The 126,291-nt window shown below is 46.6% G+C and overlaps 4 protein-coding genes and 3 long non-coding RNA genes across 9 annotated transcripts; 3 read left to right on the top strand and 4 right to left on the bottom strand.

Moving 5' to 3' along the window:
* Nucleotides 1-5,467: 5,467 nt before the first annotated feature.
* Nucleotides 5,468-7,285, bottom strand: LOC144138243 (uncharacterized). 2 transcript variants are annotated; one of them, XR_013315848.1, is made up of 5 exons: nt 7,120-7,285; nt 6,054-6,184; nt 5,896-5,975; nt 5,754-5,840; nt 5,468-5,684 (listed from the first exon to the last, which is right to left on the bottom strand). It is a non-coding gene; the product is annotated as an uncharacterized LOC144138243 (long non-coding RNA). The 2 variants fall into 2 exon arrangements; XR_013315847.1 differs by having other exon boundaries at nt 5,754-5,975; nt 7,120-7,279.
* Nucleotides 7,286-18,104: 10,819 nt separating this feature from the next.
* Nucleotides 18,105-38,944, bottom strand: LOC144138946 (uncharacterized). Its single transcript, XM_077671457.1, has 6 exons — nt 38,790-38,944; nt 36,241-36,428; nt 35,372-35,634; nt 30,548-30,963; nt 25,206-25,299; nt 18,105-21,591 (listed from the first exon to the last, which is right to left on the bottom strand). Exons 1-6 carry the CDS (start codon nt 38,942-38,944, stop codon nt 21,526-21,528), a joined length of 1,182 nt encoding a protein of 393 aa, XP_077527583.1. The 3' UTR covers nt 18,105-21,525.
* A 9,478-nt stretch (nt 38,945-48,422) lies between these two features.
* LOC144138244 (uncharacterized) lies at nt 48,423-52,268 on the bottom strand. 2 transcript variants are annotated; one of them, XR_013315849.1, is made up of 6 exons: nt 51,226-52,268; nt 50,208-50,291; nt 49,385-49,448; nt 49,150-49,284; nt 48,924-49,019; nt 48,423-48,507 (listed from the first exon to the last, which is right to left on the bottom strand). It is a non-coding gene; the product is annotated as an uncharacterized LOC144138244 (long non-coding RNA). The 2 variants fall into 2 exon arrangements; XR_013315850.1 differs by having other exon boundaries at nt 51,402-52,268.
* An 8,938-nt stretch (nt 52,269-61,206) lies between these two features.
* On the top strand, nt 61,207-62,807 carry LOC144138245 (uncharacterized). The gene is made up of 2 exons (XR_013315851.1): nt 61,207-61,290; nt 62,681-62,807. It is a non-coding gene; the product is annotated as an uncharacterized LOC144138245 (long non-coding RNA).
* Nucleotides 62,808-64,327: 1,520 nt separating this feature from the next.
* Nucleotides 64,328-66,397, bottom strand: LOC144138241 (uncharacterized). The gene has a single exon (XM_077670429.1). The coding sequence runs from the start codon at nt 66,240-66,242 to the stop codon at nt 64,488-64,490; it is 1,755 nt and encodes a 584-aa protein (XP_077526555.1). The 5' UTR covers nt 66,243-66,397; the 3' UTR covers nt 64,328-64,487.
* A 3,856-nt stretch (nt 66,398-70,253) lies between these two features.
* Nucleotides 70,254-82,744, top strand: LOC144139238 (uncharacterized). The gene is made up of 3 exons (XM_077671656.1): nt 70,254-70,744; nt 77,872-77,965; nt 82,368-82,744. Exons 1-3 carry the CDS (start codon nt 70,254-70,256, stop codon nt 82,431-82,433), a joined length of 651 nt encoding a protein of 216 aa, XP_077527782.1. The 3' UTR covers nt 82,434-82,744.
* A 40,110-nt stretch (nt 82,745-122,854) lies between these two features.
* LOC144138240 (uncharacterized) lies at nt 122,855-125,024 on the top strand. Its single transcript, XM_077670428.1, has one exon. It carries the CDS (start codon nt 123,009-123,011, stop codon nt 124,575-124,577), a length of 1,569 nt encoding a protein of 522 aa, XP_077526554.1. The 5' UTR covers nt 122,855-123,008; the 3' UTR covers nt 124,578-125,024.
* Nucleotides 125,025-126,291: the final 1,267 nt, after the last annotated feature.

Below are 126,291 nucleotides of genomic sequence, written 5' to 3'. Positions count from 1 at the left end.
CTTTGGAAGCACTGTTTATTCACCCTCATGCTAAATACTTATGGTGCGTTTAAAGAGGTTTTGCGTTTAGCGATTTACCGAAACGACCGGGCATGCTCCGCTACCGCGACACTCCTATTTCGCTTTCGGCTCGCCGTTTTGGCGTACCCGAGCTGGCAGCATAGGTGTAGGGTTGATTTTTACCACCTTTCCGTCGATGAAATGAACAGAGAATACCTCCAGAGCACAGACACGTGCGATAAGAATTTAGCATGACAGTGAATAAACAGTGCTTCCAAAGCAGCGTAGGACCGTACTTACTCTCGCAAATTTGCTAGGTTCGAACACTTTCCAATTCAGCACGACGACCCATTCACCGTGGCTCTTGAGGGATGCAGGAAATTTGTAAAGTGAATAGACTCCACACATGCAGACACTTTTGTTGTGGTGCACTTAACTTGTTTCTTGTATGAGCACTTTGCGCTTATGCCGATAGTTGGTTCAGCTAACGACGGCGTAGTGACGCCCGGACAGGTAGCTGTTGTGCATTGCCAAGTGAAGGCAATGACGGCAACCTGCCCACATGAAGAAAGTAAATGTCAATTGGTGATAAAGCGTTGGGCGTTCGTCCTGCTAACACAACGAAAGATATCCTCACAGGCAACCCCCATCAGGACAGCACGCGTAGGGTGCCTGCTTGCCGCCTTAGCGGGTTGAGAACGGAATTAATGGGCAAAGCTGGCTGCTCCCTGGCGCTTTGAACATTCCCCTTAAAGCACTGTTAAAAGTTCACACTGTTGACATACCGAATAAGTGACACCTAGTTTCGATGTCGCTGAGACGTCTAATAACCAAGCACGGCACGGCGCAACAGCGTGACTGTGCTATCGTCTGCTCGCCCTGTAGTCCCCAAGAAATGCCCGGAAGCTGGCACATCGTTAGTTAAAAAATGGCGGGGCCCAGTGCACAGAGAAAATTCTTGTGTAAATGCTTTGCTAATTTGTTGTGCTTGTATCATTTTTCTAGGTCGTTGGGGCAGTCGGACTCCAGTGACTACTAGGCTCTCCAGTGGACTCCGGTGATGATTCACAGCATGTGTCGAATCATATTGCGCTACGATGCATTTACTTGTGCAATAAATCACCATCACCAGCATATTTTGCATACTTGTGTCATCACGAGGAGGCTTGTGCAGTACTGGTTTTAGATTAATGCTACACATAAAGGCTGTACCCAGTGGAGATTCTGGGGGTACACAGTGACATACCTTGGCAAAGAGTCAACTGCACAAATACCTCGGGGATGGCAGTACCAAGCCCAGGCCCCTCCTTTCTCAAACACCCTGTGCATAACACCTAGCAACAAAAAAGCATGGCTAGAAAGTAGTCCTCAAAATGTCCTAACGTCATACAGTAGTCCTGCGAATGTACTGTAATCATCCGTGGCTTCCTTTTAAGGATGTTCTGAGGCCGGACAATAGGACCTTTTCAGTACCAATTGAGTATCAGAAGAGGACATACTGAGGACATCATAATGTCCTCAATAGAACGTCCTCGGGACGTGCTCAGGATGTGTTTGTGTTGTCTGGGAGGTTGCATTCGTGGACCTAAACCTTCGTGATGGTCTTGAAGGTTACGTACAGCTTTGCTACCTTCAAGTCAAACGGGATAGTGCGAGCTTTCTTTATTGTTTTTCCTTGTCTTGGCGTTCTTCAAGCGCTCACAAACAAAGCCACCAAAGCAAAGCAGAAACTGAATGCGGGTCAGCTGCGACGAGTAAATTACCCAGTGGTGCTTCGTGCACAATGCTTCCACACGCAAGAAAAAAAAAGACTAAAAGCGTTTACCGAAAGTGTCAATTTGGTCACTTTAGTCACTTTAGTGTATTCTCGTCATTTTTCTTTTGGTTGCAACTCGCTGTAGTTAGCAGATTTTCTTCGATTTTAAGATCGGGCTACCGCAGCATTGCATTTTTTAACACATATTTTGGAAAATGTACCGCAAGAACTGTTCACTAGGTGTATAGGTAGATAAAAAATTACACTTTTGTGTAATAGGACGTTATTACGGAACGTGTCAAGGTGCAAGAACAAGCTCGCTGACATGCATCAGTAGATTAGAGCGGTGAGATTGCAAGCATCTCGCAAACGGCAGCAGAAGCTGTTTGATAACGTTGCAAACTGCACAAGCAAGATAACGGGACATTGGCGCGAAAAATATTCCACCGTGACGTCACAAATTGTTCTGGACGTAATGACACTAGGATTTGTAATTTCGTGGCTGCTTTCGCACTCAAATTATCGTAAGCGTTAGGCATTGGTAGTCATCTACTGCCTGCATAGGTCGGCAAACTCACTCATGAGTGCACTCACACACCCCCACTCACCACTCATGAGTGAGTGGTGGGTGAGCCTCGCCATCGTTGTGGGCTGGTGAGTGCGAGTGCGATTGAGTGCGAGTGCCACCCGCGGCGAGCCCCACTCGCCACTCGTGAGTGCGAGTGCCACCCGCGGCGAGCCCCACTCGCCACTCGTGAGTGCGAGTACTACTAGTGGTCAGCCCCACTCACCACTCGCGAGTGCGAGTACACTCGCGGCGAGCCCCGCTCGCCACTCGCGAGTGCGAGTTCCACTCGCGGCGAGCCCCGTTCACCACTCGCGGTGAGGCCCACTCACCACTCGTGAATGCGAGTGCTCTCCCCACTCGTGAGTGAGAGTGCTCTCACCACGCACGTGGGCGTGTGAGTCCCGCTCGCCACTCGCCAGCGGCAGGTGCACTCGCGCGATGTGCGGTGCTTACCGCTGTGAGCGCCAACCCTTGAGCTTCTAATCGTGTTGGCTATTCTTCGCAGGAGCCGCTCGCTGTGGTGGTCCACCACAGCGAGCGGCTCCTGCGAAGAATAGCTCGAGGGTCGGCGCTCACAGCGGTAAGCACCGCACATCGCGCGAGTGCACCCGCCGCTCGCGAGTGGCCAGCGGGGCTCACTACTTGCGAGTGGTGAGTGCACTCGTACTCGTGAGTGGTGAGAGCACTCGCACTCACGAGTGGTAAGCGGGGCTCACCGCGAGTGGAACTCGCAATCACGAGTGGCGAGCGTGAGCGCGAGTGAGTGCGAGTGGTGACGACAAGTGGTGAGCGCGAGTGAGTGCGAGTGGTGAGGACGAGTGGCGAGCGTGAGCGCGAGTGAGTGCGAGTAGTGAGAGCGGAGTGGCGAGTGTGAGTGCGAGGGAGTGCGAGTGGTGGGCACCAGTGGAGAGCGTGAGCGCGAGTGAGTGCAAGTAGTTAGAGCGGAGTGGCGAGCGGGAGTGTGAGTGAGAGACAGTGGTGAGGGCGGGGTGGCGAGCGTGAGTGCGAGTGAGTGCTTTGGTATAAATATATTTTTTTGAGTGAGCGTGAGTGAGTGGCATTCAGTTTTGCCGAGCTATGATTGTTGCTGGTGCCTTGCTTGCGCATCTACTGTTTCATATATGGCTGAGTCTGCTGCAACCCGCTAGGTTTTAATGGTCATCATCATCATCATCAGAGAACAAGTGCGGGCCTCCTGTGTTGCGAGGGGACAAAGCCCCTGCTCGCTCCACACACGCCTCGTGCTGCAACAGTGCCGGAACTGGCCCAGCAACTTCGGTTACAATTTGTCATTCTTCTATACATACCTCATTTAATAAACACTATTTGTAAAAAACGCCAAATATTTTTCACAAAGTATATAACAAATATACATTGATATCTATGTTCTGTGGTGCAGCCTGAACAATTCTTTCAAACAGTTGTGACAGTCTCCCGATTTGAGATGGCTGGGCAGGCTGGTACGCAAGGAGGCAATCTGTGCAATTGCGGTATGTCTTGTCTTGACGGTTCCTTACAACTGCAGGAACAATGCCTATAAAATTTGTACAACAGCTCAATTCTTCACGGCAAGTCCAGCTGCCACATAACTAACAGCACAAAGACTGCAAAATGTTAACAACTTGAAAAACAGGCAAAAGCTTGCTGGTTATTGTTCGCACGGTTCGATAACCTAGGCACCAACTCTGCAAGCTGTTTGCACCTTGCTGTGAAGATGTGAAGCAAGTTGAAGATCTATTGCACTGGGCAGTGCTGTAGGTAGTAATGAGATTGCGAAGCCTCCACTCAACTTTTACAACCAAGACTGGTAACGGGGAGCCATATTCAAAGAATGTGTTCCTTTGCATTGCACGAGATGTCACCATTGTGAGCCTCAAAATCTTAGCCAAGTGCTGAAATCGCACTTTTGCAGTTTTTTTTATGCCTGTGGCACGAACTTTAAAGCGAAGCTGTCGGCTTCTCACCGATGACACCCGCACGCAAAAATGCACTGCAGAAAAGCTAACTTTACATCAATGTGGAACGCACCGGTGAATACTGTACTGGTGCCGCCATTTGGGAGTGACCCCAGGAAATACAAAACCATGCGCAGTTCAAATGTCAGGAGCAAGGGTGTGTCCTGCAATTTGCCCTCTCCTCGCTCGCGTCCCTAGTAGCACAGAATGTTGCCCGAACATTTCCACAACGTTTCCCCTTAACGTTGCCAAAACGTGGCTAATGTCCGCTTTTTTTAACGTTAGTGCAATGTTTCCCAGAAACATTGCGTCAACATGATATTAGCATTGCTCCAACATGGGGGCAACGTTTTAAGGGTGTTGTTTTAATGTTTGGATAACGTTGCTTCTGACGTTCGTCAACGTTGCTACACTCTTGGACCAACCTTCCAGCCACGTGCGGGACACATTTGAACAACGTTATGAGACGTTTTCTGATGACATTGCAGCAACTTTTCAGCTACATTTTCGCAACGTGCATACCACATTTAAGCATATCCCTGTACCATTCGGACGTTGTGATAACATTGCTACAATCTTGCAGCAACTTTAGATCCACACTTTTAACATGAAGTTAGCATACAAAGAACGTTGCTGCAACGTTCAAGCAATGTTTTTATGAAGTTGCAATAACATTCCTACAATTTTGCGGTAACTTTCCAGCTATATTTTTCCAACGTGCGGGTAACATTTAGAAAACGTCGCTATCATGTTCAAGCTATGCTTCCTACAACGTTACCGCGACTTTAAAGATACGTTTTTTCCCCACGAGGGCCGCATCCGCGCACTGTTGATATGACGTTCAAGCAATGTTTCTCTTACGAAGCGATGATATTGCAGCAATGTACAGGTAACTTACAGTTACATGTATCTAATATACATGCAACAATAACTAGATGAAAATATTATAAGTTAACTTTTTCCTAGACAGACGATTGTTGACTGCATGATAAGCGAGCACTTCAAACCTCGTCCTCATAAACTCCTGAAAGGTATAAACTGGCATTTTAGACTGCATGTTCATACATTTGATCCCTACACTGACCAACACACACAATTAAGGCAGTCGGGCAAAATAACAAACTAAGAAATGGCGGAATTTTAAAGCAAGGAACATGCCAGCTAGCGTAAATAACAACACTGACACTCTTTAAGATGAAAGAACATGTGCGTTTTATTTTACCATTAACAATCGATCCGAATACGTATTGTGTTAAAGCAATTGAATTTCGCAAGTACGCTGTTTCAGCCGTTGTCTTCGTTTTTCTCCTCCTGGGCTTGCTTGTTCTTCTGCCTTGACAAGTCAGTTTGATGACATACTTGACGGCCATGAACCCAGTAACATGGGGTTGTTACTGCCACGCTTCTGCGAAATGAAAAAAAGCTGTAGTTTAGGAGAAGTTGCAAAGTTGTTACACCATAGACAATGTCTCACCTCTCAGAACACCAGGACTTTTGGCATACAATATGGCCTCATCAATTTTCTTGTACTGGCACTTCAAATGAGGTTTGACTGCCATTCCTGGAAAACAAACAAAATGGCATTGCTCTAACACACAGGGTGCTCAGAAGCTCACCTGCAGTTTGGATGACGCTTGCTGCCAGATGAGCTTATTCGTGTGTCAATGTTGTGGTGCTGGTAAATCATAAGGTATTTCTGAAACAAAACAGAGTGTATAGAAGTGGTTCAGAAAACTGAAGTGAAGCAAATTTTAGCTAATAGAGAAAACCTTACCTTTAGGAAGGAATATTATAGCAAAACAGGCCTCTTCACTTTTCACTTTGTCTTGCTTGTTTAACTTTTTCTAATGGCCGGCCGTGCCAACTTTATGACGCACATCGCTTGAGTTGGTTTCTCAAGCATCCCTGGAAAACAGAAAAGGACAAAATACTGAATTATATAAAATACCTTACAGCTTTCTTTCCAGGCCATTGAGTAATTAAATGAAAAGTCTTCGATCAGACAGCTTGCCAGAGAATTTTCAATTAACAAGAGAAGCCGACCAACTGATGACGACGTGGTACGTCGGCAATCATTGAAAGAGGACGATAATTACCTCAATGGCCATAAACATAAAAACGCAACGAACAAAAATGAGTAAACAGGCAAATGTAAAGAAGGGAAACATTACATGTACAACTAGATGAAATTACAACCGTGTATTTTCTTGGTTGCCTAATTTTACCTTTTGCTCTCGAAAAATGTGCTAAAAACTGGCTTGAGCTGTTTTATTTTCTTATTTTTAGTTATTTTTGATCATTTTATTTATTTATTTTTATTTGTCATTTATTTTCTTTATAGTTATAAGCATCCGACGTAGACCAGCCTTTCACATGGAAAATATGTGAATACTACAAAGACGTCAGGCGTTGTTTTACATCGTAAGATGGTTCGCATATGCAACGCTGAATTGTGTTCCGTTACAGCATGCCGCCGAAACTCGCGTGAAATTAAACATAACAAAGTTATATTTATTAGTTGTATTTTTCGCGTTCGTGAGCAGCTGCGGCGAGAAGTAAATTAAAAGCCAATCGTACATATCAAGGTTCTTGCAGAACATATATACACTCGATTTCAGCATCATAACAAAAAATCTACTACTGAGCGCCCACCTGATTTCTCATTATACTCTTTCCATAAAATTTAAGTGAATACGTGTTCCCCTTTTACAACCGTACGCATTCACAAAAGCAAGGATATGCTTAGAAGTTAGAAACGGGAGGGCAATCTTGTTCCCGCTCTTTTACGAAGTAAACAGCATTCGAAAGAACGAGGCGAGCTCAGAAAATCGAGCGCTTACCTTCACTGGTCGGTTGCTATGAACTTTCCGGCCCGCAAATATTCGCCGTAACATGCGGCCACACAACAATATTTCGTATGACATGGTTCCTTCTGCATTCCGTTTGATTGTCACTATGGCTGCTCCTTTCTGAAAAAAGCGCGCGCATTTCGTCTACTCTTCCCAACCCACCGCCGGCTGCCAGTCGCAAAGGAGCATGAGGGGAGCACCCCTCTGCGAGGGGCGCGCACGTGTGCGCGTGTGAGAGGAGGGTAGGACGCTGGCCAAGGACGAAAGCCTTTTCTTTCGGTCTTTTTTTTTTTTTTTTCGGCCATCCCCACCTTCGCGCTCGGCTGCTGAAACTTCCTTCGCGACACACAGAAGGGACGGGACGGGACGGAGCGTCGACGAAAACAAAAAATAAGGCATGCAGGAAGAAAGGAATGCGCGAGACAGCGTGCCTGATTCCCAGCTGAAGTCTCGGAAAAAGGCGGGGTTCCGAGAACGCCTGGCGCCCTGCTGTATTTCGTTTCGCGCCAAGCAGAACGCGACAAGTGTTCGATGCATTGGAACCTCTTACGAATAAAAATTACACCAGGAAAAATCTGAAGATAGTGTGTGCAATGCTATTGGAAGGGAACAAGAGCAAAAATTTTCAGGTTACTTGGAAGGTTCGTTTGTATAATGAGAAAAGATCCTTGAAATAGGCCAATGAGCTTTCGTACAGGCAGTATCTCCTGGAAAATGGGTGTCACACCAGGGTTAGGTCTTTGTTTTGTTTTATTGTTTCATATATGTTACAATATCATGGTGCTCTGACTTTGGCGCTCGAGGTAGGTGAAATGTCTATGGGGAAGTTGAAATATAAAACAGCCCACTACATGTTGTCTATTTCAAACAAAGGTGCAAGGTGTGGACTAGTTGGAACGTTCGCTGATCAGAGGGGCTATAACAGTGACTAAATGTCACAAGAAGGGGGCAATTTAAAGTACATGAACTTTGGGCTTTAATCTATTTCATAAATCAACCGTAATTACTGCGGCAATGTATATATGAAGGGAAAACACACGATTGTAATTAGCTGGCGACATGTATACGGCTCGCACACCCATATGATGCACAGAAATTTATATAGCTTGCATATAAAATTTCTCCAGTAAATTAATTTTTTCGAGCAATTATGAGGATCCAGCAACAAGGCAATGTTTGAGCCTTCTATCTAGATTATTTTTGTTTAAGGATATACAGGCGGCAACATAAAACAACCCGGCCATGCATGCTTTAAAGGGGCCATAAATAGGCTTCCGAAGGTCGCCACTGTAATCGCGCAATCGCTAGAATACCCATTCACGGCAACATTTACCAAATATTACACCTATTACACCTAACGAACAAAAACATGAAGCAAAAATTTGGTGTCAGTACTCCTTTAAGAGAGAAAGTTAACAGTGCGAGTCGCTTGTGAAAACTTAGCAAAATGGAACTGGAAATTTTTCTTGTCGATGCACGATTACCTTTTTATAATGCAACCGTTTACTACCAAAGGAAGGCGCGCAATGTTTTAACAATAGGAAAGGAAAGTTGGGAAGTCATTTCTGGATGCTGTTTTCAGGGAGTTATGAAAGAAATGTGCGCGAACTTCTTAAAGATACGGCCAACACCTCGAATGAAAAACACGGCGTATACCCGATCACTTTGTCTTTCCATATGGTGCACGTTTCCCAAAAGAACACATCTCCATTGTAAAGAGGCCGCGTTAAATTTCGGTATGATGTCATGGTGAAGTGAGCGGCTATGGAACGTAAAGGAAGCCAAGTCGGAGTAGATACCATTTGACGATGGCATAAAAAGCTATTTTCTTGTTGAAATTCCAGTTTGTTTATTTATTCAGCAAATAATGATTGCAAAATAACACACGGCAATGAAACCCAAGTTCTCATTCGTGCCTCACGACGTCGAAATGCTGCGCCGTCCGTTTTACGCGCGCGTTGGGTTAATTAGCAGGCGCTGTGCATTTGGTCAGTTTCCTGGATATATGCGGCATGCACATGGACAAAAACGCACCCGAGTGGCATTTGTAAAAGACTCACGAAAACAGCCCGATAGTTGGCCATACGTGACAACGCACAGTTGAGGGTGAAAGCTGCGCGGCTTTATCGGTGCTCAGCAGTTGTATTTTGCTCTTTAAGTTTAATGATGTGTTAAAATCGCCCTAAAATATCTGATCTGACTGATTATAAGGTTTCATGCGCCAACGCTACACAGGCGATGAGGCGCACCGTAGTAGAGGGCTCCTGATTAATTTTGACTACCTGGGGATCTAATTAACGTGCAGCGAAATCCCGAACACACGGGCATTTCCGCTTCTCGCCTCCACACACACACACACACACACACACACACACACACAAAGCGGCTGCCGCGGCCTGCAATCGAGCCCGCGTCCTCGGGCTCAATCCTTGGACTCAGCGCTAGCACAACAGCCACTGTGGTGGGTTTCTAGAATAACTAAATCACACTATAAGATGAGACAATCGGTATACCAATTGCATGAGCGACACGACCTGCAGGGGCTGGTGCGAACCGTTGAGCGCACGGATGTTCCAATAAGAGCGCATTCGCAAAATGGAAAAGTTGGTTTCGTACATCAGTGAAATTCTGCTTAAAGGGGCACTGACACAAAAATTTAGCATCTTGTTTTTTTCGTTGCGATAAGTAGCTAGTGACCTACTTATAACCTGTAGAAACCTCATTTGTTTCAGCGTGCGACGGTTGTTTAATGAGAGGGATTTTAAATGCGGCCAGTCGCAGTTTCGGTTTCAGCGAGTGCCGCGAAACGATGGATTTTGTGTGAACAAAGCTGACCACGTGACCGTCGGAGGGATATCACAGAGCAGAGCCGCCGTAGCACTGTCGAATCCGCATCGACGGCAGTTTCTGCGAATGCCCCCACGTACTGATCTCGTGAGGCGCTTAATTAAAAAGCGACCGTGGATGTGACGCAGGCGCTGCGAGTGCAAATGCTACCGCGGCTAAAGAACGACGCGCGACGCTCGAGGCGGTGGGTGGCAAGACGCGCGCTGGGAGCAGCCGGCCGGTCTGCCTACAGGTCCGCCTACAGATGTGTTCGGCTCAGCACTGCGGCGGATATTCGAGTGCCGCTCTCGTAAGCGGTGCAGATGACAATTTTTAATGCAACCCGCCATCGCATCATTAACTCCTTTCTCACGTAAGCCACCATGGTCGGGACTTGGGGACAATTTCGTGCAGCGGTAACAAGCTATCACTCGAGCTACCTGCGCCGGCCTGGGCCACTTCGCGGCCGTGGCCGCCGCCTGCACAGCGACCGTGCGGCTAGCTCAGTGGGCTTTTCGTGCCTCCGGCGCGTTTTCGCATCCAATGGTAATAAACAGTAATAGAAACAGAGTGCCTGGAATCGCTGTAGAACTTTGGTCGCGGCCAGCTGCCCGATTAGCTGACGAAATCATGGCGCCTCCGCCGCCAACGATCGGGTCGTTCGTTCTCGAGAGCAGAAGCTCCGCCCTCCGGCCCTCCGATTGGAGCGGCGAGCCGGGCGAGCCCTCGTAAAACGCCGGTAGTGCGGAAGCGGCAAACACAAACTCGTGACGTGTTTGGATGTTGTTTATTTACAATTGCGCGTGGTCCTCTGCTGGCTGCTCGGTTGCGTTTCGCACACTTCAAAACTGATTTTAAATATGTTCTAGGCTGTATTCGCCGCTGATATTTTGCAGATGATGTATATGTGTTCCCACCAATCTATCTCCGACGTTATCTCGCCTTCAAAATTTTGTGTCAGTGCCCCTTTAAAACACGTGATTATTTGGGTGTCATTTACACGGATCTAAGTTGATTTACAATGCAGGTATTGATTTTTCAGAGCGTGACTGTCGTGCCTAGTTGATTGGCTTTTTACTAGGTGTGGCACAGCGACGCTTCATTGCACACGTTCACAAATTTCGCGGGGACTGGACTTCACGGAAACGCGTCCATAGCCAACAAAAGCGGCCGCTTAGAGTTATTGTAAGTCCAATCTGTCCTCAAGAAACTCATGTGTCAGATGCACGCCGCCAAGAAATTTTTGCGTGTATACGTCGTATGCGTATATACCTTTAAGAAAAGTGAATGAAAAAAAACGGGTATAGAAATAAGGTGCTTCGTTGTTGAGTCATATCTTCAAATTATTGTGGGCACCTCACCGTAAAAAAGTAAAAATTTGTTCATCAACTCCATAAGAAAAGTGCGACTAGCACGACGAGTATAGAAAAGTCATGATTGCTTTTGAAAGTGACTGTTTTTGAGCGATATTACGAAGGCTGAAGTTCAAATGGGACATATAAATGGAGCAGGGATAAGCAACAAGTAGGGGGCGAGGGGGAACACACACTTAAGTTATTGCATGTTTACTGATGACAACAAATAACGCGCTGCAAAGATTGGCTTAAACTGAGCTTGCTATTCCGTAAAACTAAGAGGAAACATGTAGAATACAGATACAGTAATCCCTCGTTATAGCGAAGTCAGCAAGACGGCGAAAAATTTCGTTATTAAGCGGTATATTGATATAAGCAACCACTCGAGAAAAGCTAAACCAGTTTAGCTTATTATACGCCACAGCTGCGAGGAATCAAACCATAATGTATTCACTGAAGCAAAACGTTATTCAGAATAAGCTGTGGTGGCTGTTTCATGTTCTTGCCGGGCGAGAGCAACCCCTGCTACAATTTGACCATTTGACCAAGCAATGCAGGAGGCTATGGTCGCCGCCCACAAAAATTGGCAGCGGCAACGAGAGTTTTGCCCTGAAAAGCGCCGCAGATGCCGTGGCTCGAGACGGAGGTTGTTTGTTGAGCTCAAAAAATAAATAAATAGTAATAATAAAAAGATTAACCGCTAATTGGGCGTACAAAGCACAATCATGAAAACTGATCGGTTTCGCATTAGGGGCATTGCATGATCACTGGGAATTGTTTTCCCGAGTTGTGCAGCCGTGAAGTTTGCAACACAAGAGTTCTTCGGCGCCTCGTTGTCGGCGACACTGCCAATTCTACGGTTCGATTGCCAGTGTTCGCGCACCGTCGTGTCCACGCCCTTGACCCATGTGTTGCGACGAAGTTCAATGACCCTACCACGCATTTGGACCGTTTGCCCAAAATGGGGATCACCCGAATCGAGCATGACCGGCTCGAGAAAACCGCCGGCGAAGTACCAGCTTGTGTTGACCTGCCATGTTGACAGCCTGACTCGCCACTGGGTCACCGCGGCACGGCGACGCCTCCGCTCGCCACATAACCCACACCCGCCATGTTGGAATTAGCTCTTCTGGCGCTTCGAGTAATGCGGCCTAAAATGCATCCGTTTGGGTTGGGACCAGAATAAATTTCGAATGAAGCGATATTTCGAATAAAGCGATTTTGTTATAACGAGTGACGACTGTATTTATATTTATTGGACGTAGTTTTTCGATGATTATAATAATTACGCCTGCGTGACTAATAATGGAAGTTCGATTTCTTACACGTGGAGGAAATCGCCGCGGGCCCATGTGCAACACAAAGAAATGCCACTGCCAACACGATCATTGCGGGGGAATTTGCGGATGACGCGAGCTCACGCACGACACTGATAACTTAGTGAGGCTAGAAAGTATTGGCTATGATCGGGAATCTGCCTGCCTGACCTGTTAAAATTCTGTTCTCCAACGTAAACGAAGCCTGTTAGTGTATTTTTTTAGCTTTACAAAATGATACAGCAATAAATGAGTGTTTTTGTAAGTTTTTCCTGAACAAAAAAATATTTTGTTCGCGCTCAACCTTCAATCGAAGGTGCCATATTTGTGGTATATTTTCATTAACACCAAGAACGGCGATGAGATTTACCGCTTACTAAAAAATGAAATAAAAACGAATTTCATTCATGGAACAGCCGGCGGCCATCTTGAAAAATATGACCGTCTTAGAACGGTGCAGCACCTGGCTTGTAACGCACGATGCGCGGAATGGCGGTATTATTTTATTCGAGGCTGCATCCACTCTAAGATAATATTGTGTGATCATCCAACAAATGAGGGACTAAAATAAACGGATCTGCCGCCGAGTTTGGCTACGCCATCCGTCGGACCGGCACCACGCGTTTCTTTCGTTTTGAGAAACGTTCAAACGTTCACGGTTCCTTTTAGATTTCATGGGGGAAGCTACACGCTCAGCGTGACACTTCTCCAAATGCATTTCTGCAGTTTTTCGAGAGAAATGATCACACATCGATGTAGGGTTTTTGCGGTCTGCCTCTGAACCCAGCAAACCACGAAAGTCCATAGGATATCCACAAATGGTCACAATATCCAATGTCATTTCAGGACATTCATGTGATGTCCATACAATATGTTTCACCCAAGATCATCTGCTTGTGGACATCCATGCGATATCACTGCAAGTGTGTTATAACATCATTACGCGATATCACTAGGACGTCCACAAATTTACATTTTTCCTTACACTGAGAATTCGCATTCATAGCGTGGTGTACATATAGGGGCCCCAGCCACACAAAGTGTGTCTTAGTTCAAATCTCCCCTCATCCCCGTCTTTCCAGCTCCAAAATATTTTCTGGCCTGTTTGTAACTCATATTTTAAATGAAGAGCGGGTAGTTATTTGATTTGGAATTTGAGCGAAATCTGGTTTGCCTTTATGTTTGATTCGCGAATTGGATTCTATATTTTAGGCTGCTTGACTTATGTGGATGAAGAACAAGTGGGACTGTTGATTTTCTCATTCAGTTGTAGGTGAGCACTGGTACGGAGGCTGCAGTACGGAGCCAGTTACGGAGCCTGCTGAGTAGGCAGGATTCTTGTCACCCAAATTTGATGCTTGGGATGCGAGCGGGTGCATTGCATGATGCAACCCACGCGTATGGGTATTGCTTGTTTGGTTCTTGCGCGATGGAGTGGCGGGCCTCGTCCAGTCTTGTAACGTCGGGGGAGATGAGGGTGACGGCCGAGTAATTTTGCAGCGTTTTACTGCATCGTGAATAGCCTCGTGGCGTAAGTGGTCGAAGGCTTTGCGAATGTTCAAAAGGACGACAAAGGCCACGGTTTTTGGTAGCCTTCGCGTTTTCTAGTGCAGAGACAAGGTCGGCAATTGAATCCAATGGCACTGCGCTGGCGAGGAAAACCCGTCTGCGGCCCAGGGTTCAAGTTGCAGATTCGTGCATACTTGTAATTCGAGGCGTGCGAGCGCCATGGATTCGAGAATTTTGGAGGCAACGCTCGTGAATGAAATAGGACGAAAAGAGGAGAAAAGTTTGGGAGATTTGTTCTTTTTTAGGATGGGAGGGACAAGTTGGAGGCCAAATTGAGCAGGGAGGGTGCCGGAAGACAAGTGGAAGTTGCAAAGTCAAGAAGGCGCGAGTGCTGCCTCTCGGCTACGGGCGCACTTTTCCTTTTTGCATTTTGAATGACCCGCACGAGCTCGGCCGCCATGAAAGGAGCTTCAAAAGCCGTGCTCACGGCGAAGGAGGGAGCCGGCGCGGGGGCGTCAGATTCTTCGTTTTGGGCTGCGGCAGGGTTTGCGCGAGAAGAGAAAGCTCGGCCACGTTTTTTCCCCTTGCGATGGAGCGGGCGAGGAGGGAGGGGGGGAGGTTGTATGTCGGGGCAGGTCGGGGTCGCGGAGATGGCGCGAAGCAAGTGCCGTGCAAGGAGGAAAGAATACTTTTCTTTCCTGCATGGGTGAGGCCCTCGTCCTGCAGTAGACAGGCTGACGATGGGGATTTCATATATGTGCGTGCGTGTGCGTGTAAGTGCCGTATTATATGCAGCTAAAGTACAGTAATTAAAGTACACGAGGCGATGGTACAGTGAACCAACATTTTCTAAACCAACCTAATCTAAAAACGTTGCAGTGAACTGTGGCTAAGACGTCCATTGGGCATAACCATTTGAACTTTTATAGGCGACTTAATTTCTCCAAAACTTGGGTTAGTGTGGTGTTTCACATAATAAATAAATGGAAAGCTGCTATACATTCAACATTCCTCAATATTGCGGCAACCTAGATAAACATGTACACAGACAATGTTAATTTGAAGGTTTTTCGTGAGCATTGCTAAATATGTAGAAACTGTACGTACGCGTTGATCACTTTTAACCACACTCCCGAAATTAACGTATCCTGTAACTATATCGCAAACATTCAAGTGTGCTGTACGGGATCATTTGAATTTTTAGGCAGCTTATGTAACTCCACGTGAAATCGTTTATCATCATAAATATGACATTTGCCAACATTCGGCAACATTGCTGCAACGCGAAAAAAGCGTGTAAATGGCAGTTTCTCATGCGTTGTTTTTAAACGTTACATGAATGTATCCAACGTTGGCCCACATTTGGCAACATTGCTGCAACGCAAGAAAATGTGCATGTGGGCAACATTGCCTATGCGTTAAACGTTGCGTGAATGTTGTTGGATGCGTCCAACACTGATTTTACGTTGGCCCACATTTGGTAACATTGCTGGAACGTGAAAAAACGTGCATACGGGCAACGTTGCCCATCCGTTGTTTGTAAACGTTGCATGAATGTTTTTGAATGGGTCCAACGTTGGCCCACATTTGGCAACATTGCTGAAACGTGAAAAAATGTGCATACGGGCAACGTTGCGCATCCGTTGTTTGTAAACGTTGCGTGCATGTTGTTGAATGTCTCCAAAGTTGGCCCACATTTGGCAACATTGCTGTAACGTGAAAAAACGTGCATACGGGCAACATTGCCTATACGTTGTTTGTAAACGTTGCGTGCATGTTGTTGAATGTCTCCAACGTTGGCCCACATTTGGCAACATTGCTGCAACGTGAAAAATGTGCATACGGGCAACGTTGCCTATACGTTGTTTGTAAACGTTGCGGGAATGTTGCTGAATGTGTCCAATGTTGGCCCACATTCGGCAACATTGTCACCACGTTGTGTAACGTTGCCTAACGTTACACAACATTGGCAACACGGCAGAAACGTTGCGGCAACAATTTGTGCTACTAGGGGTGCTTGCCTTGAAGCCATGCCACAGGAGCGCTGAAAACAACCGTCAGCAATGCGGCGCAACATACTAATAGGCAACTGCAGCCACTCCGTGCTTCCCACGAGCGCCGGCGTCACATAGCAGACATAGCTTCGCATCTGTGGTGCAGAGACTCGGGAAAATGACGATGGCCACCTGGGTCACTGTCCACTCCGGAGATTCCAGTGTGGTTTCGTCGAGTTTCCGTTTGGTTTTGATTTACAGATTTTAGATCCAAGAAAGCTTTGCGTTACCTATCGTTATCAGTACCATAAAGTTCTGAGCAAATGCCCACCCCAAAACACACACCCCACCTCCCTCGCCCCCTTCAGGGATGAAATTGAAATTTTTTATTTACTAAAAGAGCCCAAAGATAACCCACCCCCTAATATCGATGGCTTTAGCGCCGATGAGTGAACAAAATAAACTCGAATCATCTACTCATGTGCTGATGTGGTCACTTATTTGTCCTTTCTGCACTTGAGCTGGAAGTTCACCCATCTAGTATTTTTTCTTTACATCTCCGCAGTTTTGGTTGCCGGTGCAGCCACTTTTCTCTAGTTTTTCGCACCTGACCCAAAAGATCGCCCATCCCGTATTTTTCACTTGATATCTCTCCACTTTGGGTGGGCGTTCTTTCATAACTTTACGGTAGACAGAGGGGAGGCTGGTTTTTCTTTACAGAGCGAGCTGTCAGCACAGCTGCATCTCCTCTTATCTCGGACACCTCCAGAATACTCTGGAGTGTCTGGCAGGTACAGTAAAACCCCCTTACAACAGACATTTAAATACAACATACTGATTTGCAATGCTTGGTTGGTCTTCCTATCTGTACCATTGATTAAACTTCTTTTACTGCAGATTCTGTTAGAACATACATTTGGATATAACAGACCGGTTTGAAAGGTTAACAAGTCCAAGTTTGCATCTCTAAAGTGGACTTTTCAAGTGCACGCCACCAACCATTCATTTGCTAGGTACGTTTTCAGAGTTTGTGCTTCTACCTCCCAGTTGTGATCAAACGAAAACAATTTGAAACAATTAAAAATAATTGCGAATTAGTAGAAGTGAAACTTTTTGCATCCACTTGCAGTATGCACTAGTGTGATGTCCTGGCAGTCAAGTGATTGGATTTAAAATTTAAGTGTTATAGTGCAGCAGATGAGGTGCTTATATATGAAAGTTATCATTAAAACAAAAAACGTATGCCCTCATACATTATAGATGGCTAAATCTCCAAGCTTAGCAATGAATCTTTAGTTGCATTTAATTTATATTCATGTGAAGACAATGGAAATGCAAGTGTAGGTTGAAGACGTGAAAGAGAGTAATATTAGTACGAGTGAATCAAAAGTTTGAGGGGGTGCATTACAACAGGAGCCCAGCAAATGTAAGAAGAATCATGCATGTGATTTTGTGATGTGCTTCACAGTGCCACAAGAGGATGAAACTGCTGAAAAACCCAAGTCATCCCGAGGGCTTGTTGGCCTAAAATACCAACCTGTTTAAGTTGTAACTGAATCTCTAGAAACGACCGGCATACTTTTATTGTGTGATTTGTTTTGAACAGTTGAAAAGTCCAAACTCTTGTTATAGCAGACTTCATCCATGATTCTGTAAAAGTCTGTAGTAACAGTATTTGGATTGTTCATACTTCTTTTATAGCAGACTGAAATCATGACGACTATCACGGTCTGTTATAACGAGGTTGTACTGTAGTAGCTATGGGCTCTCAAACCGTTGTCGGTGTCGTGCATTAGCAGCGACAGGTTGCCACAACTGCAGAGTACCATTTTTTTGCTTCTTGAAGCTATAGTACATGCTTCCAGAACAGCTGTGGCACGATCGCCTTCAGGACTCAAATTGGGGAAGCGAAATTCAATCACTGATGTAAGTGCGTCTCTAAGACACTCCACAACAGGATGGGGCCATGTTCGCAAAGAAGACAAAGACAACACGCTGCCATTATGTTCGCTTTATTTTTTGGTGCCCCTCCTCGAGATGGCAGGGTTGGTAGATCCGTGCAGGCAACCCTTTTGTCGAAAAATAAATAGACTGCCACGAATGGCAGCCTCACGAGTCAAGTGGGATAAAAAGGGGGGTGGCTACAAGAGGGACAAGAGGGAAAGAGCTGGAGAAAGGTGATGCCGAGGGAACAGCAACACCCATGTCAACATTAAAAATACCAAAGATAAATATATACAAATGTACAATTAAAACCATGCAATTGGAGTGCATTGCGTAATGACAGTGACTATTAAACTGCTCCGTGACTTGATAGGCGATAAATTAAGAACAAGCAATTATGTATACGACTGCTGAGCTGGAGAAAGGTGATGCCGAGGGAACAGCAACACCCATGTCAACATTAAAAATACCAAAGATGAATATATACAAATGTACAATTAAAACCATGCAATTGGAGTGCATTGCGTAATGACAGTGACTATTAAACTGCTCCATGACTTGATAGGCGATAAATTAAGAACAAGCAATTATGTATACGACTGCTGAGCTGGAGAAAGGTGATGCCGAGGGAACAGCAACACCCATGTCAACATTAAAAATACCAAAGATAAATATATACAAATCTACAATTAAAACCATGCAATTGGAGTGCATTGCGTAATGACAGTGACTATTAAACTGCTCCGTGACTTGATAGGCGATAAATTAAGAACAAGCAATTATGTATACGACTGCTGAGCTGGAGAAAGGTGATGCCGAGGGAACAGCAACACCCATGTCAACATTAAAAATACCAAAGATGAATATATACAAATGTACAATTAAAACCATGCAATTGGAGTGCATTGCGTAATGACAGTGACTATTAAACTGCTCCATGACTTGATAGGCGATAAATTAAGAACAAGCAATTATGTATACGACTGCTGAGCTGGAGAAAGGTGATGCCGAGGGAACAGCAACACCCATGTCAACATTAAAAATACCAAAGATAAATATATACAAATCTACAATTAAAACCATGCAATTGGAGTGCATTGCGTAATGACAGTGACTATTAAACTGCTCCGTGACTTGATAGGCGATAAATTAAGAACAAGCAATTATGTATACGACTGCTGAGCTGGAGAAAGGTGATGCCGAGGGAACAGCAACACCCATGTCAACATTAAAAATACCAAAGATAAATATATACAAATCTACAATTAAAACCATGCAATTGGAGTGCATTGCGTAATGACAGTGACTATTAAACTGCTCCGTGACTTGATAGGCGATAAATTAAGAACAAGCAATTATGTATACGACTGCTGAGCTGGAGAAAGGTGATGCCGAGGGAACAGCAACACCCATGTCAACATTAAAAATACCAAAGATAAATATATACAAATCTACAATTAAAACCATGCAATTGGAGTGCATTGCGTAATGACAGTGACTATTAAACTGCTCCGTGACTTGATAGGCGATAAATTAAGAACAAGCAATTATGTATACGACTGCTGAGCTGGAGAAAGGTGATGCCGAGGGAACAGCAACACCCATGTCAACATTAAAAATACCAAAGATAAATATATACAAATCTACAATTAAAACCATGCAATTGGAGTGCATTGCGTAATGACAGTGACTATTAAACTGCTCCGTGACTTGATAGGCGATAAATTAAGAACAAGCAATTATGTATACGACTGCTGAGCTGGAGAAAGGTGATGCCGAGGGAACAGCAACACCCATGTCAACATTAAAAATACCAAAGATAAATATATACAAATCTACAATTAAAACCATGCAATTGGAGTGCATTGCGTAATGACAGTGACTATTAAACTGCTCCGTGACTTGATAGGCGATAAATTAAGAACAAGCAATTATGTATACGACTGCTGAGCTGGAGAAAGGTGATGCCGAGGGAACAGCAACACCCATGTCAACATTAAAAATACCAAAGATGAATATATACAAATGTACAATTAAAACCATGCAATTGGAGTGCATTGCGTAATGACAGTGACTATTAAACTGCTCCGTGACTTGATAGGCGATAAATTAAGAACAAGCAATTATGTATACGACTGCTGAGCTGGAGAAAGGTGATGCCGAGGGAACAGCAACACCCATGTCAACATTAAAAATACCAAAGATAAATATATACAAATCTACAATTAAAACCATGCAATTGGAGTGCATTGCGTAATGACAGTGACTATTAAACTGCTCCGTGACTTGATAGGCGATAAATTAAGAACAAGCAATTATGTATACGACTGCTGAGCTGGAGAAAGGTGATGCCGAGGGAACAGCAACACCCATGTCAACATTAAAAATACCAAAGATGAATATATACAAATGTACAATTAAAACCATGCAATTGGAGTGCATTGCGTAATGACAGTGACTATTAAACTGCTCCGTGACTTGATAGGCGATAAATTAAGAACAAGCAATTATGTATACGACTGCTGAGCTGGAGAAAGGTGATGCCGAGGGAACAGCAACACCCATGTCAACATTAAAAATACCAAAGATAAATATATACAAATCTACAATTAAAACCATGCAATTGGAGTGCATTGCGTAATGACAGTGACTATTAAACTGCTCCGTGACTTGATAGGCGATAAATTAAGAACAAGCAATTATGTATACGACTGCTGAGCTGGAGAAAGGTGATGCCGAGGGAACAGCAACACCCATGTCAACATTAAAAATACCAAAGATAAATATATACAAATCTACAATTAAAACCATGCAATTGGAGTGCATTGCGTAATGACAGTGACTATTAAACTGCTCCGTGACTTGATAGGCGATAAATTAAGAACAAGCAATTATGTATACGACTGCTGAGCTGGAGAAAGGTGATGCCGAGGGAACAGCAACACCCATGTCAACATTAAAAATACCAAAGATAAATATATACAAATCTACAATTAAAACCATGCAATTGGAGTGCATTGCGTAATGACAGTGACTATTAAACTGCTCCGTGACTTGATAGGCGATAAATTAAGAACAAGCAATTATGTATACGACTGCTGAGCTGGAGAAAGGTGATGCCGAGGGAACAGCAACACCCATGTCAACATTAAAAATACCAAAGATAAATATATACAAATCTACAATTAAAACCATGCAATTGGAGTGCATTGCGTAATGACAGTGACTATTAAACTGCTCCGTGACTTGATAGGCGATAAATTAAGAACAAGCAATTATGTATACGACTGCTGAGCTGGAGAAAGGTGATGCCGAGGGAACAGCAACACCCATGTCAACATTAAAAATACCAAAGATAAATATATACAAATCTACAATTAAAACCATGCAATTGGAGTGCATTGCGTAATGACAGTGACTATTAAACTGCTCCGTGACTTGATAGGCGATAAATTAAGAACAAGCAATTATGTATACGACTGCTGAAGAGGCGCACACGTCTATGGCCGCCGCAGTTTCCTGAAAAGAGAACAAGGAAGACGTAAATTGCAGCCGTACCATCTCTGGTATGGTACAATGGCAGCAACTACGACAAAAATGAAGCGATGCTCCACTGATACCAGCAGCCATTTCCTCTATGCATTGAATGCCAAACTCAACACTATAGTTTCTTTAAATCTGAGCTGGAAAGCGCTTCGCACAACATTACTTGTGGTCCGTGCCACCCTTTCCTTTTTTTTTCCAGGCGAAAAAGGCGGCCATTTTGCAGTAGAGAAGGACACACGAAGCACAATATTTTGGCACACGAATCTGCCTGCGCATACCACTTCCCTTAATTAACACCAGGCACATGCAGTGACACACCTTTGCAAAGTCCAAATTTCCTTTTTTTTTTTATTTCATCAAATTCTGGGTGTTTCACAGGCCGAAGCTATATACCTGGGCTACAAGGATTGCTGTGGTGAATATTAATTAATACCACCCAGAGATGTCCAACGTGTGTCAAAGTCTCGACGCAGGAACATTTTTATTTTTCACCTCCATAAAAAAGATGGTTCCTGGGACCGAACTTCGATCCGGTGCAGCTTCACCCAAAAGTGGTAGACTTTGTAGTAATAAGACACTGTGCACAAACACCAATAAATGTATTTTAGATTCACAAATTCTTTTGAAATACCTGCCAGAATGGCTGCACAGTTGAAAACCGCGATAACAAATCTGCCGGGGAAAGCCAGAAGTTCCGCTTTTGCGGGAATTCCGTTGCCGTGAGAATGAAACAAATTACGGAAGAACCGACTGCAAACCGAAAAATTTGTTTCCAAAAGTCGGTTACATTACTTTGCAAAACTTCACAGGTGACCTTGAAGGGTTATCTGGACTGTGACATCCTCAACAAAGTGTGCGAGCAAGAAGAATGCAGTGATTGAGGACGATGCAAACACCGTATTTACGCACGAAGAGCAATACTGTTTCTAGCTCGGCTGCTCTAGTGTTCATTCCTCAGGCGTTGCAAAGATGCTCCCCTTCACAAGAAGGTCGAGGCTGTGGAGGCGCCCCTCCTGCAGCGAGTGTTGCCACTCCCCAGAAGGTAACACACTTTTCCCAGAAATAAACGCTGAGTGGAGTGGGACTATACACAACTTTTTTTGTCTTGTTATTTACGTAACACTGGCACCTGCTGTAAAGGTAAGTCATTTTGGCTGTGCAGGGTTCGTACAGGCTTCAAAAGCAAAAATTCAGGGGTTTTCAAGGACTTTCAAGGACCAGCAAACACATTTTCAAGGTCCCCATCTAATTTTTTATCTGGGATTATTTATAACCTTTCCAAATAAATGCAAAAAGTTTTTTTTATTGCACAATACCTAAGCACATTTAGATAGGTGCTAACGGGTTCGTAAATGCTCCCCCAGCGTTATTTTTTTTTTATTTCATGGCTGGTATTTACAGGTTTTTCTTTTTCTTTGTGTTTTTCTGAGGCCGTTTGATTTCAAAAATTTGTTAATGTTGCCTGCATCTCCTGCTTTGTCAGCAAGAGCATCAGCTGGAATTAAGTCGACCAAGTGTTGCTTCAAGGCAGGATGAACTATGTGCACGTCCACCATTCGCACGTAAAAAGCAAACGAAGATGGAGCGTATGAAGCACAGACTAGATGGAAGATGCAAGATAGAGAACAGAAGCTGGCTTTCACTGGATTGTATCGTGATATGGATTGGACTGACAAGTGCCTGCTCCCAATGTTGCCTTGTAATAATGAAAATCCACCAAACTTGTAATTTCACGCAGTACACTGAAACTTGATTGTTACAATGTTTCTTTACATTTGTTAACATCTAAAATCCATGACAAATACTTGAAATTCTTGTGAAAAGGCAGAACCATTGATTCTCTCCAGAAAACTCAAGGGTTTTCAAGGACCATTTAAAAATTCCAGGACTTTCCAGGCCTTGAAATTGACACTTCTAAATTCAAGGGTTTTCAAGGACCTGTGCGAACCCTGCTGTGTTACATTACTGACACGGAAGTGATGGTTTTTCACTAAAATATTTCGAACCGCGGAGATTGCTGTAACGAGATTCTACTGCGCTACTAACTACCCTCCTGGGGCGGTACGCTTCGCCAGTTATACAGCTACTTTCAAGCTGAAAGCTATCGAATACGCCATAGAGCCCGGCGACTGTGCCGCAAGCAGGCCCTTTGGCGTCTACGAGTTGAGCGTGCGCTACTGGAGACGGCCGCCCGGGGAACTGAAGGCCACCAACAAGAGGCGCAAAGCTAAAGGAGCTGCGCACTGAGCTGGCTGTCATTCCAGGTGGCTGAACTTCCATGCTCCCACCTTTGAATGATTCTTTGAACAAGCCGTTCAAAGATAACGTTCAAAGGCCGTACACAGAGTAGATTGCAAGCACGCTCTGACGCCAGCCGACAAGCTGAGGAGACCGTCGGCGGAGATGCTGTGCAGCTGGATATCGGAATTGTGGGGAATGATCGCCGCAGATGTCATCAAGAGCTCCAAAAAGTTGGGCACATCGAATGGCCTGTATGCGACTGGAGACCACTCGGTGTGTCATGGAGACGAGGCCTAGGTGACAACAAGGCAACAGCCAGCTATGTTAGCAGCCCTGACTTGGACTAGGACTGTTCCCATTCGGATTCTCAACTACCAAACGTGCGATGGTGAAGGTGGGCGGCGGCGGCTGGCCGCAACGAACAAAGTTTTGCGCTTCGTGCCCATGTCGACCCTGTACTTTATTTTGACGGCAAGTCCTGCTTGGAAATGGCTTGGTTACGTATAATAACTATTCAAATCTCATTTCAGCTTGATTTTTACCCCTCAAAGTTTTTTTTTCCCCACATAATTATCGCACCCCCCAACTTCACACAGATTTTTCCGGAAAAAAAAGTGAGAGGATTACGTGATTGAATGCGGTACTATGCTCATGACAGAAGCACACTGCAACAAGGACGTTGCCCACCAACCGTATCATTGCGTGACAAGCAGCCAGATTGGCAACAAGTGCACTTCCCAGCAAGCCTTTAAAGGAGCCATGAAGAGAAAATACAACTTTGTTTAATTTGAAAGAACTAGGATTGAGTATCTCACTCAGCTCCATTACAGACCCAAAAGATGTTTTTTTAATGAAAAAAAGCAAGAAGTATTTAAAAAAATTCAAATTTCGCGCCACAGTGACGTGTTATGAGCAAGAATGACGTCATACGGGCCAACAATAAAACATAATTTTCAGTGCGTTAACTGCACGTTAGGATTCAAGTGATGCGGTCAAATGGCAGCAGAGGCCCCATTACCGACGTCCAGTCATGTGTCATCGCGACAGGTCAGTTAGGCGGCTGCCAATCGCACAAACAAGGTTCCGTGACGTCATAGAAAAGTTGCGGAAAATTGGCTAGGGGGTCGCGACTGCTTCACACGTTTTCTTCAATATCTCCGTTATTTGTTCGAAGATTGCGATGATATTGGTGTCATTGTTATCGGGACTAAGCAGTCTTTCTAATAAACCCAACTTGTATTTTCTCTTCATGGCTCCTTTAAAGCACTGCTTGAAAGGCTCTTTTGCCACTCAGTCCCCTGGCACTCAGTCAGTTCCCCCAAAAGGAAAGCAAGGTTTCAACTTACACAGTCAGGTTCGCCTCTTTGTAGGTAGCACACCTGGCGGTGCTGCGTGCCGGGCGCCCTGACGACCTCCGAGCTGGGCTGCCTCCGCCCACCGCTGGAATGAGAAGAGGCAAGGGGCACCCAAGTGAAGCGCTCCGCTTCCTACCCACCACAGCCCGAGACATGACCACTTTGTGGCAGCTACTTTCATTCAGTAAAACGGGAAAATTTGAGAAGTTTCCCCCTCAAATAAAATGGCAAGAACTCACATCCATAGACAGCCTAGAATGTGTGTGTACTCATTTGGGTGGAAATACCTGCACATCCCCGAACCCAATGCACACCAATCAGAAGAAGGGCAGACAACAAACTATTCCCCTGTCTGAGGCTACAGATGGCGACTGCCCCATTCCTGCGTTTCAGGTCGTTCCCATTCCAGTAGATGACAAAAGACTGTTCCTCGGCAGCACAGTCTCGCAAGGTTGTCATCCTCAACCAGTTGCTCGTGCTTTACAGAGCCACAGAAGGGCAACAACTGCGGATTTAAAGAGGCCATGCCGACAAAATAAAAGTTTGTTTTACACAAAAAATTTTTTTTTTAGTTTTACTGTGCCCACAGCGCTCGCCCGACAGCAAGCGATGCTTTATTTACTGAGAAATAAGCCAAACTTTCAACTCCCCCGCTAAATTACGTTTTTTCTTGCCTTCGACAATGACATATCCAGAGCAGAACCTTAAAACTAAAGATAGCCTAGTGACCAGGGCGTAGCGCAAGGTCGCTTTCCCTGACGCAGGCGGGCGTAGAGGACGATGCTGTCGCAGCCAGTGCGCGAGGTTTAATAATAAAAAAAATTTACCTCACACCAATGCAGGAGAAAGGTAGAAGTAGTTACAGGTGCCATTAGGGTAGTTACAGGTGCGTATGAAATTTCGACAGACTATGCCCGGGGTGAAGCATAATTAAGTGAATTCGTTGCACAGCAGTATTTTTTTTGTACTCGTGCATGGTTCCAAAACACAAGATGTTCACCGGGTTTATTTCTGAAAATCTATACATGTTTAACAGTGATGCTACTGGCTTAGGCCGCTTTGGAGCAGCTTTTGGAGCAGGCAACAATGCGTTTTGGAGCAGCAAAACCAGCTTTCGGAGCAGGTTTTGATAGAAGCAATTTTAAGACGCATCCTGCGTTCACGATAGATAATCACTAAAAGCACACTCTTCGACGATAATAAATAATTAAAAGAACCCAGAACATGGATATTTCATCCCCATTTTCGTCAAGTCTCCTGAAGAATGTCTGCATTGAACTTTGTGCAGCGGCCTGCACAACAACAACAACAACAAAAAAAAAAACAGGCTCTCATTTTTACACAACAGCAGATGTACTATGAACAAACTAAAAATTGCTCGTGACTATGAACATGCTATGTAAAATGAGCGCAATTGGAAGGCTATCGTGGGAGCACCGACCAATAACATCAGTAGCACCTCGGCTTTGACTGCATAATTTGCATCAATATTTAGCAGCGTCAACGCTGCCACCATAAGGGTCTAAAACAACAAGCCGCTGATAGCAACGTTATTGTTTACAAAGGCAGCGGGCAGCCATTTCTGGCAACCAACATGCAGCACCAGGCTGAATCTTGCCCCTTCACGACACATTTGCCGCAAGCAACCAAAACGCTTCCGTTAATGACAAGGTGGCCCATTAAAATCCGAATTAAAAATTGCCTGTGACGCTGGTGCACCGCCATTGCAGCAATAATCAACGGTAAATCAGCCATCGCTTTTGTACCCCTGCTATGCGGGCACTTGCAACGGCCAATAACGCGAACGGCAGTTGAATGCCTTGACGGCCGTAGGAACTGAACGGTGGTGCCTGTGCTCACACGGCACTTCCCATGTTTAGTTCCGCTTGGATGATTCATCACGTTACTCTTGAGATGCTACCTCGCGAACTAAAAAATTTTCTTCTTTAATTATTTTCTGTGCATGTTACACAGTGTATTTCTTTCACTCGTCGCAGCCATTTTTTGTAACAGTACTGCATAACATTTAACCGATCCAATCCGATTCATGGCGTTGCAAATGGCTGCACTTGTTTTAGTTCCAATGTGGTGAAGCGTCCTAATTCACAATCCATCGCTTTAACTAACCGCAGCGCCGCTGTCCTACCACAAGTTAATTTGCAAATGCGTCAGCGACGCATTTGCAAATGCGTCGTGACGAATCGTTTTTGTGGCAGCGCGCTCGCCTGCAGTGGGGACACGTTGCTGGGTGCAGCCATCTTGCCCATCTGCCGACGGAACAGAGACCAGTGACCTCCATTGGCTAGGTGATCGCCTTTGGATTTCCAACGGCACTCGCGCTGCCATGTAACTCCGCCTAACTGCCTTTAAGGCCAACTGCTGTTCTTGTAACGGCCGTTAAGGTGCCCGTGTATAACAACCGTTCAAGTCAGGGAAAAAGAACCGCTCCGTCATTTGTTTGCACACTGCTATGCCTAAAGGCGGTCATGAAATGAGATCCCCACCGACCTGCAGTGGCACACATGCAAGAAAAGCAAAATACAAGTAAAATGTACGAATATTTCAGCCTTGAAAACGCCATCGACAAGGCCTGTCGACGGGCTTCGCACCCGGTTGTGCGCAGAAACTTCAGTTGATGTTCACACAGCAAAACGCATCATTGCCGTTATCGCAACAAGGGCCAGTTTGCCTTGGCTCGGATTGCGTCCTGAAAACAGGTGCACCGCGATGTCGCTTTCAATGGGGAACCCCAAGTAATTAGTTTCATTTCGGAAAGTCAGCGTACACCCTTGGGCGCAGGTTGGGCGCAGAATTGCCAAATTTAGAGGAAATGTAGGAGGATGTAGCAGCCAGAGCACTTGCGCGCAGTTCGGCGCAGCCGTAGCATCACTGATGTTATTTGGAATGCACGGAACGCATATTCCGTTTGTTCCGAGCAAGAATCAGATTATGGGAACTGAACAGACGGAAATCCAACCGCTAGTAAACATGAAGACACCACCTACGTCGTTTCCTTTTTTTCTCATTTAACTCTGACAAATAAAGTAGATGACATGGCAACACTACTTGAAACGTTTGGCTTAACTTTTACCGCCATACTATTTACAGAGACGTGGTATAATTCAGCATCAGAAGTGAGGACAGGTGGGGAAGGCCAAATGGCTATCAGTATTTGTCCCGCAATAGGCAGGGTAAACGTGGTGCTGCCGTTTATTGACGTGTATGTTTGCAGATACAAATGCACACAGAGTTTTCCAGTCTACCATAAATGGACGTGGTCTACGTAATGTAATAAAAATCCTTACACGAGTTACGATCGGTAGTTGTCTACTTGATGCGTTTAATTAGCAATATCCCAAACTTACGGCTGATGTTGTGCATACAGATATTAGTGATAACCTTCAGGTAAACTGCTCACTGAAACAAATATTACCCTTAAGAAAGCCATGCCAACAAATTGTGTGCAGAATATTAGCCCAGCAAATCTATAAATACAGAAACATTCTTCCGGGAAAAAAAGAAAAAGAAGCAACACATGAAGAGTGGATAGCGGTGTGAAACGCATCACGGAAAACCGCGACATCCTAACTCACAGCAAATAATTTGATAGTGAGATTGCAGTAGTACTTGAGACCCCTAAGCATATTAAAACAAAACGCAAAAAAATGATTCATTTCTACCCGTGGAAGCCCAACACAGATCTTTTGACTATCGTAGTCGCCTTTCTATGAGCAATACACGAGAGCTTATTGGTATTACGCTGTTTTCGTGCACGCACAACACCCAGAGCTTTCGAAACACCTTGAAAGACAAAAAAGCCAATTTTCGCGCTGTAATATCACGCGAAAATGCTGTAGCAGCGAAAAAAGGATTCAGCACGCTGGCGTTCACTCCGCCCAAAATGCGACAGAACCCTGAGCTACGACATTCTTATTTCAAACAAACGACCCCTAAAGCTGCGTGCAACAATAATTGTGGCTGTTAAACAATGTACGTTAGACGACCTTGTACTTGTAGGATTGAGCCAAAACACATCGACCGCATATTGATAGTTTTTCTGGCATGAAAACGTGACAACGAAGGCCGATTTACAACTCAAAGTGCAGGCAGCGTCGGCCAGACGAGCGTCTCTTCAGCCTTAGGCTAAGGCCGCCACCTCGCAGCGTGCACAGGAGTTACCAAAATTACACCTCTCCGCCTGGCTCCGCGCCGAATGGGATGGCCGGAGCAACTGTGTGCCGCCGGCAGCCAATCACGGAGGCCATGGTTCGGTTATCTTGTTTATCATCCACTCTCATAGATGGCACTGCAGTACCGCTAGAATGCCAGTGTTCACACTTTGCTTCTGGCCAGACTTTTATACCTGCCATATTTTTTTATGGTTCATACCAATCATTTCCTAAAGCGTAAGCTATGATTCAACAAACATGGTCACGTAAGTGACCATGCCGCTTATGGTCACTTACTCTCACTCACTTCCTCTCTTGGTCAGTGTTGTGTCAGACAAGTCCAAAGCGTTTGACGGCTGTGTTAGGCAGTATCAGCTGGCAGAGTGCTGCACCAACTGCTTCGGTGTTTACGTGTTTGTTCATAACTTTAATTGTTAACCACAATTCTCACTGCTATAAAAAGAATGTGCTATAAAAAGTGCAAATAACTCGTTCGGCAAGCTTATAAGCCTCGCCTAATTTGCGCTTGCTTTTGCCAGCCTCAGCCAATCACACAGCTATAGGCATATGACATCATAAGCTCTGTTGCGGGGAAATTAGCTAGTGCGTCGCGCGGCAATTCCCTTTTTTCCTAATTACATTTACAACTGTATTTACAACTATGTGCATGTGAACCACTTTGCTAGTTTACCACCACCACCAACTGCCAGGTATGTACCAGAGCTCAGCGTTTGGCGTTGAGGCCTTGTGTTAACTGGTATGTGCAGCTTGAAGTACGTTGAATACACCAAAGCACCTTTCCAATGGGTACTGGCCGGCGCCGTCATGCTACAAACTGTGCCACATGCAGGGGTGCAACAGCCCAAATTAGATGTGGGTCGTTTTAGAGCGACACAGTAGCGCCACATAAATGCATGCATTCTTCGGCTGGGTGGTCGCTTTGGGGTGTTGGGCAGGGGTGAGAATGGCCCAGAGTAGTGCTGCAGCAAGGGCCGCAAAGCAACACGCACTGCCCTCAGTTGTTTTGCTTGCCGCTTTGCGTCCTTGCTACAGCACTCCTCTGCAAAACACGAGAGGCATGAGGCATGATCACGCCGACTTCACAAACAGGCCACAGTTACGATTGTAAATGAAGGCGAGCCAGAGAGAGAGAGAAGCACTCACACGAGGAAGAGCGGACAGCAGCCACGGCTTCCGCCACGGGCAGGCGACCACTGCGCCGAGCGTTGGGGGAGAGGAGCGGGCTGCTTGGGGTCTGTGGCCTCCTTCAGCCCCTGCGACCTCTTCCCCCGCGACTTCCTGGCCTGTGGCAGCTTTTCGTCGACGCAGTGGTCCTGCTTGGGATGGAGGGCTGGGTTCCCCGTCGGACGAGCGCCCGCTACGTCGAGCAGAGCCGAGCGTTGCGGTCGCGGGCCGCCCTCTCCATCTTGAGGCCCGTCCCCGCCTCCTCTCTCCCACTGGCCGTCGCCGCTTTCGGCAGGTGGGATGGCCATGTTTGTCACGTCCCCTGCGGCGTCTCCAGCCATTGGGGTCGTCCCCTTCTTGACGAAGAAGGTCACCCGGTTTGCCGCCTTCTTTCGCTGCACAGCAAAAAGGCGGACAGGGTGTGTAAGCCCACGACCATGTGGACCACTTTTCACACAACCGTGTAGACCATACACTGGCAGGTTGCATTGTTTTTGTTCTCATACCTCAAATAAAAGCAGGAGCTGTTTATGTATTGGTGATTGCTGCACCCCTGGGCACCCGAGTCACCCCCTGGTCACAGCAGTCCAGCACGAACAGTGTTCTTGACTGTCTCAGCACCATACAATTGCCACGAGACCTCTCCATTTACCCCAAGAGCTATGCATTAAAACTTCAGATCCCAGTGTGCCAAGGCCACCAATGCGTGACAGGGCACAGCAAGACGGGTTGACAGTGCACTCTCCCACGCATCTAATTTTCCACCCCTGACCCTACACATCCGATGTAGCATTCCTGGAACCCCTCTCTCCCCCTGGTCTATGGCCTGCTCCATCAGCTTAATGCAAAGCCCTACTCAGCACTGTTTGATTATCTGGACGAGACTGGCAGCACTGAAACAATTTAAAATTTAGAATAGCAGAATCTTCAGACTGCTTCATCACACTACGCAGCTCTACTCACACAAACTGAGTGTTCTGGTTTTCCTTTCCCATATTTTATTTCTTTTCTCTTGTCCTCTATCTTGTACCCTGTTATCTATCGGGCCCCTTCTTTACTCCCTTCCAGCAAACCTCTCTCTCCCAGGTTAACATTTTACATATTAGGTCAATTGCACAACAAGCACTGCAGGACTTTGCACAACAAGCACAACAAAGTCCTCATCCCTGCAGGATTAGGACTTTGCACAACAAGCACTGCGTGCAGAAATAGTGTATTTGTGGTATTTTGGCTGCCTCAAAAATGCTGCCACTATAACAGAAAGAGAAAAATTAAGGCTGTTCCACTCAAAGTGAAAGCTGTCGGAAGTGCAGAGCAGTGATTCGCCATAATGGGCTGTGGCGCCGTTATCCGCTCCCTGCTACCACCCATCACACTCTTCGCCGCCCTGCCTCACCCCTCTCTTGATGAACGGAGTGGAGGTTTGTACAATGCAATTCAAATTTCCCGCCTTTGCAGTGCTAGCGCATCCCCTGCCTGGAACAGTTCGAGTGGGAGTTTTGTTCTTTTTGTGCTTGCTTTCATCTCCACGTGCCAGCACCTTACTGTGCAGTTTGGAATGCGTCGTTCCTGGCGGCCACTTTTTTCGCTTACTATCGTATAAACCAACCCAATGGGCATTCCTACCTAAATGAACGCGGGGGGCTTCCCGTTATATACACAGATTTTGCCTCAAATGTACCTGCAGTTTTCTGTGCACTAAACCACGGGGAGATATGTGACAAGTGCCAGCGGTTATGACTATATAAGCGAATGGTTGACTATAACCGTTCACTATAACCTAAGCGAACAGTTATATAAACGGCTTGTTTTTCGAAGCCTCTGTCACAGGCTATACATGGGTCCGTTACATCGCTGCAGCGCCTGATTCCAGCAGTGGCTAGACATTGTGATGGTGAACGAGCTACAACGGCAAGGTGGGCCCCTAAAGTGCTCTGCACTTAAAAAGACATCCAGCCCCCTTGTAGTGCTGCTCTACTGGACAGCTACAATACCACAATTTATCATCATCATCACCAGCCTATCTACGCCCACTGCAGGGCAAAGGCCTCTCCCATTATTCTCCAATTATCTCGGTCCTGTGCCAACTGTGACCAATTTATTCCCGCAAACTTCTTGATCTCATCTGCCCATCTAACTTTCTGCCGCCCCCTGCAACGCTTGCCTTCTCTAGGGATCCACTCTGTTACCCTTAATGACCAGCGGTTATCTTGCCTTCGCATTACATGCCCTGCCCACGTCCATTTCTTCTTCTTAATTTTTACTAATATATGTCCTTAACACCAGTTTGTTCCCTGACCCACTCCGCTCTCTTCTTGTCCCTTAATGTTACACCTATCATTTTCCGCTCCATTGCACACTGAGGTGTTCTCAATTTAAGTTGAACCCTCTTAGTGAGCCTCCAGGTTTCTGCCCCGTAGGTGAGTACCGGTAAGATGCAGCTGTCATACACTTTCTTCTTCAGCGACAATGGTAGGCTGCTATTAATTATCTGAGAATGTCTGCCATATGCACCCCACCCCAATCTTATCCTTCTAATTATCTCTGCCTCATGGTTGGGATCTGGGGTCACAACTTGGCCTAAGTAGATATATTCGCTTACCACTTCCACTGCCTCGCCACCTATCTCAAACTGCTGTGCTGTCCCGAGGTTATTGATCATTACTTTAGTTTTCTGCATATTAATTTTCAGGCCCACGGTTCTACTCTGTTTGTCCAATGCACTAAGCATGCTTCGCAACTCCTCCCCCGAGTTACTTAACAAGGCAACGTCATCAGCAAATCTGAGGTTACTGAGGTTTTATCCATTAAAGGGACCCTGCAACACTTGCCATCGACTACTAGTAATGTGGTTTGGGATAAAGTCTATTGTCTCAGAAATCTCCTCCCGCAATAATTATGAAAATCCGTTCACAATTAACGAAACTACGCGCGATGAGAAATCGCGCATAATCGTTCCCTCTCAACTCGACCGCTGACAACGCGACGAAAGCTGCGCGCTCTCTCCCGTAGAGGGGGGCGGCTCGCGGCGTTCTCTTCGGCGGCCTTCGATATATCACATGCCGGGTAGTTTTCTCCTTTTCTCCGCAACGCGGAGGGGCCTATTTCCGGTCTGGTGCCACAAAAAAGCAGGCATGGGTGCCTGCTCGCAAGTGCGCGCTCGGGCTGGTAGGGCGTTTTTGAAGCAATAAACGTTTGTAGTCGAGTGGTCTCGTTGAAAGGGAAGTATTGAGCTCATCACTCAAACTCCGCGCGCACTCAAAACACAAAAGAAACAGCAAAACTGTGCCTACAGGTTCAGGCATAGAAGAGGCGATGACGACGACGGAAATGGGAGAATCTAGCCGCGAAGTTGACCAGTGACAACCGATCGGGCAGCCATGGCCTATGTGACGTCCCTTAGGCCATGCATAATGAGGACAACTGAAGAGAGAGCGGTTGGTTTTTCCGCGTCTTTCACATCGATTTGCGCGCTCACCGCTTCACGTGCACGTGTAATAATTGGCTCAGGTATTCCTGGCAGTGTAATCTAAACGTCGCGCAGGTTTACTTGCACTGCTCAAAGAGTGTTGCAGGGTCCCTTTAACCCTTACTCCTACTTGTTCCCAATACAACATTGTGAATACTTCTTGTAAACATGCTGTGAATAACATTGGAGAGATTGTGTCTCCTTGTCTGACGCCCTTCTTTATAGGTATTTTACTGCTCTCGTTACGGAGGATGATGGTAGCTGTGGACCCATTGTAGATATCCTCTAGTATTCTTACATAATGCTCATCTACCCCCTGGTTCCGTAATGCCTGAATGACTGCTAGGGTTTCGACCGAGTCAAATGCTTTCTCATAATCTATGAAGGCTATATATAGGGGTTCAGTATACTCAGCGCACTTCTCTGTCACCTGATTGATCGTGTGAATATGGCCCATTGTTGAATAACCCTGCTTGTTCTGTAGGTTGACTGAAATCTAAGGTTGCAGAAATTCAGTTAGCGATTACCTTGGTAAGTACCTTGTAGACGACTGACAGTAAGCTGATCGGCCTGTAATTTTTCAAGTGCTTCATGTCGCCTTTATAACAATTTATAACAATTCACAAATTTAATTCCTGCCCCTTTTGTCAGCCAAAGCAAAACCAAAGCTCAGAGCTATGCCACATGTTGCCAATGGTTATTCAAGCAAAAGACAGCCTGCTAGGTTGCACTAGGTGTGGTAACCAACTCCAACCTTCCCGTTTTTGATGCGTTCTCTTGGCTGCTCCTGCAAGTTTGCCAAGTCATGTTAAGCCACAGTAAGCAGGCAATTCAAAATGCACCCTTTACAACGCAGTATCCCTCTGCGATGGCCGCAACGTGCCCCCAAACAAAACTGCCCCGAAGTACAAACTCCGCAATCTTTCTAATAAAACAGAGCTGCATGTTGTCTTTACGGTTCCTTTAAAATTGGCGCAAAATTTCAGCTCTTTGTCGTTTCCACTTGGCTTCACTTTTCTTTTTACCAACGAGATTTGTTCCGGAGAAGAGCACCGAGCCAAGCAGGTGACTGGAACAGCAGTGAGAACACAGGCGGAACGAAAAATGTCCAAAATAGGCGATTAACTGCTCAGATGGCTCTTGGATTCCTGTGAAGAGTGAACCACTCCTACAGGAACATCCCAAATGCTCGCAATAAACGTTTTGTTTTCTCTCTCTCCCTATCTCCCTCCCTCTCTCTACCCCAAGCGCAACTTTGGGTTGCCCGAGAACAGTTCCCACAATTGCAAAGTTCCCCCCCTTCTCGTGCAAGTGCTCCACCTGCAGCCACTCACCCCAGCCTCCGACGGCCGCGACTTGAAGGCTGACTTCCTGGGTCGAGTCTTTGCCCCAGGTGGACTATTCTCGTCACGTCTGAAGTCGGCCACCTCCCTTGGCAACAGGGTGTTCCTGCTCAAGGCCTGGGTTGGGCTGGGGGAAGCGATGAAGGCCTCGTCGAGGACGCACGTCAGAGACAAGGCTTTGGCCGCCCCTGGACCACAGTCTCTTGCGGCTGGCATACTTGAGCACCTGCCAAGAGGACCCTGGGCCATGGCACCTGCCGACAAACAACACATGGTTGCCATGTGAGAAAGAAAGGGAGGAAGAGGATGGGATGCGAGGTGCACTGGAGCGGAGGAATGCCAATTGGGAGTGCGTGGAGTCTTCAAAGGGGCTTTAAATGCGCCGACACTACGCAGGCGATGAGGCGCGCCGCAGTGGAGGGCTCCGGATTTTTTTGACCACCTCGGGATCTTTAACGTGCGCCGAAATCTCGGACACACGGGCATTTTTGCTTTTCGCCTCCAACAGAAAAGCAGCCACCGCAGCCGGGAATCAAGCCTGTGTCCTCGTGCACAGCAGCACAACGCCTTAGCCACTGAGCCACCGTGGCGGGTGTATCACTGTGAGCGCTACCGTGCACGCGTTGCGGGACTGGACACAGGTGGCAGCGTAAACAAGAAGGAGACAACAAAAACGATCGCACTGCTAAGAGTGGAAAGTGGACGCACAGAAGATTCAGTTTCACCAGGAGTAAATGCCGATTTGAGTCGTCCACAAATGATACTTCACGAAATGATGCTGTCCAGTGGTTAGATCGCGTGAAAAGATGTATGAACAAGGCTTTGCACAGAAGGTGCTGTCGGAAAAGCGCGACGCCAACCTCGTTTCCCCGGCCAAGGCAGCAGGGCAGCAGCTTCAGATGCCCTCCTCCGCTGCACCCGCGTGAAAGCAGGGCTGGAGCCGGCATCTTCCAGCCAAGCGTTGAACCTGGCACCCTGCTTGGTTGGACTGCACGGGGTGCATGGTATCTTGGGCCGGTGGCTGAAGGCCGCGCTGTATTCGTGAGCACTGCGTAAAGGGCAGGTTGTCAGCTACATGGCTCCTTCCACCTGTAGGCAACGAGCTGACACCCTAACTACTATTGGCTCACCACAGTGAGTGGGAAAGGAAAGAACGGAGGAAAAGTGTGCGCAATAAGTGCTGTCCCATCACAAGGGCACCACTAACCGGAGGGTTTTTAGGATGGTTGCTGCAGGCACAACAGTCGTGCATGGCAACATTTGGAAGAGAGGGAAGCAGGGAGGGACGTCTACCCTCTCGCACCAGCAGGATTAAAGTTAGCTCAGGATGCGGATAGAAAGCAACAGTGCCACATCGCTAGTGGCAAGTACTACAGGTGTGCACATATTCCAAAGTTCAAATATTTCACGAACAGTGTCTGCTATTGGATTCAACTGGCAGCGCAACTTCGCTGTACAAACAATCAATGTTGGCTCTGCCACATGAGATGCAAACTTTCAAGCTTAATTGGCTTAATTAGCTTAATTAATCGCAGGGCTTAATTGGCTCTTTCGCACGATGCCAAAGCTCTGCCAAGAGCATAATACGCGACAGCATTGCACAAAACAAGTGCATCCTAAACTATGGTGCATGTTAACTGAAGTGTTACGCTAGTTCGGTAAAATTTTTACCCCAAAAGAAGTTGCCTGTCAATACAGTGTCCCAAGTGAAGAATCGAAAGTTACTACTCGTTGGCTTGCAGCAAGGTCTTACTAGCCACTAGCATGCCTGGCACCACTGTAATGACTGGAGGGACTGGCCAAATATATACTGTTCGTGTGCTCAGCATGTTGAGAAACACTTATTTCCTCGTGGCAATGCATTTTTCTTCCACTGCTCTGCCATCTTGTCTGAATCTCCAATTTGTACTCAGCCATGTCAAATCATGAGTGCTGAAAGTTATCTTTTTATGTAGCCGTGTTCTTTAAAGGAGCCATGAAGAGAAAACACAAGTTCGGCTCATTCAAAAGATTGCCTCGTTAGAATCTTACTGACACCACTTTTAACGTAGACTTCGCTCAAATAAGCTACATAATTAGGAAAAAAGGAAATGGCCATGCGCCCCACCAGCTCATTTCCCGCAACATAACCCATGATGTCATACGAGCCAGCTCTGCGAATGGCGGAGGGCGGCACAAGCAGACGCAAATTAGGTAGAGCTTATAAGCTAGCCGAACGAGCGATTTGCACTTAGATTTAGGGCACAGTCTTTTTAAAGCTCTAAGAATGGTGGGACAAACAGTGGAAGTTACGACAGCACACGTAAACATAGAAGTACCGATGCGTACTGCTGTTTGTACTGCGCGCACTATGCTTGGTTTAGCTGCACAGTACTGCGGGGCTTTGGGGTTGTCTCAGATGACACTGGCGATTGACGCAAGCAGCGGTGTCTTATGTGAACATATTTGTCGAGCGAGCACTGTTTCAGGAAACGATTATTTTCTCCCAGAACAAAAGCAAGCCAGCTTTAATTACGGTCAAAAACAAACCAAAGGCAGAAAACCATTGCAGAAAACGGCTTGCCACGGTATGGTGGTGCCATCTAGGTTCAGAATGGGGTTCCTCGAGGACAGCACCACCTTGAAGGGTGGAGACACCCTTTGAACGGCCCCGTGCTGCTGCAATCGGGTCAACGTGCTCAACGTGTTGTTCTTTTCGTTTACAACGATACCTAGCAACGCGATACAGATAAGATGATTCAAACTTTGCCAGTAAACCGCGCTGTGGTGACAATTTTGATGCGGTTTTCACACAACGACTTGCTTCGGCAGCGAGCGAGCGACCCAAATTGGCGGCGCCTGTGTATACGCGTCTCTACCCTGTACGGCGGATGCTTGAATAAGGTACTCTAGGCTGCAGAGCGGTCGGTTCCTGTGATGTCATGAGACCACTGTGATGTCACGAGTCCTGTGAGACCACGAAAACAAACGATTTGGCGGGAAAATCGAAATTTGAACTTAAATTGACCAATTTCTCAGGGAATAAAGCATCGTTTGTATCCGGACAAGCGCTGGGGGCACTATAAAACATGAAATCTTTCGAATAAAACAAACTTGCATTTTCTCTTCATGGCTCCTTTAAGGGCCAACTGCACTCAAATTTCACCTTGGCCAAATTTACTTCGAACGTACAGTGCGTACCACCAAACTAACTCCTCGTGAAATGCCTCGTTAATTATAAACATTTAAAAAGCTCCACTGCACGCGAAGGTGCACCTGCTGGCAGATGATAGCTTGAACACCGCCATGAAGCAGAAGTGACATGGCGGCCAGCCCTGCCCTTTTCCCCATGGACAGCCAGGAGAACCGGTCGAGCTCCGGTGGGCGCAGTTCTCATGTTGAATTCCAATGGCAGATCCGGAGCGGTCACCGTGCTCCACCGCGGAGCGCGCCGACTCTGCGAAGAGCGGGCACTCCGAAGCTGCCTTTGGAACGCAGCCGCTCCTGCCGGAGCAAAGTGCCGAACCGTGACCGGAACAGGAAATCCCCAGCATCCTTTGCGTCGCGCAGATTGCGGGTGATCATGGCTGAAGCGAAACCTGCGGCTCGTTCCTCGACTCGCCCGATCAACTACGACGATCGCTGAGCTGAATTTGTAGATTCCGCGCGTCGTTCGCAAGAAATGGATAAAGCAGGCAATCGTGAAGCGTTTTCTTCCTTCGGAAACAGTCCGCGCACACGCCGGCCGCGCCTGCCAGCTCGGAACACTCAGCTGCTCGAACCGGCGCTGACCACGGTGGCAACCGCTTGTCGCTGCTCTTCCGAATCAATCACACCGCTAAAAAGGAGTTCCACATGCGAGAAAGTAGATGTTAGTGTGATGAAAAACTGTGCTAGGGATTGTTGTCAGGGCTTATTTTAAAAGCGGCGATCAGATATCTGCCGCGATGCTAAGCCTACTCTGACCGGCCGCGGACGTCCGGCGATCCGACCGATCGCCGCGGCTGGCCGCGGCGTTGGCGTTGGCGGCGTGCGGTGCCTCTCGCTGCGCGGCTGGAGGAGGCAGAGGAGGCGAGGAGGCGAGCACTGGCCGGAAGCGCAGACGGCGGCGACGTTGGCGACGTCACGCGGCAAAAGTAAGCGCCCTAGTGAGTTCCGGCCGACTCCGCCGATTTCAGCGGAGCAAGTTTTCTTGCTCCGCGGAGTGATCTCGGCTGCGACGGCGCTCCCGATCTACCATTGGAACAGGATTTGGTTGCTCCCGATCTGCCATTGGAACGCGTCTGCTCCACACAGAGCAGAAAAGTTGCTCCGAAAGTGCTCCGGATCTGCCATTGGAATTCAACATCAGATGGCTGCGGCGAGGGCAAAACGTCATACGCAGGTTTGCTTCGACCGGCCAGCCACGTGCGGCCGCTTGCTCGCTGGCTGGGCCGTCCCTTCGGCCTGGCCATAATGGCCCCGCTCCTCTCAATTTTGGTTTAGAAATCTTGATTTTTGATGGTCGTTGTTTGCAGCATGGATAATCGCATTTCAGCTGTCATATTTTGTATACTGCGAATCTTGTGAGGCAGACTATATGGAAATAAGGTTTTAAAGATGTTGAAATTTTGAGCGCAGTAGTTGGCCTTTAAGCACTATAAACACGAGAGCAATGATTCTTTCATCCCAAAACATTTGATTTGATTTGCAAACAGTTCTCACCATTTCTATTTGGTCGGAAATCCCACATTTGATACTTGCACACATCTAACAATAATGCGGTACATGTGACCTAATAACACCCTTCGCATGCATGTGCACGGAAATATACATGCAGTTTCGTTTGAAATCAAAGTGCACTATGGCAGCAGCTACTTCTAATTTCTAAAAAAACAAGGAAACAGTCGGTATACTGCGATTACTTGTGGTAGGTAAATACTAAAAACATCCACAGCACTTTGCGTTCTCATGTGTTCGCAACAATAAGTGAAATTCGTCAGTCTCTGGGCAGGTTGTTTCCACTGGGCAGGTTGTTCTCTCTCTGCAAACTGATCTCTCTGCAAACCTTTGTTTGTTCAGAATACCATAAAAAATTCTACAATACCCCGAGCATGGGAAAGTTAAATTTAAAGGATTGTTCAGACCCTCCGGACTTACACTAGTCCAATTTCTGGGAATCTGCTAGGGAAAATACCGCCTCCAGCACACAGTTCCAGGCTTTCAGATACGCAGTATGCAGGCCGTATGCAACATAAGAACGCACAGAAGCAAAGCATGAACTTACGGAAGACTGCGGCATGGTGACGGGTCTTTCGCTATGGTGGGAAGGCGTCGGTTGGACGGCCTCTGCAAAATGAGATGAACGAAGTGCTTTGAGCAATGCGTAGATATAACAAAAAGGGTTAAATCAGGATTGTGCTGCACGCCTTGCCTGCTTTGAAGCAGTACCTACAGTTTAACAAGTGCGCTTCGAACAGAGCCACGTTCAAATCTGGGACGTTTTCGAACTGCACACCAACGTTTATAGCTGCACACTGGGGTCCCAGTGTTGCCAAACGTCGGCGAGAAAAAGTCGCTAAATGATAACGCGGTTCTGGCGGTGACATTCAGCATGATGCTAAAGGCAGAGCGGGCAGAGTGCTAAAGGTAATTTTTCTTTTGAAGCAATTGTTTAACATCGATACTTCTTGTTTGCTGAAACGTCGTATTAGCGTATTTTTACTCGCGTTTGTTTCTTTGTGTTGTTGCACGAATTACTTTGACTGGTTTCTGTTCCGCGTTCGAGTCTTTTTTTTTTTTAATTCCGTTTCTTCTTACGGCGCGAATTACAACAGCAAGCAGACTGACATACACCGCAGCCTCCATAGAATCAGGGTTCTGCGTAGCTGGTGTGCACCAGTGTATCGGAATGGCATCCCAATTTCATTCCAGTTCCATTCCGAGGAATTAGAACTTGTCGCAATTTCATTCCCTTCAATGTCTCGAAATGACAACACTTAACCTATTCCCACTCCTGGAATGGACGGCCAGTTCAATTCCATTCCTTTAAAGGAGCCATGAAGAGAAAACACAAGTTTGGTTCATTCAAAAGATTGCCTCGTTAGAATCATACTGACACCACTTGTAACGTAAACTTCGCTCAAATAAGCTACATAATTAGGAAAAACGGGAATGGTCATGCGACCCACCAGCTCATTTCCCGCAACAGAACCTATGTCGTCACATGAGCTAAGCTCTGCGATTGGCGGAGGCTGGCAGAAGCAGACGCAAATTAGGTAGAACTTACAAACTAGACGAACGAGCGATTTGCGCTTAAATTTAGGGCACATTCTTTACAAAGCAATAAGAATGATGGGACAAACAGTGGAAGTTACGAAAGCACATGTAAACATAGAAGTACTGATGCGTTCTGCTGTTCGTACTGCGCACAGCATTCTTGGTTTCGCTGCAGAGCACTACGGGGCTTGGGGTTGTCTCAGACGACACTGGCCGATTGACGCAAGCAACGGTGTCTTACGTGACCCCATTTGTCAAGCGAGCACTGTTTCAGGGAACGAATATTTTCTCCCAGAACAAAAACAAGCCAGGTTTAAATGCGGGCAAACACAAACCAAACGCTTGCCACGGTATGGTGGCGCCATCTAGGTTACAGAACGTAAAGAAACGCGGGAACAAAACAACACCGCTGTACAGGGTGGAGACAACCTTCGAACGGTCCCGTGCCGCCGCAATTGGGCCAACGGGCTCAGCGCGTTATTCTTTTCGTTTCCCACGAGACCTAGCAACGCGAAACAGACAATATGATTCAAACTTCTTCAGTAAACCACGTTGCGGCGATAATTTCAGCGTGGTTTTGACACAATGACTTGCTTCGGCGGCGAGCGAGCAACCAAAAATGGCGGCGCCAGCGTATACGTGTCTCTACCCTGTACGGCGGATGCGTGAATGAAGGTATTCTAGGCTGCAGAGCGGTCGGTTTCAGTGATGTCACTTGGGACCACGAAAACGCATGATTGAGCGGGAAAATCAAAATTTTAACCTAAATTGTTTAATTTCTCAGTGAATAAAGCACCGTTTGTATCCGGACAAGAACTGGGGGCACTATAAAACACGAAATCTTTCGAATAAAACCAACTTGCATTTTCTCTTCATGGCTCCTTTAATTTCTCAAAGGCTTGGTGACATATATCTCGTGCAGAACTACCCTTCTAATGCGAAAAGGGGAAGTATCGACACTGCCCCTTTTTGCTATTGCGAGAGCTTGTTCTAATATTTTGTTCTTACGCGGCGCGAGATGAAGCACTTATTACATTGATGGCTGCATTTTCCATGCAGTTTCGTTGCGCTGCCTGTCAATCTTGCTATCTGCTTCACGTACCGTCAGAACTCACAGGCATGTCGCGCGTACCTTCTCACATCTACACGCACTTTAAATGCTCACTTGAATGATTTCAAGAGGATTTAAAGCATTTGGGAAGTAATTTTCTATACCAACGCAAGAGACAGCAAGGCAGCGTCACGAAACACGTACCAGTGACAGTTTTGCAGTCACCGTAGGAAAGTCGCCATCGCTTCCACGTTGACCTCTATTTCGCTTGCTTATTGCTCTGGCATTACCTCAGCACAATCCGTTCAACACAGGAAATTATTTATAACCCTTTCACTTTATGCGTGTGTAAAGGTATGCCTGGAGCCTTTAGTGGGCGTTTTCCGACCCGACTTAAGCCCTCGGCTTTTTTTCCACATAACGCAACAAATTGAACAAATGCATAATCGGATTTGCTGATATTAAGCATGGGGCTGCTATATTTGTTAGGTCTAAAACACTCAGGTCAGCTGTCCTAAAGACTTACGCGCCATATAACACTTAAGGTGACAGAACCATATCGTGACAGGAGCCCTAACAAAATAAAAAGTATGGCCAGGCAATTTGTTTCTACGAACGAGCAACCTATATGCATCAGGACCAGGGATAAGCGAGTATTCGGTGTTGTCGAATATTTGATCGAATTTCTCTGTATTCGTTATTCGCTTCGATCCGTATGCTGGTGTTTGATATTTTCGAATTATTCGACGCTCCCGGTTAGGCAGCCAAAGCCAAGATTTTTGGTCAAGCCTTCCGAGATATCATCCCAGGCTTGACACAAGACCTCACCAATGTGGACATTTCTACCATCAGTGCCAAGTTAATTGCTGTGCTGCCCAGAGGTGCGACGAGCTCTTGGCCGCCATCACACTATCCATTCAAATATGGCACTGAAACGACACTGCTGCCAACATAATGGCACCAAGCCAGTGGAACTGTACTGCCGATTCGATACAGAATTAGCGGAACACTGTTAAATATGGCAGCCTGTAATTTGCACTTTGTTTATCCACGGACACAGACACTAGTGGCTACATTACACTTTTTAGAAGGCAAAGCTTTCTACCTCTACCAGCCAACGGTTTCGTCGTGTGCTCCACAAGAGACTCCAAACTACTGGCACTGCCAGGGATCAAACCTGGGCACTAAGAGAAGCGGAGCGAGAGCCAGTCGTCTTTGCGACTAAGCTACGTCCACACAGACACTGACTTTGACAGTGACTTTGACAGGGAGACAGACACTGGTTTTGATTCAGCAGCTGGGGAGGGGGTGGGCGCTTTTTGGCGCGAATCCCAGGTGACGGCTGGCAGAATCTCTGGTTTCATTCTTTGTAGATCGAGCGACGTATGTGAAATCAAGTGACGTCACACGGTCAGTTGTTGCGGGCGTCTTTACAGCTTTGCTTTCCAACCACCCTTCATAGCGTGGATTGGAGCGAATATTTTTAACGGAGTTTCTTGATAGCGCTAAAAACTCTGGAACCAACGGCGCGTGACTTTTTTATTTTGGCGACTACTAACTGCGCTGTCGTCAGCAGCCAGCGGGAGCTGCTTCTCCCGTAGCATGTGGAGCAACTAGTATTTCTACAAAAAAACTTGTGAATACAGTAAAGGAAAGCTGTGCATGTAATTTCTGAATACATAGTACTCAACCCGTAAAAGTTTCACAAAATGCTGTGCCTCCGTGAATTCAATTCTTAGTTGGGTCACAATTCGCTAATTTTCCTTTGTAATTTGTGATGTGTACTATTCGAACTGTATATGTATAGTATTCGATTCGAAATTATTCTATCAGGTCATGTTATTCGCTTCGAATTTGCTTCAAACCTCAAATTCACTATTCGCCCATCCCTAATCAGGACTTTATCATAACTTTGAAATGAGGCCTTCCTACCCAAATAGTGGCGATGCTCCATCTCTCAAGCTGACGACTAAGGCTTCAGTAAATTAGGCGCAAAGGCCACGTGCACAGAAACGCAGTAACCAAACTACGAACAAGTTTGGCACAAATGGAGGAGAGGGCATGCACATTCGGATCAAAGCAAAGCGCAGCGTCACATTACTGAGAGCTGTCAAAACACTCGCAAACAGGGGCGCTGCTAGAGCCGGAACTGTTAGAAACAAGCGCCCTTTGGCAGCTGTGTCTTCTGCATTGTCGTATATGATGTCTAATGCAATCATACATCCCAGCTGCTCATTACTGTAGCAGAGCGTGGAGGTAGAAAGCTCAGCAACACATCCGAAGCTCGCTTCTTGGATGTGTGGCTGAATTTGGAGTAGGAACAAGAGTCTAAAATGCAACCTTAGCACCAGCGATGGTAACACCATCGTCTGAAAATCACCAGTCCATTTAGGGCAAGAGGAACTTAATTCCATTCCCATTCCATTCCAGCATCTTGAAAAGGTTGGAATGAATCCGGAGTCATTCCAATTCCGGAGTGGTCACTGGAGGACTGCATGAGCCCAGGCTGACCTGAAAGCTGCGGGCCGCGCTGGCTGGCCCGAAGCATTTCTTTGGTGGGCCCGAGCCAGGCTCGGGCTTAAAGTTTTCGGTCTGACATGAAGTGTAGCAAAGAGGATTAAAGATAATTTTTGAGTTTACTTCCCCACGCTTCTTGACGTTAGTTGTGCACATTATTTTAAAGATGTTTTTTGCTAGGTCTGATAGTCATTGAACCCTTTTTTTATTTAAATTTTGCATACAGCATCAAGATTTTTTATTTTGGGTATAACATACCAAAAATATGATTACAAGGTATGCCGCAGCGGAGAAGAGATTAACTCAGACAACCTGGAGCTCTGCAGTTATGTATATGTACACCTGTGTTTCACATGTCGCACCCATTGAAATGCGGCTGCCGCGGCCGGGAATCGAACTCGCGTGCTAGAGAAACAGCAGCACGGAGAACCACTGCAGGCAACACATTTCAATGCACGTAAAGTACTCGTACATTGAAACACGACATTAAACATCTCAGCAACTTCTACCCGAGACAACCACGCTATCTCTCCGAGACTCTGGTAAACAAAGGTGATGGCGGCTGTGATGCAAGAATACACACGATTGTTCCACTGATGCGATGGGAACTAAAGGAGCCGGAAGCTAAAGTACAAGCACTGCTTAATTAACTGCAGATTTTCACGTCTCAACTCACGAGTGCTGTACCCACTAGATGCTCTGTCTGATTGCTCGCTACGAAGGGAGCTCAACCAAACATAATAAACAGATTACCTCCAGCGTCTAAACCCAGGCCCGTTCACGCAAACGCGGTCCCTCCCTAGGCTTAGGAATAAATGGCTGGGCCCGGGCCGAGCCCAGGCTGGCCTCACTTATAGACGCACGGGCCTGGGTCAGAATTGGGCTTCATAAACCAGGCTCGACCCGGGGCCTTAAAATCAAGGCCCATGAAGTTCTCTGGCGACAACTCCACAACACCGGTGTACACCTATTTTATTCGCGTGCAATCAGGTTCAGGTGTCACACAGCACACACCCCTCTACACCATTTACGCATCCAGTTTATAGTTTTGTGAATTTTGTTAAAAAGGGAACATCACCCCTCAAAGCTCACAATTCCTGGCCATTCCCCAAAGTGTGAACTATGTGCGCTGAAGAAAAGAAGAACGACTCGTTCAAGGCGCGAAGTTGGCACGACTCCCGCTTGTTGGAAGTTGGAACAACCATCGCTACAGGGTACTACCATCGCCTCCTGTTCCACACAACGTGCAGATGAATTATATTTCAAAACAATATACACACACCCATTATACTCTTCATTTCTGTGTATTTTTCTCAAAATTACTTGGCATTCTTATTTCTATGAAATGCGGTATTTATGGCTTATCACGTATGACGAATGAAGTTGCATACATGCACTGAAAAATGTTGCTTTCACAAGTGAACTGACAGTGCTTTTTGATTTTAATATAAGCGAAACAAAATTTCTGAAGGTCTTACGCACGAAAAATTTGTGGGTTCGGGCTTACCCAAAGGATTCCGTATTACAAAAGTGCCAGTTGTCGACATATCGCCAGTTTCAATCGTTATCTAAACACTTGGGAACACACTCGGACATGGGCCTGTGTGTCATTTTGTTGCCAGTGTACCGATATGGTTGCGCTGTGATAGAAGCTGAATCAACAACACCTGCTCGCCCAAATTGCTACATTGCCCAACGAGGAGCTTTCAGTCGCGTGCTAGTCGTGAGCAAACCTTCAGTGCCTGTCAGGGAGGGCCCTCAGTTGATTGATTGATTGTGGGGTTTAACGCGCCGACGCAATGCAGGCGATGAGGCACGTCGTAGTGGAGGGCTCCGGATTAATTTCGACCACCTGGGGATCTTTAACGTGTGCCGAAATCTCGTACACACACGGGCGTTTTTGCTTTTCGCCTCCATCAGAAAAGCGGCCGCCGCGACCGGGAATCGAACCCGCGACCTCGTGCTCAGCAGCGCAACGCCTTAGCCACTGAGCCACCGCGGCGGGTGAGGGCCCTCAGTTGCTTAGGAGTGTAAAGCAAAGCAATTAATTAGCGTAAAGGTAAAGAGCCCTCATTACAATGTTTTTACCACATTACCAGCACACAAAAACCAGTGCCCGGTGAACTCACCAGATTTTGTTACCAAGTTTGTGCTGTCCTAAATAACTGTCCGCGACAAGCGAAAACACACAGGAACCAACGAACTTGGGTGCTAAATTTCTAGAATTTGGTGAACAAACATTAACGAATGAATTTTCAAAGAGTGCTACGACTGCTAATGATAATTCTGAGTAAAAGTTCATGTGGATTAATGATTACAGAATTCAGTAGCAAGTGTGTGCCTTCAGGTTCATGTTACCACACTTGTGTTGCATGTTGTTCGCTGGCTGCATATATTAATACATTAGCCCCTGAAGGGTAGCATAACAGTTTCGCATTACACCTATGGTACAGTTCTTCAGATGCCTGAACAGCTGCAGAAATATCATTTATTTTCAAAGTTGCTGTTGAATGATGTAGCGAACGTGTTTTTTAGACCAAGCCCATACCCAAGTAGCACCAAAACATTAGAAGAACGTATTTTTTTTGTTTGGTGCTAACGTTAGAGCAATGTTCTTAATGTCATTTTTTTTAATGTTTAACTAATGTTATCAAAAACGTTACAGTAATGTTTTGTCAAACATTTTTTAAACGTCCACAAAACATTTTTACAACATATTATTAATGTTAGTGTTACATTTCCCTAACGTTGCAGCGAACAAGCTAATAACGTTCAAAAAACGTTTAAAAACAATGTAAAACGTTACATCACATTTCGCCAAACGTTATGCGAACAGTAAGAAAGCATTCCTACAACATATAAATACTTTTGGAGTTACGTTTACCTAACGTTGCAGAAGCACCCTACAAAAACATTTAAGAACAACTAAAAAACGTTACAGTAACGTTTCGTCAAACATTATTGGAACTGTGAGGAAGCATTTCGACAACATAGTAATTATGTTGGATTTACATTTACTTAACGTTGCAGAAAACACGCTTGAAACAATATTTTAACGTTAGAAAACCTTTTCAGAATGTGGACCAGGAACGTTACAGTGACGTTTTGCCAAACGTGTGGAATGTGTATCGTGGAGCATTGTTTCTGTTATCCACGTTTGCCGGTTACGATATATTTTAAAGCGTTTTCAAAATAACAGGGAAAAGTGATATTTCAAATAAAATTTTATTTTATTTTTGCATGGTTACAACTTTTTTTTTATTTAACATTCCATTGCTGCTGCTGTGCAGGAGAGGAGGCTCCATCCAGGGGCTGGCTGCGTCTGTGTGGAAAAAGCAAACAATTCCTACTTCAGTCCGCTGCGGCGGTTTTTGCGCGAAAAAGTAGTCGCCGCCTAAGGATTTGTTTAGTTAACGAGCGCACACACGCACACACACGCACATGCACACACGCACGCACTAAAAGGAGAGTAACTGAACAAGCAGCTACGCAGCAACTCGTGCTAACCATATGACCAGAAGAAAGCAAGCGCACAATATTTTGGGTCACCTGACTCCCAACTTGAATCTCCTTAGTCAGTAACCTATACAGGTTAGTGACTATTCGTCAAAGTCGCTCGCTAGCGGAGTGTTGTGTCTTCTGCATGGTTCGTGTATTTTTATTAGGCAGAGATTAGGATGAAAATCATTTAAATATAAATGCACTATTAAATTTTGAGAATATTAGTTTATTGCTTACCTTGTGGGTTCCTGTAAGCCCAATATTCGCAAAGTGGATCCAGTCACCAATCATGTGGCCCGCTATCGACTGTGACCTGCGTCACACCAGCAGCAGCTGGAAAGCATAGGGCGCGACTAGTTATGGGCTGCATAGCAGTTCATAAATTGAACTACTAAAACAAATCAAAATACGCTCTCAGAAATTTTCTACACTCACCAAATACTATTCGGGAACGGATACTAACCTCTCGGACCTTTTTCTTCTTTTCTTCCTGTCCAACTGTATATAGATGACCGCTACCCCAGTCGAAACAACCCATCTGAAAATTCGCTTGGTTGTAGAAGCGACGTTTGCTCCTCCAGTCCGGCAGATCTTTCACCTAAAAAAGAACACAAAGTGCTACAGAGGTATTACAGATGGTTCACACAAAAGAAACACTCATTAAACACGAATGTGTATAATGGTCCAAGTTTACTTACGTAATAAAGGGAACCAAAGTGGGAACTCATAAACGAACAACTTCGATCCTAGTCTTTCTCAGCACTGAAAAGAGTTGTGTGACATGTTTAATACATGCTTGGAACAGGCTAGGGGAAGAAAAGAGGAAGAATTTGAGCATTTTACAACAACCCGGGCATTCTTCTTTTTTTTTTTTTTTTTTTTGCACGAATGCAGGAAGGTTCTGTTTTTCAGTCAAAGCCATGTGTATCATTACAGCCACTAAATTTGGTAGCGTTCACTTTAACCATGGTTTTTGTTTTTTTCACGCTCGGCGTTGTTACCGCGTCATATGAAACGCACCCTGTTATTCATCACTGCTGAGCCTTTACAGGATTTTTCAAAAGTTGGGAAGAGCACCTGGAACCACGGCTGTAAAAGCCTTTGATTCAAGCTGTTCGAAACCGCACCACCGATGAACAGTACTAGAACTAGCCTTTTTGCTCGAAGCATGTCGGTTTTATTTCGGCGAACGACGGCTGTGCATGATCAATGCGCCCCCAATGAAAGCGTGTTGGTTTCAAACTTCTGATAAAGTACGCGCAGTAGGCAAAATTCTGTATCCAGAGTGACCTCTTTTGGGCGGAACGGTTCCCTTTAGAGGGAGTGGGTGATCGCTAGCATGACCAAGTACCTCCCACACCTCTTAACCCCAATTCCCCCCTTCGGATCTTTATCGGCTTAGTTGAAAGTGGCACCTGCCCTGGTCATTCCAGCTCCTGTTGTGCTGTGCGTTATCGATTGAATTCGCTTTTCCATTTTGATTCGCTAAACCCGCTAGCCATTTACACAATATTTACTTACCAGTTTCTATGGTCTCGGGATTGGCACTCATCGTCGATGAACTCCGCGGCTTTCCCGGTTTGAGGGTATCTTGAAAACCATAGCCTGCAATGAAAGTGACTTCGACTCTTTACCAGCTGCTATTTACCAGCCTTTTGGGGTGCATTTCTCACAACTCAAGAACGCGCTATGCTGCTTTAATGCATTTCAAAAATGTAAGTCGAAAACGAACGCATGTACTCGAACAGCGCACTTTTTCCCACCCTCTGTGACACCTTCAGCCCTCAAAGTGCCCCTTTCTAACAAAGTTGGCTATATAGTCACGCAGGTTGTCTGATTGCTTACTCGCCAGCGAAGAAAGCTACGACAAAAGGCTCAGGTTTGCAGCTTTTAACAATATATCCCAGAAGTCTGACGAACTTTTTGCGATAGGTACACCGTCATACCGTCTAAGTTAACCAGCGGCAAAATAGGCTACCAAGGGGTGCGTTCTGACCTGTTCGTTTGCATTTGTATCGACTACATTCCGAAGTAGCTGCACTGGCTGCACCCCCCCCCCCTTTTTTTTTTTTTTTCGCGTTAAGGAACTCCGACGTTCCCAACATAATTATCGCATCGCCAGGCAATTAGGGGCAAATGTAATGCTTTTTTTTTCAAAATTCGCACAGCGAATTAATGTGACACGCACATTATTTTGTTTCGCGTGCCCAAGCCGCTACCTCACTTGACCGGCTGAAGTGAAGATCATTCGAGTGTGGGCGAGATTAGTTATCCGAATTCACTTTGCTTTGCACAAAGCGCGCAAAAATCGTTTCCATGCAACGAACAAAAATCGTTTCTTGCAACTTACCCGTAACATCGATTATTCCATCAATACTGCCTACTATATAGTTCAAAGGCCCGTTCACACTTGCGACGATGAGACGCGATTTCGGAAACTTTTGCCGCCCGGCGATCCGTTTTGTCGTTCGGTCTCGGCCAATTTGTCGCCGCGACAGAAATCGCGTTGTTCGTCGCAAGTGAGCAAGAAAATACTCACGAGTTGCTCCTGCACACCTTCCTTGTATGTCGCTCACATTGCCCAAACGCCGCCTCTGGCGCTTCGTTTTGAATATCCAGCGATAAACGGGTCTCGGTTGGACAGACCACGGAGAAAGATATAACACCATCGAACAGGCTACGACTGAACAAGCATGCGCTTGCGCATATACTTACGTCTACAACTGCAGTGTTCCAGGTAAACGATCCGGTGTAACGACTGGAGCTGGGTGCGCACGGCAGTGGCGAGAAAAGACCCCTTGAGCCCTTGCCCTTTTTTCTTTCCCTCTCATATGGGGCGAGAAGGCAGTGGATCTCCAAGCAACTTTCCGCAGCCGCTGTCTGCGGCTGAAACCTGTCTGAATGAACAAAAAGCCGTGGGGGGATGCTACACAAAGGAACGTCGCACAATACGACGGGAAACTTCTCCACCCGCCCTTGGGGACAGCGCCGCGAAGTTCGCCTTTTACATCGCAAAGTGAAGACAGCCTTACCTGCTCGTCTCAACGAACAGAATGAAGAGGACTCGCGAACAAGATTGACTTTGAACGAGACTGATCGTGATGCCTGGATCAAGGAACGCTTCATAACCAAACATGAAATACGAGTGGTGTAGGGAGAAAATTTGTAAAAAAACACCAGTGGCATTTTTTTTGTAAACTAGAACTTAAACATTTTGATTCACTAGTCAGAAATATCATGCTTCGATGAAAAAAGAATTGTGGGCAACTTAATCAGTCCGGCTGGTGCGTACGGAATAACTGTGTGGTCACATAACTACAAAAAAGGGGTTTTTTTTTAGTGCGAATGCACTTTATAAGCGACCCCAAACCATCCACCGCCAGCGTCGGCGGCGGCGTCCGCAGTGCTCTTTAAAGAAAAAACAGCATCCGGCGCCAGGTTTCGATCCGAGGACTTTGCGGGCCGCAGCGCGACGCGCTACCGACCAAGCCACGGCCGCGACGGTGATATCAGTGTTAGACGCGCCTTATATCTTTAACGCATTCAAACTACGTCGTCAGCGGCGTGCGTTGGCGACTCAGCGGCGTTATACGCCTCGAGCGCGGCCTGTAGGGGCGCCACTGAAATCCCCCTAGCGGCCCGTTTCGAAAGCAGCCGCGGGAGTCCCCGGCCCGCTACCCACTGTCGCCGTTGCTTTTGGGGCTCGTTCAAGGCTGCGATTTACCGTTTGTAAGCGTTCTAAATACCGAATAATGTAAATCAGGCACTCTGTTTGCAAGCGTGGTGTGTTTCGGAGAGTATAAACGTTTATGACGCCATCTTAGAGTTGTACAAACAGTCTGTATGAGTGCCAGGTGTGTGTCATAGGCCAGCGTCCCGAATCCCGAATCCGGCATATGCAAGCAGCTGATTGCAATTCCGCTGCCCTGAAATTTAGTGGCAGTGTCTCCGTAAACAGTGTTTCCTCCGATGGTCATGTTGCGGCCATACACTATGATGTAAATCGGCTTTGTGCGCTTACATAATCAAGCGGAGCACTCATGCCTGACAGCACGCAAGTTACGCTTGCCAATATCACATATCAGAAATTGATCAGTACCCTGGACAAGCCAATGCGGCATAAATTTCACAAACATTCTACGAAATAAGTACGATGGATAATGTAAAATTATACTCGGGAGTCAGCACGCGACGCCAAATTTAATGATGGGTCGTCTTGTCGCGAGGTGAGCGCTCGCAGATAATGTTACATTTATCCTCCACGAGAAGCGCGCAGGCGGGCCTATAGAGTAATCCGCGTCCGTGACTAAACTCTTCGAAACATCGTCATACGACACAGGGAGACTACAGATCTAACATAAACCGAAATCAGGGCCTCATCAGATACCACACTCTTCCAACGAGCCCGCGTGTGCGAGATTTTGGCGCACGTTAAGGAACTCCAGGTGGTCAAAATTAATCCGGAGCCCTCCACTACGGCGCGCCTCATCGCCTCCGTTGCGTCGGTGCGTTAAACCCTACAATCAATAAATCAACTCTTCCAACGACACCCTGTATCGCTTGTGAACTGCCTACCCTGTATTCTTAAAAAAATCCGTCCGCCAAATGGTCAGCCGTTCGCTGAAGGCGAAAAACAAATGGAAACTGAACACGCAGGATGTGTGTGTGATTACTAAAACGTTCATTCGATTATTTCGCTCCGCATTTGTAAACAACGATAGTTGAGCGTCCCCCTCCCTTACCCCTCCCCCCCCCCCCCGCATATCTTGCGAAATATCAGTGCATTTCGCACCTAGTTGTTCTGGTGAATAATTCCTTTATTAAACAAATGTATTTAGCATTTCCGAAGCTCCACAGTTTTTTTTTTTTCATTCCCGTACCACTATTCTATTTATTCCTGACTCGCAAATCATTCATGTTTCCGTGGTTTCATTAACGTATACCTTGGTGGGCACATAGTTAACAACGCACAGCGTTTGAGTATACTTAACATTTTCGCGTGGCTTATATTCCCATAAAAGGCACAAGTTATTGTCAGCTATTGGGCTATCACATCCCCGAAACATATTTTTCTATGACGTACATATTCGAAGCAAAGCCGCATTTGTTGTCTGCGCTGCAAAACGAACCAAATTCTTAGGGTGCAAATATCAGGTCTAAACGAGGCGACAATAAATGAAATTCACTTGTGCTGACGTCTTCGAAGGTACGTTGCTGCCGTCGCCGACGCCCGCAAGAGCGGCCAAGAAGCGCGCAGAACCGCCTCCCCGGGTAGCTCTTTTGGCGTTCGAGCGCTCTACCAAGATGCAGCTGTTTTTTTTTTTTTTTTTAGTGCCCTAAACGTGCAATTTGCTTACAGACGTCACCATAACAAGTTGTTTGGTGCACGGAAAGGCAAAGAGAAGCGAAAGAGAACCAAAATACTGCATGACCACGTATCAGCACGCAGCGCTAATCCCGTAAACGCCGCGGAGAAGAGGCGACAGGCGGCGCAGCGATCGCGAAGCTCGGGGCGAATAGCGGCTTGATAACTGCGTGGTGTACACGTGATACTACAAACCCGATGGAAGAGATGGAAGAGAAGGCGGCGAGGCGTTGGGCTGCGGGGGCCGAGCGCAAGCGCCGCAAGCGGGCCGACAACCGTGCATTCGCACTTTCACATTCTCCCCCTCGGGGAAATGCGGGGGAATTTTTCGTACATGTATGCTTTAAACAAGCGAGTTACCCCTGCAGCCTTGAGCACTATTAGCGAACACGATTACGTAATTTCTCGCCTGATCGCCGATAAAGCATGCCTTCGCCAGGAATGCCTTCGCACATGGAGTCCATCTCCCCCCCCCCCACTTCTTCCTCCCCCGTTAAACGGCTCCGAAAATTACATAGTATCACGACTAGAAATAATAGGATATCATTTCACAGTAAATCACGGAATATTACGCAAATTACGGGATATTACGGCCAGAAACTGCTCTTTCTAATGTTTTCTAAAATGTTTTCTGAGTGACTCTAGAGCAATCTCTCCCCTGCCCAAAGAACCACAACTTAATAGGAAATAAGCCGCAACGAGTAAAATAAATCTGCTTTATAATAGGTGTTGCTTGAAGTGTGTTAAAGAAAAACCTAACAATGAACACAAATCGTAAGATAAACTTTTGAAACGCGGCATTAATATAATAAAAAAATTCAGTAAGTGCAGTAAATAGTCATTCACGACATATGATTTACCAAAATCAAAATACAACAATACGTTCAAAGCAAATAAGGCATACAAGAACCAGACCGAAGTAGGTGGCTAGTACCAACAAATATATTTTACATGACCTGCTCGAGACAGCTAGCGCACCGCTGGCGTTGTCTTATTACCGCTGTTTCCAGAAAACTGCACGTGCACTGCTTGCGTACTCAAACGCTTCGTCGTAGTTTTCTACCGTCGTTGTCTTCTTCCATCGTGGCACGTTAGGAGCACACTACGAGTAACCATATCTGTTCTTCAAAATGTTTTCGCATCGAAATGCCTTTGAACCGAGAAGTCCGTGCATCGGAAAGCCCGTGCGCCGAAACGTGCTTCACCGAAATGTCCCAGACCCCGTCATAACAGTAACAGGGAGACACTGAGATCGGATGATTCGTTTCAAATTAGCTCGATGGCATAGGCGCCAACAAAGTGGGCGCTGAAAGGCTCGATCCCCCCCCCCCCCTCTTCCCTCACCCTCCCCATTTTTCGAGGGCTTCGTGTCCTTACGCCGCACACGATGATGGGAAAAATATGGGTACGCAGCTTTTCAACAACAAACGCAACTCAAGGTTTTAAACGAAGTTCGCGTAATTGGAGGCTAAACATTGCGCTTCGGCTGATTATAAGGACTCGAATACTTCCTAATCGTCTTGCCCTTGCCTGTGAGAAGAATTCGGGCTTTGAGTTAGCACAATGTCTGCAAGGCACAAAATGGGAAAAAAGGAGTCATTTCAATTACATTTGAACCAGGATGTAACTAACTTCCATGTGACGAATTCCTGGATTTAACAAAGTTTTTCAAATCCCCATTGCCAGCCTCATTGAAAACGATGCGTTTTCGACCTGACCTCTATATAACGAAGGCATGGCAACAGTTACACCTTCATGTAACGAATTCGCTACGCTGATGAGCCATCGTTTTTTGCACTTTTTCTGAAAATTGGCTGGAGATATGCACTATATTAGCGAACATTGCCCGCGCTGCAAACTACCGTGTGTTTCCAATGTGAGTGTGGTGTCGCTTAGGTGCTAGGCCCAACTGTCGGTGAGTATATTCGCGCGTCTCCACTGATTTCTGAGGTGTAGGTTCGTTGGTGATGAGTTCTGCTACTAGAAAGCAAAAAGATTTGTCTTTTCAAGACAACCTCGCAATGTCAGGTGCCGTCTCCGCAGGCAAGTAGGATCAACGTTGTCGTTCGGTACAGCATCCCAGCTAGCACCTTCTCAAAAAGTTTGAGTGCACAACGTTTGCTCCTTGAAACTGGTTAAAGCAGCGAAGAGTGTCAAAAGGCAAAATTGATAGTTACGTTACGCTTGCGAATACAGGGGTATAAGTGACCTTGATTCTTTGGACTGCCGTGTACTGAAAAACTTCGTGGAAAAGCAGAAGCCGCAAATAGAGCATTTTTTTCACTCTGAAATAAATTCTTGAAGGGAGAGTTCACTGTCCCTGATGTCAAGTATTCTGATTTATTTTCAGCTTCATTTACGGGTGCCTTAAATCGAAACTTGCATATAATGAAAACCTGCATGTAACGAAAATTTTGAATTTTTATCAACTTCTTTACATACAGGTTTAACTGTACGCGTAACTCTTATTTCGACGTGGTGCGTGCTTTTACACGGCGGATAAACCAAGGCTTGCATCAAAATTGACGAATTGATTACGTCTGCCGCAAAGGGAAGTTTTCAAAGTTTCAATTTCGTCGCCTAAATATTTTTATGAAGTTTCATCAAAGGTAATACAGTTGACAAACATTATAGCTTTTGCAGTGAATTAACAACACCGCAGCAGCAGACATCAAAATATTTAGGCAGCAATCGTGCCGCCAGCGCAGCGCTATGGGGAGGAATTGGAGCGACAGCGGAGTGCAGTTTGTTGTTAAAAGTTGAAATCCACTCTAGAAATACAGTTATGCGGCTACAAAGGAAGGCTGTACAGCTTGGTTAGATACTTCGCAAGGGTCCCGGTGCTTGATTTCACCTAGGGTCCACCGCCCATCGACATCATGAAGTCGATTTCCCGACTAAACTTATAACCAGGAGGCTAGCCGTTTGTAGCGCGAGCGTGAGCGTAGGGCATCGATAGTGAGCACTTACGCGCTCGTATAGGCTCAAGGCAGGAGCATGGATATATGGTTAGCAACCGCCACCAAAATGTTACAGAGAGGAAGACGTGAAACGAAGATGTATTTACAAGGCGTATTTACACCCGCCTTGGTGGCTCAGTGGCTAAGGCGTTGTGCTGCTGGGCACGAGGACGCTGGTTCGATTCCCGGCCGCTGCGGCCGCTTTTCCGATGGAGGCGAAAAGCAAAAACGCCCGTGCGTACGAGATTTAGGCGCACGTTACAGATCCCCAGGTGGTCAAAATTAATCCGGAGCCCTTCACTACGGCGCGCCTCATCGCCTGCGTTGCATCGGCGCGTTAAACCCTACAACCCAACAACCAACAAGGCGTATTTACATAACAGAAGGCTCCGCGCAGACCAAGAACGCCAGAGCTTCGGCTTCTTCCTTTTCAATACATGTACACCTCAGAGTCGATCTGAGCGCGCCCAGCGTGTTGTTTTGGCTACAATTTAGCACACGTGCGAGCAGGCTAGGCACTGGCGTTCGTGTCTTCTTCCTCTGTGGCTGATGCACCATAACAATGCTGTTGTACTTTATATGGCTAATGCGAAACAAAATAACGCGAAACTGAGGTGTCGCAGTTTCGCGTTGCATGCGCAGGGCAACTCTGGCTTTCACTGTAGGTGTGAGTTCGTTACAGATCTACCAAATCATCCAATGGGTGTTAATTCGATCGCCGCATTGATAAGAAGCAGCTCTCGCATTTTTGTTTTCTGCTTCAATGGCGCAGAATTTGCGGTGCAAACGTGACAGGAATGCAAAAATTACACATAACACTGTCAATTCCTATTCATTTTTTTCTATTCCTATTCATTCCTAGTCATTCATTCATTATTTCATTCATTCATTCATTCATTCATTCATCCTAGTCATTCATTCCTAATCATTCCTAGTCAGTTCCTAAAATAAATTTAACTTCATATGATGCTTACTGAAAATAGTTAAAAGCGTGCTTTCGTGTATATTTGAAGTAACCTGCATTTGACTTGCAAATCGTTGTTTCCCGGCAACAAGTGTATTTCTCGATGACGCAAAACACCTTCTGCTGCTCTGTGCTGTCGCTCTTTCTTGCGCTCGGTGCAGATGACAGAAAAGAAAAATACCAGGCAGCCTCACGCCAGAATACAAGACACAAGAACAGGCTTTTGACGCACTTCCCCTGCAGGTCTTGAGAGGGGGAGCAAGCCCCCACCCGCCGCGCGCACCCGCATGATACACGCCTTGCAAAACGAGGGGAGCGGCGGTGGGCAACAATAGGACTGGTCATAAATGGGACCGGTTGTAGACGGAGCTATTCCTCTGAGGGAACAAAAGGCAACTGAGGGGAAAGCCGCCTTGCCTGAGAAATGTTTCGCGCGGACTCGCAGCGGCCAAAACCACAACTGATGACACGATTGGCGCTGTAATTTACCCTCCTCAACACGTTGGCTTGCCCATGTCCTGGGCTGGGCTGGGCTCATAACACAAAATAAACACGCACGCATACACTTTTGCAACATTTGTCTCAGCACATCTCCGGCGGCGTCCAAATGCAGTCAAGCACTGAAATAATGTGGCTGCGATTTTTAAAAGCATTGGCGTAGCCAGGATTTTATATCGGCTGGGGAAGGGGGGGGGGGGGGGTTGAGCCGCCAGAAGTTGGCCGCGGAAGACACGCCAAAGATAGCAGAATCGGTGGCGACACGCCGACGGCACGAGATGCAAAGTTCTATATATGTGAAATAAGGAAATAACCCGAAATATCCTCCCCCCCCCCCCCCCCCCCCTTTAATATGTCAAAATGGTGAAGAGGGAGCCAGAAGAACCGACCGGTACGTGCTGGAGCCTGGAAGCGTTATCTGGCGCGTGCGATTCACGTTCGCGCGAATCACCCGTCCTGGATGACCCCCCCCCCCTCCCCCTTCCCACTTCCCTCACGAGAAATTTCGGGGGGAGGACTTGTTTTGACCCCCTGTACCCCTGAAGACTTTGGTAAAAGCCAGTTGTATTGTGCAATTAGTTTGAACATTTCGCTAATGCTTCAAGCATAACATCACCCTGCCGTTGTAACATAAATGTTATGCTTATGTTCAGATTTATTATGTTACCTGACAGTATTACCTCGAGCATTTTAATAACGTTAAATTTCTAAAATTACTTCAACGTTATGCCTTGAACATTGTAATAATGTTGCAATAAAGATGTTACCTATAACGTTGCTTTGCGGGTACTTCTTAACATTATAATAATGTTTACATTTTTACATCCCATTAATGTTCTGCCGTGAACATGCCCTGAACGTTATTATAATGTTTCAATTTGTACATTACTTTAATGTTGAGTCCTGAGCATTTTAATAACGTTACCATTTCTAACATTGGTGATAAGTTGTTTCCTGAACATGTCCTGAACGTTATTATAATGTTTGTATATTTACATTACTTTAATGTTGAGTATGAGCATTGTAATAACATTAGTATTTCTAACATTGGTTTTAAGTTGTTTCCTAAACGTTAAGTAAATGTTGGGAACAAAACGTTAACATACATGTTTGTTTTCAACGTAAAAATAACGTTTCTAACATAACATAAACATTGAATGTTTTTTTTAAACGTTACATAAACATTGCCTCGTAACATTTAACGTTATTTAAACTTTCGCAACTTCCAGATAACGTTATTCTAATGTTCTGTGCTACTTGGGTAAAACTATGGGCGTTAACGTTAACATACATGTTAACATACGTTGAAAATGTTAACATACATGTTTGTTTTCAACGTAAAAATAACGTTTCTAACATAACATAAACATTGAATGTTTTTTTTAAACGTTACATAAACATTGCCTCGTAACATTTAACGTTATTTAAACTTTCGCAACTTCCAGATAACGTCCCATTGGACCATAGATATCCGTAGGATGTCCGTTTTACAGCCGAACGTCCAAGTCCCGCGCTCGACGTCTGGCGGACGTACTTCGGATGTATTTTTCTGGGAAACGTGAACGTCCGTTCAATTTGTTCCGACGGACGTCCGAGCTACGTTTGTGCATGGACGTTTAAGGCCCAACCACATGCACGCGTAAAATCGACGTACTCACGCAACGACGTACGCCTGCGGCGGCATACGCCGCTGCCGTTACGCCGGCCGACGACGTCGGAGAGGGCGAGTAACCACATATCGCCGCAACGCGCGCGTAAACCAATGCGCCGCGCAGTGTGGCTCGACTACTTCGGACTCAGCTTTGTGGCGACCAGTTCAACTACATTTTAACTCAAATAAAGCAAATATTGCCTATTCTCACAAATATACGTATATTTAATACTGAAACAACTAAAACAGTTCTCGGGACATTAAAAAACGTTAAGGATTAGTATGCATACTTGGCAGGCACAAAACCAACGAATCCCTTCCGCTACATTTGGCGTAAAACTGCCTTGCTCCCATAGTTGCTCGTTGCTTCGCGTGTTTTGTCCGGTTGTTTGGTCACCGTATTTTACAAATTACTTCGTTTTATCGCATAATAAATAGTGAAGTTAGCTTATTTATCAATTCACTGTCTTGTTATGCGACCTGACTGCCGATAACATCACCGCCAGAGGTGTACGTCAACACCGTACGCCTGAAAGTTTGCGTCGATATCTGGCGCGCTCTGACTTGGGCGTAACAAGCGCGTACCAATGCATTCGGCGTACGCCGGAGTACGCCGGTTCCTTACGCGCTTACGCCGGTTTACGTCGTTGCGCGAGTACGCCGGTTTTACGCGTGCATGTGGTTGGGCCTTTACTGTGGTCCCATCAATAAAGTCCGCTGGACGTACGTCTGCATGGTTGAAGCAATATTCCGCAATCATGTTAATAACTTATCGTAATTAGCCCCGAGTTAATTATGCTGTCTATATTCTTGCTTCCTGCAGCGGGAGGCAAAAATTTGCCAGCTCAGAAAGCAAAGTTGTAGCCCTCGCGCAACAAAACACTCGATGCGGGCTGAACGAGTCAACTTGATATATGATATAGTTATGTTCGAATTAAAAAAGGACAGCAGATCTCGTAAAGTTTCATAAAAACAGTTGTTTAATTTGCTGATAATTAAATTTTGTTTGTCTTTTGTGCGATGCGAAGCCAACACTGTGACAAGCCACGTCAAGACGTCAAGCCGTATAGCCAAGCCATAGCCATTCGCTTATGTGTGCGAGTTGCGAAGCAACTAGCTTACCCTGCTGCTTTCTTCTAGACATCTTTTTGCGTCCTCAATGAAAGGTAAGACATTTTTATAAGTGCCGGTGAGTGGGGAGGGGGCGGGAAATCGTCTTTAGCTTTTCGTGTACTGCAAACGCCGTACGCTGTGCCGAAGTTAGGCATAACGGGCTTAGCGCGTTTTGAATGACAGTGCCAACGCGCTCAGGGAATCATCTTTTCTTGGCAATCATAGGCGCGATAAATTAGTTATACCGTTTCCGTAAAGCTATCAGCGGTGCGTGCACGTGCTCTCGTTGAAAGACACAGTCGTTGAGTGTGCCGGCGTTCGCATTCAGCCCGGCGCTACCTACGACGTGGTGTGCGCAGTGGCTACTTTTACGTCCACTCAAGTTTACGAAAAGGGTTGTAACAATTTTTACTGTGTGAGCTCGTTGCGGAGATGCGTTATGCATTGGCCTTGAGTTGAAATGTAGGAACGGTGTTGCGAAACGTGTAAAAAGCCGTACGGTGCGTTTTAGGTGGGTGATTCCACGACCCTAGAAGAGAGGACGCGGCCGTAGTGTTTACGCCGAGGTGCCCTATAGTGTGGCTTATGCCGGCGAACGCGGCGAAGTAAATGCATTTTGCTGACGTGAGCATGAAGCGTGTACTAATATACTAACCGTGCTTGCTGTATGCGCTTGTAGACGCACGTATCCGTCAATACCCGCCGCGGTGGTTCGGTGGCTAGGGCATAGTGCTGCTGAGCCCAAGCACGCGGGTTCGATTTTCGGCTGCGGCGGCCGCTTTTGTGATGGAGGCGAAAAGAAAGCGCCCGTGTGTACGACATTTAGGCGCACGTTAAAGATACCTAGGCGGTCAAAATTTATCCGGCGGCCTCCACTACGGCGCGCACACCTCATAATTGATAGATGCCGTCAAAGCGCGTTGGTGAAAACGTATGTTTATATTGTAGAATATTCGGCGGGCATAGAACAGCTTTGCTCGATGCAACCGAGAAATGCAGTTTTTCTTTTTTTAAATTAGGCTAGGCATTTGTTCTGCAGTACCCTATCCGCAAACTGCTTATGCTAGTGCACAAGACAGTACAGCTTGTCAGTGAGATCGAGGGCATCTAGCGAAGCACTGCGAATCCTACCAGTTTCAGCTATCATTTGGCTTTGTAGAGGTTTTCAAGAGTCAAAAATTTAGTTCGCCATGAAGTGATGACAGAAGCATGTTCCGACATAAAACCACAACAGTAAAGAATCCCCAATGCCTCGTAAAATTTTTTTGAAGGGTGCAGTCAAAAGTACTTCAAACATGATTGGTATTTGTTGGCATGCCACTACATTAGTTGTAGAGTCGAGTCAACCAAAATAGTTCAAAAGCAGGCTAAAATTCTTTTTGTGTCTAATAATCTAGCCGTATATAGGACAAAAACATGAAATTGTTGCTTTTGGTTTTGCAGGTGCTGACCGAGGAGCTGGGGAAAATTTTCAGCCAAGATGTTCCTGGCATGAAGCACGATGAGCACGTGAAAGGTTGTATTTACATTGGAGGTTATAAAGTGTTAAATAAAGAATTTTCAAGCTTTGCGACTTCGTTTCATCTAGTTTGCATGCCATACTTTGCAACATGTAATCTGCAGTGTGCTAGATCTATTTCATTCAGCAAAATACTTCACTTTTTCAAGCTGTTTGTTCTTTAGCGTGCATTGCTGGAAGTTTTGTCTTACGAATTTAATGGAAATATCCCAAACATACTCTGTATAGATTCATAAAGCTGAGTAGTGTAGGTTTCAGTTTTCTATAATAAACTTGAGAATCTGTACTTGCCGTAAATTTCAGCGCTTTATTGATTACATGCCTTGAAGCACTGCTCCAGCTTTAAGAATACTCGATACAAAAGCCCCTTCTGTAGCTTGTTTTGACAAAACCCTAATTATAAATGCTTGTACCACGCACTGTGTAGGCTGACAACTCCACACACTATTCATATTTTTCTTGGCAAGAGTGGGAGCAGTGATGTTTGCAGTAGCATAATACAGTGGAAAGTTGCGAGCTTATTATCGTAACCGCTTTTCAATGCGGAACCATGTGTGCACTGCGAGCTGTCATGTTGAAGCATCCTGTTCACCGAGTTGGTAACTGCCTACTACAACTTATTCATATTTATGCTGACGCAAAGCCCGGAGTGTATGCATAGTCCTTATTGAAAAGTCGTGACGATAAGCTTGCAACGTTCCACTGCATTATACTTCTGTAACATCACTGTTCGTGCTCTTGGAAAGACATATGAATAGGGTGTGGAGTTGTCTATCCACAGAGTGCATGGTGCAAGCATTTATAATTAGCGTTGTGCCAAAACAAGGTACAGAAGGGGCTTTTGTATTAAGTATTCTTAAAGCTGGAGTAGTGCTTCAAGGCATGTTATCAATAAGGCACTGAGGCTTCCAGCAAGTACAGGTTCCCCCTGATTCGAAAAATTTTGGACTAGAAGCGGACGTCTGGCGGACATCCAATATCCGCATTTTGTTATCCCCTGGACGTCCCCTGTACATCTCGGTTTGGAAATATCCGATTTTGAACATCCGCCGGATGTCGGGAAATCCGGCTGGGACGTCTGTCGGATGTTCGTAGGATGAGCAATTCCTTTGCATCGGACCATCCCACGGACGTCTGTTAAACGTCCGCTGGCTTTCTGCGGATGTCTGACGGACGTCCAAATGTCCGACACCGGATGTCCAACGGATGTTCGATGGACGTCTGTGGTCCACTGGGGTTATTCTAATGTTCTGTGCTACTTGGGTAAAACTATGGGCCCGTTGCCTCCGGCAGAAATGGGAAGTCCTCTAAACAACAACACCCCGAAAGCCAACGTAAAAGTATTTACTGCGGTCACCTCCTACACATTGAAATGGTAAAAACTGCGAACTTTTTGCGCATGTACTTTGATTCCCTGATACTAGAAGTGAACTAGCGCTAGTCCCATCTGTTCTTCCTTTGCCCTGCATCGGTTTTTTGTGCCTAATTCTATTTGTACGATGAACCAGGTCGCCCAACAACAAGTATTATGAAGTAAAATACTTTTTTCAATCAGCAGTACAAACAGCCCGTTACGCAAAAGCAGTGCTTATTTAATTATCGTAACATTTAAATCAAGAAATAAAGTACAGGTCCTCTTCTGAAGAAGTTAGGATAAACGCAAGAGTGAAACTGGGTCGTTCCACTTATCACAGTCCCACCAAGGGCTTGCAGTAGGCCATTAGTGGGGCGCTACATAATGGTGCTCAAGCGACACTTGTGCAGCCTCGAGCAGCCATCGTCAGACTTTTCCACCTTGTAGAAGTACTCGGCGTAGCCATGGCGCTGGCTCAGAAGCCGTAGGAACTCTTCGTCGTGCGTGATGACGATCATCTGGAAGTTGCGCTGGCGCATGCGGTCCTGGACGATCTTGGCCAGCGAGAGCGCCAGCCCCTGGATGTTGCTGCGGTCCAGGTTGGTGGTGGGCTCGTCCAGCGCCAGGATGCCGCACTTCTGGCAGAAGGTCTCGGCCAGGGCCAGCCGGATGATGAGCGATGCCAGCACCTTCTGGCCGGCACTGCAGCGGCCGCGCATGTCCTGCTCCACTGTGCCCCTGGTCATGACCACCCGGTAGTTGTACGTCCGCCGGGAGCTCTCGAGGCCCTTTTCGTCTGTGTCCGTCTTGATCTGGATGTAGTCGATGTCGTCGACGCAGTAGGTGCCCTGCCAGAGCTCCTTGATGACCCGGTTGATGTCCTTCATCTTCTCCTCGTGGTACTTGAGCACGGCAAAGTTGAGCACCCGGTAGTACATGTCCAGGTCCCTGCTGATGTTGACGTTCATCTCCGTCAGAGCCGTCATGTACTTCTTTCCAGCGTCCTTGAAGTGCCCGCTGAGCTCCTTCTTGGCGGTGTCAATCTTCACTCGGAGCTCACCCGAGTGAAGGTTCGAAGTAATTCGGCGCACCTCGTTCTCTGTGTATTGCAGCTGCTCCTTTTCCGCTCGCAGCTTCTGCTGAAGGCCGCGCTCCTGGTCCTGTTTGTCTTCAAGGGCCCTCCATGCGGCGCGCAGCGGTTCCAGGCTCTCCTCAATGTCGCGGATCGTCTCCGCGCAGTCCTCGAGGCGTTGCTCAGACTTGGTGACCTCCTCTTCGTACTTGTCCGCCTTCTCCTTGTTCGCTCGCAGGTACTTCAGCGTCTCCTTCATGGACTTGGCGCCGTTCGCGAACTCGATCTTCTGCTTGCGAATTTGCTCCAGGGTCTTGATGTACTGCGTGGCTGCGAATATGTTGTCGAACTTGGTCTTCAGTGTGCGGCTCTCGGACAGCGGCCAGTTCGAGTCTGACTGGTGATAAAAGATAACGTTCTCCAGAATGGCGCGCGGCACGCCCAAGAGCTCCATGACGGTAGCGCCCACGTCGAAACATTTGGGCGTGGCCGTGGTCCTCGAACCGTCGCTGTTGTACTGCACGAGAGCAGTGTCGACGGTCTTGAACCTGACGCTCGCCTTGTTTTGTTGCAAGAGGAAACTTCGCGTTAACACGTTGGCGCGGCCCGTGACGTCGATGAACTTGAGCTTGATCTGCGCGTTGACTTCCATCTCGCGATTCAGCTTGGGGTCGTGGATGAACACCTTGCCCTGGCCCGGCGGCAGGTCCCCCGTGGTCGCGTTACGCAGGCACTCGATGATGGTCGTCTTGCCGGTGCCATTGCTGCCCAAGATCAGCGTGAGGGGCGAAAAAAACGTCATCACCTGTCTGTCGGTCTCTCGTGGACCGAAACTCCTGATGCCCTGAATCTGCAGCTTCTCGAGCATCGACATTTTGCGGCTGTTTAGGGAAATGCTGCTAAACAAGCGCACAGTTTCAGGTAAGACTAGAAATCGACATTCCCGCGCGGTTTCTACAAATCGCTCGTGCGGCTTGTCACTGCACGCGCCTTTCTGCTCTTTCGAATGGAAACTGAAAGCGCAAAATAGACACGGACAAAGAAAGGGGCAGAGACACATGCGCAGAGACACTTATAATCGCCTGAGATAACAGAGTTCTCTGAGATAACAGAGATAACAGATAACAGAGTGAGATAACAGATAACAGAGTTTTTGAGAACGCAGTGCCTATTCTGTGGACCAGTCCACAGGATAGTGTTCAGCTTTATACTGTGGACCAGTCCACAGGATAGTGTTCAGCTTTATTCTGTGGACCAGACCACAGAATAATGTTCACCTTTATCCTGTGGACCATTTTAGGCGGCGCTTGGCGGTGCTGTTCGGCGCGGTCGTGTCGTGCAACATTTTTTTTTTTTTAGATACATATTTCAGTTTCGTAACTGCGCCTTCCAGGGCGGGCGCTCCGGTCGCGTGTTGCGCGGTGTCGGCGGCTGCGTTGACGGTGTGCGCCGGTCCGCTGAGCTGTTGCGGTGTGTAGTGCATGCGTGTCTGCTCTACAAGTTTCTTCTTTTCGCGTGCGAGAACCTTGCTTCTTCAGCGCGCGGTTGTGCGGCCACTTAGCGTTTTCTGCGTGGTTTGTCCACAGGTTTGTGATCTGGTTTACAAAAAACCTAGGCTATGAACCTAGTAACACATATTTTTGATGCCGATTTTGAACGTACTGCAACATTTTTTTTAGCAAGCCTGCCCCGAAGTCAACTGAAGCCACGCCAAGCTTGTTGTTCTATAATAAACATTGCGACTACATATTACAAAGTTCGCGTGAGACAAATACGGCACAAACTGAGCGTCCTGTAGCGTTAAAACGGTCGGCATCATGTCATCGGGAATTGAAGACGTTTCTTTGCCCGCCTAATTTTTGTGAACGTGAACTCGGCCGCATTTCGCCGCATCGTGGTCGTCGTGGTGTGGAACGTAGGGCTCGCCGCTTCGGAAGTCTTTGTTGATTTCGTGTGTTCTGTTATGCTGTGTACTAAATGCCTGACGACGACATTACGCTACCTGCATCGCTTGCTGTGCGTAAAGGGGAATGCTGTTCTGATTAACGGAGTTGAAACCGTCGGGGAGGGGGGGGGTGGGGGGGATAGAGGTATACAGCTTTGCTATAAAAGTATCTTGTCTTCGAAGCACGAAGCGTTCTAGCTCGAGGCGTAAAGGAGAGTCTCTGTGTTTTTCTTTTTTTTACTATGCTTTTTTTTCTTTATTGCATATAGAACAAACAGGCACGTGAATGACTACGACGCTGGTTTAAAACACATCAGTGTCGGTTTAAAACCCGCTCACCGAACTTTGGTGGTCAAAAACTATCATACACATCGAAAGAAGACAATTCTTCTAAAATTGGTAACCACGTAAGCTCCGGGCACTGCATATTAATTACGCGTTACGAAGCGCTCTAGCGCGAGGCGTAAACGAGTGGCCGGGTGTTGTAGCACCGTGACATGAGAGGACGATTACGACGACGGGAGATGCCAGCCCCAGCCCTTATAAGCGGCTCGGCCCCTAAAAAGAAGTAGGTGCCAACAGAAGTAACTGGAGCATGGGAGCTGTGGCCGAACCGCATAGGAGCACCGTGTAGTTGCACCGGCGGTAAACGAAAGGGGCAGAACACGCATGCGCGCCTGCCGACGGTGATAGCATTAAGAATTTTTCGGTTTTTCTTCATTAGGCTGCTTGGTTTTATTAAAAGCTTTTTAGCAAGAGATTTCTTCCTCGTTCATTTTGTAAAAGACATAAGCATGTGCCCCATGCACAATGCATGTGCTCAGCCATCTCACAAGCGTCAGCTGCTTAAGTGGGCTGGGAAATTATATGTACTGTTCCTGTAAATAAAGATTCCTATTATTATTATCCGCTCGTACAGCCGGCTGTGAGGTAGGTCGGGGCGCCAAGACAGCACATGAAAGAAAACAGCGTGTTTACGGAGTCACGAAACGTTTTCGTCCGCGGTCGTACAACTGAATGCACTGAAGAGGCAAAGTTCTCGCACAAGGGTAAAGACAAACGCAAGCGAAAAGAAGAAACTTGTAGAGCAGACACGCAACTACACACCGCAACTTAGAGCTCAGCGGACCGGCGCACGCCGTCAACGCAGCCGCCTAAAGTCCCTCCAACTTGCGACCAGAGCGCCCACCCGGCAAGGCACAGTCGGCGCAGTTACGAAACTGAAATAAGTATCTAAAAAAAAAATGTTGCACGACACACACGACCGCGCCGAACAGCACCGCCAAGCGCCGCACAAATAGTCCACAGGATAAAGCTGAACATTATTCTGTGGTCTGGTCCACAGAATAAAGCTGAACACTATCCTGTGGACTGGTCCACAGAATAAAGCTGAACACTATCCTGTAGACTGGTCCACAGAATAGGCACTGCGCACAAAGAAACAAGCTTCAAAACAAGACCAAGATGGCGGCGATCGGTCGGCTGCTTCGCCCGCGGGGCGCGCGGGAATTTGAAGCAACTTTTGCCCAATTCGGGGCATTTCGTGGCCCTCGAGGCGTTTCAAAACATGATTTTCGAGTATTTCCCGATGGAATTTCGCGTTGATATTTTGAAGGCAGGTGCTTGAAGGTACAATAATTCCAAAAATTGGATTTTCTCAAAATCGATATTTTGGCCATTTTTGACCATTCTAAGACCCGCGTCCCCCCTTAAGTGCAGAGCACTTTAGGGGCCCACCTTGCCGTTGTAGCTCGTTCACCATCACAGTGTCTAGCCACTGCTGGAATCAGGCGCTGCAGCGATGTAACGGACCCATGTATAGCCTGTGACAGAGGCTTCGAAAAACAAGCCGTTTATATAACTGTTCGCTTAGGTTATAGTGAACGGTTATAGTCAATCATTCGCTTATATAGTCATAACCGCTGGCACTTGTCACATATCTCCCCGTGGTTTAGTGCAAAGAAAACTGCAGGTACATTTGAGGCAAAATCTGTGTATATAACGGGAAGCCCCCCGCGTTCATTTAGGTAGGAATGCCCATTGGGTTGGTTTATACGATAGTAAGCGAAAAAAGTGGCCGCCAGGAACGACGCATTCCAAACTGCACAGTAAGGTGCTGGCACGTGGAGATGAAAGCAAGCACAAAAAGAACAAAACTCCCACTCGAACTGTTCCAGGCAGGGGATGCGCTAGCACTGCAAAGGCGGGAAATTTGAATTGCATTGTACAAACCTCCACTCCGTTCATCAAGAGAGGGGTGAGGCAGGGCGGCGAAGAGTGTGATGGGTGGTAGCAGGGAGCGGATAATGGCGCCACAGCCCATTATGGCGAATCACTGCTCTGCACTTCCGACAGCTTTCACTTTGAGTGGAACAGCCTTAATTTTTCTCTTTCTGTTATAGTGGCAGCATTTTTGAGGCAGCCAAAATACCACAAATACACTATTTCTGCACGCAGTGCTTGTTGTGCAAAGTCCTAATCCTGCAGGGATGAGGACTTTGTTGTGCTTGTTGTGCAAAGTCCTGCAGTGCTTGTTGTGCAATTGACCTAATATGTAAAATGTTAACCTGGGAGAGAGAGGTTTGCTGGAAGGGAGTAAAGAAGGGGCCCGATAGATAACAGGGTACAAGATAGAGGACAAGAGAAAAGAAATAAAATATGGGAAAGGAAAACCAGAACACTCAGTTTGTGTGAGTAGAGCTGCGTAGTGTGATGAAGCAGTCTGAAGATTCTGCTATTCTAAATTTTAAATTGTTTCAGTGCTGCCAGTCTCGTCCAGATAATCAAACAGTGCTGAGTAGGGCTTTGCATTAAGCTGATGGAGCAGGCCATAGACCAGGGGGAGAGAGGGGTTCCAGGAATGCTACATCGGATGTGTAGGGTCAGGGGTGGAAAATTAGATGCGTGGGAGAGTGCCCTGTCATGCATTGGTGGCCTTGGCACACTGGGATCTGAAGTTTTAATGCATAGCTCTTGGGATAAATGGAGAGGTCTCGTGGCAATTGTATGGTGCTGAGACAGTCAAGAACACTGTTCGTGCTGGACTGCTGTGACCAGGGGGTGACTCGGGTGCCCAGGGGTGCAGCAATCACCAATACATAAACAGCTCCTGCTTTTATTTGAGGTATGAGAACAAAAACAATGCAACCTGCCAGTGTATGGTCTACACGGTTGTGTGAAAAGTGGTCTACATGGTCGTGGGCTTACACACCCTGTCCGCCTTTTTGCTGTGCAGCGAAAGAAGGTGGCAAACCGGGTGACCTTCTTCGTCCAGAAGGGGAGGACCCAAATGGCTGGAGACGCCGCAGGGGACGTGACAAACATCGCCAGTGGGAGAGAGGAGGCGGGGACGGGCCTCAAGATGGAGAGGGCGGCCCGCGACCGCAACGCTCGGCTCTGTTCGACGTAGCGGGCGCTCGTCCGACGGGGAACCCAGCCCTCCATCCCAAGCAGGACCACTGCGTCGACGAGGAAGTGGTCGCAGGGGCTGAAGGAGGCCACAGACCCCAAGCAGCCCGCTCCTCTCCCCCAGCCTGCCGGTCCTTCTTCCCCCAACGCTCGGCGCAGTGGTCGCCTGCCCGTGGCGGAAGCCGTGGCTGCTGTCCGCTCTTCCTCGTGTGAGTGCTTCTCTCTCTCTCTGGCTCGCCTTCATTTACAATCGTAACTGTGGCCTGTTTGTGAAGTCGGCGTGATCATGCCTCATGCCTCTCGTGTTTTGCAGAGGAGTGCTGTAGCAAGGACGCAAAGCGGCAAGCAAAACAACTGAGGGCAGTGCGTGTTGCTTTGCGGCCCTTGCTACAGCACTGCTCTGGGCCATGCTCACCCCTGCTCACCACCCCAAAGCGACCACCCAGCCGAAGAATGCATGCATTTATATGGCGCTACTGTGTCGCTTTAAAACGACCCACATCTAATTTGGGCTGTTGCATGTGGCACAGTTTGTAGCATGACGGCGCCGGCCAGTACCCATTGGAAAGGTGCTTTGGTGTATTCAACGTACTTCAAGCTGCACATACCAGTTAACACAAGGCCTCAACGCCAAACGCTGAGCTCTGGTACATACCTGGCAGTTGGTGGTGGTGGTGAACTAGCAAAGTGGTTCACATGCACATAGTTGTAAATACAGTTGTAAATGTAATTAGGAAAAAAGGGAATTGCCGCGCGACGCACTAGCTAATTTCCCCGCAACAGAACTTGTGATGTCATATGCCTATAGCTGTGCGATTGGCTGAGGCTGGCAAAAGCAAGCGCAAATTAGGCGAGGCTTATAAGCTTGCCGAACGAGTTATTTGCACTTTTTATAGCACATTCTTTTTATAGCAGTGAGAATTGTGGTTAACAATTAAAGTTATGAACAAACACGTAAACACCGAAGCAGTTGGTGCAGCACTCTGCCAGCTGATACTGCCTAACACAGCCGTCAAACACTTTGGACTTGTCTGACACAACACTGACCAAGAGAGGAAGTGAGTGAGAGTAAGTGACCATAAGCGGCAAGGTCACTTTCGTGACCATGTTTGTTGAATCATAGCTTACGCTTTAGGAAATGATTGGTATGAACCATAAAAAAATATGGCAGGTATAAAAGTCTGGCCAGAAGCAAAGTGTGAACACTGGCATTCTAGCGGTACTGCAGTGCCATCTATGAGAGTGGATGATAAACAAGATAACCGAACCATGGCCTCCGTGATTGGCTGCCGGCGGCACACAGTTGCTCCGGCCATCCCATTCGGCGCGGAGCCAGGCGGAGAGGTGTAATTTTGGTAACTCCTGTGCACGCTGCGAGGTGGCGGCCTTAGCCTAAGGCTGAAGAGACGCTCGTCTGGCCGACGCTGCCTGCACTTTGAGTTGTAAATCGGCCTTCGTTGTCACGTTTTCATGCCAGAAAAACTATCAATATGCGGTCGATGTGTTTTGGCTCAATCCTACAAGTACAAGGTCGTCTAACGTACATTGTTTAACAGCCACAATTATTGTTGCACGCAGCTTTAGGGGTCGTTTGTTTGAAATAAGAATGTCGTAGCTCAGGGTTCTGTCGCATTTTGGGCGGAGTGAACGCCAGCGTGCTGAATCCTTTTTTCGCTGCTACAGCATTTTCGCGTGATATTACAGCGCGAAAATTGGCTTTTTTGTCTTTCAAGGTGTTTCGAAAGCTCTGGGTGTTGTGCGTGCACGAAAACAGCGTAATACCAATAAGCTCTCGTGTATTGCTCATAGAAAGGCGACTACGATAGTCAAAAGATCTGTGTTGGGCTTCCACGGGTAGAAATGAATCATTTTTTTGCGTTTTGTTTTAATATGCTTAGGGGTCTCAAGTACTACTGCAATCTCACTATCAAATTATTTGCTGTGAGTTAGGATGTCGCGGTTTTCCGTGATGCGTTTCACACCGCTATCCACTCTTCATGTGTTGCTTCTTTTTCTTTTTTTCCCGGAAGAATGTTTCTGTATTTATAGATTTGCTGGGCTAATATTCTGCACACAATTTGTTGGCATGGCTTTCTTAAGGGGAGACGTGGGTCTTGAAATGAACTTTTTTATTAATTGGTCTGTGATAATGAAAATCACTGTGCATATGTGTTTTGTCTTCCTCATTTCAAATATGTAATTAGTTTTCAAGTGGTATAATTATTTTTTGAGTTATAAAGAAAACACTAGAGCCTAATTAAGTAATTTCTTACGGGCCTTTAAGGAACTTTTTATTAAATTTTTCTTAAAATAAATGGTATGGATGTGTAGCTTAAGACCTGCCATGCATGCTGAAGCTATTTATATTCCTGTAAAGATAGTTGATTGGATAGAATTAATAAAATTATGCCAAGTACAGTTTTATGAAAACTTAATGACCTCCAATTATAACTCATAACATTTATTTGAGGCAAAATGAGCCAATTAAAATAGCTTCAGCATGCAGTTCATTTTATCCCGAATTCAACGGTATAACACTTGTAGAAATCCTTTGAAAAAAACTACCTCAAAACCCCTGTAAGGCTAGGCACATATGCAAAAAAAGGGAAGCTGAGAAAATCGCAGTTGAAGTTTTACTACAAGTGACAGTTTTATCTATTGAGCATATGAAAAAAAGAAAGGTTCTAGAATGTAGCTCGCTTTTCGCTCAACAAGAGCATACCAAGTTTGCTGAAATCCGTTGGTGGGAAAATTATGAAATCCTCTGTCTACAGATGGCACCTGGCAGAAAAACTGAACAAAAGCAAAGCCAGAACGTTGCTTCAATTTTTATGCTGTTGGCAGCGCGCCGTCACTCTTTGGCGACTAGGGCTGAGGTGCCGATCGTGCACCACAGTTGTAAACGTTTGTTTTGTTATGTTACTGCTTCACTTGTAGCAATCAAATCGGATTTGCATCGCGTGAAATGAGTTGCAGCGAAGGGGCTGCTAACGGAATGCCCGCCACTGTTCTGTAACGTGCATGTGCTTGGCTAGGTGGGATAACCACGTTTTCGGTCTAATCTACTCGTATATCACGTCACTAACGCACATTGTGCTCAGTGCGAGCATTTATAATTCCCAAATCGCTCATCTATATGGTAACCTTTCCGACAAGGAAGCGCGCGCCGGAGTGCGGGCCGACCCGCCGCGGCATCGTTGATAACAGAATGAACACACTTCCCTTGCGACGTCGGCGTGCGGCATCCTCCACTTTATCATTTCTTTTCTTTCTATTTGCTGCTGATCGAAAGATAGACGCAACTTAGTGCCCCCGCAGGCGTAATCATATCGCTACGCTATCGTCTCGGCAGCCCGCGGGGGCGCTAAGCCTACCTCCGTCTCGGCGCCGTTCTCGCGAAAAGTCGTCGTCAGACACGCAGAAAATCGTACTCCAGGCGCTTTTAATACTGCTAGTTCTTCCTTTCAGTTATCGCTAGACATATTTACTTTATTTTTACGCCATGCGGGGCTTTTGCCGGTCCTCGCATAGATGAATACATGAGCCGTTGCACTGTGATGAGAGTGCCGAGCAGACGACCCACGGCGCCCAGCCAATGAGGTTGCGCCCTGCGGTCACGTGCAGTCAGTAGCCAATTGGGCGGCGCGTTCCGTCTCTTTTCTACCCCGGTTTTACTCGCAACCAATGGACGAAACGGAGTGGTTCTGGCGGGGAATTGAAAACGAAAAGACGCGCTTTCGAATGAGACCAAGATGGACGCCGTGGGGCATGTAGAACCCGAGGGGCGAGTCGTCGAAAAAATGCTATTTTCGCGTCGAATCTTGGCCGATTTTAGCGTGCGTCGGTGCTATAAATTGATATTATGGCTCAAATACGTACTCCTGGGTCTGGATATTTTGCTAACCGGTAGAAAAATAGCTCTACTTTCCGAAAATGGCAATTTCTAAAAATCGATTTTTTGGCCAAATTTCGGGATTCCAAGACCCGCGTCTCCCCTTAAGGGTAATATTTGTTTCAGTGAGCAGTTTACCTGAAGGTTATCACTAATATCTGTATGCACATCATCAGCCGTAAGTTTGGGATATTGCTAATTAAACGCATCAAGTAGACAACTACCGATCGTAACTCGTGTAAGGATTTTTATTACATTACGTAGACCACGTCCATTTATGGTAGACTGGAAAACTCTGTGTGCATTTGTATCTGCAAACGTACACGTCAATAAACGGCACCACCACGTTTACCCTGCCTATTGCGGGACAAATACTGATAGCCATTTGGCCTTCCCCACCTGTCCTCACTTCTGATGCTGAATTATACCACGTCTCTGTAAATAGTATGGCGGTAAAAGTTAAGCCAAACGTTTCAAGTAGTGTTGCCATGTCATCTACTTTTAAATGAGAAAAAAAATGAGTTAAATGAGAAAAAAAGGAAACGACGTAGGTGGTGTCTTCATGTTTACTAACGGTTGGATTTCCGTCTGTTCAGTTCCCATAATCTGATTCTTGCTCGGAACGAACGGAATATGCGTTCCGTGCATTCCAAATAACATCAGTGATGCTACGGCTGCGCCGAACTGCGCGCAAGTGCTCTGGCTGCTCCATCCTCCTACATTTCCTCTAAATTTGGCAATTCTGCGCCCAACCTGCGCCCAAGGGTGTACGCTGACTTTCCGAAATGAAACTAACTACTTGGGGTTCCCCATTGAAAGCGACATCGCGGTGCACCTGTTTTCAGGACGCAATCCGAGCCAAGGCAAACTGGCCCTTTTTGCGATAACGGCAATGATGCGTTTTGCTGTGTGAACATCAACTGAAGTTTCTGCGCACAACCGGGTGCGAAGCCCGTCGACAGGCCTTGTCGATGGCGTTTTCAAGGCTGAAATATTCGTACATTTTACTTGTATTTTGCTTTTCTTGCATGTGTGCCACTGCAGGTCGATGGGGATCTCATTTCATGACCGCCTTTAGGCATAGCAGTGTGCAAACAAATGACGGAGCGGTTCTTTTTCCCTGACTTGAACGGTTGTTATACACGGGCACCTTAACGGCCGTTACGAGAACAGCAGTTGGCCTTAAAGGCAGTTAGGCGGAGTTACATGGCAGCGCGAGTGCCGTTGGAAATCCAAAGGCGATCACCTAGCCAATGGAGGTCACTGGTCTCTGTTCCGTCGGCAGATGGGCAAGATGGCTGCACCCAGCAACGTGTCCCCACTGCAGGCGAGCGCGCTGCCACAAAAACGATTCGTCACGACGCATTTGCAAATTAACTTGTGGTAGGACAGCGGCGCTGCGGTTAGTTAAAGCGATGGATTGTGAATTAGGACGCTTCACCACATTGGAACTAAAACAAGTGCAGCCATTTGCAACGCCATGAATCGGATTGGATCGGTCAAATGTTATGCAGTACTGTTACAAAAAATGGCTGCGACGAGTGAAAGAAATACACTGTGTAACATGCACAGAAAATAATTAAAGAAGAAAATTTTTTAGTTCGCGAGGTAGCATCTCAAGAGTAATGTGATGAATCATCCAAACGGAACTAAACATGGGAAGTGCCGTGGGAGCACAGGCACCACCGTTCAGTTCCTACGGCCGTCAAGGCATTCAACTGCCGTTCGCGTTATTGGCCGTTGCAAGTGCCCGCATAGCAGGGGTACAAAAGCGATGGCTGATTTACCGTTGATTATTGCTGCAATGGCGTTGCACCAGCGTCACAGGCAATTTTTAATTCGGATTTTAATGGGCCACCTTGTCATTAACGGAAGCGTTTTGGTTGCTTGCGGCAAATGTGTCGTGAAGGGGCAAGATTCAGCCTGGTGCTGCATGTTGGTTGCCAGAAATGGCTGCCCGCTGCCTTTGTAAACAATAACGTTGCTATCAGCGGCTTGTTGTTTTAGACCCTTATGGTGGCAGCGTTGACGCTGCTAAATATTGATGCGAATTATGCAGTCAAAGCCGAGGTGCTACTGATGTTATTAGTCGGTGCTCCCACGATAGCCTTCCAATTGCGCTCATTTTACATAGCATGTTCATAGTCACGAGCAATTTTTAGTTTGTTCATAGTACATCTGCTGTTGTGTAAAAATGAGAGCCTGTTTTTTTTTATTTTTGTTGTGCAGGCCGCTGCACAAAGTTCAATGCAGACATTCTTCAGGAGACTTGACGAAAATGGGGATGAAATATCCATGTTCTGGGTTCTTTTAATTTATTATCGTCGAAGAGTGTGCTTTTAGTGATTATCTATCGTGAATGCAGGATGCGTCTTAAAATTGCTTCTATCAAAACCTGCTCCGAAAGCTGGTTTTGCTGCTCCAAAACGCATTGTTGCCTGCTCCAAAAGCTGCTCCAAAGCGGCCTAAGCCAGTAGCATCACTGTTAAACATGTATAGATTTTCAGAAATAAACCCGGTGAACATCTTGTGTTTTGGAACCATGCACGAGTACAAAAAAAATACTGCTGTGCAACGAATTCACTTAATTATGCTTCACCCCGGGCATAGTCTGTCGAAATTTCATACGCACCTGTAACTACCCTAATGGCACCTGTAACTACTTCTACCTTTCTCCTGCATTGGTGTGAGGTAAATTTTTTTTATTATTAAACCTCGCGCACTGGCTGCGACAGCATCGTCCTCTACGCCCGCCTGCGTCAGGGAAAGCGACCTTGCGCTACGCCCTGGTCACTAGGCTATCTTTAGTTTTAAGGTTCTGCTCTGGATATGTCATTGTCGAAGGCAAGAAAAAACGTAATTTAGCGGGGGAGTTGAAAGTTTGGCTTAAAAATGTTTAATTTCTCAGTAAATAAAGCATCGCTTGCTGTCGGGCGAGCGCTGTGGGCACAGTAAAACTAAAAAAAAAAATTTTTGTGTAAAACAAACTTTTATTTTGTCGGCATGGCCTCTTTAAATCCGCAGTTGTCGCCCTTCTGTGGCTCTGTAAAGCACGAGCAACTGGTTGAGGATGACAACCTTGCGAGACTGTGCTGCCGAGGAACAGTCTTTTGTCATCTACTGGAATGGGAACGACCTGAAACGCAGGAATGGGGCAGTCGCCATCTGTAGCCTCAGACAGGGGAATAGTTTGTTGTCTGCCCTTCTTCTGATTGGTGTGCATTGGGTTCGGGGATGTGCAGGTATTTCCACCCAAATGAGTACACACACATTCTAGGCTGTCTATGGATGTGAGTTCTTGCCATTTTATTTGAGGGGGAAACTTCTCAAATTTTCCCGTTTTACTGAATGAAAGTAGCTGCCACAAAGTGGTCATGTCTCGGGCTGTGGTGGGTAGGAAGCGGAGCGCTTCACTTGGGTGCCCCTTGCCTCTTCTCATTCCAGCGGTGGGCGGAGGCAGCCCAGCTCGGAGGTCGTCAGGGCGCCCGGCACGCAGCACCGCCAGGTGTGCTACCTACAAAGAGGCGAACCTGACTGTGTAAGTTGAAACCTTGCTTTCCTTTTGGGGGAACTGACTGAGTGCCAGGGGACTGAGTGGCAAAAGAGCCTTTCAAGCAGTGCTTTAAAGGGACCCTGCAACACTTGCCATCGACTACTAGTAATGTATTTTGGGATAAAGTCTATTGTCCCAGAAATCTCCTCCCGCAAGAATTATGAAAATCCGTTCACAATTAACGAAACTACGCGCGATGAGAAATCGCGCATAATCGTTCCCTCTCAACTCGACCGCGGGCAACGCGACGAAAGCTGCGCGCTCTCTCCCGGAGAGGGGGGTGGCTCGCGGCGTTCTCTTCGGCGGCCTTCGATATATCCCATGCCGGGTAGTTTTCTCCTTTTCTCCGCAACGCGGAGGGACCTATTTCCGGTCTGGTGCCACAAAAAAGCAGGCATAGGTGCCTGCTCGCAAGTGCGCGCTCGGGCTGGTAGGGCGTTTTTGAAGCAATAAACGTTTGTAGTCGAGTGGTCCCGTTGAAAGGGAAGTATTGAGCTCATCACTCAAACTCCGCGCGCACTCAAAACACAAAAGAAACGGCAAAACTGTGCCTACATAGGTTCAGGCATAGAAGAGGTTCGTACACAGCGATGACGTCGCGGAAATGGGAGAATCTACCCGCGAAGTTGACCAGTGACAGCCGATCGGGCAGCCATGGCCTATGTGACGTCCCTCGGGCCATGCATAATGAGGACAACTGAAGAGAGAGCGGTTTGTTTTTCCGCGTCTTTCACATCGATTTGCGCGCTCACCGCTTCACGTGCACGTGTAATATTTGGCTCAGGTATTCCTGGCAGTGTAATCTAAACGTTGCGCAGGTTTACTTGCACTGTTCAAAGAATGTTGCAGGGTCCCTTTAAAGGAGCCATGAAGAGAAAATACAAGTTGGGTTTATTAGAAAGACTGCTTAGTCCCGATAACAATGACACCAATATCATCGCAATCTTCGAACAAATAACGGAGATATTGAAGAAAACGTGTGAAGCAGTCGCGACCCCCTAGCCAATTTTCCGCAACTTTTCTATGACGTCACGGAACCTTGTTTGTGCGATTGGCAGCCGCCTAACTGACCTGTCGCGATGACACATGACTGGACGTCTGTAATGGGGCCTCTGCTGCCATTTGACCGCATCACTTGAATCCTAACGTGCAGTTAACGCACTGAAAATTATGTTTTATTGTTGGCCCGTATGACGTCATTCTTGCTCATAACACGTCACTGTGGCGCGAAATTTGAATTTTTTTAAATACTTCTTGCTTTTTTTCATTAAAAAAACATCTTTTGGGGCTGTAATGGAGCTGAGTGAGATGCTCAATCCTAGTTCTTTCAAATTAAACAAAGTTGTATTTTCTCTTCATGGCTCCTTTAAAGGCTTGCTGGGAAGTGCACTTGTTGCCAATCTGGCTGCTTGTCACGCAATGATACGGTTGGTGGGCAACGTCCTTGTTGCAGTGTGCTTCTGTCATGAGCATAGTACCGCATTCAATCACGTAATCCTCTCACTTTTTTTTCCGGAAAAATCTGTGTGAAGTTGGGGGGTGCGATAATTATGTGGGGAAAAAAAAACTTTGAGGGGTAAAAATCAAGCTGAAATGAGATTTGAATAGTTATTATACGTAACCAAGCCATTTCCAAGCAGGACTTGCCGTCAAAATAAAGTACAGGGTCGACATGGGCACGAAGCGCAAAACTTTGTTCGTTGCGGCCAGCCGCCGCCGCCCACCTTCACCATCGCACGTTTGGTAGTTGAGAATCCGAATGGGAACAGTCCTAGTCCAAGTCAGTGCTGCTAACATAGCTGGCTGTTGCCTTGTCGTCACCTAGGCCTCGTCTCCATGACACACCGAGTGGTCTCCAGTCGCATACAGGCCATTCGATGTGCCCAACCTTTTGGAGCTCTTGATGACATCTGCGGCGATCATTCCCCACAATTCCGATATCCAGCTGCACAGCATCTCCGCCGACGGTCTCCTCAGCTTGTCGGCTGGCGTCAGAGCGTGCTTGCAATCTACTCTGTGTACGGCCTTTGAACGTTATCTTTGAACGGCTTGTTCAAAGAATCATTCAAAGGCGGGAGCATGGAAGTTCAGCCACCTGGAATGACAGCCAGCTCAGTGCGCAGCTCCTTTAGCTTTGCGCCTCTTGTTGGTGGCCTTCAGTTCCCCGGGCGGCCGTCTCCAGTAGCGCACGCTCAACTCGTAGACGCCAAAGGGCCTGCTTGCGGCACAGTCGCCGGGCTCTATGGCGTATTCGATAGCTTTCAGCTTGAAAGTAGCTGTATAACTGGCGAAGCGTACCGCCCCAGGAGGGTAGTTAGTAGCGCAGTAGAATCTCGTTACAGCAATCTCCGCGGTTCGAAATATTTTAGTGAAAAACCATCACTTCCGTGTCAGTAATGTAACACAGCAGGGTTCGCACAGGTCTTTGAAAACCCTTGAATTTAGAAGTGTCAATTTCAAGGCCTGGAAAGTCCTGGAATTTTTAAATGGTCCTTGAAAACCCTTGAGTTTTCTGGAGAGAATCAATGGTTCTGCCTTTTCACAAGAATTTCAAGTATTTTTCATGGATTTTAGATGTTAACAAATGTAAAGAAACATTGTAACAATCAAGTTTCAGTGTACTGCGTGAAATTACAAGTTTGGTGGATTTTCATTATTACAAGGCAACATTGGGAGCAGGCACTTGTCAGTCCAATTAAAAATCACGATACAATCCAGTGAAAGCCAGCTTCTGTTCTCTATCTTGCATCTTCCATCTAGTCTGTGCTTCATACGCTCCATCTTCGTTTGCTTTTTACGTGCAAATGGTGGACGTGCACATAGTTCATCCTGCCTTGAAGCAACACTTGGTCGACTTAATTCCAGCTGATGCTCTTGCTGACAAAGCAGGAGATGCAGGCAACATTAACAAATTTTTGATATCAAACGGCCTCAGAAAAACACAAAGAAAAAGAAAAACCTGTAAATACCAGCCATGAAATAAAAAAAAATAACGCTGGGGGAGCATTTACGAACCCGTTAGCACCTATCTAAATGTGCTTAGGTATTGTGCAATAAAAAAAACTTTTTGCATTTATTTGTAAAGGTTATAAATAATCCCAGATAAAAAATTAGATGGGGACCTTGAAAATGTGTTTGCTGGTCCTTGAAAGTCCTTGAAAACCCTTGAATTTTTGCTTTTGAAGCCTGTACGAACCCTGCACAGCCAAAATGACTTACCTTTACAGCAGGTGCCAGTGTTACGTAAATAACAAGACAAAAAAAGTTGTGTATAGTCCCACTCCACTCAGCGTTTATTTCTGGGAAAAGTGTGTTACCTTCTGGGGAGTGGCAACACTCGCTGCAGGAGGGGCGCCTCCACAGCCTCGACCTTCTTGTGAAGGGGAGCATCTTTGCAACGCCTGAGGAATGAACACTAGAGCAGCCGAGCTAGAAACAGTATTGCTCTTCGTGCGTAAATACGGTGTTTGCATCGTCCTCAATCACTGCATTCTTCTTGCTCGCACACTTTGTTGAGGATGTCACAGTCCAGATAACCCTTCAAGGTCACCTGTGAAGTTTTGCAAAGTAATGTAACCGACTTTTGGAAACAAATTTTTCGGTTTGCAGTCGGTTCTTCCGTAATTTGTTTCATTCTCACGGCAACGGAATTCCCGCAAAAGCGGAACTTCTGGCTTTCCCCGGCAGATTTGTTATCGCGGTTTTCAACTGTGCAGCCATTCTGGCGGGTATTTCAAAAGAATTTGTGAATCTAAAATACATTTATTGGTGTTTGTAGTAATAAGACACTGTGCACAAAGTCTACCACTTTTGGGTGAAGCTGCACCGGATCGAAGTTCGGTCCCAGGAACCATCTTTTTTATGGAGGTGAAAAATAAAAATGTTCCTGCGTCGAGACTTTGACACACGTTGGACATCTCTGGGTGGTATTAATTAATATTCACCACAGCAATCCTTGTAGCCCAGGTATATAGCTTCGGCCTGTGAAACACCCAGAATTTGATGAAATAAAAAAAAAAAGGAAATTTGGACTTTGCAAAGGTGTGTCACTGCATGTGCCTGGTGTTAATTAAGGGAAGTGGTATGCGCAGGCAGATTCGTGTGCCAAAATATTGTGCTTCGTGTGTCCTTCTCTACTGCAAAATGGCCGCCTTTTTCGCCTGGAAAAAAAAAAGGAAAGGGTGGCACGGACCACAAGTAATGTTGTGCGAAGCGCTTTCCAGCTCAGATTTAAAGAAACTATAGTGTTGAGTTTGGCATTCAATGCATAGAGGAAATGGCTGCTGGTATCAGTGGAGCATCGCTTCATTTTTGTCGTAGTTGCTGCCATTGTACCATACCAGAGATGGTACCGCTGCAATTTACGTCTTCCTTGTTCTCTTTTCAGGAAACTGCGGCGGCCATAGACGTGTGCGCCTCTTCAGCAGTCGTATACATAATTGCTTGTTCTTAATTTATCGCCTATCAAGTCACGGAGCAGTTTAATAGTCACTGTCATTACGCAATGCACTCCAATTGCATGGTTTTAATTGTACATTTGTATATATTTATCTTTGGTATTTTTAATGTTGACATGGGTGTTGCTGTTCCCTCGGCATCACCTTTCTCCAGCTCAGCAGTCGTATACATAATTGCTTGTTCTTAATTTATCGCCTATCAAGTCACGGAGCAGTTTAATAGTCACTGTCATTACGCAATGCACTCCAATTGCATGGTTTTAATTGTACATTTGTATATATTTATCTTTGGTATTTTTAATGTTGACATGGGTGTTGCTGTTCCCTCGGCATCACCTTTGCGACAGTGATCAGTGACTCGCGAAACGCGATACTGAGCTACGCTCGGAACTCGGTGTCGGAGTGCGCAAACAGGGTGTGCGGGGCCCTGCCCCGACGGACGCTACCGGTGGTCCTCAAGTGGTTCCCGGCACATGTGGGACCGGTGGGGACCGGGACCAACCGCAACGAGGAGGCGGACCGAGCGGCGCGCGTGCTAACGAGACACGATGGCGCCGCCGTCGCTGGTGCGGCCGCTGCCGCGGCTGCTGCTGCTGCGCCCGCGGAGGGTGCGGCGGCGGCTCGGGCGGCGGCTGTGGCCGAGGCGAGTCTGCCTCCTCCTCCTACTCCATCGAACGCGGAAGACTACTACAGGGAAGAAGAGGAGGCAACCCCGGTCAGCTCCTACAAGGATGTGCTTGCGTGGTACAGAGAGACTAGGCGCGCCTTCCCGCCGCCACACCGTAAACTCACCAGGAGGGAAGGGGTGCTCGTGCGACAGCTCCAAACGCGGGCGATATGGACGCCCGTGGTCGCCAAGCACGTGTGCCCCGAACTATACCCAACGGACGAGTGTGCGCTGTGCGGGAGCGCTCGTGCGACCATGCAGCACATGCTGTGGGGTTGCCTCAATCAACCACCGACAACAACGGAGGAGGACGATGATCCGCTCCCACCAAGCGTGAGGGACGCGGTCACCAGCGTCAACTACGAACTCCAAAAGATGGCTGCCGAGCTCGCGCTCGCGGCCATCGAACGCCAGCGGCCGAAAGTGCGACTTTCCACCACCCCTTGCACGGGGTCCGGCGAGTAGCGCCAGTAGGTAACCCACCGGGTTTACGCAGGCATGAATAAATGTTGTTTCTCTCTCTCTCTCCAGCTCAGCAGTCGTATACATAATTGCTTGTTCTTAATTTATCGCCTATCAAGTCACGGAGCAGTTTAATAGTCACTATCATTACGCAATGCACTCCAATTGCATGGTTTTAATTGTACATTTGTATATATTTATCTTTGGTATTTTTAATGTTGACATGGGTGTTGCTGTTCCCTCGGCATCACCTTTCTCCAGCTCAGCAGTCGTATACATAATTGCTTGTTCTTAATTTATCGCCTATCAAGTCACGGAGCAGTTTAATAGTCACTGTCATTACGCAATGCACTCCAATTGCATGGTTTTAATTGTACATTTGTATATATTTCTTTGGTATTTTTAATGTTGACATGGGTGTTGCTGTTCCCTCGGCATCACCTTTCTCCAGCTCAGCAGTCGTATACATAATTGCTTGTTCTTAATTTATCGCCTATCAAGTCACGGAGCAGTTTAATAGTCACTGTCATTACGCAATGCACTCCAATTGCATGGTTTTAATTGTAGATTTGTATATATTTTTCTTTGGTATTTTTAATGTTGACATGGGTGTTGCTGTTCCCTCGGCATCACCTTTCTCCAGCTCAGCAGTCGTATACATAATTGCTTGTTCTTAATTTATCGCCTATCAAGTCACGGAGCAGTTTAATAGTCACTGTCATTACGCAATGCACTCCAATTGCATGGTTTTAATTGTAGATTTGTATATATTTTTCTTTGGTATTTTTAATGTTGACATGGGTGTTGCTGTTCCCTCGGCATCACCTTTCTCCAGCTCAGCAGTCGTATACATAATTGCTTGTTCTTAATTTATCGCCTATCAAGTCACGGAGCAGTTTAATAGTCACTGTCATTACGCAATGCACTCCAATTGCATGGTTTTAATTGTAGAGTTGTATATATTTTTCTTTGGTATTTTTAATGTTGACATGGGTGTTGCTGTTCCCTCGGCATCACCTTTCTCCAGCTCAGCAGTCGTATACATAATTGCTTGTTCTTAATTTATCGCCTATCAAGTCACGGAGCAGTTTAATAGTCACTGTCATTACGCAATGCACTCCAATTGCATGGTTTTAATTGTAGATTTGTATATATTTTTCTTTGGTATTTTTAATGTTGACATGGGTGTTGCTGTTCCCTCGGCATCACCTTTCTCCAGCTCAGCAGTCGTATACATAATTGCTTGTTCTTAATTTATCGCCTATCAAGTCACGGAGCAGTTTAATAGTCACTGTCATTACGCAATGCACTCCAATTGCATGGTTTTAATTGTAGATTTGTATATATTTTTCTTTGGTATTTTTAATGTTGACATGGGTGTTGCTGTTCCCTCGGCATCACCTTTCTCCAGCTCAGCAGTCGTATACATAATTGCTTGTTCTTAATTTATCGCCTATCAAGTCACGGAGCAGTTTAATAGTCACTGTCATTACGCAATGCACTCCAATTGCATGGTTTTAATTGTAGATTTGTATATATTTTTCTTTGGTATTTTTAATGTTGACATGGGTGTTGCTGTTCCCTCGGCATCACCTTTCTCCAGCTCAGCAGTCGTATACATAATTGCTTGTTCTTAATTTATCGCCTATCAAGTCACGGAGCAGTTTAATAGTCACTGTCATTACGCAATGCACTCCAATTGCATGGTTTTAATTGTACATTTGTATATATTTATCTTTGGTATTTTTAATGTTGACATGGGTGTTGCTGTTCCCTCGGCATCACCTTTCTCCAGCTCAGCAGTCGTATACATAATTGCTTGTTCTTAATTTATCGCCTATCAAGTCACGGAGCAGTTTAATAGTCACTGTCATTACGCAATGCACTCCAATTGCATGGTTTTAATTGTACATTTGTATATATTTATCTTTGGTATTTTTAATGTTGACATGGGTGTTGCTGTTCCCTCGGCATCACCTTTCTCCAGCTCAGCAGTCGTATACATAATTGCTTGTTCTTAATTTATCGCCTATCAAGTCACGGAGCAGTTTAATAGTCACTGTCATTACGCAATGCACTCCAATTGCATGGTTTTAATTGTAGATTTGTATATATTTTTCTTTGGTATTTTTAATGTTGACATGGGTGTTGCTGTTCCCTCGGCATCACCTTTCTCCAGCTCAGCAGTCGTATACATAATTGCTTGTTCTTAATTTATCGCCTATCAAGTCACGGAGCAGTTTAATAGTCACTGTCATTACGCAATGCACTCCAATTGCATGGTTTTAATTGTACATTTGTATATATTTATCTTTGGTATTTTTAATGTTGACATGGGTGTTGCTGTTCCCTCGGCATCACCTTTCTCCAGCTCAGCAGTCGTATACATAATTGCTTGTTCTTAATTTATCGCCTATCAAGTCACGGAGCAGTTTAATAGTCACTGTCATTACGCAATGCACTCCAATTGCATGGTTTTAATTGTAGATTTGTATATATTTTTCTTTGGTATTTTTAATGTTGACATGGGTGTTGCTGTTCCCTCGGCATCACCTTTCTCCAGCTCAGCAGTCGTATACATAATTGCTTGTTCTTAATTTATCGCCTATCAAGTCACGGAGCAGTTTAATAGTCACTGTCATTACGCAATGCACTCCAATTGCATGGTTTTAATTGTAGATTTGTATATATTTTTCTTTGGTATTTTTAATGTTGACATGGGTGTTGCTGTTCCCTCGGCATCACCTTTCTCCAGCTCAGCAGTCGTATACATAATTGCTTGTTCTTAATTTATCGCCTATCAAGTCACGGAGCAGTTTAATAGTCACTGTCATTACGCAATGCACTCCAATTGCATGGTTTTAATTGTAGATTTGTATATATTTTTCTTTGGTATTTTTAATGTTGACATGGGTGTTGCTGTTCCCTCGGCATCACCTTTCTCCAGCTCAGCAGTCGTATACATAATTGCTTGTTCTTAATTTATCGCCTATCAAGTCACGGAGCAGTTTAATAGTCACTGTCATTACGCAATGCACTCCAATTGCATGGTTTTAATTGTAGATTTGTATATATTTTTCTTTGGTATTTTTAATGTTGACATGGGTGTTGCTGTTCCCTCGGCATCACCTTTCTCCAGCTCAGCAGTCGTATACATAATTGCTTGTTCTTAATTTATCGCCTATCAAGTCACGGAGCAGTTTAATAGTCACTGTCATTACGCAATGCACTCCAATTGCATGGTTTTAATTGTAGATTTGTATATATTTTTCTTTGGTATTTTTAATGTTGACATGGGTGTTGCTGTTCCCTCGGCATCACCTTTCTCCAGCTCAGCAGTCGTATACATAATTGCTTGTTCTTAATTTATCGCCTATCAAGTCACGGAGCAGTTTAATAGTCACTGTCATTACGCAATGCACTCCAATTGCATGGTTTTAATTGTAGATTTGTATATATTTATCTTTGGTATTTTTAATGTTGACATGGGTGTTGCTGTTCCCTCGGCATCACCTTTCTCCAGCTCAGCAGTCGTATACATAATTGCTTGTTCTTAATTTATCGCCTATCAAGTCACGGAGCAGTTTAATAGTCACTGTCATTACGCAATGCACTCCAATTGCATGGTTTTAATTGTAGATTTGTATATATTTTTCTTTGGTATTTTTAATGTTGACATGGGTGTTGCTGTTCCCCCGGCATCACCTTTCTCCAGCTCAGCAGTCGTATACATAATTGCTTGTTCTTAATTTATCGCCTATCAAGTCACGGAGCAGTTTAATAGTCACTGTCATTACGCAATGCACTCCAATTGCATGGTTTTAATTGTACATTTGTATATATTTATCTTTGGTATTTTTAATGTTGACATGGGTGTTGCTGTTCCCTCGGCATCACCTTTCTCCAGCTCAGCAGTCGTATACATAATTGCTTGTTCTTAATTTATCGCCTATCAAGTCACGGAGCAGTTTAATAGTCACTGTCATTACGCAATGCACTCCAATTGCATGGTTTTAATTGTACATTTGTATATATTTTTCTTTGGTATTTTTAATGTTGACATGGGTGTTGCTGTTCCCTCGGCATCACCTTTCTCCAGCTCAGCAGTCGTATACATAATTGCTTGTTCTTAATTTATCGCCTATCAAGTCACGGAGCAGTTTAATAGTCACTGTCATTACGCAATGCACTCCAATTGCATGGTTTTAATTGTACATTTGTATATATTTATCTTTGGTATTTTTAATGTTGACATGGGTGTTGCTGTTCCCTCGGCATCACCTTTCTCCAGCTCAGCAGTCGTATACATAATTGCTTGTTCTTAATTTATCGCCTATCAAGTCACGGAGCAGTTTAATAGTCACTGTCATTACGCAATGCACTCCAATTGCATGGTTTTAATTGTACATTTGTATATATTTATCTTTGGTATTTTTAATGTTGACATGGGTGTTGCTGTTCCCTCGGCATCACCTTTCTCCAGCTCAGCAGTCGTATACATAATTGCTTGTTCTTAATTTATCGCCTATCAAGTCACGGAGCAGTTTAATAGTCACTGTCATTACGCAATGCACTCCAATTGCATGGTTTTAATTGTAGATTTGTATATATTTTTCTTTGGTATTTTTAATGTTGACATGGGTGTTGCTGTTCCCTCGGCATCACCTTTCTCCAGCTCAGCAGTCGTATACATAATTGCTTGTTCTTAATTTATCGCCTATCAAGTCACGGAGCAGTTTAATAGTCACTGTCATTACGCAATGCACTCCAATTGCATGGTTTTAATTGTACATTTGTATATATTTATCTTTGGTATTTTTAATGTTGACATGGGTGTTGCTGTTCCCTCGGCATCACCTTTCTCCAGCTCAGCAGTCGTATACATAATTGCTTGTTCTTAATTTATCGCCTATCAAGTCACGGAGCAGTTTAATAGTCACTGTCATTACGCAATGCACTCCAATTGCATGGTTTTAATTGTACATTTGTATATATTTATCTTTGGTATTTTTAATGTTGACATGGGTGTTGCTGTTCCCTCGGCATCACCTTTCTCCAGCTCAGCAGTCGTATACATAATTGCTTGTTCTTAATTTATCGCCTATCAAGTCACGGAGCAGTTTAATAGTCACTGTCATTACGCAATGCACTCCAATTGCATGGTTTTAATTGTACATTTGTATATATTTATCTTTGGTATTTTTAATGTTGACATGGGTGTTGCTGTTCCCTCGGCATCACCTTTCTCCAGCTCAGCAGTCGTATACATAATTGCTTGTTCTTAATTTATCGCCTATCAAGTCACGGAGCAGTTTAATAGTCACTGTCATTACGCAATGCACTCCAATTGCATGGTTTTAATTGTACATTTGTATATATTTCTTTGGTATTTTTAATGTTGACATGGGTGTTGCTGTTCCCTCGGCATCACCTTTCTCCAGCTCAGCAGTCGTATACATAATTGCTTGTTCTTAATTTATCGCCTATCAAGTCACGGAGCAGTTTAATAGTCACTGTCATTACGCAATGCACTCCAATTGCATGGTTTTAATTGTAGATTTGTATATATTTTTCTTTGGTATTTTTAATGTTGACATGGGTGTTGCTGTTCCCTCGGCATCACCTTTCTCCAGCTCAGCAGTCGTATACATAATTGCTTGTTCTTAATTTATCGCCTATCAAGTCACGGAGCAGTTTAATAGTCACTGTCATTACGCAATGCACTCCAATTGCATGGTTTTAATTGTACATTTGTATATATTTATCTTTGGTATTTTTAATGTTGACATGGGTGTTGCTGTTCCCTCGGCATCACCTTTCTCCAGCTCAGCAGTCGTATACATAATTGCTTGTTCTTAATTTATCGCCTATCAAGTCACGGAGCAGTTTAATAGTCACTGTCATTACGCAATGCACTCCAATTGCATGGTTTTAATTGTACATTTGTATATATTTCTTTGGTATTTTTAATGTTGACATGGGTGTTGCTGTTCCCTCGGCATCACCTTTCTCCAGCTCAGCAGTCGTATACATAATTGCTTGTTCTTAATTTATCGCCTATCAAGTCACGGAGCAGTTTAATAGTCACTGTCATTACGCAATGCACTCCAATTGCATGGTTTTAATTGTAGATTTGTATATATTTTTCTTTGGTATTTTTAATGTTGACATGGGTGTTGCTGTTCCCTCGGCATCACCTTTCTCCAGCTCTTTCCCTCTTGTCCCTCTTGTAGCCACCCCCCTTTTTATCCCGCTTGACTCGTGAGGCTGCCATTCGTGGCAGTCTATTTATTTTTCGCCAAAAGGGTTGCCTGCACGGATCTACCAACCCTGCCATCTCGAGGAGGGGCACCAAAAAATAAAGCGAACATAATGGCAGCGTGTTGTCTTTGTCTTCTTTGCGAACATGGCCCCATCCTGTTGTGGAGTGTCTTAGAGACGCACTTACATCAGTGATTGAATTTCGCTTCCCCAATTTGAGTCCTGAAGGCGATCGTGCCACAGCTGTTCTGGAAGCATGTACTATAGCTTCAAGATCGAAGCAAAAAAATGGTACTCTGCAGTTGTGGCAACCTGTCGCTGCAAATGCACGACACCGACAACGGTTTGAGAGCCCATAGCTACTACAGTACAACCTCGTTACAACAGACCGTGATAGTCGTCATGATTTCAGTCTGCTATAAAAGAAGTATGAACAATCCAAATACTGTTACTACAGACTTTTACAGAATCATGGATGAAGTCTGCTATAACGAGAGCTTGGACTTTTCAACTGTTCAAAACAAATCACACAATAAAAGTATGCCGGTCGTTTCTAGAGATTCAGTTACAACTTAAACAGGTTGGTATTTTAGGCCAACAAGCCCTCGGGATGACTTGGGTTTTTCAGCAGTTTCATCCTCTTGTGACACTGTGAAGCACATCACAAAATCACATGCATGATTCTTCTTACATTTGCTGGGCTCCTGTTGTAATGCACCCCCTCAAACTTTTGATTCACTCGTACTAATATTACTCTCTTTCACGTCTTCAACCTACACTTGCATTTCCATTGTCTTCACATGAATATAAATTAAATGCAACTAAAGATTCATTGCTAAGCTTGGAGATTTAGCCATCTATAATGTATGAGGGCATACGTTTTTTGTTTTAATGATAACTTTCATATATAAGCACCTCATCTGCTGCACTATAACACTTAAATTTTAAATCCAATCACTTGACTGCCAGGACATCACACTAGTGCATACTGCAAGTGGATGCAAAAAGTTTCACTTCTACTAATTCGCAATTATTTTTAATTGTTTCAAATTGTTTTCGTTTGATCACAAGTGTGAGGTAGAAGCACAAACTCTGAAAACGTACCTAGCAAATGAATGGTTGGTGGCGTGCACTTGAAAAGTCCACTTTAGAGATGTAAACGTGGACTTGTTAACCTTTCAAACCGGTCTGTTATATCCAAATGTATGTTCTAACAGAATCTGCAGTAAAAGAAGTTTAATCAATGGTACAGATAGGAAGACCAACCAAGCATTGCAAATCAGTATGTTGTATTTAAATGTCTGTTGTAAGCAGATTTGTTGTAAGGGGGTTTTACTGTACCTGCCAGACACTCCAGAGTATTCTGGAGGTGTCCGAGATAAGAGGAGATGCAGCTGTGCTGACAGCTCGCTCTGTAAAGAAAAACCAGCCTCCCCTCTGTCTACCGTAAAGTTATGAAAGAACGCCCACCCAAAGTGGAGAGATATCAAGTGAAAAATACGGGATGGGCGATCTTTTGGGTCAGGTGCGAAAAACTAGAGAAAAGTGGCTGCACCGGCAGATGTAAAGAAAAAATACTAGATGGGTGAACTTCCAGCTCAAGTGCAGAAAGGACAAATAAGTGACCACATCAGCACACGAGTAGATGATTCGAGTTTATTTTGTTCACTCATCGGCGCTAAAGCCATCGGTATTAGGGGGTGGGTTATCTTTGGGCTCTTTTAGTAAATCAAAAATTTCAATTTCATCCCTGAAGGGGGCGAGGGAGGTGGGGTGTGTGTTTTGGGGTGGGCATTTGCTCAGAACTTTATGGTACTGATAACGATAGGTAACGCAAAGCTTTCTTGGATCTAAAATCTGTAAATCAAAACCAAACGGAAACTCGACGAAACCACACTGGAATCTCCGGAGTGGACAGTGACCCAGGTGGCCATCGTCATTTTCCCGAGTCTCTGCACCACAGATGCGAAGCTATGTCTGCTATGTGACGCCGGCGCTCGTGGGAAGCACGGAGTGGCTGCAGTTGCCTATTAGTATGTTGCGCCGCATTGCTGACGGTTGTTTTCAGCGCTCCTGTGGCATGGCTTCAAGGCAAGCACGCGAGCGAGGAGAGGGCAAATTGCAGGACACACCCTCGCTCCTGACATTTGAACTGCGCATGGTTTTGTATTTCCTGGGGTCACTCCCAAATGGCGGCACCAGTACAGTATTCACCGGTGCGTTCCACATTGATGTAAAGTTAGCTTTTCTGCAGTGCATTTTTGCGTGCGGGTGTCATCGGTGAGAAGCCGACAGCTTCGCTTTAAAGTTCGTGCCACAGGCATAAAAAAAACTGCAAAAGTGCGATTTCAGCACTTGGCTAAGATTTTGAGGCTCACAATGGTGACATCTCGTGCAATGCAAAGGAACACATTCTTTGAATATGGCTCCCCGTTACCAGTCTTGGTTGTAAAAGTTGAGTGGAGGCTTCGCAATCTCATTACTACCTACAGCACTGCCCAGTGCAATAGATCTTCAACTTGCTTCACATCTTCACAGCAAGGTGCAAACAGCTTGCAGAGTTGGTGCCTAGGTTATCGAACCGTGCGAACAATAACCAGCAAGCTTTTGCCTGTTTTTCAAGTTGTTAACATTTTGCAGTCTTTGTGCTGTTAGTTATGTGGCAGCTGGACTTGCCGTGAAGAATTGAGCTGTTGTACAAATTTTATAGGCATTGTTCCTGCAGTTGTAAGGAACCGTCAAGACAAGACATACCGCAATTGCACAGATTGCCTCCTTGTGTACCAGCCTGCCCAGCCATCTCAAATCGGGAGACTGTCACAACTGTTTGAAAGAATTGTTCAGGCTGCACCACAGAACATAGATATCAATGTATATTTGTTATATACTTTGTGAAAAATATTTGGCGTTTTTTACAAATAGTGTTTATTAAATGAGGTATGTATAGAAGAATGACAAATTGTAACCGAAGTTGCTGGGCCAGTTCCGGCACTGTTGCAGCACGAGGCGTGTGTGGAGCGAGCAGGGGCTTTGTCCCCTCGCAACACAGGAGGCCCGCACTTGTTCTCTGATGATGATGATGATGACCATTAAAACCTAGCGGGTTGCAGCAGACTCAGCCATATATGAAACAGTAGATGCGCAAGCAAGGCACCAGCAACAATCATAGCTCGGCAAAACTGAATGCCACTCACTCACGCTCACTCAAAAAAATATATTTATACCAAAGCACTCACTCGCACTCACGCTCGCCACCCCGCCCTCACCACTGTCTCTCACTCACACTCCCGCTCGCCACTCCGCTCTAACTACTTGCACTCACTCGCGCTCACGCTCTCCACTGGTGCCCACCACTCGCACTCCCTCGCACTCACACTCGCCACTCCGCTCTCACTACTCGCACTCACTCGCGCTCACGCTCGCCACTCGTCCTCACCACTCGCACTCACTCGCGCTCACCACTTGTCGTCACCACTCGCACTCACTCGCGCTCACGCTCGCCACTCGTGATTGCGAGTTCCACTCGCGGTGAGCCCCGCTTACCACTCGTGAGTGCGAGTGCTCTCACCACTCACGAGTACGAGTGCACTCACCACTCGCAAGTAGTGAGCCCCGCTGGCCACTCGCGAGCGGCGGGTGCACTCGCGCGATGTGCGGTGCTTACCGCTGTGAGCGCCGACCCTCGAGCTATTCTTCGCAGGAGCCGCTCGCTGTGGTGGACCACCACAGCGAGCGGCTCCTGCGAAGAATAGCCAACACGATTAGAAGCTCAAGGGTTGGCGCTCACAGCGGTAAGCACCGCACATCACGCGAGTGCACCTGCCGCTGGCGAGTGGCGAGCGGGACTCACTCGCCCACGTGCGTGGTGAGAGCACTCGCATTCACGAGTGGTGAGTGGGCCTCACCGCGAGTGGAACTCGCACTCGCGAGTGGCGAGCGGGGCTCGCCGCGAGTGTACTCGCACTCGCGAGTGTTGAGTGGGGCTGACCACTAGTAGTACTCGCACTCACGAGTGGCGAGTGGGGCTCGCCGCGGGTGGCACTCGCACTCACGAGTGGCGAGTGGGGCTCGCCGCGGGTGGCACTCGCACTCAATCGCACTCGCACTCACCAGCCCACAACGATGGCGAGGCTCACCCACCACTCACTCATGAGTGGTGAGTGGGGGTGTGTGAGTGCACTCATGAGTGAGTTTGCCGACCTATGCAGGCAGTAGATGACTACCAATGCCTAACGCTTACGATAATTTGAGTGCGAAAGCAGCCACGAAATTACAAATCCTAGTGTCATTACGTCCAGAACAATTTGTGACGTCACGGTGGAATATTTTTCGCGCCAATGTCCCGTTATCTTGCTTGTGCAGTTTGCAACGTTATCAAACAGCTTCTGCTGCCGTTTGCGAGATGCTTGCAATCTCACCGCTCTAATCTACTGATGCATGTCAGCGAGCTTGTTCTTGCACCTTGACACGTTCCGTAATAACGTCCTATTACACAAAAGTGTAATTTTTTATCTACCTATACACCTAGTGAACAGTTCTTGCGGTACATTTTCCAAAATATGTGTTAAAAAATGCAATGCTGCGGTAGCCCGATTTTAAAATCGAAGAAAATCTGCTAACTACAGCCAGTTGCAACCAAAAGAAAAATGACGAGAATACACTAAAGTGACTAAAGTGACCAAATTGACACTTTCGGTAAACGCTTTTACTCTTTTTTTTTCTTGCGTGTGGAAGCATTGTGCACGAAGCACCACTGGGTAATTTACTCGTCGCAGCTGACCCGCATTCAGTTTCTGCTTTGCTTTGGTGGCTTTGTTTGTGAGCGCTTGAAGAACGCCAAGACAAGGAAAAACAATAAAGAAAGCTCGCACTATCCCGTTTGACTTGAAGGTAGCAAAGCTGTACGTAACCTTCAAGACCATCACGAAGGTTTAGGTCCACGAATGCAACCTACGTGCTTCTTATTCGCTGCCGCAGACCTTTACCCCATCACTGCTGCTATAACCCATGAAACGCAAAAAGGGCTATTGTAAATCTAAAAGACATCTACACAAGACGATTCGAACTGCTTAGAGACATCTTGGCGAAGAAGTTATTAATAAAAGCCATCCTGAAGAAGTCTTGTAGCTGTGCTAACGCGACGCTTATAGCCGTCTATCTGGGTGCTTGCAAGACATCTACAGGACTTCTTGTAGGATGTCTCAGCACCTTCTTGTTGATGTCTATACAACTTCTTTTCAAGGAGTTTTAAGACCTTTTCAAGAGGTTTTAGGAATTACGTTATCCACGTTTACTCAGGGGTTCCTTCGTGGCACCCACTAAATTCTTTCTCTGTACACACAGGCTAGCCTGAAATATCGCTACGAGCTGTCTCCACAACTGACGCACCCAGCAGCTGCTTTTGGAACACCGACTCGACTGCCCGCTGTTCTCCGAATAAATATCTTTGCTTAAACTGGCACGCAGTTTAAAAGATACTTAATCGGAGAAGGGCTGGTCATTGCCGAGTGTTCTGGAAGCAACCACTGGGTGTGTTAATTGTTGACAGCTGGCAGCAACATCCACAACCGGCCTGTGTGAACAAAGAAAGCATCAAGCGGGCAGCACAACATAAATAGGGGGTATTCGCATAAACTCACAAGAATAGAGTTGCTTGATGCCAGCTAGGTCTCATTTCACATGTTTTGTGTCCTGTGTACAAAATGATAAAATCAACCTGTAATCTTTTGAAAACCAAGCTTTATTTGTAGTGCAACATTAGGTATATGCATTAAAGTAGAAGGAATTACAGGAGAAAGCTCAACAAAAAAATGTAACCATCAACCCGCTATATACTTGTAAACAGGGACGATAGCTTCATGTGGCAGTCATCAGCAGTCTGGCTTGTTCCCATGAAGCTGAGTGTCCTTGCTTCTTGCCTCCAGCCGTGTTGCCCGTGCCAGCAGGATGCCTGGGTAGAACACAAGGCACTGTGTCACTTACAATGTGTACCAGTAGTGAGCAGTGAAAGGTATCAGACAGACAGCTACTTATTAAATTTCGTTGATGCGAAAGCAAGCTAGACAAATGGTTCGTTGGGGCGAGGACTGTGTTGCACTGACTTCTCTGGCTAACTGATGGGGAATTGGAAATTTTTCGTCGAAACTGAAATTTCGTTGAAGCAGAGTTCGTTGTAGTGGGGTTCGACTGTATTATTGATGGGTATAGGTGCCAGAAAGCAAGTATAAGAATTAAGGCTGCAGTAATTTTTATCCTTTACCAAAATGAATGAATTTCCAGGAAGGCAGAAAGGAATGTGCACCAGCAGCTGTAAATTGTCACACCTAGGGATGGACACCAGTATGTCCACTCGTGTGGGGAGTGGGGGAGGGCATGACAGGCAGATAGAGAGGAGACAAAGGCACGAGGGGGTATTATGTTTTACACGCCGACGCTAGACAGGCGATGAGGTGCGCCATAGTGGAGGGCCCCAGATTAACATTTTGACCACCTGCACGGGATCTCGAGCACAAGGGCGTTTTTGCTTTCGACCTCCATCAGAAAAGCGGCCGCCACAATTGAGAAGCGAACCTGCGACCTCAGGCTCAGCTGAACAACACCTTAGCCATTGACGGCGGGTTGTAGGGTATTAAAAGGACACCGAAGTGAATTTGTCAAGCTGCTGTCTTTTTTGTTTGAACTGCGTATAATGGCTCAAATAAACACACTTTTCATCGTTCATCCTGTCGATAAGGCGGTATTTATTTTATGAGGCCTGAAAAGGGAAAAACTGCCATGCGCGGTCTTAGGCAGCCACAGCAACTAAAGCAGTGACGTTCATACAAGTTACTACGTAATTGGACAATGTCCAAGATTAGAATTCAAACCAGTTTGTTTCGGTTCTGTAAAATACCGTATTTACTCGCATAATTTGCACACCCTTAAGTTTTGCTAGGTTTACAGAAACGACAAAGTGTTGCCAGATTTACAGAAACGACAAAGTGTTGCCAGATTTACAGAAACAGCACCAAAATTGTGAATTTAGTATAGAAAATACCGCCCAAAAACAAATAAACCACTTAGCGCTATGGGATTTCAGCTTGCGAATTGCATAACAATATACCTAGTGCTCCAGATCACTCCGCCATAAGCCAGTGTTGGCAAGGGCATAAGTATAATGTATATAATGTATACCCAGTTCACATTTTTATCTAGGTTCGGCATTCCAAGCAGCCCAGACGACTATTTCTTGAATAGCGCTTCTGCAGTAAGCATCCCTCAAATTTTCACAAATACCTCACCTTTAGTGACTGCATTCCTTTAGCAGAAAAGCGTTCATAGATGTGTGATCGTGCTGGTGACTGCTGTGCTAGTTCACCCAGCACAAAAAAGCGCTTCATGCACCCTGATTTTTCCCTGTATGGTAAGTTTCAGTTGACATTATTTTCTTAGTACCTATATTAAGTAGAATAGAATGCAAGCTTGGGCTAGTTGGTACATTCCGAAAAAGAAAACTGCGATTAAAACGAGGACACCAGAGGAGACGACTAGACACACAGGGCGCAGACTAGCAAGTGATTTTTTATTTGAGTGAAAAACACATCATGAAGGAAACTGCGATCTACACATGTGCGATAACATAGGGCACAGGACTAAGATGAACAACCAAATCACACCCGAAAGTCCAGTCACGAAACGCAATCTTCGCCTTTTTTTCAGAATCGCGTACTGCAAAAATCTCCCTCCTGCGCGCACCCCTGTAATGCTTTGTAAATTCGCGTGCTTCGAGGCGTGGCGCACAGCCTTTGCAGTTCTTTACAGTGGGTGGCCAGGTTGCTGCCAGTAAAAGTGCGGAGGCTGTCGGCGTGTACCCTCAGTCGATCATTAATGCATCGGCCCGTTTAGCCAATGTGCGATCATCCACTGGACAAGGGGGTTTTGTAGACGACGCATGCTTGACAGTTAAAAAAGCACTTCTCATGTCTTTTCCAGCACCCCGCATGTCTATTTTCTTCGGTGTTTACATGCTTACACAACTTGTGTAGCTTGTTAGGTGCCGAAAAAACAACACTAACCCCCACCTTTTCCCTAGCTTTCTTGATCCTGTGCCCAACATTATGAATGTAAGGTAAAACGGCCATCTTGTCGCCCTTGCCCCGTTCACATGTCGTCTTCTTGGTGCGTGACTCGACAAGAAGCTTCTCGCCAACTGCCAAGATAAGGTCGCAAGGAAACCCTGCTTCCTTCAGTCGCTCCACCTGTGAACAGAAACTCGCCTCAGCTTGGTGTGTGCACGAGCGTTGCAGCGCATTCCCGAGAGCTGACGTGAAGTGAAGCAGTCCTTTTTGGATCGAGGGGAATAGATCCAACACACATGGTCACAGTTCACCTTGGGCTCCATATCCAAAAACTGCATCAATCCCCCGACCGGTGCTTCTATTGTTTACGAAAAGACATTGAGGGTGGAACGAAAGAGTTCAAAACACTTCAACTTGATGTGTAGTGCCCTCTGAATTGAGCTGCTACAGCCCTAGGAAGTCGTCAACGAAGTGGAAAATCTTAATGACGTTAGTGCAGAGCAACGGAAGCAACTGACGAAGTTGTCGAAACGTGCGAGTACGAGGTCACTGAATATTGGGGCAAGACACGACCCTATACGTACGCTGTCCTTAGGAACATAGGAACGACTGCACACCCCTTGAATTGGCTCAGCTGGTTGGGCCGCTGGCACCGTCGCAGAGTCACAACCGCCGGTTGTGCCAAATCCTTCGGGCCTTCGGATCTATTCCCCTCGGATCCTTCCTTCGGATCTTCGGATCTATCCTTCGGATCTATTCCCCTCGATCCAAAAAGGACTGCTTCACTTCACGTCAGCTCTCGGGAATGCGCTGCAGCGCTCGTGCACACACCAAGCTGAGGCGAGTTTCTGTTCACAGGTGGAGCGACTGAAGGAAGCAGGGTTTTCTTGCGACCTTATCTTGGCAGTTAGCAAGAAGCTTCTTGTCGAGTCACGCCCCAAGAAGACGAGGTGCGAACGGGACAAGGGCGACAAGATGGCCGTTTCATCTTACGTCCACAATGTTGGGTACAGGATCAAGAAAGCTAAGGAAAAGGTGGGGGTTCGTGTTGTTTTTTTCGGCACCTAACAAGCTACACAAGTTGTGTAAGCGTGTAAACTCTGAAGAAAATAGACATGCGGGGTGCCGGAAAAGACACGAGAAGCGCTTTGTTAACTCTTCTTGAACCGCGCGGTTTTAAAACTTAGACAAGGGAAGAGCACACAAGGATGGGACTCGCGCTTTGCCCCGTCCTTGTGTGCTCTTCCCTTGTCTAAGTTTTAGAACAGCGCGGTTCAAGAATATGTATAACCAACTAGCCCCCGTTTTAGCCTTGCTTTTTTAACTGTCAAGCTGCGTCGTCTACGAAACACCTTTGTCTTGTGGGTGATCGTACATTGGCCAAATGGGCCGATGCATTGATGATTTACTGAGGGTACACGCCGACAGCCTCCGCACTTTTACCGGCAGCAACCTGGCCACCAACTGTAAAGACTGCAAAGGCTGTGCGCCACGCCTCAAAGCATGCAAAGTGACAAAGCGTTACAGGAGTGCGTGCAGCAAGGAGATTTTTGAAGCGTACGCGATTCTGAAAATCAAGGCGAAGATTGCGTCAGTTCACCGTCAGTGTCCCTACTAAGCACCGAGATCGCGTATCGTAACGGGACTCTTGGGGGTGATTATTAGTGTCCTTGGACTACCCCGGCCCTCACCTTGTTTGTTTATGTGCGAAGCGATTGCACATGCCTAGTGTAGGGTTCTTTGCCCCCCGTGTTGCGCTCAGTCTTTTGGCTGTGGTTTTGGTTGTTTACCTTTGTTCTGTGCCCTAGGTTACCGCAGTTTCCTTAATGATGTGTTTTTCACTAAAATAAAAAATCACTTGCTAGTCTGCACCCTATGTGTCTATTTGTCTTCTCTTGTGTCCTTGTTTTATGTGCAGTTTTCTTTTTTGTACATTTATTAACTTTGATAAAGCTTCTCCCACCTTCAATTGGCCTTTGATTTTTTTCACTAGCGTACCAGTCAGCGGAGCGTCGCATGTGTGGAGTGAGTTAAAACAGAATACAGTCTACAAACTAACAAACTAAAGGCAGATATTTCCAGGCACAAACGGGTCATGGCTTAGTTTCAACTGAGCAAACAAATTAAGACGACCCGCTGGCGGCCAGAAGACTATACGCTGGACCGACTGACTCTGTCGGAGGGTCGGCGAGCTGCACAGTAGTGCAGCCAAACCATCTTGTTTTGATGTCACACAAAATGTCAGGAAATCAGCAAGAAGGATGCGGAGGAAGGCCGCATTTCTGAATTGATTATTTCTACCGAATAAATTCACGTAAATGCCGCGAGTGGTGAAAATATGACCTAGAGACTCCAGACTACAATTCGCACTAGTATTCCTGCAATATTTACAAATCACTTCAGTGACACTTAAAAAGGGGTATTAAAAAAGACGCACACACACATGCACAAGAGAAGATAACAAACAAACAAACCCTCAGTTCCTCAATGTTGTTCCAAATCAACCGGGCTGGGAGGCGAGGCATGGGGATGACTCCTGAGGCATCCCAGGACCTTGTGGACTTTGTCCCGGTCCCTGGCACAGCCCGGCAGCAACAGCAGCTGGTCCAGCAGCCGAAGATTCCACCGTGCGGCCAGCAGCTCGCCTCCCTGTTGTTAAATCTGGCCACTCTCCATGGCCAGCAGGCAGGGCTGTCAGCCACCTCCAGGTGGTGTTTCTCTGCTTGGAACCCACATTGGGCACAGGACGGCTGAGAGCTGCTGGAAGGGGAGGAAAACAACTAAGAGGAGCCCCAAAAGCAGCATCCTGGGCACACAGAAATGTTTAAACAAGTAAAATGCCTTCGGTACAGACGAGTTTCTGCCGCACAGACGTCTTTTAGTAGCAGTGACTATGAAATGCCCGAGGACAAGCACCAAAAGAGTTCATGCGATGTGTACATACACCACATGAGCCAACAGATCATGAAGGAACTCGACTTTCATTTAAAAAACGACTATCGGGGTAGCATTCAATTCGGTAGGCTACAGAACTTTTCATGAAACCAGAATGAACGAAACACAGTCACTTAGTGGACAGTTTGATGTACACGAAAACAACATCCTGAAGCTAAAACGACTACATGGCAATAAAACACAATATGACTAGATTCCCTAAAAACACCTTTGAGCTTGTTTAAGTAAGCAGAAAATGTAACGAAACAAAACAGACACTTGTGCTAAACCCACGTTTCTCTGGTTAAATACGCATTAAAGTAGAACTATCGTGACAGGTCCAAAGTTGTTTTTTGTGCCATTTTGTCCAGTGCTGCCACCATTCTAGCTTTACCCTCAGGTAAAAGAGACTGCCCACTTTCGACATACCCGAAGCTCTTGAACTTTATGTCGAGGCTAATTAGATGCTCCGTATTCGCCACCATGTTATTTTTGTGGTCTCCACTTCTTGCTGGACCCTGTCTCGGGCATCATGACTAGGACCAGCCTTGGCTGGGTCAAGACACCACTGCTTAGCTGCCTGAGCTTTTCAGCCGCAATGCGCTCTTGGCAGTCTTTGCTCGATGTTTGTACTGCTCTCAAAACCTCTGGTGTCACATTGAAGCGACTTGCATCTCCGTCAAAGCGCTTGAAGAACGAAACAATGTGCCTGATGCCATGAACAGTTTGTATCGCACACTGAGCCCTTTCATTAAGGTGCCGGCAGTTCTTATTGAAGCCCATTTCCCCAACCGCTTTTCTATGTGGAATGCACAGCAATGCCTTCACTAGCCAAGCCAAGAGAGGGAATTTGGTTTTGTTGTTAGCCTCCTTCTTCTCAAAACTCTGCTGCCAATACTCGTTAATTCGTGTAGACGGATCTGATCAACATGTTTAAGCTGGACGAGCATGTATTCATCAATCAAAGTCAATTCATCGGTTAGATCACTTGCAGCACCCTAAAATGAGCTCTAGAGGACTTTTCTTTCCTCAGCTGTGGGCTTAAGAAGCGCAGGCTCTGCAAAATGAAAGGCAATCGTTGAAAGGCAGTCGTGCAGAAGGCACTCAGCACATTTTATGTAAAAACTTCCTTCCACTTCATTTTACGTAAAACATGCCTTCAACACCCGTGGCGTAAAGGACTCCTCCCCTCCCACCAGAGCCAACACATTGCGGAAACCCGGCGAAACGAAGCTTCGGTACAAGATTGGCGCAGATTGCTTGAAATGAAGAAGGGTGTAGCAGGATTTACCTATCGGCACGGTTCGGCGCAGATATCACATCACTGGTTCGTTGCCCTTGAGCTCCCTGTGTCTGGGCTCCCACTGCGGCCGCAGCCAGGCGCCCCGATACAGCACTCCATGCACCACGAGTGAGCACAAGTCGCCCTCCGGATGCGCAGCAGGGCCACCCGGGAGTAGCATTGCAGGGCACAGCGCTGGGGTCAGGTCCAGGCTGACACCCACCAGCTCGGCTGTGGCTGAGGATACAGCACACTACAGCAGCGCCTGCCGGGTGACCTCCCCTAGCATGGCGCCTGCTGAGGCCGAGCCCTGTCGCTGCCGCACAGAGCCACCCGAATAGGCCAGGGTGTGGCCCTTCAGGTCATCTCGGACGATGGCCCAGGCCAGCTGAGCTGCCCACAGTGGGGCCGTCCGTTGTTTGCTGCGCTTGCCCAGGATTTCCAGTTGCACCTCGGCCACCAGAGCAGGAGACCAACCAGGGCCCTCCCATCCAGAGGCCACCACCTGGGACATTTTATGATTACTGGACCAATAGGTGCAAATAGCAGTTCGGAAGGGGAAAACACGCATTTACCTTAGGAAATAGGATATAACGGTGTGATAAACATTGCTAAGCCACAAGCGACAAAGCTCTGAGGTTTGCAAGCCCATCGAATTGCCCTGCAGCTGGCTAAACAGCAACCACTTCATCTCCCAGGTACGACGCTGAAATTGAAGCCTTTGTCATCTCCTGCCCTAACATCATTTTGACGCCACTTTAAGCCACTCTAGAGTACATATAACAACCTAGGACAACCCAATGAACGTAGTTATAAATATTCCTAGGTGAAACCTGAAGACAAGAAAACTAGACACAAGGGCAGCTCTATGCAAAGCGGTAACATGAAGGGCAGTGAGCACAAATTGCACAGCTTCTCTCTCATTTAGTGCACACAAATTGCATACCACATCCTGCCAAAACCTGATGCACCCAGCATAACCGGTTAATTGCACTGTAAACACATCATGGGTCTGCAAGGAAAATTCCAACTGCAACATCAGCTATACACAAAAAGTGGTTACCTTCTGTAAATGAGAAACGTCCTAATTGACCCTGTGCAAGCGCGGCTTGGCCTACTCACACATGGACAGGTTGATCAGCGACACCTCCTTGGCAGCTTTGTTGACATCCAGGGCTTGAAAAGGCGCCCTGAACGCACCGACCAGATGCCGGCAAAAATGCGAGATAATAAAGTGTACACAACTAAAGCACTGAGAATTAAAGCAGTTTGAAACTTAAGGTAAGCAAAACTTATCTCGAGGTAAACAAGGATGCAGAGGGGTTTTACTACTCTAACATGAAAATATCCTACTGCACAAGGACAAAAAAGAAGTCAAAAGCTCATTCACCGGCCTTTGCCTGTGAATGAGCTTATCTTATTCAAAAATCTCAAACCTGCTACAGTGAAAGGCTTGGAATGAATAAAACTCTAGGGCAGTGCCTTGAACATGCACACAATATTTTGGGAAGGTCTGGTACTATTCATAACTCAAATGTGAGTTAGCAGAAGAAAACTAAAATATGTCAGACACTAGCAATACCATTGCAAACTTTCTCCATAAACACACGTTTGCAGCTAGATAATATGCCATTCTCCTTTTGTCATACTGTTTTATGTGACAGGAGAAAACAAAAATGGAACAAGCAGTAAGGCAAATGTGCAGTCTATTAGCTTCATTTTTAGCTCAGACAGAAATTTACTAAATATGCCCATCATGAATATCTCAAGACAACTGATCACATCAACAATAAATGCAGCATGGAGATATGGTAACGGTCAGTGGCAATGCAAATTGTCTTAAATTGGCCCCACTCCAGCTTTATTTTTGGTCCAGATTACAAAATCGTACGACATGCATTTCATACGGGTTTTTGGAAACAGATGGTGTATTAACTCCAACAATTTGTGTTCAGAACAACGACAATTCCTCCGTCATTTCCATTGTTTTCTTTGGAGTTATGAGTAGGATTATTGTATTGTTGAGTTTTAGCTTGTGGACGCACCATAATGCGCAACAACTGTCTAGTATTTGTAATGTCCATACGCTAAACTGTGCTCTTAAACGCACTGACCTATGTAGGATTTTATCACATCAAAGGGACCTTACAAACGATTTCTGACTCAGTCTCTGTAGTGACATGCGTAATCTACTGGCTATTTTCCGGAATCTGTGAGAAACATTGCGTACATGCGGACTTACTACAAACTTCTTGCGTTTTTTTTTGTTAGTGTCATCTTGGTAGCAGTGACAACAGACAATGAGTCGAGCCTGGAAGAAACTACAACTCTGTCTGGTCAACGTGTTCTCAGACGCTTTCTTTTACTATTATTTCTTCTCGGCCAGTGCGTCATATATAATCTGAGAATGTGAGCGAAAAACAAGAAAAACGGGGTTACAGCATGAAAGGCGCCAACTATAAAAAAAAAAGTACAGTTGCTCCCCCCCATCGTTATGCTGTGACACCACCGAAATTTATTAAAGTTTTGTGCATCACTAGTCCATAAAGGCTCAGCGCGAGCTCGGCTGATAGCCTGTGCATTCGTTGTACTGCTTGTACCATTTCAACAGTTTTCTTTAACGAGAAAGGTAATGCCAAAAGTTTGCAAGCCCAAGCGTGTACTTCTTCACAAATTGTGGTGCTGGGCACCGGCGTGTGCTGCGCACAGAATTCGCCAAACTACGGTACTGTGCAGTGATAGCTCATTAACGATGACCGCAAGAAACTCTGCTACTACTTATCACGCTAGTAGCTACTCACCTTTGTTCGTGCCGAGTCGTTTCCGGACGCTTGGGGAACCGTGGCAGTCTTCACGCATACAAAGGCTTGAGCAAGGTATTTTGGAGATGCATTTAAAACACAATTTACCTATTTACTCTCTCAAAAGCATTCTTTTTTGCGGAAACAACCTTACAAACGCAAGAGCAACTCTTTGGAACGACAAACGCGACCAACGGTTGTTGTGTTTGAATTGAAGCGACAGAGTAACCCCTGGTGGTGCTGAAAACTACTACCACAAATGCATAAACTAAAAAGTAAAATATTTTCGCTTAATAAAAAGCAAAAAACGTTTTATAAGCCAAGTTTTTTTTAAATGCAACAAATTAATCCTTTATTGCAATGTTTAACGGCTTTTTATCTTTTTTTTTAGTGAGCACTCAGCGCGCGCTTTTTGAAGTTTGCAGCGGTTCGGTTCTACAATTTTGGATTGAATCAATTGGAGTTGCGCCTTTCAAAATGCTTCTTTAAGTCTTCGGTACTTTTCCCACGCGTTATCGGGCACTCTGCCTATCTTCGGCACCGTGTGGAGCAAGGAAGCAACGAGTTATTTTCCAGAAAGGTGGAATAGGGTCGTCTGCTTCGCTGAACGCTAGCGAGCCTTTTTGGTGGAAAATAACTTTCGCTATCCCAAATGTTCCCAGTTGGGTGCATAGCTGTTCATTTTTTTAGCTCCGGAAGATGCTGCTTGATGTGTGCATTGTGAACGCGAGCCTAGGCCATAATAACTAGCTAATCACTAGCGCCACCTTTAGTGCTATTACGCCGACGCAGCGCAGCTCCAGTCCAAGCGAGGTCTGGGACGCGCTCGTTAGTGCGCGTGGTTCAACTGGTTCAACCAGGTTCAACTCCACAGTTCCACAAAACATTGCAGTCCGATTCGCCTCGCCATGCCTCTTCAATGCTCCAGTCTTCACGCCAGCCCTCACATCTTGCGCAGTCAATGCCCGAGCCTATGTGCAACCACGCAGCCACGCAAGTACGCCAACCTAAGCCGGCCTTCGCCGTTGGACCAGTGCGCCATTTTGTCTTCCTCGCCCAAGCGTTTTGCACCGTTCACTCGCTTGCCTTCTTGTGCGCGTCTGCGCTTGCTTGCTGGCCGACGCTCCAGCAAGATTGTGTTTTGTGTGTGACCGCCTGCGTGTATCCGGCTCGGCGGCATATCATGCCGGGCATTGTGTGGGAGCGGCTCGTCTCAGTGACAATGTCGCGCCTATTCATCGACCTCATACGGAAAGAATTGGCACGGCGACAGCTGGACACTGCCGGTTTCAAAGAAGAGATAATTCGGCGACTGGAAGCCGACATTCGGCAGCAGCATGAAGCTAGCGCCCCCCCCCCCCCCCCCCCGGTTGAACCGAAGGCTTCTGCCTCGTCCGCCGCGGTGCCTTTGACGCTAGACCCAGCCACGGTACTTAACCTTGCCAGACACAGTGCCAAAGACTGCCTGCAACATGATCCGTTGCCTTTGCCAGAGCAGCCGCCATGGCAAGTGTTAGTAGCCCAAACATTACCCTCACGAAGTGCCCCTGCCGCATGACACCGTCGCATCCGACGCGGTGTTCGCGCGCCATCATCCCAATATTCCATCGTCCCGCTTCGCAGCCAGCACGCAGTTATAAAAGGTACATTGGCCGAACACAGAGCTGTTTTTGCTTGCCACAGCGATGATCTTGACCATATCATTGATATGAAGCTCCGTGTTTACCTGCTAGCGTGTTGCCCTGCAGTCGGCGCTCATACCGGTACGATGGAGAAGGCAAGCAGTTCCTGAAAACTCAGGGACCCTAATGAACCATGGCTTTAAAGGGGAATGTAATGAGCTACAATCAAAGCCATCATCCGTGCCTTGCTCATCGCAGCCAAGCAGCCGCTAACTCTACAGCTTCTGTGCGAATTCAAAACGAGTAAAGGCCAGGAGCTTCCATTCAAACAGTACGGCGTCTGTGGCCCCTCCGCTTCCTTCTGAGCCTCCCGGATGCCGTATGCTCGACACGGGTGGGTGGCGAAACCAAGTTCTGTCAGGCCAGTTCTCACAAAGGAAGTCAAGCACATACAGAATTCCTTCAACAGCCAGAAAGAGGTCATACCGTCGGTGAACCACCTGCCAACTACTTTCAGCCCAGCCAACAGCAAGCCCAGCATGCCGAAAACTTTGGCCATGGACAGAAAAAGGGAAGAACGCTCGTGAGCCAGCCACCTACAGGTTTCAAGCCCGTCAACAGTGCCAACCAGGCGCGAGCTGTGCAGCAGCCAACGCCCAACTCGAGCCATCTGTGGTACCATAAGAGATTAAGGACAACTTGTGCCGCACCTGGCTGACCACTTCGTGAGTGGCATCGATGTACTTCAGCTGGACAAAAGCCCATGCCTGAAAGTTTTTGCAGCAGCACCGACCATTCAGCATTTGGCTACAAGACGAGCAAGGACTTCCTGCGTAGCAATTGTGGCATACTGTGTGCCACATGCAGCTCCATGAGACTGTTTGAGAGGGTGTCGGCAACCTCCTGTCCAAGGACAACTGGCACGCCTTTCACGAACCTCGAAGCCAAGGCTAAGGCCCTTACCATGCTTCAGTGTGCATGAAACTGCCAGTGCAAGGAAGCAGGACAGTGTAGACTCACCTCTGCAGTCAGTGCAGCCACAGCTTAAACGGTACAATGCGCTTATTGGCTGTCTAGCCACCTAGATGACTTGGTGCGCAAGTGAAGCGTGCGGCAGTGTTTCCCCCGCGTGTATGAGTGTTGTGCCTGTTGTGGACAATGTGCGGATATTACTGTCCACGAGACGTGGTCAACCAAACTGGTGGGGCGGGGTGCGAGCAGCCAACCACATGTGCTGTAGTCATTGGGGGATCACTAGCGTCACCTTCAGTGCCATCACGCCACGCAGCTCCAGGCCCATTCGAGGTCTGGGACATGCTTGCTTGTTTGTGCTCCATTTGTGCCCGCCTCCGGTGTGGTCAATCGTGTTGTATAATGTTCAAATAAATGCGTTCCTTTAAATAACTCCCATTCGCCTCGCCATGCCACCTGAATGCCCCAGCCTCCACGCCCAGCCCTCGCAGTACCGCATACGGTGCAATTCATGAATTGCGAGGAAGACCAGAGATAGCGCAAATAAAAGTAATGTGGTTTTAGCAGCACAATATTTACAACAATCGAGGCCTAAACCTAAAAAATAGCCGCAGTGATTTCATTGAATCGGCAGATTTGAAAATCCACGGCGGGTAAAATGGATCACAAAAAGAATCTGGCTTGGATGTTTTTAAAAAAGCATAGTAGAGATAAAAAATGGAGGTGATTTCTTGCTGAATGGATGTCGGGATTTTTTACTATAGAAGTGTAGAGCATGTGTGTGCTTAAATTTGTTTTGAGATGGGGCGTGTTCAGACGTATTTAAGCGCAAATGTCAAGGAAAGCATTTCTAGTAAATTTATCATGAGTGGTTTTCAAAGTGTCAAGACGCGTAACAAACAAATAGGCTCGGGTAACACTTCTTTACCATGTCTCCAGATAAACCTCTCTCAAGCGACGTTTTTAAAACCTCTTGGTGTAGCATATGCTTGTGTTGTTCTCAGCAAGACATCTTTTACACGTTTACAAATAAACTTCTCGAAACTGCTAGCGGTAAACGTTTGCAAGATGTCTTCACATAGAGGTAGACGATTGTAGCTGTTTCAGGCTGTTTCAAGACGTCTTCAAGACAACTTGTGTTTCATGGGAAGTGTGTGAGCTTCCTTCATTTTTTTGGAAGTGTCAATCCTTAAAGGCATGCATCATGCAGTGCATTTCTCGTTCCGAGCAAATGTTGCCACGATGACGGCGAATGCTGGAGTCTTTTCTTTTTTTATTGGCCAATCTCCCTTAGTGGGTATGATTGGCTTGCAAACGTGCGCCGGGGATGCCGGGCGGTTGCCGCGAGGCACGGACACAGGCGCGCTCGGCATTTTATTGGTTTTGTTAACTGCTGGGCCGTCACTTTCAGGCCCGCGCTCACGTGCGCGCGCTCGGCAATGTCTTGCTATTTTTAACTGCTGGCACAAAAAATTACGATTTGCTAAACAGCTTTGCTGTTAAAGTAGAAAAAAACATTCAGCCCGTTTATAAGTTACCTAACGGGCGCATAGCTGTAATTTTTGGTGATGTACTCTGCGATTCCCTAATCTAAGTACTGGACGTGTTTGCTCACTACGTTGTGAAAGCATTTAGGATTTAGGAAAAAGTTTAAAAAGTGTTGCAGGGTCCCTTTAAGAACGAAGACACAGAAAATTGTGTTGCTTAGGACCACCTTAGTCATCCGCGATAAGATTACCGCTCACCCTTGAGAGGCTACGCCGGTTTTTGTGCGGATCCGAGACAGTTGGGCCACTGTATACAGACGTAACTGTTGTTTATAGGACAAATTGGGAGTTTTTTTTTATTTTGCGGTCGAGAAATATCTCCAGTACCTGCCCACGAACATTTCAGTTGCCTATGAAACGGTATTGGTGAGATTCCTATCAAGAGCACTGTTTAAATCAGTTTCTAGATTTATTTTTGGCTGCAGTTAGCGGCGTTTTCTTTTTCCAGGCCATTTCTATTGAAAACGGAACGTTTATGCAGCTAAACAACGTGCAATGAAGACCGCATGTAACAAAATGTTGTGTTTGCAAGACCTTACCAATTTACTAGTAATCTGGTGTATAGCTTCAGGCCAGTGCAATTAACCACAAAGCGTTTTGTCTATGCTTAAAATCAATAATGCACGAATCTTAACACAGGTCTTTTGTAGCACTACAAGGAACGTTATCTATTTAATTGCAATACACTTTCAAGTATACACACAAGCGTAAATGGCAAAATTGTAGGGAAAATTACTCGACATTCTACTTCTTGCTTACTGCAAAAAAAAAAAAGTTTGGGATTCGCAAAAATTGGATGCACGAATTATAACTATTTTTCTGTAAAAAGGAGATTCTATTTATATATCCCGGTGGTTCTAACTGCTTGAATCTTCTAGTAGTGGAGTCGATTCTCAGGTGAAAATGCCCTACTGGTTTTCTTCTGGTTTCATCTGGTCCCACATGTGGGGCATCTGGTTTCAATTGGTCCCAGTTACTCGGTTACTGGTTTCAACTGGTCCCAGTTGCCAGTGTTCTGGTTTGCTACTGGTTTCATTTGGTCCCAGTTACCGTGTATCTGGGTTTGAACTGGTCCCAGTTGTCAGTGGCCTGGTGTGCTACTGGTTCCATCTGGTCCCAGTTTCTGGACAACTAATTCAAACTGGTCCCAGTTGCAATGGCCTGATACACATCTGGTTTCATCTGGGCCCAGTTACCAGGAATACGGTTTCAAGTTTGGTCCCAGTTGCAACAGCCTGGTGTGCTAGTGGTTTCATGTGGTCTCAATTGGGACCACATCAAACTGGTTTCAACTGGTCCCAGGTGATAGGTTATTGTTTTAAATTGAAGTTACACGTCATGTAAATTTTTGTATTTGGGATAAAATATAGTTCCAGTTGCAGTTACGTCCGGGTTATTGTTGAGAACTCTGCTAATAAAACAGTGTTTGGGCCCTCATTCTCAAGCAACTATAACTTTTACCTTTTATGGCGATGTCTCTTAACCAACATGCTTTTTTTTTACAAGGATAGAGAGTTTCAGCGGGGTTATTGAATGATAATTCGCAACTTTGGCACACCGCAATTGGTTGTGAATCAATCATCGTATTAGAAGAGAGCTGTTTGATTACACATTTGAATTTTAATTGCATTGGGCAGGCACAAATTTAGCCTGCTACGGCCTGAGCAGCTCTAAAATGTTCCCTTAAATGCAGTTCATGCAGCTAATAAAATATTTAGGTGAATTTTTTTCTGCGCCGCGTTTACATAATTTTATTACACGTAATGTTCTCCTGGCCACCAGTGAATACTTGGCCAACATAATACACCCAATTAGCACAAATGTTGGATATCGCAAGGCGACAAGAACTTGTAATGCAGAAAAAAACTTGACTAATAGTCGACCTCATAACGCTGCTGGCAACATTGTCTTAAAGGAGTTGTTTTTGAAGTCATGCCAAACCAAGCTAAGCCGAATGCATATTCAAAATGGCGGTGAAGCACGACTGCGCTGCAAGTCCAGTTCACCGAGTTACAAAGAGTGCAAGTTGGTCTGTACCTTAAACGAGTGAACTGCATCGTTAGTAACAATTTATTCATTGAGCGACAGCATCACCTAGTCGAGTAATCGCGGCGCTGGTTTGTTGGTGCTTATATTTTCGATTAGGATTCTTCAATGTGGTTCTAGCGGACAATGAAAGTCTTCATTTGTGCTTCCAAGCCACTTTTATTCAAGTGGTTTGCAGAAGTGTTGCAGCTGTGCAGTCACAACAAGTGCTTCCTTATACATTCATCCTGCACCGAAGAAGCGTCATTGTGCACTTACTGTTGTGCCATGTCCTGAGGTCTGCTGTTCGCTAGGCCGCGAAGGTAGGACCACGTGTATAATTAAACATTGTGTATCTTATTCACTTCCCAGCCATCCTGCTTTGGAAGGAACAGGTCACAGCTTGTTTCGAAACTGTAGTATTAAAGTTTATCAACCTAATAAAATGTTTTAGTTTATTTGCCGTACTTGTTGCTTCAATATAAATCATGACTGGCACTAGCTTGCAATGAGCTGCGAATGATTTCTGTTATATTCCAACTAGGCTACAATCACTCCCATCTGGGACTGAAATGTTCCTGAGCAGTTTATCTTTCATGTGCCTTCTGATAGTGCCCTGTCTGAGAATCATCTGTGTTTTTGTCGATCAGTAGCCACTGGTCCACAAGGACTACGACCAGTTGCTACTGGTTTTGAACGCTACTGGTCCCAGATGCTACTGGTTTACCCCTACTGGTCCCAGTCCTACTGGTTTTGTCCTACTGGCCCCAGAACTACTGGTTTGGTCCTACTGGTTCCAGTGGCTACTGGTTTCATCTGGGAATTGTCCAATAAACCAGTTGAACTGGAACCAGATGAAACCAGAAGGGATATTTTTCACCTGAGTTTGAAAGGCAACAGCTAAAAATGAGCGCTCAATGAAAGAATAGGATTCAGGAAAAACTGTTTTTAAAACTTAAATGGAGATAAGACCACTAACAAAAAATTTGGCCACTCTCTCCTCGCTTGGCAGCAGATGACGTCAGAAGACGATAGGCTTCTGCCGCCGCTCCCCAGTAACGGCCTCTCTTTTTTCAATCGGCCACCTATCACGCTGTTCGCCGCCTGTCTCGCTCGTACAGTGATAAATAGAATGACGTTTCACTAAACTCAATTCATTTGTCCCGTGTTCGCACTGCTGCCCCGCCAGTGTTGGGACCTTTTGGTACTGTAGCGAGCCTCGAGCCGAAGGCTCCATCGCACCCCCTTTTTGCATTTTTAGCTAAAATAATTTTGAATGCGTGTTTTTTAACAGCGGAACTGTTGTTACTTCGCCGTTGTTAGTGCGCCGTTGCAGAAAAAAAATACAAAGAAAATAGCGAGTGCTACGGCAGCAACCGGGACAACGACGGCCCCTGGAAGATCTGGACTCGAGTCAAGCCCAATCGGAAGACTGCAATCACTCGCCTAGATCGGGTAAGTAGGCCCCGAGCACTCTTCTTGATGAGACCACTCACAAAAATCAGTGTGCGCGCTATACCCAAAAACGCCCTCGCACATCTGTTAGGCGCTCTTGCGCCTACTCCCGAAATGGCCGAACTCGCAACGCACCGCTACGACGTCGCCGGAAACTGCATACAGGTTACCTTATATGACCAGGAGCACGCTAACCGCCTCCTTGCAACTACAAGTCTCTGCTTTCAGCACGACAACCGTGTGGTCACTCTTCCTATCGAGGTTAAACACTCCCCAGCCGTGCGAATACTTCACGTGGAGTCATCACAGTGGAACCTGGAGATTCAAATGAAACAATTTTGAATTGGATTCGCTGTGAGCAAGCTGAGGTCTTGGCGGCGCAACGGATAGGCAAGACGAATCGAGCTGTTCTAACCTTTGCCTCTCCAACGATTCCGAACGTCGTCAAATACTATATGGCTATAGTTAAAGTATCTCCTTATGAGCCCAAGCGAATGGTTTGCTTCGCATGCCACAACATCGGGCACATGGCGAAGTACTGCCCGCATCAACCTGTGTGTCGTAAATGTGGGCGCGTACATGCCGAAGCTGAACCTTGCGAGCGCACACTTTATTGCGTGGCATGTAAAAAGGATGGGCATCTGGCAGTGGACCCCACGTGTCCGGCCCGCTCTGCCTTCTCCCCTCGCGCCAATTCAAAAGTGCAAGACGGCGTGTCCTGGGCTGATCGTGTTCGTACTCATGGCAACCCAAGTACCAATGCCGTCGGCGCAGTGTCGTCACCTGCTGCAGCTACAGTTGACCCTCCACCTCCACGTCCTGAGACAAGCGGCCCCATTCTGCAGACAGTATTGTCCGAACTTGCCAGCCTCCGAACGGAACTTCACCAGCTTCGTGAGGAAAACGCGCAGCTCAAGGCTGAACTTGCAGCATCCAAGCTGGGGTCTCATACCACGCCCACCCATGCAGCTTCCTCGACCTCAATCACGCCCCCAAAAAAGGCTGATTCCCCCTCTACTTCCATTATTGCACCTGCAAAGTCGGCCCTCCGCAATCCCCTTCCCTCCACGCCCAAGCAACGAAAAAGTCGCAGTACTAGTGTCAAGCGTACCCCCACCTCGCAAAAAGCGACCAACACGAACGATATTATGGAGATTCTAAAATTTATTCGCGCTGACATCCAGCAAGAACGGCGCGCTCGAATGGCTGACATGGACAAGCTTCGCACTTTCACAGAAAAATATGCTGAACAAACTACGGCCATGATGAATTACCTCCAAACCCTACCCGGTCCACCAAATGAAGGCGATGAACCGCCTAGAAAGATAACCCTCTGTGCTACCCTTGGACAATGAAGCGGTCCCTTTGCGTTTTACAGTGGAACTGCCGTAGTTTCAATCAATCGGCTTCTATTCTGTCCAGTCGAGTATCACAAATTCTTCCAGTTCTTATTCTCCTTCAAGAAACCAGATCCATGCCCAAACTTAGAGGATACACGAGTTATTCAGAACCATCAATAACTCACCGTGGCAAGACCACACCACTCTCCCAGCCTCTAGTGGTAGAACAAGCAGCTGTTTTGGTACGATCGGACCTAGGTTGCTGCAAGCTGTCCGTCCCAGGTCAATGCTCGAAGGATCACGAGGTGGTTATCGTGCAGGTTCGCCTACCTGACGGGAAACCAATAATTGCAGCATCCGTGTACTACCGTCCAGTCACCGGCTCGCAAAAATCCATCAACTATAACTGGCTACACCACCTCATTTCGCAGTACCCCCGCACTCCCATTATCATCGGCGGCGACTTTAATGCGAAAAGTACCACATGGGGATATGCCTCTACCGACAGCCGAGGCTCCTGCCTTGAGGCGGCCATTGACGACTGTGGCCTCTCGCTTCTCAATGACCCTACATTACCCACGAGGGTGGGTCTTCATCCCAAGCAAAATAACAGTTCACCTGACCTCACCATTTCTATACTACTGGGGTGATTCGTGAGTGGAGCACCTATACCACCACTTGGGGAAGCGATCATTACCCGATCCTCCTTACTCTTCGAGGAAAGCGCTTCCGCGCTCGTCAATGCCTTTCGCACATCAACTGGACAGCCTTTCGAAGCAACGTTGATATCCCTGAAAATGCTACCCTGTCGCAATTCACTGCGGCTATACAGTGTGCGAAATTGCAGGCTACAGAGAAAATCATCTGTGACTCTTCGACATATGCCCTGGACGCACATCTCACTAACCTCTGGAAGCGCATGCAATCTCTCACCACTCGTTACCTCACCAATGGAAAACGTCAGCAAGACCTGATCCGGATTCGTCGCCAATATCAAATCATCAGGGAATACCAACGATCCCTTTCCAACGAGCATTGGCATAGCCTTTGTGAGAAGCTTGGTAAAGAACGCGGGCTTTCTAAACTATGGAGCACATTTCGGAGCTTGTCGGGCAAGTGCAAGCAAAAACCCACGTTGTTTGCTTCGCTCACTCTCCGAGACACGCCAGAGGACGTTGAGCGTCGCCTTATTACGGCGTTTTTCCCTCACGCCTCTCTCAGTCCCCACCCCCCGCTGCCGACCATAATGGTTCCAGACGTGGATAGAGATCTGGACGCCCCATTCACCATGGGGGAGTTTAAAGCGGCTCTTCACCAGGGCAAACCACATTCTGCACCTGGTCATGATGGTGTGACATGGCAGCACCTGCGTAACTTGGATGAGTCGGCGCACTTAATACTGCTTGATATAATTAATACTTACTGGGCCTCGGGTGACGTTCCCAATGACCTCAAACTGACGCTAGTTCATCCGATACCCAAGCCAAACAAAGACTCCTCTGTCCTGACTAACCTTCGGCCAATTTCACTCACGCCCACGATTTGCAAACTTATTGAGCGCCTAATCAATAACCGCCTTCAGTATTATTTGGAATACGTGCGTCCGTGGTTTCACCCGTCTCAAACTGGATTCCGTCCTCACCTAAGTACGCACGACTGCCTTTGGCTGCTCCGACGTGTTCTCAATCGCACATCACGGGCTGGCAATCCGGATTACGTCCTCACTTTTGACGTGCGAAAAGCATTTGACAACGTTAGCCAATCGGCGATCCTCGAAGAGCTCGCTATGGCCTTCCCCAGCCAAAGGGCCCAAAACTGGATACGAAATTTTCTTGAAAATCGTCCAATTCGGCTCAACAGCACGCATCCAGGATGGAACCCAAGAACATTTTATCTAGACAGGGGTGTTCCCCAGGGTTCTGTCCTTGGACCCGTTCTTTTTAATTTGGCTATGGCACGCGTCGCCCGCAACCTGGAACGGGACACTGCGGCTCGTTTTGCTATCTACGCTGACGATCTAACAGTGTGGGTTGAAGCCGCCGACTACAAATGCACTGAAGACATGGCTACAGAATTGCAGGCGGCGGTAAACAGCCTCTCAACCACTCTCCCAACCCTCGGCCTTGAGCTGGCACCAGAGAAGACAGAATTTCTCCTAGTCCACGGTCAGCACCGACCGCCCGCCAACATGCATCATACTATCTACATCGGCGACACACCCATTGCCTCACACTGTGGCCATATCCGTCTACTAGGTGTTCCCCTCGCTAGCCACAACAGTGCTCGGCAATGGATAACGCAGCTGCGCAAAAATTGGAAACCGATGCTGCGCCTAATCTCTCGCCTTTCCAACAAATTTGGTGGCGCCAACCAATCGGCGTGTCTCACACTCTCAAGGGCAGTAGCCGTCGGTCGTCTGACTTATGGCGCCCCGGCTTATGACCTCTCTTTGGCGCACAAGAAGCACTTAGCGGTGCTTTACCGGTCCATGCTTCGTACTATCACCGGACTTCCGAGGCATACTCGCATTGACGCTCTTGAACGAGCTGCCCCTGTCCCTCCAATGGAAGAGCTCCTTGCGGAAGCCGTGCAACAACATCGGTTTCGGCGGACACTAACACAACAGGGAACTGCACTCTGTGCGTGGGACGAACGTGTACCTCCAGTACTTCCATCGGCCTCACCACCCCCTCCCCCTTGGGTAAGCCCGCCTGTTACAGTTGCCCACCAACGAACCGGAATTCCGCGCTCCCGTCGTACCGCTCGTGAAAGGGCCCTTCAGCGCGTCCTCGCAGCGAAATTGCCGGACGAGGTCGATATTTTCACGGATGCTAGCCTCTCCTCTTCCCATATGGGTCTGGCCTGGCGCTGCCCAGCTCGACCGGACCTGGACGGCTCCCTCACACGTCACGCTTGTAACTCGTCCCCCCTGGAAGCGGAACTCCAGAGCATCCTTAGCGCACTGGATCATTTGGCCTTCACCATTGCAAACCCGCCACCTCCACGCATCCGCATTCTCACAGACTCTCACCAAGCCCTCCAAGAGCTGCGCAAACCCTTCACCGATCATCCAACAGTGCACCGAATCCAACATATGACCGCCATTCTGTCGCGTAATGGGATCACTACCCGTTTGGCATGGGTTCCGGGTCACACAGATCCGGATGGGGGCAACCAGGCTGCACATGATGCAGCACGGGAGCGCCTTGATAGTACACCTCCCCTGGTTGACAACACGTCTCCCTCCTTCCTCTGCCCTCGCCTTCAACTTGATCACGCACGCCAGGCACGGAAGTGCCGTCTTTCTTCCGTGACCCCTCCTGGCTACCTGGCTCTGGCTCCCCCGATGCCTCGCTCTGCGGAAGTATTCGTCAACAAAGCTAGAGCCAACGCAGCTCTCACACCCCACATCACAAGAAAATGGATTTACCCAACGGGGTCTCCACCTCCTTACTGTCCCCACTGCCGAATGACCGTATTCGCCACCCTTGACCACCTAATCTGGCGCTGCTCCGCGTTTTTGCTGTACCGGCCTATCCTCACCAATGCTATGCCTCCCGATGCCTCAGAAGATGATCCTCCATTTGAAGATCCGAATTTTATCAGAGCCCTTGGGCTGTTCGGCGTAGAGAGTGGTCTCTCAAGATTAGTGTAGAATCGGGCCTACTCCGGTCGTGAAAATCTCCTAATGGTAGATCTACACCTTAGCCTGACCTCCGCGGTCTGAAGGGAACCCCTGTGTCGTCTTCATGGACGCATCATCTTTTTAACTGGGCTACTCCCCCCTTCCCCTCCTTCCCCTACCCCTATTTTGGCCGCATGGCCTTCCCTCGCCTAATAAAGGACTACAACAACAACAACAGCTCGTGAGCGCGTGAACCGCGGTGACCACCGAGTACCCGGCTCACGCAGTGACTTTAAAAAAAAAGAAACTCTTGCATTACATAATGCTAAATATAAAGACACATTGATTGGGAGAGGTCACAGCTCCCGCCGCATTCTCTAGAAGTCATTATGAGTAACTGGAGACATGGATACGACTGTGCCAATACTTCCCGAGACGACTTGCAGATTCCGCCACCGCTGCAGCCTCGAGTCGATAACGAAGGGCTGGTGGAAGCTTAAAATTCTGAGCATGACTACGCATCTACCATTCACTGCGAAGAAGGTGACGAGCTCTTCGATGCATGTGACGACGAGATAAAGAGAGAGAGAAAACTTTGTTCTTTAAACAGCCCTAGTCCGGGCCTGTCGTGCCACAGTCTCTTCATTAGGAGATGGCTGGTCCGTAGGACTCCCAGAGGTTCGCACTAACACGAAGGCAGTGGGCCCCCAGAAGTTCTTGCGTCGATTTGACATCTACGCCAGGACCCGGGTTCAACCAGTCCTCCCAGGAAGCGATGCGGGAACGAAGGTGTGGTGGTAGGTCTGGCGGATGGCACTCCCATGAGTAGCACCGCAACTATGCAAATAGGCAATGATACCGAAGCTTAACTATGTGTTCGGCAATGTTCACCTGCAACAGCTTGGCCATTCAAGTCTTGCGCGTGCGTGCAAGCTTCCCCGAATTTTCTGTTTGCTGTCGCAAAAAGTACACCCACGTCTATTTTTAAAAAGACACTGCTAGTAGATTTATTTTATCCGCCTTCTCAGAGCACTTCTAAGCAGCTCCAAAACAGCTCCCTATAATATTTGCGGGAGCAGCTTCGCTTTGGCTCCGCCCACCAATCCCGAAACTGCTCAATGTATTTCTTTTGCACCAGAGAGCTGCCCAATCTGCCCTCGCTGTTCGATAGGAGCAGCGCTAGCAGACGACAGAAAGGCGAGCAGACGACACAACAGGCTCGCAGTCTCGTTGGCGTTCTCGCCAGTTCTCGCTCGTTCTCGCGTCAGTTGATCGTCTGCTCAGTGCGAGAACGGCGGCCTCGTCTGCTGTATCCGGTGTTTGACGAAGGTGGGGCAGCGGTGTTTTGTTAAGGCCACCAGGTTTTCGCGTCTGACAGTAGGTACATGGTAATGGCAATGTTTTGATGCCATCATGAAATGTTAGAATGTCCGCTCGCTGAAGCAATTGCGATGGGCTCTAGATTGGGACCAGACGCAATGATGATGGTTCTATCTCCTGGTATCGGCCGGCGTTTCTGCACTCGGTAAACGTCCCTTTAGGTAGTCTCAAAGAGCATTTGAACTCGTCATCGCTGTAGGTTGGAACAACGCTACAAAGTACACGGAAATACGGTCTGCATCCGGGCATGTGAATTTCACAGCAAGATACGCCACCGTTTCTTCTTATTCACAATGAGAGTCGAGTATCTCCAAAATTGCTGGTAGCGCAACGCGATGTGAACAGTTCATTTCCATTGTCCTGTGCCCACTTCACAGCACTTCTGCAATCAGGATAAGCATTTAAAAAGCTTCCCGTCTAGCTGTGAACGCGAAGAAACACTCATAAAAGGCGCGTTTTGCTGCGTCAACAACGGTTCCCGAAGCAAGCGAGAAATTTTGTAAATAATTTGGCCGACGTTGCAAATTACCATTAGCTGAAATAATTTATAACGAAATAACAATTAGTAGAGTTCTAAATGCAGCGTTCTTGCGCGCCAAGGCGCGCCACCGGTACGCGCAGACGACAAATCGTCTGCTCCTTCTTAGTTTGCCTGTCCCGCTGAATTGTGGACAGCTCAGGGCAGGTTAGATCCGCTTCTTCAGGTCACCCATTACGGAACTTCCTGTCTTAGAGCAGCTTGGTCACTACTCAGAACTGCTTTGGACAGGCATATAAAATGGACACTGAAAGATCGCGCGCTTGCCTGCGCAACTGCAAGCCATAAATGAATCAATGCCGGCATACACTGACTAGAAGCTCACGGCGTCTTTAAGACCACTGTGTAGCAGGCGTGGAGAGGCCCTATCCGTATACACTCATTCATTGCAAGGCACTTAACACAACACGACGCAAGCACTTCCCAACATTTACACACGGCATATTCGACAATACCCGTCATTTCTTTAGGCGACGAGCCCATGTTTTCAGTAAAACGCGTTTTTGAGTTTCTTACCGACGTCAAATTTTTACATCTCATTTCTTATCATACATTTTGAAAACCTGGCCGGCCGTTTACACCAGTCATCTCCATTACCTTGTGTTTTACTTCGTTTAGTTTTACTGAAATGCTTTACTTTTACTTACATATGTCACTCTCATGAAATGACTTTCGGAACGTTGTGCAGTACGCCAAGAGGAAGGGGGTCTTAGAGAGAAAGCCTGTTCTGTCATACACTAAGACTTGACTCGATCCGAGCGAAAACTTTCGTTTGTCGTCGCACCGCTGCTTCACCAGCCAGTTGACAGTTGCGGCACGCTAGCACGGGAAATGTGATTGCAGGTCGGACCTGTGGCAGACATGCAGAGTGCCCATTTGAACATGCACTGCAGCTTTGAAGGCTGAGAGGAGCAAGGAGACAATCCTCCATCGCAAAGCTGCAGTTACAATGTGTCACCATGGATACAATGTGTGGCTAATGCACAGACTGTGTGTAAATTCCCTGTGGGATGGTGCTTTCTGCCGGTAAACAACACTTAATGTTCAATGCTTGTCTCATGTGTTCCTTCTGCAGGTGGTTTTAAAGGGCCCCTGAGATGGGGTTTTTTGGGGGGTCGATGGTATCGGAGCGCAACGGCTATTTCTTGAACTAATCGTGACGTGTTTGTACGCTCTTGATTTAATCAATTTTTTACGAGCGTAAAAACATCAGAAACCTACAAAAAACATCTTTTGTGTGTGGGTGCTTTTACACAGTCACACATATTTGTTTTATACCGGAGTGTAAAGCACTTACACACCGGGCCAAACCGGGCTTGACGCTCCTCCGTTCTCGGCGGAAGGATACAGTGAGCGCAGGAGCAACGACGCTTGCAGCCAGCGTGATCGCTCAGCACTCCGTGTCTCAGTTTTCTTTGCATTTGCTTTCTTGGACGCTGTACCCGAAAGGATTCTTTGCACCATCTGTGTTTCGAGCGTAGCCTCGACGTTGTTTCAGAGGTGGTAACGAACGGCGCGCGAGCGCCGCGCCGACGGCGAAGGAGGAGACGACGCCGGGCACTGCTCGTGATCACGAGGCGCACGCTCAAGTGCGCTCACGCGGGCTGAATAAATCAGTTCAAGCCCAAACGCTGTCGCAGCTGATTCTCTGCGGCGGTCGCGACAAGGGCAAGAGCATGCTCATCCCGTAACGACAACTGCCAAAGAGTTTCATTTCATTGCTTCCCATCAAGTCATGATCGCAGGAAAGTGTTGTTTGCTGCACCGGCCTTCTGAATGAACCTGTTGCCTAGTGTCCTTAGCGCGCTTTACCGTTTACCGTGTTAAATGAAGCAAGAGTAGCCGTTTGCCGCTGAAAACGAAAGGATTGCACTCTGCGGTTTCCGCATTCCGGCTTACCGGCTCTGCCGAGTAGCGACATCTGGCGAATTTGTCGCAAAGCAAATGACACAAACGTTTGTTGCCCAGAACTGTTCGCTTACGCTTGAATTGAAATGGCTTGAATCTTAGACGTCTTAGATTGAACTCTCACAATACAATAATTTTTTTTAAAAGAGCCGTATACTTCTACTGTAGAGCTTAACAAAATCGAAAACATGACGTTGACGCCGCCATCTAGTGGGAAGAATTAGGACCAAGTATTGCATTAACCAGAATTCACGCCACCGCTAAATATTTCGATATAAAATGAGTAAGATATATTGTAATGATTCCGCAGTTACCTATATTACCTTGCCCAAGACGATTTTGAAAGCATAAAAGAGCTATGCTAGTTCATAAAGGCATCTGAACCATTGGAAGCGTGGGAAGCTGGAGTAGGGGCGGAAATTTTGCTCGCTCATTCTAAAAAAAATTGTCATTTATCGTGCTCCTGATCATCATTTAGCAAGAATGTAGTAAACAACATCAACTAAGATTGCTTGCATGAAGCGCAGAGCACAGCGCATTTGCTGTGCCGTAAAGTTCCGGAAGAACGGCCACCCAAATTTAAGTACAGTGATGTCAAGTGAAAAATACGAGATGGGCGAAATTTCGGGTCAAGCGCGGAAAGGACGAATAAGTGACCGCATCTACACATGAAGAGATGATTCGGGTTTGTTTTGTTCACTCATCGGCGCTAAAGCCATGGATTTTACGGGGTGGGCGCGCGTCTTTCAGTAAATTGAATATTTCACCCGTAAAAGGGGGTGGGCGATGTTTCGGGGGAGGGCGTTCACTCGGAACTTTCCGGTAATCTAATCAAAACGCGAGCGTACATTTTGCCGGCGCAGGGGGCTCGCTACCACAGTCGGTAGAAATTCTAGCCTCTGTATCGCTATGTAGCGACGGTAAAAATAAGTTACCGTTCACGGAAACTCTCGCGCATGCAAGGTCGACTTCCGCAATCACCAGTATCTCCTGCTCAAAGTCCGTAAAGACGGAAAACGTTGCTTAAAAAAAAAAGGACGTCGTCCTCTCATGTGCGACCCACTCGCTGAAGTAACCATGGTAACGACGACGCTCTAAACCAAACCGCCGCCGTCAAAAACCGCGGACATTCCGGCGGCCAACCATGAAATGAGTGCTTCGCCTCGGACGAGGTCGGACTATGTCGTCATCGCAAGCTGCCGAGCCAATAATTACATTGGGCAGACTGGTCGCTGTGTTAATGACCGGCTTCGCGAGCACTCTAGCAATGTCAAAAACGGGAGTGGCGGATGGTTAGCGCATCACTGTTCCACGTGTCACCACAAACCGCACTGCGAACCGCTCTTCGACAAATGTATCATAATCGGCAAGAATAAAGATAGATTAACAAGAGAAATTATAGAAGCTGAAAAAATAGATAGGTTGCAGTCTCACTGCGTGAGCACACCCTCTGTATCCCTTTCTCAAAAAGAACTCTGTTATCTCAGGCGATTATAAGTGTCTCTGCGCATGTGTCTCTGCCCCTTTCTTTGTCCGTGTCTATTTTGCGCTTTCAGTTTCCATTCGAAAGAGCAGAAAGGCGCGTGCAGTGACAAGCCGCACGGGCGATTTGTAGAAACCGCGCGGGAATGTCGATTTCTAGTCTTACCTGAAACTGTGCGCTTGTTTAGCAGCATTTCCCTAAACAGCCGCAAAATGTCGATGCTCGAGAAGCTGCAGATTCAGGGCATCAGGAGTTTCGGTCCACGAGAGACCGACAGACAGGTGATGACGTTTTTTTCGCCCCTCACACTGATCTTGGGCAGCAATGGCACCGGCAAGACGACCATCATCGAGTGCCTGCGTAACGCGACCACGGGGGACCTGCCGCCGGGCCAGGGCAAGGTGTTCATCCACGACCCCAAGCTGAATCGCGAGATGGAAGTCAACGCGCAGATCAAGCTCAAGTTCATCGACGTCACGGGCCGCGCCAACGTGTTAACGCGAAGTTTCCTCTTGCAACAAAACAAGGCGAGCGTCAGGTTCAAGACCGTCGACACTGCTCTCGTGCAGTACAACAGCGACGGTTCGAGGACCACGGCCACGCCCAAATGTTTCGACGTGGGCGCTACCGTCATGGAGCTCTTGGGCGTGCCGCGCGTCATTCTGGAGAACGTTATCTTTTGTCACCAGTCAGACTCGAACTGGCCGCTGTCCGAGAGCCGCACACTGAAGACCACGTTCGACAACATATTCGCAGCCACGCAGTACATCAAGACCCTGGAGCAAATTCGCAAGCAGAAGATCGAGTTCGCGAACGGCGCCAAGTCCATGAAGGAGACGCTGAAGTACCTGCGAGCGAACAAGGAGAAGGCGGACAAGTACGAAGAGGAGGTCACCAAGTCTGAGCAACGCCTCGAGGACTGCGCGGAGACGATCCGCGACATTGAGGAGAGCCTGGAACCGCTGCGCGCCGCATGGAGGGCCCTTGAAGACAAACAGGACCAGGAGCGCGGCCTTCAGCAGAAGCTGCGAGCGGAAAAGGAGCAGCTGCAATACACAGAGAACGAGGTGCGCCGAATTACTTCGAACCTTCACTCGGGTGAGCTCCGAGTGAAGATTGACACCGCCAAGAAGGAGCTCAGCGGGCACTTCAAGGACGCTGGAAAGAAGTACATGACGGCTCTGACGGAGATGAACGTCAACATCAGCAGGGACCTGGACATGTACTACCGGGCGCTCAACTTTGCCGTGCTCAAGTACCACGAGGAGAAGATGAAGGACATCAACCGGGTCATCAAGGAGCTCTGGCAGGGCACCTACTGCGTCGACGACATCGACTACATCCAGATCAAGACGGACACAGACGAAAAGGGCCTCGAGAGCTCCCGGCGGACGTACAACTACCGGGTGGTCATGACCAGGGGCACAGTGGAGCAGGACATGCGCGGCCGCTGCAGTGCCGGCCAGAAGGTGCTGGCATCGCTCATCATCCGGCTGGCCCTGGCCGAGACCTTCTGCCAGAAGTGCGGCATCCTGGCGCTGGACGAGCCCACCACCAACCTGGACCGCAGCAACATCCAGGGGCTGGCGCTCTCGCTGGCCAAGATCGTCCAGGACCGCATGCGCCAGCGCAACTTCCAGATGATCGTCATCACGCACGACGAAGAGTTCCTACGGCTTCTGAGCCAGCGCCATGGCTACGCCGAGTACTTCTACAAGGTGGAAAAGTCTGACGATGGCTGCTCGAGGCTGCACAAGTGTCGCTTGAGCACCATTATGTAGCGCCCCACTAATGGCCTACTGCAAGCCCTTGGTGGGACTGTGATAAGTGGAACGACCCAGTTTCACTCTTGCGTTTATCCTAACTTCTTCAGAAGAGGACCTGTACTTTATTTATTGATTTAAATGTTACGATAATTAAATAAGCACTGCTTTTGCGTAACGGGCTGTTTGTACTGCTGATTGAAAAAAGTATTTTACTTCATAATACTTGTTGTTGGGCGACCTGGTTCATCGTACAAATAGAATTAGGCACAAAAAACCGATGCAGGGCAAAGGAAGAACAGATGGGACTAGCGCTAGTTCACTTCTAGTATCAGGGAATCAAAGTACATGCGCAAAAAGTTCGCAGTTTTTACCATTTCAATGTGTAGGAAGTGACCGCAGTAAATACTTTTACGTTGGCTTTCGGGGTGTTGTTGTTTAGAGGACTTCCCATTTCTGCCGGAGGCAACGGGCCCATAGTTTTACCCAAGTAGCACAGAACATTAGAATAACGTTATCTGGAAGTTGCGAAAGTTTAAATAACGTTAAATGTTACGAGGCAATGTTTATGTAACGTTTAAAAAAAACATTCAATGTTTATGTTATGTTAGAAACGTTATTTTTACGTTGAAAACAAACATGTATGTTAACGTTTTCAACGTATGTTAACATGTATGTTAACGTTAACGCCCATAGTTTTACCCAAGTAGCACAGAACATTAGAATAACGTTATCTGGAAGTTGCGAAAGTTTAAATAACGTTAAATGTTACGAGGCAATAGGCAGTTTTAGCATATCGTTACCGTGTTTACGTTACCGTTTACCGTGTTTGCGGGAGTAGACTGCGCAGCGCGAGAGTTACCGCGGACGGTAACTTACCGGCACAGGCTTCACCGTCGCTAGTGCTTCCGGTAACACGGTAGACGGTAACGCAAACACGGTAACGATATGCTAAAACTGCCTAATGTTTATGTAACGTTTAAAAAAAACATTCAATGTTTATGTTATGTTAGAAACGTTATTTTTACGTTGAAAACAAACATGTATGTTAACGTTTTGTTCCCAACATTTACTTAACGTTTAGGAAACAACTTAAAACCAATGTTAGAAATACTAATGTTATTACAATGCTCATACTCAACATTAAAGTAATGTAAATATACAAACATTATAATAACGTTCAGGACATGTTCAGGAAACAACTTATCCCCAATGTTAGAAATGGTAACGTTATTAAAATGCTCAGGACTCAACATTAAAGTAATGTACAAATTGAAACATTATAATAACGTTCAGGGCATGTTCACGGCAGAACATTAATGGGATGTAAAAATGTAAACATTATTATAATGTTAAGAAGTACCCGCAAAGCAACGTTATAGGTAACATCTTTATTGCAACATTATTACAATGTTCAAGGCATAACGTTGAAGTAATTTTAGAAATTTAACGTTATTAAAATGCTCGAGGTAATACTGTCAGGTAACATAATAAATCTGAACATAAGCATAACATTTATGTTACAACGGCAGGGTGATGTTATGCTTGAAGCATTAGCGAAATGTTCAAACTAATTGCACAATACAACTGGCTTTTACCAAAGTCTTCAGGGGTACAGGGGGTCAAAACAAGTCCTCCCCCCGAAATTTCTCGTGAGGGAAGTGGGAAGGGGGAGGGGGGGGGGGTCATCCAGGACGGGTGATTCGCGCGAACGTGAATCGCACGCGCCAGA

The sequence above is a fragment of the Haemaphysalis longicornis genome, unplaced genomic scaffold (genome assembly GCF_048455015.1).
Source record: "Haemaphysalis longicornis isolate Haplotype H1 unplaced genomic scaffold, Haemaphysalis longicornis Haplotype H1 scaffold_5, whole genome shotgun sequence".
NCBI classification, from domain to species: Eukaryota; Metazoa; Arthropoda; class Arachnida; order Ixodida; family Ixodidae; genus Haemaphysalis; species Haemaphysalis longicornis.
This window is presented reverse-complemented; position numbering and strand designations above follow the sequence as displayed.

Coding starts and splice junctions, on each gene's coding strand:
- LOC144138241 (XM_077670429.1), bottom strand. CDS start 66,242: ATGTGTCTCTGCCCCTTTCTTTGTCCGTGTCTATTTTGCGCTTTCAGT.
- LOC144138946 (XM_077671457.1), bottom strand. CDS start 38,944: ATGATCACCCGCAATCTGCGCGACGCAAAGGATGCTGGGGATTTCCTG. Junction 36,429..38,789: donor GCGCTCCGCGGTGGAGCACG/GTGACCGCTCCG, acceptor CCCTTTACGCAG/TGCTCACGAATACAGCGCGG. Junction 25,300..30,547: donor TGCTGTCCGCTCTTCCTCGT/GTGAGTGCTTCT, acceptor TTCTCATTCCAG/CGGTGGGCGGAGGCAGCCCA.
- LOC144139238 (XM_077671656.1), top strand. CDS start 70,254: ATGAGAACAAAAACAATGCAACCTGCCAGTGTATGGTCTACACGGTTG. Junction 70,745..77,871: donor TGCTGTCCGCTCTTCCTCGT/GTGAGTGCTTCT, acceptor TTCTCATTCCAG/CGGTGGGCGGAGGCAGCCCA. Junction 77,966..82,367: donor AAAGAGGCGAACCTGACTGT/GTAAGTTGAAAC, acceptor TTCTCTTTTCAG/GAAACTGCGGCGGCCATAGA.
- LOC144138240 (XM_077670428.1), top strand. CDS start 123,009: ATGTCGATGCTCGAGAAGCTGCAGATTCAGGGCATCAGGAGTTTCGGT.